General features: G+C 39.5%; 3 protein-coding genes across 14 annotated transcripts; 2 read left to right on the top strand and 1 right to left on the bottom strand.

The window, feature by feature from the left end:
- The first annotated feature begins 18,822 nt into the window (after nt 1-18,822).
- On the top strand, nt 18,823-20,359 carry PTH (parathyroid hormone). Its single transcript, XM_087720709.1, has 2 exons — nt 18,823-18,908; nt 20,107-20,359. Exons 1-2 carry the CDS (start codon nt 18,823-18,825, stop codon nt 20,357-20,359), a joined length of 339 nt encoding a protein of 112 aa, XP_087576835.1.
- Nucleotides 20,360-28,042: 7,683 nt separating this feature from the next.
- BTBD10 (BTB domain containing 10) lies at nt 28,043-52,349 on the top strand. 7 transcript variants are annotated; one of them, XM_087718276.1, is made up of 8 exons: nt 28,043-28,196; nt 41,635-41,825; nt 43,292-43,574; nt 44,978-45,080; nt 46,561-46,681; nt 48,674-48,871; nt 49,316-49,426; nt 50,117-52,349. In XM_087718276.1, exons 2-8 carry the CDS (start codon nt 41,672-41,674, stop codon nt 50,425-50,427), a joined length of 1,281 nt encoding a protein of 426 aa, XP_087574402.1. In that variant the 5' UTR covers nt 28,043-28,196; nt 41,635-41,671; the 3' UTR covers nt 50,428-52,349. The 7 variants fall into 7 exon arrangements, with proteins under 7 accessions (XP_087574402.1, XP_087574391.1, XP_087574394.1 ...); XM_087718265.1 differs by lacking the exon at nt 28,043-28,196 and adding an exon at nt 29,200-29,346; XM_087718268.1 differs by lacking the exon at nt 28,043-28,196 and adding an exon at nt 29,371-29,389.
- A 7,728-nt stretch (nt 52,350-60,077) lies between these two features.
- BMAL1 (basic helix-loop-helix ARNT like 1) lies at nt 60,078-135,466 on the bottom strand. 6 transcript variants are annotated; one of them, XM_087718234.1, is made up of 20 exons: nt 135,311-135,466; nt 105,708-105,853; nt 100,291-100,385; nt 99,178-99,325; nt 98,504-98,524; nt 95,692-95,730; nt 95,220-95,261; nt 94,301-94,458; nt 93,735-93,814; nt 91,043-91,135; nt 90,316-90,433; nt 89,681-89,830; nt 88,347-88,593; nt 79,828-79,934; nt 79,514-79,664; nt 79,203-79,291; nt 74,432-74,540; nt 73,250-73,343; nt 61,780-61,882; nt 60,078-60,733 (listed from the first exon to the last, which is right to left on the bottom strand). In XM_087718234.1, the coding sequence occupies exons 4-20, from the start codon at nt 99,315-99,317 to the stop codon at nt 60,573-60,575; spliced, it is 1,902 nt and encodes a 633-aa protein (XP_087574360.1). In that variant the 5' UTR covers nt 99,318-99,325; nt 100,291-100,385; nt 105,708-105,853; nt 135,311-135,466; the 3' UTR covers nt 60,078-60,572. The 6 variants fall into 6 exon arrangements, with proteins under 6 accessions (XP_087574360.1, XP_013924113.2, XP_087574353.1 ...); XM_014068638.2 differs by lacking the exon at nt 100,291-100,385 and having other exon boundaries at nt 135,311-135,465; XM_087718227.1 differs by lacking the exon at nt 100,291-100,385 and having other exon boundaries at nt 105,708-105,848; nt 135,311-135,465.
- Nucleotides 135,467-144,179: the final 8,713 nt, after the last annotated feature.

Below are 144,179 nucleotides of genomic sequence, written 5' to 3'. Positions count from 1 at the left end.
AGTTGGCAAATTTGTGGTTCATATTGTCTTTGATTTTCTTTTACAAATTGATTGTTTATTCAGCTTGGCCCCTTGGAAGGGCCAAGCTCTATTTTTGCTGGCAGAGGGTTATAGGATCCTGGCCATTCAAGCCGAAAACAGAGATTGGGAGCCCATTTTCACAGACAGAGGCACCACGGGCTGATCCTTCGTTATTTCCAGAGTGGCCCTGCAGGCCAGATCTCCCCCGCTCCGAGCCTTGAATTTGACACCCCTCATCTAGTGGGTTAGAAGTTGAAGCTTTAGTTTGACAAGACTGTCCTTTAAAGTTAAAAGTAAAGGTTCCCGTCACACATAAGTGCTAGTTGTTCTGGGGGGCAGTGCTCATCTCTGTTTCAAAGCCAAAGAGCCAGCGCTGTCTGAAGACATCTCTGTGGTCATGTGGCTGGCATGACTAAACACCAAAGGCGCACGGAACGCTATTACCTTCCCACCAAAGGTGGTCCCTATTTTTCTACTTGCATTTTTTACATGCTTTTGAACTGCTAGGTTGGGAGAAGCTGGGACAAGTAATGGGAGCTCACTCCATTAAGCTGCGCTAGGGATTCGAACCGCTGAACTGCCGACCTTTCTGATTGACAAGGTCAGTGTCTTAGCCACTGAGCCACCATGTCCCGCACCTCTGTCCTTTACATATAAGCAAATAAACGATTGAACTCAATTGGATCTTGCTGTCCTATCTCTGGACTTCAGCTTGACACTGGGTTAAGCTAGAGAACTTTGCTTAACAGCACTAATTGCATTAGTTACCTAGTTGGGTAATGAAATATCTGCAAGGTTGGAGAACTCCAAGGACCTTACAGTTCAACCCTGAAATACAAATATTCTCTTCTATCATTACATTAATATGTTGGGCTATCATTTTTCTTGGGGGAAAAAACCAAAAGAATTAAGGATTTATTCTGGTAGCCATCATTGGCAGTCACAGAAATGCAACACATTTTAGGGACTTTGCTAATATTCATCATAAATTTATGCGTAGTTTTTCTACACCGATTGCATCATTAATTGGTCTTATGAAGCAAGGAGTTCCCTTCAAGTAGGATCACCAATCTCAACAAGCTTTCTTCTATTCAAACATGCATCCACTTTTTTCACTTCTTCCACCCCTTTGGGCTACAGGCTGATTACTGGGGTTTCACTTTGGGATCTGTTCTTCGACAAACCATCCAGAAATTATGAATAACCTCTTTTGTAAATTCCAAAAAAACATTTTACCTGCCATCCCTGTCCTTAAGTAAAATATTTTAATGAGGCATCTTTGATCCAATAAGACATCTTTTTAGTATTGGTTCAATCTTCTCAAAGGTAAGAAATGTCCTATAGATATCTGACTATATCACAACAATCAGGAATATCTACACCAGTGGTGGGATTCAGCCAGTTCGCACCTATTCAGGAGAACCGGTTGTTAACTTTCTAAGCAGTTTGGGAGAACCGATTGTTGGAATAAATATCCTTTTGTTTCCCCACCCCGCACACACTTTACAGGCCTAATCTTGTAAGGAAGGCAGGAAGGAAACATTCTGGTATTGTTTCTAGCCTTATCTTTATTGCCCTGCTTACAGAAACTGCCTCTCCGGTTAACCCTTATTTCATTGTAACAGCTAAGGCCAAGCGCCCGATGTGAGTCATGTTGAGTTGACCATGCCCACCCAGTCACATGACCACTGAGCCACGCCTACCCAGCTGGTCATTAGGGCAGATAACCAGTTGTTAAATAATTTGAATCCCACCACGGATCTACACATAAGTTCACACGTTGCAAGGCAAGGGGAACACATTATTTTTCGCAAGTTAACTATCTAATCACTTACATTTCTGGCTTGCAGAACAGGCATGTTCTAGTAAGTTGAATGCAGTGCAGATAGAACACTTCTGTATTAATGCAAGAAACAATATAGTCAAGAATGAATAGGTCCTGAATGGGAAGATATTTCTTAGAGGGCATCTGCCCACATAACAGGGCATGTGTGTGACTTTTATAAGACCCAAGATAGGCTTCAGCCTCCCTGACACTGTTTCAGCAGTGGCCTGGGTAACAGGATGATGGCTTCATTGTGATGACATGACCTCAGCAAACAATGAGGTACCTTTGCATTGGGGCAAACAGAATAAATAAATGAGGCCCCTGAAAAGTTACATCAAATCTCTCCAGGTTGAGGTTTGCATTTGGTGGTTTCATGAATACATTTGCTTACCACAGTACCAAAGTAGTTTCCTATTTCCAGGATCTTTTTCAGTTTCATAATTTAGCCTATAGTCTTGGTATTCTCTGATAAGTCTCCATTCAAATCTGCTTATTTTGCTCACCCAGGGAAGGTCAGTCAGGTGCTGCCACCTGCTGAAATTATAAAGATATTATCCAATGAAATGGCATATAAAAGAATATGTAATTTTTTAAGCAAAAAAAATGAGGATGATGCTCACCTTCTTCTGTGGAAAAGGCAATAGGAATAGCAATTGAATTTTAGGTACAATAAGACAAACGTCTCTCTTGCATCTGCAGGCAACGTACTCATACATGCTGACAAAACAATGAATGGGCTGCAGGGCTTTGAAAAATGTGTGGTTTTGGCTGGTTATTCCTCTATGTTATATTCAAAAAATCAATATTCTTCCCACCAGGGTCTGGGCCTGAAAAGACAATTTGAGTGTAGAAGAATTCAGCTGCTGCCTACATGAACATGATTCCTTCATTTTACTTAATGGTACAATACCATTCGTGTTTGTTGAAATGTGGCATTATATTTGATCAATGCTTTCTATAAGCCTTGGACCTTTTTTCTTTTCTTTTTAAAAAAAACCTTTTTATTATAACCATTTAAACACATTGACAAAAACATGCACATAACTTACAAACAACACTGGTACGGAACGTTCCTCCTTACAGCAGGTATCTATCGGTGCATCATTACAAATATTGTTTCCTCCACTATATATTCTAATTTTACACTTATGGTCCTTTTATTTCTTACTCCTTTACTTAGTTGTCTGTGTTTAGTCATTTGTATCAGATGGTCCTATTACCCTTATTTTGTTGTACATCTTTTCCTACTTTTGTAAATCCTATTTTTCCTACCTTCTTATCACTGTTTCCTAATTCTTCTACAATACATTTTACATTTCCCAAATTCTTATTTCTATCATCTAACCCTTTGTACCATTTTTCCCAAACTAGATAGTACTTTGATTCCTCCTTTCCTTGAATTTCCTTGGTCAATTTATCCATCTCCGCGCATTCTAAGATCTTCTGCATTATCTCGCCTTCATTCAATACTGCATTGTTCTTCCTTTTCTGTGCATATGCTATTCTGGCTACAGCAATACTATGTAGAATTAGGTATAGAGTCTCTTTACTGTATTTTGTTGTGGTTAAACCTAATAGAAATGTGTTCTGACCCCCCCCTTCTCCATCCAGGAATGAAAGCCACAAGCAAACGTAAATCAGAATACTTTTAATCAGTTCAGACTCTTGTTGGCTGCAAGCCCAAAATAAACAGAGATAAGCATTCTGGCAGCAAGTTAGGCAGCAAATGCAAAAACAAACTCTCACAGCAAACCACTTCTCCAAGTTGGTTTCTCTGAATCATGAACGTGAACGAGAACGTTGACTCCTGCAACCAGGGCGTGGCACAAACAGTCCCTTTTATAATCAGGAGGGGATCTTAATCAGCATCAGCTGCTCGTAATCACCTCCTGTAGTTACTCCGTTGTTCTTTCCGTCGAGTAGCTCTTCGCCTGCATGCATCCTGAAACAACTCCCAAATGTTTTCCTGAACATTCCCTTTGATCCAATGCTCTGCCACCACCTGGTGGCCAACTAGTCTCTCCTCGCCCTGCTCAGAGTCGACACCCTTCCAGGGTCCTCCACCTCCTCCAAGGCCGACTCATAAGACCCCTTGCTGTCGGAGTCTGGCGGCAGCTCCAACGGCTCCTGCCGGGCCACAACAGAAATGTCTATGTGGTTTCCTATTATATCTTCCAACCAGTTTCTAATGTTAAACCATAAATTTTTGGCTGCCCTGCAGGTCCACCATGTGTGATAATAAGTCCCATAAGATTTCTCACACTTCCAGCACATCGGAGATAGATTTGAAGATATTTTTGCGAGTCTCACAGGCAGCAAGTGCCATCTATAAAACATTTTGTACTGGTTTTCTTTGTATGCCGCAGACATAGGCCTTGGACCTGTTTTCATTCAATGTTGTTTTTTTTTAATTGCTAGAATTCTGCTAATACTGATAATAAAACATTCCTAAGAATGTGCTGTACAAGTAAATGTATGCAAGTAAAGAATTAGATCAACGATAAAGATAGATAGGTAGGTAGGTAGGTAGGTAGGTAGGTAGGTAGGTAGGTAGGTAGGTAGGTAGATAGATAGATAGATAGATAGATAGATAGATAGATAGATAGATAGATAGATAGATAGATAGATAGATAGATAGATAGATAGATAGATATACTTTAAAACCTCAGTACCAGAAAATGATAAAAATAAAATACTGCAAAGTAAATTGAAATAAACATCAATATAGGAAGGAGAAAGTAGGGTATCTGGAGGAAAGATTGATTTAAAATAACCGAGACAGTAAAGGGTACATTTGGAGATGTAAAATACTGAGACAATATTCAAAAAGGCTGAAGTCCAGCCCTGGTTTACATACTGTGCTAAATCATGAGTCTGTCTAACCATGTACCATAAGTAATTTTGAAGAACATATTAAATCTAAATGGCTTGGGTTGTCACAGCATATTAGTCTAACCAAGAAAGCATATTGTTGCTTAGTGCCAGGTATGAATTCAGCCATACGGTTCCTGTGAAGTTATACATCATTCGCACATACAGCCATATTACATGCTAGTCTCTCCAGTCAAAACGGGGGCAGTGAAACAAACCATAAATAATTCCCAAATATTTTATTAAAAAGCAAGTTGCAAAAACAATGGAGTAATGTACTTCCACCCTAAAGTGCTAGAATATAAACAAATACAATAACACACTAGATTATACAAAGTCCTGGTTGCAGTCCTTGAACCACCTGTGTTTTACTGTCACTGAATGGCCTACAAGGTTAAGGAATGCTGGTGACAAAGTAATAATCATACTGATTTAGTGAGCTAATATAGAACAGGGTTTTAGGACATGACAAAATGAAGGCAGGATCCACATCAGCAATAACAGCTGTGAATGTATCCTGCTTAAGCAATGCTAAGCATGAAAGTTATGCTGGGAAGTGTTTATGTTGAAAAGCTGAGTTTAAAGAGACTCTTCAAACCTTGGGATTGGGAAGGTCTACACATAAACTAAAACAAGGTAATAAATTACTGTAATTAGCACAATTAGTTAGCACACCGTGACATATATTTCTTTCTGACCTACTGCTGAAAATCTGCCTTTGGACAAATATGCTACATTAAAGGACGGTCCGTTTCATAACAGGAACAATAAAATTGTGATGAGTGAATGTGATTAAGGATTTCCTGATGGAAAAGTTCTGATTAATTGTATCTTACGGCTGGATATGTAGAATAGTTGTGAACAGAGTTCCCTTAAGTGCAGAACATCAAACATTAACATCTTCTACTGGGATCCGATACTATTGATACTACTTGCAATACCTGCAAACCGATTACTATATCATTTTCTGGGGCTATTGTGGACTACATAATCTCAGCCAGTCTTTCCCAGTCTGATTCCAAAATAGAAGATGGTATCAGTAATATGGGGTCAAACAACTGTCAAAAGTAAAAAAAAAAAAAAAAAAGAAGAAGGTAAAGGTTTTTAAAAGGGAATATATGAAAAACAGCCCAGTGAGGTATAAAAACAGAAATACAGGTGAATGAAATAATATATTTTAAAAAGAGATCTATCTATCTATCTATCTATCTATCTATCTATCTATCTATCTATCTATCTATCTAATCATCTATCTATCTATCTTTCATAGATATTATTTGTCCGTTTTTTCATATATATTCTGGAGGATGTGGGGTATTTTCATATGTATTGAGCTTTTCAATAATGATTTTGTCCTATTCAAATTCATTTAATCCAAACCTGTTCCAGGTTCTGAGCTTATTTCTGGAGAACAGAGAGCAACCCACACCCCAAAATGCACAAGTTGTTTTGATATAATCAAGGTTATCTATTAGTCATCTTCAAATGATAGCTTCATGGTTTGTCCTAGATCGTTGATAAGCAGATTGTCACATGAATGCTAGCAAGGTGTTATCCAAGAACTGTTGTTTGAAAGACATTTCAAGGTCCCATGCTTTCTGCAAAGCCTGCAGATGAACTGATAATTTCTGCCTCGATGTTCTGTAGATTGCTGTGACAACAGTGTATGATAATAAGCACAGAGGCATTCTCCAAGGGAATCATACCAATTCACACTTTTTGTTCAACACATAGTGTTCCTGAAATGGCAAACGCAGCCATTTTTAGCTGTTACAAAACAATTATCTAGTAATCCTGTATTGTTCAAACTGAAATACTATTTATAGGAAAACTGTGAAAGTCAGGCAGTTGAAAAATATAGCATTTTATCTCAATAAAACAAACAAATCACTCAACAGTCATGATTACATCCTTAACAATACTCAGTAACTTTTTCAGTTCCTTATTTTAATGAAGATGTCAGTTTGATGGTGCTGTGACATATCATCCCTTTCTTTTGAACTCCAACAATAAAGTAAAAGCAGAAGAATAGCTTCATGGGAATGGGCAGACTAACACCACCAGTTGACACATATGCATTTCAACTCCACAATTATCCATTAAATCAGAGGTCTCAAACCTCCGGGCCACAGATGACCCTGGTCTGTGGTCCACCAGGAACCGGGCCATGCAAGCGAGCAAAACCCTATCCATGCTATATGAGATCCAGGCAACACAAAACCACTCCCTTTCCCCAATCCATGGAAAAACTGCTCTCCACAAAACTGGTACCTGGTGCACAAAAGCTTGGGGATCACTGCATTAGATAGTCTCCCATGTTCACTACCAAAAAAAGCATCAAGAAATGCAAGTTGGTGATCAAAACTCATAATACATTCTGTGGAGTCTCTCCCCCCCCCCCCCCCATCCCTGGTACTGTGCACAGGCACACAACTTCATTTGTTAGATGTCTGACTAACCCAAGTTTAAATTTTTAAGTGGGGAAAAAAAAGACTTGGGAGTCCTTTGCAAAAGGCTTAAACAGAGTTAGAATAGGATGTGCATGAGAATTTGAGAGAGATGGGGCCGGGGGAGGGGAAGATGAGAGAGAAAAAGGAATCACTCTTGGAGAGAATTTGCCCCCGGTGTTTTTGCAAGAAAAATAACAGAAACCTTAATGGGGAATTAGAAACAGACCATCACCCTTATATGAATGCAAATTCTCTATCCTGAAAAATCTATTGTGATACAAGATCTATAGCCCTGTTAATTGCATCTTCTGCTATGAAAACGGCTCAAGTGCGTAAGACAGGGATATCAGGTCCCACAGCCTTTTGTAGCCTGGTGTCTTCAGAATTATTAATACTCCTAATTCTGAATCAACAGGGCTTGGCAATTGGGAATTTAGGGAGCTGAAGGTCAATAAATCTGGAGAGTCATCTAGCTAGCATTTGTAAAAGAAAATAAAGTAATAGAGTGACAGAACCACTGAAGAATAGCTTGCTGTTTTTGTTTTTCTATGATGCCTGGGTATCTTTGAATAACAACAACATAGAATAAAAGGTTGTATCTTTCCCACCCATTGCGCTTTTCTAGTCTATTATATTTTGGCATATCACGAACTCCAGAAAGGCAGGGGGTGGGGAAGCTCTCTAAGAACAGAGCATAACAAATCCAAGTTGAATGGCTGGGTTTCCAAGTATTCCTATTAATGCTTTAGATAAAATTCATATGTTTAGGAAACATCTCCTTTTCTTGTTATGGTTAATTATTATGTTTCTAACCACTATCATCTCATGACCATTTACATTACTATTATAAAGCTAGAAGAATTAATTAAAAATTAAAAGGAAGTTAACGAATAAAACCATCAATAATTAAACCATGTTAAAATGTCATTTTAAGGCCTTTATAAATATTTGAAATAAGGTCAGTTCGCTCTCTAATAGGGAATGTATCTCTGAGAAAAAGACTGTTATTTTCCCTCAAAGGCACTAAGTGGTTTTTTCATTAATTACAGAGAGAAGAAAAATGGAAATGAAGAAATTGCCCTGATCTCCTATACGAATGATAAATCCAGCAAGCATGCAAACACACTGCTTATTAAAGTGCAATTGTTGAAGTATAAGTAAGAAAGAGAGTCGGCACCTAGGTAATATTTTTATGGTTTTTCAAACTCATGGAAAAGGCAATGGTGTCAGATCTAGGCTAAAAAGGTTGAATGAAAGTAGACCAGTCATTTCTGGGCAGGTGAGATAGATAGGTAGGTAAAGCAGATCTAGGGACCAAAATCAAAGCATTTGAGCATAATGTAATATTTATGTTGGATGTGGCCTAGATTTCAAAAGAACCTAAGCTGAAGCTGGTTATCTGAGTGGGTTATGCAGATTCATCCAATGGACATATCAGTGCATTATACCCACCCAGAAGATTGGATTAAAAATTGAATAAATTGTGGTTAACTGGGAATTGATGTCATACAAACTACTGAATTTGTGGTTGAAGATTTTTGGACAGAAGTCATTGAGAAACAGTATCTTAGGTGGATCCAAGTGAGTTTTGAGAGCTGAATTTATTCGTGCTGAAACAATTTCTTTCTGATAACTCACTGAAGCCAAGTGAAACATGGTTAAGGAATACAATCTGTAATGTGGTCACTTTCACTTCTTGTGCTGTCTCAATAAGCCTTTTTCAATGTTGCAGTATGGAGTTTCTGGTAGAACCTTGAATCAAAGGATGATGTTATCTTCTCCAGAAAGGAAGTTCCTAAAAAATGGAAGCATCATCCTCTTCCATTATTTTTTTGTTGCACGCCAATTAGCCCAAAGATCTACAATGTGTGGATTGAGAAGTTATTTGCAACATTCCTCAGGATGTAGAGTAAATTGAATGGCAGATATAACTATCTTCTAACTTCACATAGCCACTTGATATTCCACAGCATCTGCTACTAGAGGCAGTAATCTCACTGTGCCTTAGGACAGAGGCAGGCTGAACGATAATCAGACAGGTAAATTCTGCCCTTACATATTTTTTTTAATTCAGTAGTATAGGATAAAATATAACTTATGAGCTCTTCACTTGCTCTTGTGAACCAATAACTTGTATGGCATAACTATTTATTAGCATAAGTTGAGCTAATGAACAGTTATCTTTGTACCTGACAGCATGTCTTCTTGGAGTCTTGAAGATAAATGAGAAATACTCCATCATGCAAATAAATACAATTGGAAATAAGACTATATATATATGTCTTTGGATTGTGTCACATTTACAGCATCTCAGCAATGGTTTTCTGACTGCACAATGCTTTCCTGCTACTGATCACTAAGGTATGTCTCTGGGACAAATAAGATGACGTTTATCTTCATAACTTTAACTGCATTCTTCTAGGCAACTCCATCCTGCCTGGGATTCCTCTCATTGTTATGATGACATAACCAGGGCTTCAGAACCACTACGTAATGCTGTATGTAGCTCTTGAAGAGAAGGCATGAAATAGCATACAAAAGGCGGAATGATTCATATACCAACTAGTCTTCAAAATATGGCCTCTCCATGGCATGTGTACATAACCAGCACAAATAATTTGGAGTATGCAGGATCTGGAATGAGGCACTTATGAGTTGGATTCAAATACAATTCATTGCACTTTGTTCCTATTGAAATAAGTGAGACAAACCATGATAAATCACATCCTACTGATTTACCAGAGATTCACAGCTAGAATTAATAAGGCATCACATAAAAAGTATAATTTTTGGATTTTGTTGTTGGTATATTAGATTTTTTATGTTTCGAATGTAAATGGGATTCCTAGCACTTCTTGCACAGTTTATACCTTCCTTAACTACAAGCCTCCACTGAGGACAAATGATAATAAATAAAAAGATTCAAGATTGCAATATAAAGGAGAAAATCAAATATTCAGAAATAGCTATACAACAGTTTTTAAAGATGCTCATGTACTTGGTATGTGTGCTGTTGGCAATCACTTGCTGCATTCCTCATGCTGCAAGAATATCGCAGTATGTTTGAGATATATACCTGAGTAATTGCCATCTGGCAGATGGGCTGAAGTTACAAAGTCCATGGATAGGAAACTACATTCTGTCACATTTGTGCTGAGATATTAATTTATATTTTGATCTTATTCTCTGCTTGTAGGGAACTGAAATTGTCACTGATTTTTTTTTGATGAAATTATGTAAAAAGTCTTGTTTTCATACTGTAGGAAGTTATCACCCAGCCCTCTCCCAGAAAAATGAAATATCCTAGGAAATACTGAAAAGGCAGAATATTTCTCTGGATGTGAAAAAGGAAGAAACATGTTTTAAAAGACAGAATAGCTGCCTGCCGCTTCCTGACGGTTCCACCACAAAACCGCGGTAGACTAAAGCGCGTGTGACTAAAGCGCAGTGACAAAACCGCACCATCAAAACCGCGCAACAACAGCGCGACAACAGCGCGCCAACAGAAGCGCACTGTAACATAACCCTAAAAATAACCCTAAACCTAACCCTAAACCTACCCTAAACCTACCCTAAACCTAACCCTAAACCTAACCCTAAACCTAACCCTAAACCTTACCTTAAGTTAAATCGTGCTTCTGTCGGCGCGCTGTTGTCAGCGCGCTGTTGTGGGCGCGCTTTTGACATCGCGGTTTTAGCACCGCGGTGTTGTCGGCGCGCTTTTGACATTCGCGGTTATGTCGTGCCACGCTTCCTGACCATCCCCCTTTGTCAATGAGCCATTAAAGCCTGAGTTAGTCCACTTTACATAATAAAGGGTTTTCTCCTTCAGCTCCAGAGTGATGGGATTAAGGCATGCTAATATTGGCCCTTTTACCCAACTCGCCACATGGCATCTGAGAACTCAACCAAACCAGGATTCAAAACGCAGCCTAGAGAGTTGCCCCTGCACGGGCCCATGGGAGTCTGACAACCAATCAGAATACAAGATCAAGATCAAAGGCCAGAGAGGGCATAAAACCAGGGGCTCCGCATCTCAGGCTTCCCTTCTCTTCTCCACCAACATTGAAGCATGTGATCACCTTTTCTGTTCAGGACTCAAGCCACATGGTCCTGTCCACCATTAAAACCATCTTTCCAAGCAGCCTCCATGTCTCCAGTGTCTTTTTCCCCACTTGGAGCCGAACCCAGAAGGACATTTCTTCCAACAATACTATAATTAGGTTTTCAGCAATGTGAAGTTCCCTCGCTTTCCATATTTTCATTGTATGCTAAATGGATACCTCTCACTAGTTTTCTTCAGGTCACCAAGCAAAGATGGTCACGGAGATGGGAGATTAACAACTAACAAAAATATAACAATATTAACAACTATCATGGTAAAAAAGCAAGACCAATAACTCCATTGAAAGAACCTCTAAAATAATCTAAGAGTGAAACAGAATAACAGAGGTTCCTTTAACCGGGGAAAGATCCTTCAGGAAATGGCTGGCCTAATTTTGGCAGAACAATTGAAAGAGGAAACAATAGAATGTTTCTTTAGAAAGTATTTGTTCTGTTAGCCTTCTTCCTTGTTTAGTGCACAAACATTGTGCCAATGTTTGGGAGCACTCTTAACACAGGTCTTATTTTAGAGTTTAAAAGTATTGTCATCTTTAGTGAACACTTGAATTGTCTAGCTCTGGTACTTACTGAGATGCTTATAAGGAGTCTTTTAGTACAAAGGTACTTGTGCAGTGTTTATGCTTCATCAAGAGGCTTCTTTTAGCTGCTAGCATAGTGAAAAAGACACCTGAGGCTGTATCATGATGATTATGCCATTGACTAGGCATGCTGCTATGGTATTTAAGAAACCACAGATCTTGTCAATCAAATGAAGATCTAAAGGTTTACTGGCTGTCTTCAGATTTCATTGTGTCAGGAGAGAAACATTCCTTAGACACTTTTAGCATTATTGTCTCAATACAACCATCCACTGTGTCACCATTTACTAGTTGCTATTTTAAGTATAATAGTGAATCTGCTAAGTATATTAGTAAATACACTTAAGCATTTGAAGAAAGCAAAGGAGCTCATCCATGAGCTGTAATCACCCTACTAATGTAGAGCTTATAGGATATCTATGAACAAATGAAAGTGTTCATAGCAAGGGAAAGCAATGGGAATTTCTGCCTTTGGAGAGATTGGTAATCCTTGTTAGCAATTTCCTTGGATAATTATCATTTGCAAATTCAACAGCGGTAATAAACAGTAATTAAAAAAAACATTTTCTGGTCTATGAATGCCTTAAATTTCTGAGCCTGAGAACAATGTGTGCCAAAGTCAGAGTAATGTTAGCATAGCTGCACAAGAACTTTTTTTTAAAAAAAAGTGAGACAAGAGCAACCAGCAATCTTTGCAGGATTTCTCTTCTTTGTCATGTGATTCACTTAGCGACCATGTTTCTAACCCACCATTTCGCAGAACAAATTGAGGTTGCTAAATGAGAACTACCTGTATTGATGAACTACCATCATACCCCGCTATAATACTCTGTGGTAAGTGATGAAGGGACTCGTCATTTATCAATACTTGGAAAGCCATGATTTCTTGATCTTTCAATGGCATCATCATTTTCTAAGTGTCCCAAATTAATAAGCAAAGCTTTGGGAAACTGAAAAAAGAAATAGATGCACAGCTAGCTGTATTTGATATAGTAGGAAGACAATCTAGATAAAGGTAAAGGTTCCATTCACATATACATGCTAATCGTTCCCAACTCTAGGGGGGCAGTGCTCATCTCCGTTTCAAAGCCAAAGAACCAGCATTTCCAAAGATGTCTCCATGGTCATATGGCCGGCATGACTAAACACCAAAGGCGCACAGAACACCTTCACACCAAAGGTGGTCCCTATTTTTCTACTTGCATTTTTACATGCTTTCAAACTGCTAGGTTGGCAGAAGCTGGGACAAGTAACGGGAGCTCACTCCATTATACAGGTCTAGGGATTCGAACCGCTGAACTGCTGACCTTCTGATATACAAGCTCGGTGTCTTAGCCACTGAGCCACCAAGTCCCTTTAGGAAGGCAAGCTACATCAGCACAATTGGTTCTTTCTTTTGTCACTTGGTATTGAATAGCTGCATGTCTGTGCATCTTTCTTACAGTGCAATGGCAGCAACATTTTGTCATGCTTTGCTCTGCTGCATGTGTGAAGGTTAGTCAAGGATGCTCATTTCTTCAGTGGAAAAAGTCTTGTCAGCTCTTTCTCCTCTAGTGGGTAGCCAGCATCTTCATGCCCTATCACTATTTTTTACAAATTCCTGATGCCCGGAGCCGGTACATTCAAGAATCAAACCAATGTCATCATTACGTCTATTGTACATTTTCACATATTATTGTAGATTATAGATAAACAAACAGTGGGCTCAAAGAGATGCAATGATAAGATATACTATGCATTATCAGCTGTTTTTAATACCAAAGTGGTTTTTCTAGCCACTCACAGAAATTTAAGACAAGAGATAATGATGCTGGAGGTCTCCTGATCAGGCAGCAGTTAATTAATGATTGTCACATTCAATACAAACCTTTTCTAATCATATATTCTCCATGTCCCCCCCCCACATTTTTCTCATCTACTAAGCATGCATTTTTGCTCCAATGGAAGAGACTGCATTTAGGCCTAAAATGTTTTCTCAAACAAGAGTCCTTTTAGGAAATAAAACATTCACGCTGAATCAATGTGTAAGAGGGAATGTCTGGAGGCTGCATTACCAAGGATGCTACTCTGTCTAACACATGTGAGTTCATTGTAGGTATCTGCAAGCAGGAAATGTTGGCCTGCAGCATCAACATAATCTGCAGCTGCAGGAGGTTCTGAATGATGGAGATTCTTTTGTATACTGAATAAAATGTATAAGTCTTCCTTACTGCAGGTGCATGAAATAAACACATAACTATCATAGGTGGGAGCATGTGGGCGCACATGATGTTGGGGTTACCAGTAGGAGTAATTGTTGAGAGACAGTTTGGTTTAGAGGTTAAGGCACCAGGCTAGAAACCAAAAGCCATGAGTTCTAGTCCAGCATTACTCATGAAAGCCAACTGAATGAGCTTGAACCAGTCCTCTCAGTTCAGCTCACCTCACTGGGTTGTTGTTATGGGGAAAATGGAAAGAGAAAGGTATGTTGGATATGTTCACCATCTTGAATTATTTGTAAAAACAATAAAGATGGGATATAAATAAATGTGTGGCTCTCATCTCATTCATACAGAAATGCAAGAAATAGTTGTTGCTTCTGAACGAAGTGAACATTCTGTTCATCTATCTGCATTTTTATCTTTAATATTAATGTACCTGATATGTGACTTGCATTCTATAAAATAAGGGCAAAATTTGAAAAAGCTATTCTGTTGAATGAAGAGAAAACATTGTTTTTTATATTCCCTCTAGCATAATAGGACAATTATTAGCACCATTCACAGGTAATCTATATCTTCTTTATTTATCCGGTGAATTTTACAAATAAATCATGGGTGATAGTCTTGTCCTGCTGCATTCGCTAATTTATAAGCAAATGACACAGCACCATATGAGCAAAATGCCCCCCCCCCATTTTTTCCCCACGAAGCTGTAGGTATAGCTCTACAATAATCTATGCCATCTAAAACTTGAAGGAGTCTGACTGGATGAATAAAGCTTTTGAACATAAGAATTTGCTTGCAGAATTGAGACACTGACTCAAAAAAGTAAATCAAGCCACCTGTTGCAGGAGAAAACAAACAAGCACAAACCTATTTTATTTTTATTTGTGGGGGAGGGCTCAGCAATTAGTCTTTGAGGAATGCATTTTAAAAGTCCCTACAATCTTTATTAAAATTAAAACGGCAAGTACTTTTTAATGTTTTAAACATTCTACCTATTCCAAGGAAAAATTCTGTTAAAATCCCACATATCCTTATGGAGAACATTTTGTTGGGAAAAGAACAGTCCCTGGGTATATATTTGTCTGAGACAAAGTATATATCTATTAATAATTTATTTCTTTGACTACAGAAACTGAAGTTTGATATCTTCGGTCACAGCAATATCCATGTACTTAAAGTGATGCCCAATTGTGAATAATGAGCTAGATTTACAAGACTTCAAGGTTTATCTCTGATTTGTAAATTCCTGGCAATGTTAATTTTTCAAATTTTAATAACCTAAATTTAATGACACTGAATAAAGATTCCTGCAGTGGGCCACTCATGTTCTTGAACATTGGTACACCCCCCCCCCCAATACACACACATACAAAGGTTGGTTTTTAGTCATTCCTGGATTCATTAACATTTAAAGCTGATCATTATTGCTTAATTGACATAATTTCTTTATATGCATTTTTTTTCCAACCTTAAACTCAGATTCTTTAAAAGTCAAACTCTTGTGAAGTTTCCCAGGTTACTGTATTTTGCCCTAAACTTTCTTCTCTGTTCATTCAATGCCCCATTAACAAAAGCACATGATGGGTGGTACATCAAGGTCAGGGGTGTGTTCGAAAGTGACATCAACAAAAGGAGACAATAAAAGGACTCCTTAGCTACTGAGAAGTTCTATTTAAAGTTGCATTTAAGGACTCTTCTAGACCAATTAAGCAGTCTTCAAAGCAACTTCTGCTTGCTGAGATTTATCTAAAGGAAGAACCAATTTAAAAAGCTATCTGGTAAGAATGCTCTATATTTAATTTTTAAAGTTAATTTTTATATATGTGTATAACATTGGATAAAAGAAATGTAGATAGGAATATGAAATATCTGAATTATATTTATGTTTAGGTTGTAGTAAAAATAATGTACATACAGAAATTGTAAAGCACTTAATATTTTATTCAGCATTGCTATAGCCCCTTCATAAAACCTGTAAGTGAGTCTATATATTTCACCGACAATCAAAATTACAACTGGAATTTAAAACTGAATTCAGAATTAAGTTTAAGTTACATTTTACTTCTTGAATCCTTATCAGTTTTTCTGCGCTCCCCCGAGAAACTCAAATGGCTTTGTCAATAAAATTTCGAGTGATAATAATAGGTTTAGGATGGTATAAATGCTTTCAAGAACAGATTTTTGATGCCTACACATTTTCCGGAGGGAAAAAAATAAAACGAAATGCCTCCTACAGCTAAAATAGGAAGATTATGAAAAGGGAAAAAAAGGCGTTGCGGTATCATTTACAGCACAATGAACTTCTAAATGATGGGAGGTTTATGTTAGGGACAAAATTGGTTTGATTGCTCCCATCAAATTAATGATGCCCAGTCATTGATTCAGTGACAATGTTTATCCAGGAAGGCAAGTTACACCCCATGGGCCAAATTTGATCATCCTACTTGATTTATGCGGTCCTTCTACTGCCAATAGCCATTTAATAGTTAAGTGAATGCCTATTTTTTTTCATTTGAAATCAAAGTTACCTCATTCACAATACCCAAAGGTGCTTTTTTGAGAAGCAACTGGACTTTCTGGTTTTTCTTTGAAGAAGTTTCTCTTCTCATCTAAGAAGCATCTTCAGCTTCTTCAGAGCTGAAGATGCTTCTTGGATGAGAAGTGAAACGTCTTCAAAGAAAAACCAGAAACTCCACTTGTCTCTTGAAAAAGCACCTCCGGGACAACTATGAGCTGAATGACTGAGAATCTTCATAGACATTTAGTGATGTACTCAGTAACAACAGTTACTGTTCTTTTATGCCTGTGATTTTAGTTTTGACTTTGATTAAGTTATTTCACAGATAAGAGGTTACATCTGTCAAATTGTTCATTCATTGGATTGAGTTAATTTTTAAGATTAAAATTAACAGGTCTAAATGTTAGATGGGAAATGTTTCTATATATCCAAGAGCATGCATGCAATATTCAGCATATGATTTTGAACATCCTGTTCTGGATGTGTTTCCCTCACTCCCACTTTCATCCATACTGGATTAAAACATCTCAAAGCCATCTCTTAAATCTTACTCTTAATTATCTACCTGGAAGCACATCAAGAGGCACATAATCAGTTCTGTCCAAGTAACATGAGATGAATTAACACAGCTGTTAAAGCAACCATATTGACTGTATCACCACATTTTAAAACCACATGATCGATTTAAGTCATGCAATCAAGAGATTCACTTTGGGTCTATGAATACTAATTTTACCAAAACCCAAGATAATCTCTATTTATAAAAATATTTTTCAAAAATAAATAAATAAATAAATAAATAAATAAGTCTTCAATCAATGCATAACTTACGTAAAAAATTCAATAGAACAAAATGTGATATCTGCAAATTTTCAATAAGACTGAAATAATTATCTATGAAAACAACATAGAGATGTAGCAAATAAATAATGGGGAGCCTTATTAATTCTGCACTTTGTATGTTTCCTGAGAACAACTGGATGGCTGTTGTTGGAAAGAGAATGGGAGGTAAGATATATTTACGGTTTGTTACAGCAGAGTAGGGTTTATTAAAAGCATTCTGCCAATGTGACCTTCACTATATAAATAATTTCATCAACATTAGTGGGTTAGTCATCTCTTAATTAATGAATAGATGCAGAATGACTTCTCTTTTGTATGCATGATGCAGATCTGCACCAATGTAGAGCAAACTGGGATATACATAAGAGGGATTTGGGGGAGAGAAAGTCTCATCTCTCGAGTGAAAAATTGTTTGAATTGACATTTGCTATTGCTTAAATATGTGTGCATTTGCCTGGCTGATCAGGACAAGGCTTATTCTAGTTCAGCATTTTGCTCCTCACAGTAGTCAACCAAATGTCTTTGGGGCGCATGATCCGAGGAGATGGAGATGAACCCTTCTCCCACCATGGTTCCCCTGCAATTGGCATATAAAGGCACATTTCTCCCCCTCCCCCCAAAACCCTTGGAAGAAATATTGCATTATCAAGATTTGTCAAGATGTAATAGTCATGTTATCCATTGATTTATCCAACTCCCTTTTAGAATGAACCAAATGGCCACCAGGTCTTGTGAGTTAATTATACACTGCGCGAAGTACTTTCTTTTGTCAATTTTAAATTTATTTCTGATTAGAGACAACTTCTAATCCTAATGATTTCAGAAAACAAAGGAAAAAATATCATAAAAGAGGACGAGGGGTCACAGTCTCTTGGTTTCTAGTCTTCTAATCTTAACCATATGCTGCCAGATATGGAATTAATGAGTTAATGAAATAGTGATATTTTCTAGACTGTGGTCCTTGTCATACTTGCTGACTTCCAAATCTATTTGGATGGAGTGTTGTGAGGTGTGGAAATTATTAAACGAGTTAAAACCACTTCATATCTATTTAATGTGGATATAACAGGAGATAAAGAAAGGTAAGGAATATGATGGAAGACCATTTATATTGGCTGGATCAATCTAAATTTTTGGCACCATATATTGTTATCTTTTAAAAAGACAGAGGCACTAAGGCAGGGGAATCTAAAGCATAAAAAATATTAGACAAATATTTGTGATTAATTTAACCCCCAATTCTCTCCTTTCTTCATATTACACGAAGAAACACAATTTTCTTTTGTAATTAATTTTCCCATCGTTTCTATGATTATTTTGATTACACGATTCGGAATAATTTTATCTATGAAAATGTATTTTGACTTTTCTTTCAGTTAATATGACTTCAACCAGGGATATGACTCAATCTGCATTCATTTTATGTGCCATCTGTTTCTTCATAAATTCTGATGGAAAAGCTGTGATGTAAGTATATAACTAAGCTATACCTTTCCTGGGAGATTGACAAGTGTCAAAAAGCAACTAAAGGAAAGTTTAATCTTTGTTGTTTAGTTGCAGTAATTAGTTTAGCTAGTGCTATTTTTCATCTTTCAAGCTTTTTAAGGTGTAGTATTGGACACTGCGTTACTGGAATCAAATCTGCTTGGTCAGGCATAACAATCATTATTTTTGCTAAAATGCCTTTCTTATGAAAAGGGGGAAGGGTAGGGTGAGCAGAACACTATCTCCATCAGAACTGCCAAGCTCTTAAGTAGGTTCCTTTAGAGCAGGAGTGTCAAACTCGATTTCACTGAGAGCGGCATCAGGGTTGTGTTTGACCTCGGAGGGCTGGAGTGGGCATGGCCAGGGAGGGTGTGGCCAGCTTGATGTCACTTGTGTCAGGGGTGTCTGTGGTGGCCCGTGTGCGGCTGCCCCAAGTTCTGTTTTGCAGAGGGCAGCAGAAGGCCGTCATGGCTGAAAATAGAGCCTGGGAGGGCTGCACGCAGCCCTCCCGAGCTCAGTTTTTGCTGGCAGGGGCACCGCAGGCCAGTCCTTTACTGTTTTTAGGGTGGTCCCGTGGACCAGATCTAAGCATCCCGTGGGCCGGATGCAGCCCCCTGTCCTTGAGTTTGACACCCCTGCTTTAGAGGTACACTGGACTCTCTCTTTATATTCCATAAGCCACTTTAAATTACTCATTAAACTTATGTTCATGTCAAAGCATTTATGGGTGCTCCACTTGTATATATGAAAATATATTGTTCTTTTTATTTGCTGTTGTTTCTGCATTGCTTTGTATTCATTGGTCAAAGTGTTAAATGTGAAATTATATAAACATTATAAATAAATCACATGCATAATCCCACAGTGACCCATTGGATACACTGTGAAAGTTCATGTAGAAATAAAATTTCTGTTTTCCATTATTTCTCCCTGGTAGCTAGTATTTCAAGTATGCAGCTTGCAGAATTGCCAATTTTGAAGGGACTTTCTCAGAAATCTTTTCCATTCTGTTAAGGTCTGACTAGAGCACCTTTGCCACCAAACCTATCCATTTTCCGAATAACCGCTCCCCCACCCCCAATTACACAGGATCACAATTACTGTAACTGTGCAGAACTAAAAGCCTAGTCTAGTCTCTTTGCTATTCCAATAGATCTTTTCTGCTCTTGCTTCATTACAGGAAGAGGTCTGTAAGTGAAGTCCAGATTATGCATGATTTGGGGGAACACCTACATTCAGCAGACCGGCAAAACTGGCTCCTTGAGAAACTGCAAACTGTGCATCATGCACCCGAGGCTATTGAAGAAATTAAGCCCCGGGAAACGAGGAGTTGGAGACTGCGCCCTGATCATGGGAAGCCAAAGATTCAGAAGAAACCAAATGATTGGAACAAAGGTCATAAAGATATCACCTTCAAAACCAAACCACAGTGAAAGTATCATAACCTTTCTTTCCAGTTCAGTAGTAATGAGCAATTAGGGCATTTTATTATTTATTATTTATAAAACAACAATGTCTAAGAGGATATCTGCATAATGTCACTTGTTGAAAATTGGATGTACTTATTTTGTGCATTTTATTTCTATTGCCTATACTCAGTCTTACACTGTTTCTTCCGTTGTCTATGTAGCTTACAAGACGGATTGTGAAATCACATTGAGTAATCTACATTACTAGTTACTGGGGTGTCCGAAGCTAGATGACAAAGACCTTTGCCCGGTGATTTTTTTTTATTGCTTTGGAAACTTCATTTCCAGATTTAGCACATTAACATATCATAGTAACAAAGGAATGCATAAATCCTGGCAATTCTATTTAGGTTGCTCTCCAGAAGATGACAATACAAGAAAAATATGCAGTAGGAACAACTGGGACCTTGTCCTTGAAGAATCATGCCTTAATTACTTTTTAAAATCCTAACAGAATGAAAATAATTTAAGGGTTAGGGTCAAACACCTATTTTATCTCATGGGATCATATTATTTCATAATATTGAAATCTGAAACACCACTTGGATATGGAGGAACATGCAATAGTACATGCCTATCCCTTCATACTATTATAATATATAGCTATTTCAACAATGACATGATTGGGTAGTAGTTCCTCATCATTCAAACAAACCAATTGAACAACCCTATTAAAAAAAAACAAGTTACATGAATCTGAAGTGAATCTGAAATTTTGAATATATTTCTCTAGAAAGCAATTTTTGTCAAGAAAAAAAAAAGATCTATGTAGAAATCTAATTTGAAACCTGTGACCAAGAACCTATTTCTTGGTCACAGATCTTAGTGGAGCTAACTTTGGAATAAAGACAGTGTAGATGGGCTCAAGCACACAAAGAGCCATAAAACGTGTTGGTCACTGCATTTATTCCAGGTAAACGGGGCTAGCTTTTTAAACGTCAGAATCATACTCTATATTGATTTATCAAATATGGTCTCTAGAGTCCTTTCTCTTAGATATTGCATCTCAGACATTCTGCAAAAGTTGGTTAATAAATAATAAATAATAAAAAAATATAATCATCATTTTTAATCTAGAAGTGAATAATCTGATAATCATTGTGCTGTATCTGCAACTGATGTTCTGGCTTCTTAAAAGCCTCTGGCAAAGTTTTTAACTGAGTCAGAATATTCTTTTGACTCTTAACTGACTTGATCTGACAACAAGGAATTACTCTAATACAGATCCTTGAATCTGCAGGAATCTACATTGCATTCAGTAGTATTTCATGGGAACAGGGTTCATATATGAAATACTGTGTGTTTATGGAAACAAAAATGCACCTTTTATTTATTCTTTTCTTGTATGTTCACATCTATCTTACACAAATTCAATTTAATTCCTTTATAATTGTATCTTGCTAATGCCTTATCAAATAAATGGACCAAAAGCTGTTGGACAGTAGTAGTTAAAAAGCAAAACTATTCAGCATTTCTGTCATTATTTATATGATTCTTCTTCTAATACAAAATAATGAAATAATTTAGCATTAACAAAGATCCTATTGCTAATTGCCTGACACACTGAAGCGCAAACAATCCAGGATTTTGGCCTAAGGTGCTCTTTAAATATGGCTTGTTATTTAATAATTTGGTGTATGCAAGAGTTTCCCAACCTTTCCGCTTTGTGGAATGGCGGGGTGGTGGTGGTGGAGTGGGTGAGAGAGGGGATGGTTCCACATGAGCGGCCGACAAGTGCATGCAGCTCCATTTGTGTGAGTGGTGGGCAAATGCCCCCGCCGCTTGCATAAATGGAGCGCAGATGCACTTACCCACTGTTCTTGCAAGTGGGGATGCGTGCATATGTGTGCTTGCTCACTGCTTCTGCGGCCTGATTCCAAACAGCTCACGTACTACAGGGGTTGGGGACCCCTAGTCTGTACAATCCTGAAATTTAGACTCAGTGAAACAATATTAATCATGCGTACGCATGGCATATGAAGGTAGACACCACGCCATTCAAACTAGAAATAGCTGCCATTTTGGTCCCCGTTTACCCAAATTCTGTGATCTGTAACAAGCTCTGTAGCATTCAACAAAAAGATCTAATGTGGGAGTGTTTAACATTGGAATGTTTAACATTGGAACTAAAAAACCCGTACAATGTGTCAAGGTAGGGTGTATTATGCAAACACAACTTTAGAAAGATCTATTATAGGTACTCTTTGACTTATATATAACCACAAATGGACTGGAATTTCCATTGCTAAGGGAGGTGGTCATAAAACACATCATGTGGCAATGTCTCTTAGCAACCACAATCTTAGCACAGCCTTTTGTCATCATAACTCCAGCATGGTTGTTAAGCAGAAACTGTGGGTGTCCCAGGTAAGGAGTGGAGGTACTGCGGGAGGTGGGGAGGCTGCGAACAGGCAATGCACTAGTTGGGGGGGGACCCCTGAGCCACACCCCAGCCACACAGCATAAATCTGCTGTGTCTCCAGAAAGGACCAAAGGAGTAGCACAATGCTGCCACACCCAGGAAATGCCAAATAAATGTGGCACAAAGACTCCATGTTCTAGGAAGTGCCAAGAGCATGGTGAAAAACTTTGGCCAAAAAATGCAACCCAACCCATCCACTCTCACTATCCTACAGTCCCAGTTTATCTCTGCCATCTGCTTCCTCCCACTGCTAACGAGGCTAGCTGAGCCCCAAATTTTTGTTCCTAAGTGAGACATTTGTTAGGTAAAATTTGCCCCATTATACCACCTTTCTTGCCACAATTCTTAAGTGAATAACTGCAGCTGATAAGTTAGTAACATAAGTGAATCTTTGACTTTGTCAAAAGGTCATAAAAGGCGATTACATGACCCCAGGACACTGAAACCATCATAAATACGAATCTGTTGCCAAATATCAAAATTTTGATCACGTGACCATGAGGATGCTGCAACAGTCGCTAAGTGTGAAAAATGGTCATCAGTCACTTTTTTCAATGCGATTGTAACTTTGGTCACTAAATGAACTGTTTGAAAGCTAAGGCTAGCTTGCATTATAATGCCTTATGCTAGCTTACATTTTCAAGAGAGAGAAGCTAAACTCCTTATTAGAATTGAAATAGAAATGAGTAGAGTAGAGTAGAGTAGAGTAGAGTAGAGTAGAGTAGAGTAGAGTAGAGTAGAGTAGAGTAGAGTAGAGTAGAGTAGAGTAGAGTAGAGCAGAATAGAATAGAATAGTTTATTAGCCAAATGTGATTGGACACACAAGGAATTTGTCTTTGGTGAATATGCTCTCAGTGTACATAAAGAAAAATAAAATAGAATACATTCATCAAGAATCATAAGCTACAACACTTAGTGATAGTCATAGGTTACTAATAAGCAATCAAATTATACTAGGAAACAAATTATTGGATTTTTAAATTATTGGATTTTCTTTTAAAGGAACCAGTATGTGCTTCCTGATTATTAAAAGTGCAAATTCAGTGTCAATGACTCCTGACTATTTAAAAAAAGATTCTATCCAAAATAAATTGAAATAAACCATTTTTAAAAATTCTATGCACAATACTTTGAAATGTATTGTGCATAGAATTTTAAAAAATGGTTTATTTCAATTTATTTTGGATAGAATCTTTTTTAAATAGTCTAAAACAATTTAAAAAAAGAATCCACACAGAATAAAACTATTTTAAAAAATCCTATGCACAATAAATAAAATATTATTTTAAAATATATTAAAAAAATAAAAGAAAAAACCCAGCTCACTTACCAGCAGGCAGAATCAGCAGAACTCCGATGCGATGGATCCTCACAGTGATGGATGGAAGCAACAGGGAGCAGGCAGGCAGAGAGGCAGCAGGAACAGGTAAGACACTGGACTGGACTGTGGTGGGACAACAAGGCTAGGGTCACTAAGCAGGTGTGGAGAGGGGGGGCGGGGGGGGAAGCTAGGCCACGGCGGCTACTACCAGCCCGCGGCCTCGCTAGGGAAGGCCTTCGCAAGGGAAGGCCTTCCCTTGCAAAAGCTTGGCTGCGGCGGCTACTGCCAGCCCGCGGCCTCGCTAGGGAAAGCCTTTGCAAGGGAAGGCCTTCCCTTGCGAAAGCTAGGCTGCCGTCACCCACCCGAAGCCTCCCGAGTCCCACCGCCGGAGTTGCTTACCTGAAGCAGCAAGAAGGCGAAGGCGAAATGGAAGACTCAAGCAGCGCGAAGCTTTTACTTAAACTTTTCTGCCCCCAGCCCGCTCACTGATTGGCTGGACTCCAGCCAATCAGTGAGCGGCAGGCTGGGCTGGCTTAGTGCAGATGGGCAGGGGAGCAAGCAAGCGAGCTGCAACGCGCCAAAAATGGGGGAGCGAGCGAGCGAGATGCAACGCGCCAAAATTAAAAATGAAAATCGGGACTTTTTAATAATGACGCGGGATGCAGGACAAATTGTAGAAAATCATGACTGTCCCGCCAAAAGCAGGACGTCTGGTCACCTTAAGTTAGCACTGTCTTGCAGTGAGAGGAAGATGCTGGAAGTTGGCTGGGTGTAGCTGAGGGGGCATTTCTTAATGACAGCAGCTGAAATAGAGATCTGGGGACAGTTAGCACTGGCTGAGATTGCCAAGGGTCCCAAGTCTCTATTTCAATCCCTCTGCTGCCAAGTGCTGCTATGTAGGATAGCCCAAAATGGAGAAAAATGAGTGAGGGGAGCTGGAGATTCCATGTGGTTGCAAGTATGGGTGGGCAGTCAAGCACACTAATTTTGATCACATGACTGTAAGGGTATTGCAATGCTTCTAATTTGCGGATCAGTCATAACTCACTTTTTCCCATCATCATCATAACTTTGAATGGTTGCTGAATGAATGTTTGTAAATTAAAGATTACCAATATAAAACACAATGGCCAGAAATAGTTATATCTTACAATTCATGCCACCAGGGGGAGCTATAAAAACTTTTTAAAAAATAAAAGAATTTCTCTCAGATATTTTATTTCCACTTCAGCAAGTAGCAATAGCACTTAGACTTATATACCACTTCACAGTGCTTTGCCTCTAAGCAGTTTACAGTGTCAGAATATTGCTGTCAACAATCTGAGTCCTCATCAAATGACTGGACTTAAAGGAAAGTAGCTAGCTTAATCAGAAGGAAACTGGTCCAACCTGAGAAGGGGCCCTTGGCTTTGTATCATTTTGCAGAGTTTGAAAAACAACATGAAACAAAAAAAAGGATAGCCTGACAAGCTTCAAAAAATAAGATAGCTGCTCCCAAAATACGCATTGTATCCCTTGGATATTTCAGGGACTAACTCATCCTATATGCTTTAACCATTTCATTAAAGGTTCAGAATGTTATCTGAATCTAGATATTTCTGGATCAGGCTGCAAACAGCCTCAAATAATCCCAGACTGTTAGTTATCTAAGGGAGTGAGGCCTTGCTCTATTAATTTAGTACTCAGGTTTTAACTCTCCTGCTTGGGGGGACCTTAGCCATCCAGCGTCTGCGGGGAGGGGCCCCTCCTCTTGGAATGTTTCTAGCCGCTGTGATTCGGGTCGGCGCTGGGTCATCTTGTTCAGCTCCCCCTTCAGCCCCTCCAGTTTCTCCCGGATCAAACAACGTTTCTGTCTGCTTTCCTTCTGGTTCCTGGATATCGGCTTCTCTCTCCAGACCACTCTCACGGGCTCGGCGCATCTCCCACGCCCCTTCAAAGAGTTTCATCGCTTGGGACATCATAAGGTTCTCCTCCTCAGGGTCCCGCCAGTCAGTCACTGGTCATCTGGGTCTCCTCACAGTAATTCCAGTCAAAGGTTCTTTGGGGTCCTCTTCCGTCCCACTCCCCAAGTCCATCTGGGTCGAACAGATCATTCTTCCAAGTGCAGGCCAGCCATTCGCTCCGTCTCCAAAGGGAATGCAGCTGCTGCCATATCTTCTTCTTGATCACTTCCTTGGTGGGACATCCTTCAGGTGTTGGGTGCACCCCCCTCAGAAGGTGTCAGCTCCGGGATGGCTGCGAGATGAGATCCAGCTTAATGTTAAGGCTGCTTCACTTAATAACCAAGAAAGAAACCACTCAACTCCATTTTGCAGAATTAAGAGTATTTTTACTGATTATAATAGAAGCTAAGCAAAGCTGGATCTGAACGAAAGCACGCGAAGCAGTTGATATTAATACATGACCCAACCCTCCCCTTGGTAACCCCAGTCCATAGTCCAATCCAATATCTCCACAGTTACCAGGTGGGAGACATCTTCAAAAATCATCATCAGGTTGGCATGCTGGACAGTTGGCCTCGGCAGGAAACTCCCCTCCTTGCCACATGCGCAATAGATGGCGAGAACAACTCCCAATTAACAGTCCTCCGGTACAGATTATTTCCCCCTCCCAAATACCATGCCCTCCCTCCCCGTTTCAATGACAGCTGAAAAGCAAGCAACAAAACAGAGGCTGGCACCTAGGTTGAGGATTGGAGGATTGGAACAGGGTTGCCTGAGGCACTCTTACTGAGGTTTTGGTTTAAATTTTAACAGCATTAAGGTAAAATTGAGGACAGAGGCAAAAGGTTTCTTCTTGAGATGCCTGCGTCTGACCAGACTTCATGGATTTCTAAAGTCTTTTAAAACAATTTTTTAATGATTTACGAATTTAGGAACTATTGTAGCTGCAAAGGCATGTGAAATACTACACAACTTACCTACATGTTTATTTATTTTGTCAAATATGTATGAGATAACAGGTATAAGTATAAACATGGACATTAACACAGGAAATGGGTATGAATAAATGGAGACAATAGGACAGGGACGGTAGGTATGCAGGTGTGCTTATGCATGCCTCCTTACGAACCTTGTAGGAAAGGAGTGAGGTCCACACTAGACAGTTTAAGGTTAAAGTTATGGGGGTTTGAGGATGTACCAACAGCATTCCAGGCATTGACCACTCTGTGGCTGAAGCGATATTTTCTGCAATCCGGTTTGGAGCAGTTTACCTTGAGATTGAATCTATTGTTTGCCCGTGCATTATTGCGGTTGAAGCTGAAGTAGTTATTGACAGGTAATAACATATGAAGGCATTATTTAAAAAATACAATATAAAACTCTTGGTTGCTTACTTGCAGACATTACATTATCCAATGAAGCAACATCAACAGGACTAGAGCCAAGGTGGCACAGTGGTTAAATGCAGCACTGCAGGCTACTGCTAGATCAGCAGTTCAGTGGTTCAAATCTCACCGGCTCAGGGTTGACTCAGCCTTCCATCCTTCCGAGGTGGGTAAAATGAGGACCCAGATTGTTGGGGGCAATATGCTGACTCTCTGTAAACCGCTTAGAGAGGGCTGAAAGCCCTATGAAGCGGTATATAAGTCTACTGCTATAGTGAGTGTGGGGTTTTCTCCCTGTTTATATACAGCAGCTTGTCCTAAGAGAGTAGGGTCTGTGTGTTTGTGTGCGTGCGCACGCGTGTGTTTCTCTTTGGCAATTCCCAGATTAGGGTATAATTCCCAGCGCGAAGAAACAAGCCGTTGCCGCGCGACCATAAAACTGCTCCGCCGGCTTTGATCCGAGTCGCGCGCTATTGAGCCGGCTGATTCCCCGGGGAAATTTCGATTCGGTTTCCCCTGACTTCCCCTTTCTGGTCGAAGTATCGCGAGCGTTCGGGACGTCAGAATAGAGCAGAGTCTGCTTCTCGCGGTAACTGAGCGGACGGTTGGCCGGGCCTAGGCGTCGTACTCAACAGTGGCGGCGGTAGTCCCTCCGGTTTCTGCCGGGGGTTGAGGGTGAGGGAGACACCGCGAGTCGTTTTTGAGCCCCTGCTGACGTCGGCCGCGGCAGGTAAGGTGAAAAAGGAGGAAGGGTTTGGAGAGGGGGGGGGGCTTCGCAATTGCTTCGCGATAAAGGAATATTGGAGGTTGTCAGGTTGTCGGGAAGCCTCCCTTGAGGGTTGGGAGACGGAGGTGGTGGCCATCGCCTCGGGTTCCCTTTGCCCGTGAAAAGGGAGACTTGAGTGGCGAGTGAGACTCGGAGCCACCGGAAAGATGGACGCCGGAGTCAGGGTAGTGGACTCGAGATAATAAGGGATCAGGATTTTTTTTTAAAAAAAACAACAAGCCAGCTTTAGGGATGACATGTGGGGTGGGGAGCCGGAGGATGTTCGGCGGTGGGTCTGTTTCTTTCGCCGCAATCCAGGCGTTGTATGTCCATGGAGCCATCCAGGTCATGACTGTCCCAAAGGTGCTTTTTCCCAAGAGGCAAACTGGACTTTCTGATTTTTCTTCGAAGACGTTTCGCTTCTCCTCCAAGAATCCGAAGAAGCGAAACATCTTCGAAGAAGAACCAGAAAGTCCAGTTGCCTCTTGGGGGGGGGAGGGGAAGAAGCACCTTTGGGACATCCAGACGTTGTGTATAAGCGCGTATGTGTGTGTGAGCGTGCACGCACGCTTTCAATAGATCGGAAGCTCGCTGGAGCGCAGGAGAAAAAGCCCAACGGTGGGAGAAACGACAGTTTCGGAAACTGACAGTTTTGGGACTTCTTCGTAGTTTAAGGGCAGTATCGACACCAACAGGTTGTTGGCGGGGGGGCATAGCCGGTGAAGATAGATTTCTTGAAGCGGAAACCTCGGGAGGGTGGAGTAATGAAATGTTTTTGAATATTAGTAGCTCGGGTTGGTAGTTACGTTGTTGGTTTGGGCGATTTGGTTGCAAACGTTTGGTTCCCATTGGAGGAAACATCTTCAGCGCGCTTTGGATTGTGTTTGTCTGTGTGTGTGTGTCTGGCGGGCGGAGGGGGGGGGAGCACTGGCCTTTAAATAAATACCTTGCTGAGTCCTGGTCTGATTTCGGGTTGTGTGATACCTGGGAGGAGGAGTAATACCAGGGAAGGTTTTTGTAGGTCGCTAAGCTGGGCTGTGAGGAGGATGCTGGTTGGATGGCGTCGTGGGCGAAGGTATCGTCCTGGTGTGCCACAACTAGAACGGCTTGCCAGGTACCCGGTGTGCGACGTAGACAAGCGTGGGAAGGATGACAGGGTATGTGGGATGGTCGCATTGGCAAGGGAAACATTGCTGGTGGCAATGCGAGACCGGGCACTCCTTTTTTAGATGCGACGGGGGTGGCAAAGAGAGACGAGGGGAGTGATTTCCGTTGCGGCAAACGCGGAAGCCGTTCCCGAGGGAGAAAAAAATAGGTAATTTGACGCCCAGGATGAAGGTTTCCTGTTAAACTTCCACGCATCTGGTCACCGACGTTAGCTTTTGGAGGGCTTGTGTGCGTGGCAGTTCCTGCGAAAATTGCCCTGTCATGGCCTCACTCCTTCTGTTTTGCGCAATTCTGGACTGTGGGGCCACCGTTTGTACTTTTCCTCTTTTTTTTTTAGAGTTAATGAAGTGGTGATCCTGTGTAAGAAACCGTATTAGGGAGACCGGCGTGTCACGTTTCGCCAAAAGCTTTTTGCTGTGCTGTATTGTTTCCACACTTTTTATGGAAAATTCATTGGAAATGTTGCATTTGTATTTAGATAGTTGCCCTGTGAATCGAAGGGTGACAGTTTGCCTTGTGAACATCTTGTTTGTGGTGAACGTGGTGTGAACGTTTTGTTTTTGGAGTTTGGATGGCTGCTCTGAGTTAATTCCAACAGTTGGTATCCAGGGACAAGGTTTTCAATATGTTTAATATTTACCTTCATAAATTGTATATTAATAGGGTGAACCTCAGTTTATCTTAACTGTGGGACTTGCTCTATAACAAGTCACAAATTATATAATCCATATTAGTATTAAAAAAATTCTGTGCATTATAATGAGTCTGTCATACTTTTTTGCATGTATTTTGGGACCCTTGAGTAACAATTTCAATTCTCTATTTCCTTAAATGTTAGTATTTTAAATATATTTAAAGCATTGGTTAGCACTCTAGTGATTCTACATTAATAGACATTTGATTGGAAGTTTCCAGTCACAAATTTTTAGTATTCCATAACCACTTTTCCCAAGGCTGCTGATCGTAAGAATGAGACAGTGTGAGAAATTTCCTTTTCATTAGACAATACCTTCCAGTGGAGAGTCATATTGGATATCTGTACTTTTGACATATGTACCTTTATAAAGATTTTAACTAATGTAATTCTTGTAGATTAAAAAATAGTCCTTTAGCTGGTATTGCCTACAAAAGTTGCCTATTAATCATTTATTTTCATAATACAACTGCCTTACAGGCATACAAGATTTTCCTTTTAAGTTTTTATTACTAATTCATCACTGAGTTTGCTTGATTTTTTTTAATCAGTATTTTCTTTTACTATTCCAGAGAGTCAGATTAATCATTAAAATTGTACAGTGTAAAACATAGGATTACTTTTCATGGATTAATATACAAAAATATATTTTTTTAAATACTTAGGTACTGATGTTTCAATTCATTAAACTCGAGCAATTCTTTGTCTTCTAAATTATAAATTACTTGTAAAATGTACAATATCATTGTAATAATGTAGAAACATTCCTTTAAATTCTGTCAGTGATTTGTGTCTCTTGTACTACTGTAATATGATCCTATTCTATTTCATACCTCTATCTTATTTTGGGTCATATTTAATGTAATTTTGTACAAATTAAAATAATGCACAATTGCTTAATAGCAAGAGGGTAGCATATAAATTTAATAAATAAAAATTATAATTATTTTCTGATAACATCTTAGATATAATATTACAATAGACATTTGCTACCTAAAGTTAGATCATTTATTTCCTGATGTGGCTTTATACTTATTTGCCTTTAATTTGTATTATTATTATTTATTTGGTAATGTGCAAAGGTTTCTAATAAGATAATTCCTAATTGCTAAGTAGCTACAACTACTGCTCTGAATGAATGCTTTATCAATTGCAATTGTAATTGTAGTATTATATGGAATATATGAATACCTAATCAGCTAAAACAGTCTTTATGCATCAGCAGAACCTATTAAAATGCAGTTTGAAGATTAAAACAGCCTCCTTTCTAAGAGCCGTGGTATTGGCCTTATGTTTGTATACATTTCACTTAATCAGAACCTAAAGTAGACCTGTTGGTATTGCCTTTATTTGATCTAAAATACATACTTATTTTACATTTGAAGTTATGTTAGGCTTGTTTGTTAATAGGCCTATATGCCTGAGTTTTGATTGGCTTACTCTGGCATTTTATCTAAGCAGGCAGACATATCTGGGCAGTTAGACAAATTTAGAGATATAGTTCCAATTCACTATTACTGTCTTGTAAGATTGCCCTTTGGACCTATGAAATTCATTCTACGAAATAAAGATAAAATCCGCAGCTTTGCTTAACAGCATAACAACCCTTTTAATTAATTGTATTTAAAATGTTTTTTTTTTTTAAAAAAAACAACGGAATTATGTCTGAACTGCCAGGTATCAAATGCAGTCTTTATAACTTCCAGTTAGAAATAACCTTATTATGACTCATGTTTTCAAGGATATTGTTTTCTACAGTAAAGACCAACAATATGGCCAATTTGCTGTTATGGAACAAGGCATATTTCTCATGCAGACCTTGTTTCTGTCAAATAGTTGTGATGATTGAGTATAATTTTATGTATAGATAAATTTATGCTTAGATTTTTTCAAAATCCTAGTTAGATTCTGTAATAAAATAGAATGGACTATGTTTGATTTAGAACTATCTATAGCAGTGGTCTCCAACCTTGGCAACTTTAAGACCTGTGGACTTCAACGCCCAGAGTTCCTCAGCCAAAGCTGGCTGAGGAACTCTGGGAGTTGAAGTCCACTAGTCTTAAAGTTGCCAAGGTTGGAGACCACTGATCTATAGCTTATTTTAAAAACATGGTTTTCGCACCATGACTTAGTGCAGTGATGGCAAACCTTTTTCTTACGACATGCCAAAATTGTGCATCTGCTATTGCCCGTCCATTTGTACCCACTCAATTCCCTGCCCAAATGCACACGCAGCCCCCCGTGCATGCATGTACAACCCCTCTCCAGGCTCTGAGGCTTTCCTGAAGCCTGGAGAGGGCAAAAACGGCCTCCCCCGTTCCCTGGAGGCCCTTGGAAAGTCGGAAATGGATCAATTATGAACTTCCGGTTGGCCATTGGGACCGTTTTCCACCTTCCCCAGCTTCCGGAGGCTTTCCTAGACCCTGGGGAGGGTGAAAACGGCTTCCCCTGGCCCTCCAGAAGGGCGAAAAGTCAGCTAGCCTTCATGCGCATGCGCGCCAGAGCTGATGGCTGGCAGGCAACCATATATGGTGTGCCATAGGTTCGGCATCATGGGCTTAGTGCCTTTGATATGGAACTATAGTTCATGCAAATAAAGCCCTGTTTAGTGTTAGGTGAATTCTGGTAGAAATAATTTTTAAAACAATATATTCCATTTGTAACTTCTGCTTGTAATGATCAGGTTATTAATTTTGTATTGATACTTATTGAAAACATGTTTTGTATAAATCTCTAAACTATTTAAAACATAATCAAGGTTTTTAACAATATTGAATTGACTTTCATTTTAATTACTGGTATATATTTGGATATTCAAAAACAATAGATCAATTTATTAGAAACGAATGGTATATTTAGTATAGAGTTACATTTTTGAAACTTGTCTTTGGTCTTTTTCCCTGTGATGGTTCTTCTGAAAACCTTGTGTTTGTGCATGAATTGCTCGAACCAGAAGACAGAATATTGTTATAATTTTTGGCTAAAATAATATGCTTAAAACTTTGATAATCTGATTAATCAAATACTTATAGCAATTTTTTAAAAATACTTGCATCATTGTAAAATATCCATAAAAGCAGCTTCCACTGGACACAAGGTCACTATCACTTTTTATTGAATGATTCACCGGTTAAATGGTTGTAATAATTGTTCACACAGCAATACCACTTCTCATAAGGTGCCAATTTGTATTTAATTAATAAAAACTGACTAAAAATGTTGGGTTACAATATGATCCGTAATCCTAGCTTGTTTATAAACATAGTCCAGCTGTATCAAATTAGGAACATTATCTTCCCACATATAGAAAATTAGATTATTAAATGAAGGATATGTTTGATGCTTCATGTTGCTTCATCTTTCCTTTAGCTTATGTGAGTTCCAGCCCTTTTTTTATTTTTAGCAAGGAATGAATAAGACTGACCACAGGTATGTGCTCATGTTCTACTTAATATGTTGTTATACGTTGTTGCTTAAGAATGGTGAAACTTGAGTGCTCTCTCTAGTGTGAAAGTCGGTACATATGATCAGGGACAATGCCCTTCCTAGTTCCTTCTAGCATTGAGTAGGTATGTCAGTAGCTGGATCCAAAAGATGGCTAAATTGCTTCTTTCTGAAAAAACATGACCCTGTCTGTGGCGGTTTGAAGAATCTCCTATATTAAAGTCTGGTTTAGCCTTGTTGGAGAATTATTGCCTTATTGCCAACTTCCCTTTCTTGGTGTTGTTATTTCTTCTTCGGGAAGTATTGGTGATTCAGGTATAAAGGACCTTTATGAAGTGGTTTATCTAAATTCTTTTCAATTTAGATTCTCCTAGGAGCCTTTGTTACTATCATGGTATCCTACTAGAATACCTTTGGGGCAAAGGGATGAAGATACCTTTCTGCAAAAGTTCCTCTCTTTTTGGATGGTTTCAGCTGGTACTGGTGAGTAAAGAGTGGTCAGAGTGGCAGTAGCTCTAGCGCATATATATAAAGCTACGGAGAGAAGTCATGTATTTCTTTGGTCCAAGGTATTTTGAGTCCACTGATGATAGTCCGCTTTTCATTGATGCCCCAAGGCTGATTGGGAATATTGTGGAACATTTCCAGCCAGTCTAACCCAGTTTATGGAGTTGTGATGGATATAAACAATCTTAGATTTAATCTCAACATAATGGATTTCTATTTTTCTAGAAACAACGTGGCTTCATGGCTGCAGTATTAGGTCTGGATAGGGTTACCAACTTTATGCAGTGTTATACCTGTAAGTTGCTTGTGTAACAATGGTTTCCATTGTTCTTCCCATGTACAATTCTGTTTATGTCCCACTCCAGAGATTCTAATAACTTTTATGCAAATGGAGGTGTGCAGAAGAGAAATATAGGTAGTCCTCATGTCCTCTTTTCTTTGGGAGAGGACATGATCACATTTATCTTGAAAAGGTAGAGGTTGAAGAAACTCCTATTGAAGAAAATCTGAGCTGACTGTCTTGTTTAGAGACCATTTGCAGTTATGTTGGTAATGAAAAACTAACCTTGTAACTTCTCTTTATGTTTATGAGTTTTGTTGGTCTGAAAAGCAAAAGAAAGCTGAAATAGAATCATAAATTCATGATGCTTCACTTTGCAATCACTAAATTTAACAACCAAATTGCTGGCTCTAATTGTGGTTGTTAAATGAGGACTGCTTGTATGGCAGGTATTCTAGAAGGCACAGTGGAATACAACTCCATATATTCAAAATATTCTGAGCAATTGTGAGTGCTAAATACTCAATATTTAAATACTGTTAGGGGCTTGGGACTCCCACCTCTAGTCTTCAGCTGACATTGTTTTAACATCTTCCAGCTCTCTGCCTTCCAATGACATTAAGTAGATTAGTTCCTGTGGCCTGCTGGCCGGGGAGAAAACTGGTTTGCAGCCCCTAACCTAGTAGAACCTGTCCACCCCTATCCATGTGAGCAGATGTGGCTTTTGAATTTGCCAGCCATATTTGCCTTATTCCTTTTGCATGTTGAACTATGTCCCCTCATTTGTTTAGCATTCCTTGAAGAACTGTTTGCATCCTGAATAAAGCAGACAAATCGTAGGTATAAAAAAAGATTAGTATGGAACAGATATAAGACAGTAGTTGTGGGGCTGATCTGAAGGCTTTGATAGTTGCTGTTTAATTGGGAAATAGTCATGGTTGTTTCAATAAGTCATAGACATGTATCCCTATGTGTTGCATGGTATCTCTTCCAAATTCAGAGCTTTGCAGGTTATAATATGGATACAAACATATAGACAGCTATCATTGTGCAAATATATATTGCACATATTCTGAAAATCACACTTTCACAAACTGAATTTTGCTTGCTAGGATTAGACCAGAAACTTTTTTATTTGTTCTTTTGACTTGTTCTTTGAAATTAAAATCTTAATTTTTTTTGCATTAATGTAACTGAAATATTGGGAACTGAAATATTATGTTTAGAATAATTAATAATATATCTTCCTTATTTTGTACATGCAATTTCTTGACATAAATTTCTCACGGCAATTGTCTTTCTCTCCTGTGTTTTAAACAAACGGCACAGGACTTTTATTAAGAACCTTTTGCTGTGAATTCCTGTCCAGACAAATTACTATATGCTGAATGAATTCTGGTGTTTCTGCTGCAATGAAAACCTAAAGAATGAGGCATGAAAGATAGGTGACAGAAGAAACATTTCAGATGCTTTATTAGTTTATTAAAATCTGACAAGCGGGTAGGGCTAGAAATAGCTTCACAGATGGCACTTGGCAGGATACCAAGCAGCTCTTTCCTTATGCGTTCTGTACACTATCCATCAAATATGCCAGCCAATGGCAGCTTAGAAAAAAGGAAATGGTAAGCATCAATTCAGCTTACTGGAGGCTGTGAGGTTAGACGTCAGTGCTGCACTGTGCACGGCTGAGTCAGTGGCTGTGAGAAAATGAATTGAAATAATATCTTGGGGGCTTACTTCTCTGAGCACTTAATGGACTGAAAAGCTGTAATAAGAGTGTTACCCTTGAGATGGAGAAGAAAAGAGGATGCTAGAAAGCGAGGCTAATAATGCTGTAGAATATTGAGAGGAGAATGGAAAGAACAAATATGCTGAACTTAGCAAGTAATGCCAGAGAATGCTGAACTGGCTTCTAAACCTGCAGGCTGGAGAGGAGCAGATTTCTTTTGTACTTTGTTTTCAATATTTTCTCCATGTTTTTGTGTTCCTGCCCTTTTCTACTCCAAAAGCAGGTGCGTATCTCTTAACAATCCAATACAGTTTTCAGTACTTAACTGAGGGGAATATGTAAAAGGGAGGAATAGTTCTTTGTGTAATTGATCTCTTGAAATATTTATATGATAAAAAGAAGTTTGTGACCATGAATCTAAAGTAACAGCTACAACATAAATAGAAATATTATTGAGCAAAAGCTGAATTTAGAAGAAATAGAAAATACATGAAATGATGTGTTTAAAGTTTGATTATTGTTTAGCTTTCATTAAACTATTATTTTTTCTCTATTTGTGGTCTTCTAAGGCAACCATTTATAAAGGTAATGTTTAAAGTTTCAAATCCATTTTGGTTGTATTAATAAGGAAGTAAAAAGATGATTCATAATAGTATGATGCAAGTTAGGTCATATCATCCTTACCCTTACACAAAAGTATGAAAATGAACCACATCTTTTTACAGTTTACTTTTCAATTTCTGTTAATGATGTTACACATTTTTTCAGCTGTTATTTGTGATGCTTAATTTATTGATTTGAATAGTTAGAATAAATGACAGTGTCACAATATGGGAACTGTGTACTCTCACAGAGCGCTCTAAAGTTGGCTGTGTGTTTTATCAAGATGTTTCTGCTGTATGCGATTGGCTGACTATTAAGTTCTTATCAGCAAATCGTGCTAGATTGGATCAGCTGTCACCCTGAAACAATGTGAAGAGACTGCTATATAGTAGCAACATTGTATTATAACAACAATATATAGAAGTTGAACAAGGACACCACCTATGTAGGTTGGACTTAGAAGTCAGTGCTCCATATGCCTATATATTAGCGTGTTATGTAGAGGTTTATAAAGTGTTCTGCCTGGATTTATAGTTAACATGGGTTTTTTACAGGGAGGAAGTGAGAAACTGAAATCTAATCTAGCAAAATAGTTTGTTTAATAAACAAAAGCAAATGTGGCATATAATTTAACATGTTTTATAAATATCTCAAAAGTTTACTTGTCTCATTAAACAAAATGTAATTGAATTAAAATATTTGTGGAGAATGGGAAATCATAACTCAATTACTAGAATATAAATGTTCAAATAAACCAAAATATTATTTGGCAGTATTTTTTCTTGGAATGAAATGTCCTTAAACACAAATCACTTTCAGACCATACATGCTTTTTTTAAAAAGTGAAGAAAAAAATAAACACAGTAGTAGCAGTTGACTCATAGGAATTTGGCAAAAGAAAGGAATTATGCAAGATAAGATCAAAACCTAATGGGAAAGTTGAGTAATGCAGCTGGTTGAACTTTACATTATAAAGCTGCTGTTTTAGTGTTATTTTGTAAAATTTTCCAGTGCATTTTTCATTTACCTACACCCTATAACTTTTAAAAGGTCAGGGTTATTTAATTTCCAATATAAAAGTGAAATAGATTCACTTTGAAGGTGTAGTTTACTTCTCACTAAAACAGTGAGAACGTATATTTTCATTATTATTTAAACCTTTTGGTTTTTGGAATTTTAAAAGTTAAACTGGTAACATTGAACACATTTCCCTTTCCCCTGTAAATTTCCCCAAATCTTTTCTGGATATGTTGCCCAGAATCTTGAGTAAATTTGGAAGGAAGATTCTGCAAATGAGAAAATTTATTTCCTTAATACTTGCCATTCAGTTGGTTGATGAGAACATTGGATATAAACCTTTATACTATTGTTTTTGAGGAAATTTTTGTAGCATGATTACTATCTCGCTAGAGTTTTTATCACTTGAGTAGGAAGCATTTTATTTGAGTCATCCAGCATGCTTCCTGTAGCATGTGTTTACTGTAGATATAGTCAAGTATTAATATGCATGAACCTGCCTTGTGTTTGGACATTTCTGAAGAGGATTGTTTTTCATTATGCGGGTTTTATAAGATTGATGTGGAGCGAAATTGATCTTTCTGGAATGAGCAAAAACGGTGTGTTTCATCTAATGCTGCGGTAAGCAGATTTTTGCTCCTATAATTGTTTCCTTTTCTTTTTTCTGTATCACATTTCCCTGTGCTAGAGTATCTAGAACTAATTAAGTGGATAGAGGAATAAAAATAAAAACGGAAAATGCTCACCAGCTCTTACATCAGTGGACAGCTACAAATAAATTTCATTTATGTCCAGAAATAGGTGCAAAATGTCTACTTACTTGGTGAAAATATTCTACTTCCCATGGTTAAAATGCAGGGTTTTAAAGTTATTTTTTTATTGTATGTTTTAAAGTTTGAGATTTATTTATTTCTTTTTTACCAGCTAACATTTTCCTTAAGCAGCTTATAGGTTTGGAAAATGACTTCAGAAAAGCATTTAGGAAACGGATGAGAAATAATAAAATATAATACCGGCTTGAGTTTTTTCAGTATGCTTTCCCATTTTCTATTTCTTTTGGGTGGAATATGGAGTGTATTTTCATAACACAAAATTTCTATGATATGATTTATTTGTGATTTCCTCATTAAAAACAAATTCTACTTTCCCAAGATTTTGTCATGCTTATTTTAGGCGTATTACATCTATCCATACAGAATATGTAAAGCCATTGGGAGGAAAATAACTTTAAAATACAGAAGCAGGAATATATACTAACTGGATAAAATTATTGCTATTTTAAAAGAAAAAAAACTTATTTTACATATGTGACAAATAAGAACTTCCTAATATATGTGTGTTCTTTGTATCTATAAAAATTATATTTATTCTTTCTAAATGGACATGATAACTTTTCCATCTTCTTTCAGCTGAATTTCCATGTTGAAACTATAACACATAGAAATATACATTATAGGTATATTCTGGTTATTGTTATATTTTAGCTTAGTTCTGTTGAAAGAAACACTTCAACTAAAATTGTAAAAATTTAAAATCATTTTAATACATTAGAAAATATATGCTTAGATGTGTTTTATTGTATGTTGAAGGAATATGTATACATGGGGGGAGGAATGCAGTCTTTATTTGAAGGAAATGGGGATACAAAAAGAGAAACTAATGTGAAATTATGTGGTTATCTACAAATTTAAAGTAACCAGTTATGGAAGTACGTAACTATATTAAACTATAACATTCCTAGTATTAAAATAACTATCTGGGAAAGAAAGAAGACAATATTACATAAATTAGGAATAGTAATTTATATAATTTTGTAATAGTCAAAAATAGCATTTAAAAAATACCATTGGTAAGTAATAATTTTCCTTGCTGTTCAATATTATATGTATGTTTTCAAGTCCAAATCGTGTTTAATGGCCCCTTACTTGTGGGCTTTAGAACTGTAATGTTGGTAATATCAAGCAAAACATTGGATAATATTCATTAAAAAAATCAAATATCCCCATTTCCTTCATCTACTTAAAGTAATGCAGGGTGAAGAGCGAGAGCGATTTGGAATTCACCTTGTTACCAGTGACTTTCCTCTTCCTTTCCCCTTTTAGTTGCAGAAAAATCTGTAGTTCTGGGAAGTTTGTTGCTTCCTTCAGTTGAGTCATGTTGGATTCTCACAGTGCTGGGATGAGTCCCTGCAGTTTCATTCGCAAGGTTTTTCAGAAATGGTTTGCCATTTCCTCCTTTTTAGGACAGTGTCCTAGGTTCTATTGTATGTATAGACAATTGAGACTGTAGTGATATTGATCCCAAAGTCTAATGCACTCAGTATAATTGATGTGCTCAATAGGATAAAAATTGTGCTGCTCGTGCACTTCTATTTTTTTTTCTAAGTGGATCTACTCTTTGAATATATTCACTTTTTCAGAAGTGACTTTTTTTTGTCCTGAATTGTATTGACTTTTGTATATATTGTAACCAATTTCAGTATTTTTGTAACATAGTGTTTGGATTACATTGGTTTTGCTAATCCTCAGGTCTTCCAGTTGTGGGCTTTCTGCATATCTGTGGATCTTCAGTTGTAGAAGGCCATTAAAAAAAATCCTGTTGCTACTATACTGTATACAGGGGGGGGGGGGAGGAATGCAGTCTTTATATAAGAAGTTATATAAATTCTGAAAAATTTATAGCACCTTAATGTAAAGTTTTTTGAAATAGTCAAAAGCCTCAAATATGGAAAACAATTGATTGAATTTGCTGCTGATTTGTTGCTGATGTTGCTTCAAGTGAGATTGCAGTTAGAGGTTATAGGAAAATAATGTGAACTGGAAGCCAAGTACATTTCCTTCAGTGATTGTGTATAGAAGAGGCTATTAAATTTCAAAGGCAAAGTAGTAGTGTATTTTCTGGTACCCTTTGTATTGTGTTTAGTTGGTTTAATAGAAAGCCAAATATGATTTTATTGTTCTAGTTGATTAGCATTTTACTTTGATATTAAGCAACTAGTAAAAATTTCAGTTTGATGTAGCCTGAAATATTCATCTGGTTTTGATTTTTTTTCCAAATAGAGGAGTTTGAGATTTCTGTGGAAAAGGGAAGAATATGAATTCCAAACTTTGAATTAAACTTGACATGCTTCATAATGTCAAATGTATTTACATTTCACGATTTAGCCAAAAAACTAACTGTGGCTTACCTATTCATTTATAACATTATTTAAAAATCACAAAATAGTTAAAAGTTAATAAACATAGTTGATAATATATGATAACAATATATGACCACAATTAATATTTGAAAGACTGGAGAAAGAGGGAGAGCTGTTCATATAAGGATGGTATCAGGTTTCATAGGAAAGACAAATTTTTTGATCCCTCACCCCTTAACTTAATAAGGGTTGAAAAGACAAAACATGCAATCACAATTCAAATGTTAGGACAGATTCTACTTGGAACATACCATCTTATAGGTAATAATCAGCATTTGACTTATTCTCAGAAACCTATTAGCAGCCAGTATACTGGTTAAATTTGGGTTACTATTTTGTGAAAGAGTTTTCATCTGTTTGTACATGGTCTAACACTTTGTACAAACTTAAGAATCTTATCAGGCAACTCCATGACCCAGGATGTTGCAATCATTGAGATGTGATGCAGCATGAGTTTCTGATAGCCTTCAGGCATTCGATCCAGACATACATTGCATTTCTGGCTTGGCTCATTTTGTTTCCAAGGCATTTCCCAACTCCTTATGTACATGTTGTCAGGATGTCATGAAAAGGTGAAAATCTTGTCATATAAATATGACTTTCCCACAAACAATGTGCCCCTTTCTAAACTCTTCAGGAAAGAGGTTAATATTAGATTACTATTGAAATTGAAAAAAATAAAAACTCACAATATAAGATCTATTTTATATTGACTGCTATTTAAAAATTCTAAATACTATCTCATGTTCATTTATCTTCTAGTACTTCATCTCGTCTTGTTAAGGGTGATTGCCGCAAAATGAGTCTTCATGGGGCTAGTGGTGGGCATGAAAGATCAAGAGACAGAAGAAGGTCAAGTGATAGATCACGTGATTCATCCCATGAACGTCTTGAATCCCAGCTCACTCCATGCATCAGAAATGTTACTTCACCAACAAGACAACATCAAGGAGGTATATCATGAGAAATCCGTATCTGTTTTACATATTTACTCTCTAGCTTTTATTAGAAAGTACATATCTTTATCAAACATAACATCTTTTCACTTGGTTTCTTGTGTCACAAACCTAAAATATGAAAGCTCCAAAATTAACATGATGAAGAATCTCATTGGAAATTTTTATTAAATTTATTCACTGCCCATGTCACAAAGCACTGGGTGGCTTACGATTTGGTAAAATAATAGAAAAGATTAAAATGGTAAAAGAATAAATACATTACAAATAAGGAAATATCTAAGATAGTGGAGAGTATACAAGAGAGTGAAGAAGGAATCGTTTAATGCAGTAACTGCCTCCAGGATGGAAGAAATATATCGTATTTTTCAGAGTATAAGACACACCTTTTTCCCTCAAAAAAGAGGCTGAAAATCTGGGTGTGTCTTATACACAATACAGTATTTTTTGCCTCCCCAAACCACGCTCCCTTCACCAAAATGGCTATGCAGAACCTGAAGAAGGCTTTCAGGGAGCTCCTGGGGGTTGGTGAAGGCAGAAATGAGTGAAACATGGGCCGTTTTTTGCTCAATTTTGCCCCTCCCCCAGCCCCCAGGAGTACTCTATAAGCCTCCACCAGGCTATGCATGCAATTTTTTGACAAAAAAGTTCTCGTTTTCATGAAAAATGGGTCATTTTTTGCTCGTTTTGGGGGGGGGGGGCACCACCCAGGAGCACTGTGCAAGCTCCCTAAAGGCTATTCATGCCTTTTTTGGGAAAAAAAACGGGCCCATTTTTGCGAAAAATGGGCTGTTTTTGGGAGGTCTGCAGAGAACAAAAACTTTTTAATTTGCCTCTTCAAAACATTGGAGCGTCTTATACTCTGAAAAATGCGGTAAATACTGATCACCATTTAATATTTATAGTTTGTGTCAAACTAAAAATTACCAAGAAAATTATTTAAGCCTCAATTACATAAATGTTTAGGTACAATGTTACATCTGTATGTTCAGTTTGATATGCTGAATTGAGGCCGAAGCATGTAAACTGGTTGTGTGGCATTTTTCTTCAATCTATCCCCTTCCACTTGTTTTGGATGCTGGCAACCTTTTGTGATGGAATATGTAATCCAAACTATCTGGAGAGCACCACATTAGGGAAAACTGGTCTATGAAACCTCAGATTTTAAAATAATTTAAAGTCTTATAATCCTGTTGTTGGATTATTTTTTAATTAGTTTTTTTCCCCCTACAATTATTACTTTTTAAGTAGCAAACATATTTAATGCTAGTGCCAGGAGACTCCTCTTTTCTCTGACACATCATGAGATAGTACCCTGAGTTACTACTGGCACCAAACCAAAATCCAAAAATAAGTTTGGCTTAATGTGGAAAAACTGTTGCCTTTGTAAATATGTTTTTGAGATATAATATGTTCTGATACCGCAACTCAGTTTTAAATACTTGTATTACTTTTCATTGCAGAACGTGAGAAGGATCATAGCTCATCTCGACCAAGCAGCCCTCGTCCTCAGAAAGCTTCTCCGAATGGTTCCAGTAGCAGTCTAGTAAACAGTAGAAACAACAGCCTGTCAAGTTCGGATGGGAGTTGCAAGAATGCTGGAGAAATGGTTTTTGTGTATGAGAATGCAAAAGAAGGAGCACGGAACATAAGAATGTCAGAGAGAGTAACACTTATAGTGGACAATACTCGATTTGTTGTAGATCCTTCAGTTTTTACTGCACAGCCAAATACAATGCTGGGCAGGTTGGTGTGGCTTTTTATTGCATATATACCATCAGATATCCCTGTAAATCATGGCAAAACACAAATGTCTTCTTATTGCGAAATATTTTTGATCTCATTATTTGCTGCTTCTGTCAAAGAGCCCTAGTAGCACAGTAGTTAGAATGCAGCATTGCAGACTAATTCTGCCGACTGCCAGAAGTTCAGTTCTCATTGGCTCAAGGTTGACTTAGTGTTCCGTCCTTCCGAGGTCAGTAAAATGAGGATCCAGATTGTTGGGGGGCAAAATGCTGAGTCTGTAAACCACTTAGAGAAGGCTATAAAGCACTGGGAAATGATACGTAAATCTAGGTGCTATTGCTATTTCTGTCAAATACTTGAGTGTAACATTTCAGGTGTAGTTTAGTCGTCTTTAATTTGTATTACTGTATTTTTCATGAAGTATAATTTAGCTGTTGTGTGGTTTCTTTTTAAACCACTCTATCCTTCCTGGAAATAAGACATTTCATGACTGAATAATTACTTTTAAAATAACACTCTTGTTATTTTGAACTTACCTAATGTAAAGTGTCAAATTCATTCTGGAGTAGAGTATGTGATAATGAGGATGCATACAATGCCATTTATCTATAGTAAGAACCTTTTTTTAAATACCAAGAGCCATAGTTGGCCTTTTAATGATATGTGATGGGCCTGATTGAAAAAGTAATAGGGGCAGACAAGGGGAAAGCAAAAAGTAATTAAACAAAACAGCTGATTTAATTTATATTTAAACTTAAGTAAAATGTAATACTGCTATTATTGTTACCTATTTAATTATATTCTCTCAGGTTAAACATAACAGTTGGGCAACTTCAGAGAGGCTCTTGTGGCTAAGGCCAAAGTTTGGGGAAAGACTGGTGCTGAACAAGATATGAAGCTTAACGTAATACATGTTCAGTATATGCTAACTTACTATTTTGAAATATGTCAATTCAACATTAATTGCAAATTTGCCAAAAAGCAGATTGGTTGGCTGTCTAAATGTGGGGAACTTTTTTTTAATTTACTGTTTCAGCTTCAGTTTACTTAAATACTACTAGATACTACTCATGTGGAGATCAGTGTTTTTCTTACTCATCCATTTCCACACATATATTATTAAAAATTGCAAAACACTTCTATTTTAAACTTTGAAGTTCAGAATGTTTTTGAATTAATTCATATTTTGCATGGATTAAAATTAACATTTCCAAAAAATGTTTTCCTTTGGATATATGAACATAATGTAATCTCTTGTAAAGTCTGCAAGTCCCTTAACAGTGCATATTCTGAATTTCCTATAATTGCTTCTAAAGTTTTACCAAATTGAATTCAAATACTAGTGAACTATGTGCGCTGTGTGGATTTTGAATAACATGTTTTTTCCCCTCTTCTATATATAGGATGTTCGGTTCCGGACGGGAACATAACTTCACACGGCCCAATGAAAAAGGAGAATATGAAGTGGCTGAAGGAATTGGTTCCACTGTGTTTCGTGCTATCTTGGTGAGATTTCATAAGATACTATGTTTCCCACCCTTTCACATTTATAAAATTTTTAAAAATGGAACATCATTCCTATAAAAGCTTATCATGAACTTCTATAATTTATTTAAACAATATTCTCAGTACTATTAGTTCATATTGCTATTTTACAAAAACTTGGAAAATTCAGGAATAAAGAATTTAGATATAGGTCTGTGACTTACTGTCTTTTTTGGAGTATAAAATGCTCCAAAGTATAAGACACCCCTAGCTTTTAAGGAGGAAAACAAGGGAAAAATATCTGCCTCTGCCTCCCAGCAATTTGCCTCCTTGCAACAAACAGCAAACAGTGCAGACACTATACACTGTAGTGTTACATTTCAGACTATACTTGTACAGATGCTGTTAAAATTGATGTGCTTTCTGGAAGTATAGTTATTTTCTGCTATTTAAAAGAAGATACAATAGCACTGGGTCTTTTCAGATCGAGCATTTATTTTAAAAAAACTTCATTTTGTTAAGCTGTCTAGAACAATAAAAAAGCAGTCTTTAAAAAATAAGTCTAATAATTTGAACATTCTATAGGCATTTATAGTTATTGAATTACCTCCTTGCAGCAAACAGCCTGATTAGCACAAGAAAAAATATCTACCTCTGCCTCCCAGCAATTTGCCTCCTGCAGCAAACAGCAAGTTTCACTTTCAGTTTCTCCCGATCATCAGCTGTTTCAGGCTGCAGAGATTGCTAGAGGCTCCACAAGCCCCCATTTGCTGCAAGGAGGTAAATTGCTGGGAGGCAGAGGCCAAAAGGTTGGGCTGGTGGGTGGGACTACATTCAGTGTATAAGACACACCCAAATTTTCACCCTCTTTTAGGGGGAAAAAAGGTGTGTCTTATACTCCGACAAATATGGTACTCTGTTTAGACATCTCATTAATATATCTGAATGTTAAAGGATTCTCAGCTTAGTTAAGATACTGGCCATTCCTTTTGGATTTACCATCTATGTACCATCTTCTGGAATATGGCAGTGTATTGTTGGGAAAAGGCAGCAATAGTGAGCAAGCTATTTTTCATAAAATGTGCTTATGATTACTAATATATTAATTAAAAAGACTTTGCCCATGAAAACACCAGAGTTCCTCAACTCCTCAACTATGCTATTTGTAAGCAAGGAAGTAGACGACTGAAGTTGAGAAACAGAATGAAGACATTAACATCTTTGTATGATAACATTTCTGAGGGGAGATATTTCCTAAGATTCATTAAACAAAATGTTGTTAGCCAAGCAATTTGAATTGCTCTCAGAATTTAATTGTTGTTCTAGTTCTTTGGGGTCTCTTCCCAGTCTCCATATGACAGGAAGGAGATTGCTTCATTCCGTTACCACTGGACACCCAATTTGTTTGCAGTAGCAGCAAAACATATTAGAAAAATGAAAAGTTATTCTGTACAAATTAAATGTTTTCTCACAAGTCTGCTTTTTTCTTTTTTAATTTAAGGATTATTACAAGACTGGGATGATACGTTGTCCAGATGGAATATCTATTCCTGAACTACGAGAAGCGTGTGACTATCTATGTATTTCTTTTGATTATAGTACTATCAAATGTAGAGACCTCAGTAAGTATAATATTGCTGTTAACCTCATATACCCATATGTACATTTTTAAGATGCTGTTTTCTACCCATAAACTACTTCAAGTAATATTTCAGCATCTATCAATTTTAACATCCTAAAATAGATTATAGATTGGGTTGATGATTGGGTTTAGTAATATATACTGTAGTACCCATTAAGTGCATAGAGGTTTTATATATAAAATTTTATTTCGCTCATAAGCAGCAGCATATAGCACATAACAATGCAACTTATAACCAACAACTCCATATATATATATATGGACTGTAGAATGGAAGAAATATTTAAAGTATTAGCATTACTATTACAAATGTCTAACATTAAATAGTTTTACAATTATATAGAAAGAAGATGCAATATAAATATATTTTAAAATATGAATAGATTACAGAACCACAAGATGTGTTACTGAACGTAATCTATCTAAGCTGTGGAACATAGAGATAAAACTTTGCATTAATAGCCAAAAACTATGAACATCGTAACTCTAAAAACTACATGCAGGAATCATAAATAATATTAAAATGACTAACCTGTTATAAATGGATTCTAGCCTAATAAGCAGGCATAGCTTGAACTGTTACCTGTAAACTTTTCAATTATGAAGAGGTTGGAGTATTTCTAATGTATATGTATATATTGAAGGAGAATCTGCTCAGTAGATTCAGCTTCCCTAAGCTTTCAGAGACCTAAATGTTCCAAGTATAGTATTTTTCTTTCCAAACAGTCAAAGTAGTGTCCCTTCTACATTTTGGATGCTTTTAATAAGCTATGCTGCAGGTGCTACTGTATGTCTGTGCTGTCAATATTAGGGAGAATTGGAGCACTACTTAGATCAGACTTTATAACTATTAATATTATTATATGAGTAATGTGTAATTGGATTGAGAGTTATTATTATGTGTGTGTGTATTATCAGATCAAGATGGCTATCATACTAATTACTTCCTTGTTTTTCCCACAACAACAACAACTTCATGAGATGTGTTGCGGTATGAGAGAGAGACTGATCCAAAGTCTCCCAGCTAATTTTCATACCTAAGTGTGGGTTGGTCTCCTGATTTCTAGCAGCACTTTAACTAATACATTACATTAGCTTTCAATATTTGCTGGTTCAGCACCGACCTGGTTTGATCAAATCTCAAGAATAGTAAATAAGGAATGAGAGAATTCTAGGCAACTTTATTTATGTAACAGGGAATTACTTCCAAACAGACTGGAATTCAACCTCCATAGTTAAAAGGGACTGAAACCAGAAGACAAAAATATATTTTAGCTAATAGTTTAATATTAATATTTTAGCCTCTATTCACAGCATCCTCTAAAGGTAGTGTACATTTAGTGAGACAGTAGAGGGCCTGGATTACTGAGTTTAAACCTTTAGATTAGCCTTTCTGTAAAAATCCAAATTGAAATATGGCCTGAAGGTTCCCCATAAAACGTTGATGCCAGTATTTTTGCTCAATGTAGCAGGTAAATTACTAGCCCCTTTTGTTTGCTATATTAAGGTTGGCAAATACAACCCATTTGAGTTCTTTGAGTAATATAGGAAACATGAGACTTCCTTCTACTAGAAGAATGAAAAATATTTAAAGGATGTTACATGCTCAAATAACTATCTTGAATATTTGAAAGGAATAATTTTTAGGGGCCTGCAAAACTTTAATGATTTTGATGTGTTGATTAATTCTCAAGTTACACTATTTTGATCCAGCTTATTTAGCTTTATATGCAAGTCAGAGATACCTTGTAAACATCAGCAATTACTATTCTAAGCCCAGAAACTAGGAAGTGCAAGGTAACATATTGAAAATCTTTGAGCATCATTTAGCAATTACGAGAACTATGAGAAGTTGCACCTCTGTTGTGCCAAAAGTAATATTTTTATTGAAGCAATTAATAATGGATCATCTAACATTCAGCTAAGTATTCTTATGTGCAGAGAGTAATGAATTTGATTGCTTTCATTTCAGGTGCTCTCATGCATGAATTATCAAATGATGGTGCTCGGAAACAGTTTGAATTTTACCTTGAAGAAATGATACTGCCACTGATGGTAGCCAGTGCTCAGAGTGGGGAAAGAGAGTGTCATATTGTAGTGCTCACTGATGATGATGTTGTTGATTGGGATGAAGAATATCCACCTCAAATGGGAGAAGAGTATTCTCAAAGTAAGTCAATTGGCATTCCGGTTGAATTTGGCTCATTCCCTTTTCTATATAATTGTATATAAATTGTTTAAATATATGCACTACAATACGTCTGATCACTCTGCATTGTGCAGACCTGCATCATTTAGTAGACATAATTTTTATGGTAATTCAGCACATTGATTGTGTAATGTGTCCTGTCAAATCTGTCATTTGGAGAACTATAGCTATATCTGGCTTACGATCACCTTGTTCCATGTGTGTGTACAAGGTCATAATGTAGTCTGTGCAGGGGCATATTACCATGTCGGATCACTCTTCAATCTAGTAATACATGGATTCTTAGATGATATAAATAATACTATGCATATTTTTAAGTTGTTTCCAAATGCATTAGTTTGGTTTTTTTTATACTGACAATGTATATACAGTTTATTGATTTCATGAAATGTATTTTTCCCCCAGTTATTTATAGCACAAAGTTATATAGGTTCTTCAAGTATATTGAGAACAGAGATGTGGCCAAATCAGTACTGAAGGAAAGGGGTCTTAAGAAGATTCGATTAGGTATAGAAGGTAAGATAATTTAATCTTACTGTCTAATCTAACATGCAGTGAAAAACTAGGATGTAGACACTTATGATCTAAAACCACAGTGAAATAAGTGGGAGTACAGGTAGTTGTTGTTAACTACAACAGTTGCGGCCACCTTCTGGCTTCCCTGTTTTGCTTATCAGAAGCTTGCCATGAAGGTTGCAAATAGCAGTCACACAAATGTAGGGATGCTGCAACAGCCAGAACCTTGGGGAGAAGGTGTAAGTACCCTAATTCAATGCTGTCATAAGATCTAACAGTCACTGAACAAGTGATTCTTAAACGAGGACCACATAATACTGCAATTTGGTGACTTCAAAAAAAGAGATAAGCAGTCACTGTGTTGTCCTTTCTTCAGTACCATGTCTTAATTCAGGTAAACAGTTGTTCTGCTTAAGTTTAAGCTTTATTCTTATACGGAAACATAGCTTGAAATTTTAATTTAGAATGAATAATTTATCTTGTGAAGTGAATCTTAATTACAAAAAGTGTTAAAAGTAGAGTGCCAATTAAACTGCAGTGAAAAGCTAGATGATGGATTTACAAAATGATATGCCTTAAATATGCCGAATAAATAGCATATTTTGTTGAATAAAATGCTGTATTCTACCTCAGAGTCCTCAAATGTTGAGTGAAATAAAATTTATAAATGTTATTGGTAATTTTTTTTAGGTTATCCCACATACAAAGAAAAAGTTAAGAAGCGACCTGGTGGGAGACCAGAAGTAATCTATAATTACGTCCAAAGACCTTTCATAAGGATGTCATGGGAGAAGGAAGAAGGGAAAAGTCGCCATGTTGACTTCCAGTGTGTGAAAAGTAAATCGATTACCAACCTAGCAGCAGCTGCAGCAGACATTCCCCAGGACCAGCTAGTGGTGATGCACCCCACTCCCCAGGTGGATGAGCTAGATATTCTACCAATTCATCCTCAACCCAGCAACAGTGACACAGATCCTGAAGGACAGAACTTGCCACTCTGATCCAAACTGGGGGTTAAACAAAAGCATGCTATTATTAAAAAAAAATTGAAGATGCTGTAATGAGCTCATACTGCACTGCAATTCCAGCTTCTCTCCATTGTGTAATGAACATAAAATGTTTCAGGATATTGCAGTATGGACTTCACAAAGACCAAAGTGGGATCTGATTATGGTTTGTAGGAGTACATATGTAACATCATGAGGTTCAGTTGCATACCTGCATTTGTTTCCCAGTAAGTAGCTTTTGTGGTATTGGTTGTATGGTGGACTGTTACTAGCCTCAAACTCTTGTCAAAAACAGCAGGATTTGGAAGCTATGGTTTCTTCAGTATTTTGGTACAGTGAGCAAAATGAAGACTTAAAATTGATAGTGGCACTTTACAAATGGTGGACAAAAATATTCTCAAAGCCATTTTTATAGTCTGGGTGCACGTTGTTGATTCTAACAGTGCTGCTTTCAGAGATTCTCTATTCAGCGAAATGTAAATAGTTTGTTCTGAATAGGGGTAATAGGTTAATTAACTTGTTCTCTAATGAATGAGCACAACATTCTTGCCACTGGGACATTTGGGTTGTGATCCAACAGCCTACTTTTTTCAGAATTATCCAGTGAAATTTTTTTTTCACGTTTTGATGTGAGCCATGTTGAAGGGTCAGGAACAACTGATATGGGCTTTATCTTTAAAAAAATGCCTTATCTTAAATATGTTCACAGAAATATTTATTTACTGAGAGGTTTTTCATATGTGTCATAGAATAGAAAAATGCAAATTGTTCACTCTTCACTTAATAACGGATTGTAAACTCAAGTTTTTCATTCAAATAAAATTTCCATTATTTTAATATTAGCAGTAATATAATTTATTCATTCTTCTGAAATTGATGAATAACAGTCTACATTTTACAGAAAAAAATAATCAGGTCATCTTTCCTATTATTTAATATGGAGTGGCTTGCTTTTTCTATGATTCCCCATTTTTTGGATTTTTCCTCTAAAAACAAGGCAAAATGGGACAATTCATGAGAATTTGGAAATTCTCATGATATAGTTGACTAACTGCTTTTGACTAGAATTGACTTCAATCTTTTGTAGAATTAGATTAATACCTTTGGATTTGTTGGCAGGGTCAATTGACCTTTCTTGATATTTGTGTAGCATATTCATGTCATCTTCATTGAATTTGTTGGGAACGGGTATTGTTTTTAATGAGGAATAAATTGAGCTGGCAGAATTTGTCTAATTTTGGCACAATGTAAAACCACTATATTCTTTTGAATAATAAGTTCAGGCTTAGAGGTATATTTAAAGTATGAATGGGAAACTTAAGTGCCTTTCCATAATGTCTGTAAGGTATTTCTGAAATAAGTTGGAAATGATGCTTCAGAGCATGCGTAATCATGAATATAGCTTATGCCTGCAACACCTTAAAGCAACCATAGAACCCTGGGAATAGAAGTGATTGTTTTGAGTCATTGATAGATGCCATGGTGAAGTGTTGCATAGCTCTGTCATACACACTTCCTGTAATTTATAATCATTAGGTAATTAGTATTCAGAATGACAGAAAATAGCATTCATGTGCACATAATTAAAAGTTCCATTTAAGCAACACAAAAGGAAAAACATGCATTCTGTTTTGTCTAACTGATGTCTGATACTTTGTACTTCCTGAATTTTTCTATTCAGAATGGATGTTATTCTGGCAATTTGACTATATATTATCAACATGATTCATTGTTCCCAAATTTGATAATTGACATTTGAAACCATGATGATCAGTGGTTTTCTACATGGATATGTAAAAGCATAGCACTGGAAGGGATCTTGAAGGAAATCAACTTTATTTATTTAATTTATATTTATATCCTGCCTTTATTTTGTATAAATAACTCAAGGCAATAAACACACACAGTACTCCTTCTTCCTCATGTTTTCTTCACAACAATAACCCTATGAAGTGAGTTGGGCTGAGTGTGAGTTACTTACCAAAAGCCATGCAGCTGGCTTTCATGCCTAAGGGAGAACTAGAATTTACTGTCTTTTAGCTTCTAGTCTAGTGCCTTAATCACTAGACCTCACTGCTCAGTGAAATTTTTTTTGGAACATCTCTGAGAACCATATAACCATATCTGAATATGCCTAAAGGAGAACTTAACATTTTATGTGGCAGCTCATTCCACTGATCAACATTTCATACAGTCAAGACGTTCCTCCTGAAGTTTAAATGTCTCTTTTTAGCTTTAATCCATTGGTTCTGGCTGTGTCTTCTGTGACAATATAGATTAAGTCCCCTCTTGTACAACAATTCTTTACATATTGAAAGATTACCATATCTACCCCTAGTTTTTTCTTATAGATCCTTTAATCAGAATCAGGGGTGACATTCAATTTTTTCCCTAACGGTTCTGTGGGCGTGGTTTGGTGAGGAGGGGTCCCATGACTGAGTGGGTGTGGCCAACTCAATGTCACTCATGGCAACACCCCACTCAGTCACATGACCCACCACCACCAAGCCACGTCCATAGAACCTGGTTGGAAAAAAATGTGTGTATGAGCATGAGAAGGGCTCATAGTCAATGCTGCGGCAGAGAGAATCCAAACGATTCTCCCTCCATTCCCAGCAGAGCTGCTGCAGCCTGTCCCTTTAAGATAGCCCCCAGGAGGAAGGGGGCTGGGGGGATCTCTGCTGTGAATAGAGGGAGAAACATTCAGATTCTCTCTGCTACATTTAATGTTGAATTATGTTGCAGAGAATCCAAATGTTTCTCCCTCTGTGGAGTTGCTGCTCTCTTTATGGTCTCCCCCAGGCCCCCTCCCTCCCGGAGACTATCTTAAAGGGATAGGCTGCAGCAGCTCTGCTGCGAATGGAGGGAGAAATGTTTGGATTGGTTGGGCGGGTTGAGCGGCTGGAAGAGGTGAGCGGTGACATGGCAACCAGGTGAGGAGGCAGGCGTGGGTTGGGCCACCAGGGATTTTTGCCACCAGTTCAGCCGAACCGGGAGGATTTCACCCCTGAACAGGATCCTTAATCCTTTAATCATTTCTCTTAGAGCCTGGTTAGTAAAGAGCTTAGTTCCCAGGTTCTTCACCATCTTAGTAGCTTCTTCTGAATTTTTCACTGTCCTTTCAACTTTGTTCTCTAGAATTCGCCACAAAGGGTCTTACTAGGACAGAGGAAAATGGAATAAATACTTCCCATCACCTGGATTCTGGATTCCTATTAATGTACAAGATAGCATGTGCTATTCTAGCAGTTATATCACATCGCGAACTTTTGTTTAATTGTAGTTGATAAAAATGCCTAGATTCTTTACATATGTACTACTAGTTAAAACTACATTTGTGTTTTACATTTTTTTCTTCCAAATGCAGGGTTTTAATTTATTCATTAAAAATCTATTCAACTCTTACCAGTTCATTGCCGAATCCTATTTTTTTTTACTCTAAAATAGATGCATCTCAGCGCTATATCCTCTGCAGATTTGTTAAAAAGTCTCAAATCAACTTCCTCATCCAAGTCATTGATAAAAATATTGAAGAGCTCTGAAGAGGTCCACTTTATATTGTCCTCAAACTAAAGTAGAATAACTAATGAGCACTGTTTGGGTGTGGTCATTCAGTCAATTATAAGTCCATGTAACATTTATCCATGGTTACAATTTTAAGAATGTTTATGTAATTCTAAGCTAGTTTATCAAAGAAAAAAAACATTTGTCATTATTTGTGAGAAACCCATCCTTTTAAATGTAGCATGCCTGTCCGAATGCTCACTGATATGCTGCTTGATGATCTATTTTAGATCCTTGCCCAGTTAGACATCAAGGTCTGTAGTTATCATATTCCTTAGAAATGAAGGTTACAATTGCTCTAGTATTCCTTAAAGAGACTGAGTTTGATTCTATAATAATTTCTGCTTGTTCCTTGAGTATTCTGGGACATAATTCAATTGACTCAGGAGAGTCACATTCATGTAAATTAGCTAAAGGTTCTTATCTTTTTCTCCCCAGTGGCATAATGATGACCAGCTAAGTTTTATCTTTTTTTAACCTTATAAGAGGGCAGAAGCCCAATAGAAATTACTAAGTTCTGCTTTCTGTTTCCCATTACCAACATCATCTCTTGTAAGCTTCAGTACTTTTTGAACTTTAGCTTTTCTGAAAGGTTCCTGCAGCTTTTGGGTACTACCTTGTATTCAAGTTGTTTTCTTCCTCCTGCTACCTGTAAATATCCTTTTCAGTATTTGTGAGATCATGCTGGTCTCTTAAAGTTCTTTTCCTTGTGGAGATTGTGGTTGTGTTTAATACAGAATCTTGTTTCACATTCCATTCAAAATTGGAGTTCATCAAAATCTGCTTTTCTGCAATGCAGGATACAAGCTTGACTCTTCCCCAAAACAACTCTGGATAGCACAAATTCAAGGGACAATGTGTTCACTTTCTCCAAGGTACCAGTTTTCTTCAGTTCAATAAATTGCTATTACTGGGGTTGGGGCTACAAGATACTAGACTCCCTTGTTCTTTTTAATACTTTCTTGCAAATGATCAGGCTGCAAACTGGGCGGTACCTATAAATTTGACATAACTTCTTTCTTAAGGAACCTCTGAGGTTTCTTCAGCCCATGGAGCTCCCAAGTTTTTTTTTTTTAAATAATGGTCATGTTTTTTAAAAAAATATGTTGGGAGCACTTTCAAATTGTAGACATATAACATTTAATATTGAGCAAATAAAATCAATGATTTGGATTAGCGGACAAATGGGGAACTCATCAAATTTGCAGATGACAACAAGCTGGCATGAATAGCCAACACTCCAGAAGACAGGCTTAAGATACAGAAGGATCTTGACAAACGTGAACATTGGGCACTACCTAAAAAATGAAATTCAATGGTGAAAAAAGGTTCTACATTTAGCAAGAAAAACAAAATGCATAGGTACAGTATAGGTGGTACCTTGCTCAATAGTAATAACTGTGAGAGGGATCTTGGAATCCTAGTAGACAACCATTTAAATACGAGCCAGCAGTGTGCAGCAGCTGCCAAAAAAGTCAACACAGTTCTAGGCTGCATAAACAGAGGGATAGAATAAAGATCACGTGAAGTGTTAATACCACTTTATAATGCCTTGATAAGGCCACACATGGAATACTGCATCCAGTTTTGGTCACCACGATGTAGAAAAGATGTGGAAACTCTAGAAAGAGTGCAGAGAAGAGCAACAAAGATAATTAGGTGGACTGGAGACTAAAACATATGAAGAACAGCTGCAGGAACTGAGTATGTCTAGTTTTATGAAAAGGATTAGGGGAGACATGATAGGAGTGTTCCAATATCTCAGGGGTTGCCACAAAGAAGAGGGAGTCAAACTATTCTCCAAAGCACCTGAGGGTAGAAATGGGTGGAAGCTAATCAAGGAGAGAAGCAGCTTAGAACTGAGGAGAATTTCTTCTGTGCGCTGCTTGGAGAGTCCAAGCATGGGTTAATTCTGTCTGACTGCCCTGGACTGAATTGAAAGATCTTTAGCCATGCCTCCGCTGCTGCCACCTAAGATTTTTTCAATTCAGTCTAGCCCAGTGGACATATCCTAACGTGGTTCCTAGGAAAACCAGTTACTTGGATTCTCCAAATCAATAATTTTGTGTGTTTCTTTCCTTCCTACCTCAATTCCCTTCACAGAGAGCAGATTGGTGAGCTTTTAAAAGTTTTTCTCTTCTTTCCATCTCACTGAGCCGTTGCTAACGTATCCTATGCTCTGCCCGGGCAAGCACAGCTGTCGGGCGGCCAGGAGGCGCTGCAAGAGGGTTGGAGTGCTGATGCCCTCGTGATTAGCGGTAATCCGAGTGCAGTGGTCAGCGGTGTGAGGACCCAGGCGCTTACAATACAATACAATAGCAGAGTTGGAAGGACCTTGGAGGTTTTCTAGTCCAACTCCCTGCCTAGGCAGGAAACCCTATACCATTTCAGACAAATGGCTATCCAACATCTTAAAGACTTCCAGTGTTGGGGTATTCACAACTTCTGGAGGCAAGTTGTTCCACTGATTAATTGTTCTAACTGTCAGGAAATTTCTCCTCAGTTCTAAGTTGCTTCTCTCCTTGATTAGTTTCCACCCATTGCTTCTAGTTCTACCCTCAGGTGCCTTGGAGAATAGTTTGACTCCCGCTTCTTTGTGGCAACCCCTGAGATATTGGAACACTGCTATCATGTCTCCTCTAGTCCTTCTTTCTATTAAACTAGACATATCCAGTTCCTCTAATCGTTCTTTATGTTTTAGCCTCCAGTCCCCTAATCATCTTTGTTGCTCTTCTCTGCACTCTTTCTAGAGTTTCCACATCTTTTCTACATCGTGGCGATCAAAATTGAATGCAGTATTCCAAGTGTGGCCTTACCAAGGCATTATAAAGTGGTATTAACACTTCACATGATCTTGATTCTATCCCTCTTGTTTACGCAGCCTAGAACTGTGTTGGCTTTTTTGGGAGTTGCTGCACACTGCTGGTTCATATTTAAATGGTTGTCCACTAGGATTCCAAGATCCATCTCACAGTTACTATATTGATCAAGGTACCACCTATACTGTACCTATGCATTTTGTTTTTCTTGCCTAAATGTAGAACCTTACATTTTTCACCATTGAATTTCATTTTTTAGATAGTGCCCAATGTTCAAGTTTGTCAAGATCCTTCTATATCCTAAGCCTATCTTCTGGAGTGTTGGCTATTTCTGCCAGCTTGGTGTCATCTGCAAATTTAATGAGTTCCCCATTTATCTGCTCATCCAAATCATTGATTTTACTTGCTCAATGTTAAATGTTATAGGTCTACAATTTAAAAGTGAAAAATGGGTCATTTTTTGCTTGTTTTGTGGGGGACCCACCCCCCAGGAACACTCTGGAAGCTCCCTAAAGGTTATTCATGCTTTTTTTTGGAGAGAAAAAAAAGGGGCCCATTTTCACGAAAAATGGGTCGTTTTTGGGAGGTTTGCAGAGTACAAAAACTTTTTTTTTAATTTGCCTCTTCAAAACCTTGGAGCATCTTATACTTTGGTGAATCTTATACTCTGAAAAATGCGGTAAATACTGATCACCATTTAATATTTATAGTTTGTGTCAAACTAAAAATTACCAAGGAAACTATTTAAGCCTCAATTACATAAATGTTTAGGTACAATGTTACATGTGTATGTTCTGTTTGATATGCTGAATTGAGGCTGAAGCATGTAAACTGGTTGTGTGGCATTTTTCTTCAATCTTCCTCTTCCACTTATTTTGGATGCTGGCAAGCCTTTTGTGATGGAATATGTAATCCAAACTATCTGGAGAGCAGCACATTAGGGAAAACTGGTCTATGAAACCTCAGATTTTAAAATAATTTAAAGTCTTATAATCCTGTTGCTGGATTATTTTTTAATTAGTTTTTTCCCCTACAATTATTACTTTTTAAGTAGCAGCAAACATATTTAATTCCACAAGGAGTGCCGCATCCACAGCAACCTGGGCAACCCAAGCGCCCATAGAAGAAATCTGCAGACTGGCAATGTGGGCATCGCCGTCTCAGTTTGTGCGAAATTATAAATTAGACAAGTTTGCATCAGCGGAAGCAGCATTCGGGAGACGAGTCCTTCAGGGTATTCATTCCACTGGAGATACCATTAACTAGCTTACTCCCTGCCCTAGTGACATTTAACTTGGGTATGTCTCATGCTTGGACTCTCCAAGCAGCGCACAGGAACAGCGTTGGCTTACCTGAATGGTCTTCTCTGTGTGCTGCGGGAGAGTCCAACCCCACCCTAGGGTCTCTTGCTGCTGCCAGCTTTATAGATGTGAACTATTTTTGAAGTACGACTTGTATGATCTAAATTTGACTTTACGCCAGACAATGGAACCACGGCTGAATAGACTTACAGGTCCACGCCTTCATCGAAAAAATCTGAAGTGCCAGCAGCGGAGGCATGGCTAAATATGTTTCAGTTCAGTCCAGGTCAATCAGACAGAATTAACCCATGCTTAGACTCTCCCACAGCGCACAAAGACCATTCAGGTAAGTCAACGCTCCTTTCCTGACTGAACAATTCATCAGTGGAACAATTTGCCTCCAGAAGTTCTGAATGCTCCAACACTGGAAGTCTTTAAGAAGATTTGTCTGAAGTGGTGTAGGGTTTCCTGCCTAGGCAGGGGGGTAGGCTAGAAGACTTCAAAGGTCCCTTCCAATTCTGCTATTCTATTCTATTCTATTCTATGTATAAAACAGGTCATAGAATGTAGCATGTGTAAAAAGTATGTTACATAAGATTAATAGTAAATGATATTTACCCAATATCGGGCCACATCGACAGCACTTTCTCTTTCTAGTATGAGGTCGTCCTCTGTATGGGTTCAGTGATATGATTTGCCCAGGTGACTATTAATACTCCTTTAGGAGAGCTTGGCACCAGTGATTCTTTTATTTTACATCACATTCTTCCATGTACTTGCTTGTACCAGAGAGGTTCTCTCCCTCACCAATTGGTATTTATTCCAATACATTCCTTTTGGAGAGTTTCAAGAATAGTCGGAGAGTAGTCAAGAAACTTATATTATTTCTGATCCATTGCAGATTTACAACTTTTTTCTTTAGCAACCCCGCCCTTTTTTTTTTCTAATAAAGGGAACACGTTAGCAGGAATACACTCTGGATGTTTGTAGACAGGAACAGAAACACTACATATTATTTATGAATTACAATGATGCTTCCCTCACTTATTGCTTGGAGCCTTCTCTGTCACCTTCCTTAGCTGAACACAAGATTACCTACTGTACTACTGATGGAAAAAAATAGAAGAGAAAAAGCAGATATCTCCCTGTACCTTCCTCTTATCTTGATGTGCTCAAATTCCTTTTTTTCCTTGCTTGTTGATCTTGTTTTTTGGAAACTGGGTTGTTTATATATTCCACTGGAGCTGCCCTAGGTAAGTTAGCAAGAACAAGACTCTAATAAGGCATAGTCATTATCTCCAGAAATGATTGGCAATCATTCAGTCAATACTCTGGAAACTATCTGCATCAGCAAACAGTCCACAGTCTCCCGCTCCTATCTGATTCAACTTCCTTTACTCTCCTTCCATTTCAAAAAGGAAACTATTGAACTATGAATATTAACTAATACTATAATAACTGAGTATTAACTAGGCTGTGTTTCGGTATGACCCCACTCCAAAAAATCATGTTTGATGTATGCCTCTGGTATTCTGTTGGTTTCTAGTAGGATAGTTTATCTTCTAGGATGAGAAGGTTCAAGGAACAATCTTCATTTTCCAAATACCACCACACTTAAGCATCATTGTTCTGTGACTTACTCTCATACTCTTATTTTGCCAGATGTAGAAAGAAAAGAGCAAAGCAACCGAGACAAGGTTCAAGGTCTTGCATATATTGGGTTGAAGGAAGGAAGAAAATTTTCCTGTTTTAAAGTTTACCCAATTTAAGTATTTCAAGTATTCCTATGGTGTTACAAAATCTGTGGATCGAATACAATATACCCACCCAAATTGCAGTTGATAGGTTACATCGCAAATAGTAAAGCTATATTCATCCTGGATTTGGCTTATTAGGTAAGTCAACCAAGTTGCATAAAACAGCTGAAGCCTGAGTACCCTACTTTACAAAGTAACTCCAATTTAGAACAAAGAAAACATTTTATTTTAAAAATATTTAACTGTCTAATACATTACACTTCAACAATATTTATAGTAAAGGATCTTACAAGAAACAGCTTTGATATATTAGTATAAGAAATATTCCTTATCCACATAGGGACTTTCTCTGTAGTGTAAAAACACCAAATAGCTGAAATGACATTTGCATATAAAAGCTACCAGTGATGCTAGTGCTTAATTTGCACAGTGATTTTTTTTTTAAAAAAAGTCAACACAAAAACAATACCCAAAATATACAATTAATGCAAGCTATACACAGCTAACAAAAATGATAGGAACACCATTGCAAATTCATCTCCACTTGGTCAAAAAGTACACACGGGAGAAGTATGACTGTTCTCTGATATGGCTTATCAAATTAAAACACCAAAGCAATTCAGCAAGCTTCACAGATTGGAGAACTCCACCAATAATGCACTTCGATATATTCTGTTGTCAAAGCTTATGGGCAGCATCTATAAGGGCCATGGTAAGTCACTAAAATCAACTGGGCCACCAAGCCCTGCATCTGCTTCCAAAAGGCTCATGATGACTGCCATCGCTGCCTCATCATTGCTGGGGCTGCTGGATCCTTGGTCATTCTCTATCATATCAATGCCTATATGGGAGTTTTCCCCTGGAAAGAGAATAGGAAAAATTAAATGTTACAATAATTCTATTCCTAAATTAATTATTATACTTAGAAAAGTATACAGTATAAAGGTAAAGGTTCCCCTCAAACATATGTGCTAGTCATTCCCGACTTAAGGGGGCAGTGCTCATCTCTGTTTCAAAGCCGAAGAGTCAGCACTGTTCGAAGATGTCTCCGTGGTCATGTGGCTGGACGCCAAAAGAGCACATGGAACGCTGTTACCTTCCCACCAAAAGTGGTCCCTATTTTTCTACTTGCATTTTACATGCTTTCAAACTCCTAGGTTGGTAGCTGGACAAGTAACAGGAGCTCACTCCGTTATGCAGCGCTAGGGATTCAAACTGCTGAACTGCCAACCTTTCTGATCGACAAGCTCATGTCTTAGCCACTGAGCCACTGCATCCCTCTATTTAGTATAATTGAGAGCAATGTTAAGAGCAACTGCATATAGTATGAACTCTCTTATTTCATAGCTGATTTTATGTCTGTCAACTGTACAAAGAAATGAAACATCCATATAGTATTGTGTAACTGATGACATTATAGTATAAATAATTAAAATTTGGATAAAATACTACTAGTTAGTGTTTAGACTATCTTAAGAATTTTTCCGGGGGATGAGGTAGATTAAAATTGAAAAAAGAACCTAATTTTAGTAAGATTTATTAAAAATCAATATAAAATATTCTAAATAGTAATATTTAAGATATTAATCTTACATTTTATCATAGTAACTTGTAAAATTACTAATATGGTACCAAAGTTGTAGAATTTCTTTTAAGAAATAATGTTGGAGCTAAACTAAAAACATCTTCCAACAAAATGATCCTCCAAAACTCTAGAGCTTTATTAATACAATATTACGTTCTACAATATGCTCATCTTTTAATTTTCTATATATTTTCTTAGAAATTCTATTCATTCTATGTAGGGCAGGATTCATCCTTAAGGATTTCACCTAGCTCCACAATGAAAGGGCTCTACTCTCCTATTCCTCATTTTAATCTTCTAACTTTCATGAATTGGCTTACCAAGAATGGAGTTGTTGTCAGAATATGGATAGACTGGATTGTCTTGTATCTGGCCAGGCAATATACTGGCAGGAGGAATGTCTTGTGTTCCACCATTCAAAACCTGAAAGAAAATGAAAACAAAATGTCAGTTGGTCTTACCTGAACTGCATGTCTCGAAGGATGGCGTGGGAGCAGTTACAGCTGGGTATTGTCACGGCCCATCTGCCCGGAGACTGAGGTAAATCTTGAGGGCACTCTCTCTACTCCTCTGACTCTCCAGATTAATCGATGGTCCAGTCAAGGTGAATCTAGAAGGAAGGGAACAGAGCAAACCCCCCATTCCCCCTGATCCCTGACTGACCGGTAACTATCTGAACTCAGGCCTACCCTCCGCGGGGCGCACTATGGGTGGGAAGTGACTGCTCCCACGCCATCCTTCAAGACATGCAGTTCAGGTAAGACCAACTGACAGTCTCCAAAGTGGGGCATGGGAGGAGTCACAGCTGGGACATACCAAAGCTAGGTGTCCCTGGGAGGGGCCATGGGACCTGAGTCTCCCCGAGTGTCTAGCACTCTCTGGAGAACTCTCCTCCCAAAGGATGCTTCCGCGAAAGCATCCAACCGATAGTGTCTGATGAATGGAGAGGGCGAAGCCCATGCTGCCGCCCTACATATGTTCTCGATGGGGGCCTGGGTGGCCCAGGCCGCCAAGGTGGCTGCATTTTTGGTGGAGTATGCGGTGATGCCCTCAAGCACCTCACGCCTTGTAGGCCTTGGAGATGGCTATTCTGATCCATCTACTTATGGTGGCTGGGGAGATCTTCGCTCCTCTGGTTGCAGGGTGAAAGGAAACGAAGAGAGCCTATGACCGCCTAATGGCTGACATGCACTTCAGATAGATGCGCAGCACCCTCCTCAAGGTGATGCCAGGATCTCTTCCTTCCTCTGGAGGGAGATGGACAAAAGTCTGGGAGAACAATCTCCTGAGCCCTATGAAAGGGGGAATTAATCTTGGGCATGAAGGCTGGGTCGAGCCTGAGTACAACCCTGTTGCTGTGGAATATGCAGAGATCCGCCCTAGCCAACAGCGCGTTGATCTCTGACACCCTCCTGGCAGAAGTGATGGCTACGAGGAACACCACCTTGAGGGTAAGAAGCTGAAGACTCAAGTCCCTCAGAGGCTCGAATGGTGCTTCTAGGAGTGCCTGAAGCACTGTGGGTAGGTCCCAAGAGGGAAAACTGGATTACTGGGGGCCGGAGGTTAGTTGCTCCTCTGAGGAATCGCTTAATGATGGGAAGTTGGGAAAAGATTGTGTACCCACTCTCCCCAGGATGGTGGCCAGGGCTGAGACCTGCCTTCTGAGGGTGCTAGGGGCCAGACCTTCTTCCAGTCCATTCTGGAGGAAATCCAGTATCTGCGGGACTGTGGCCGATGCCAGTTCTACCTGAGCAGACTGGCACCAGGACGCAAAGGAGACCCAGGTCGCATTGTAGATACAAGTGGTGGATCTCCTCCTGGAAGCCTCGATGGTCCCAATGACCTTGGTGAAAATCTGAGCCTCCCTTAATTGTTCCTGCTCAATCGCCAGAAGGTCAGTTGGAGCCAGTCTGGGTCTGGGTGGACCATGCTCCCCTGGAGAAAGGACACCTCCCCCCGAGGCATCTTCCAATAGAGAGAGGTTGACATTTCTATCAGATCTGTGAACCAGGGACGTCAGGGCCAATAGGGAGCCACCAGGATGACCTCTGCCTTCTCTAGTACTAGCTTCCAGGAAGGAGAGGGAGGGGAGGAAAGGAGTAGAGAAGTCTTGATGGCCAACTGAAGCACAGGGAGTCGTTGTCCATTGCTCCCTGTATCGGGAACCATGGCATGAACCTCGGAAGCTTGGTGTTCGATGGGGAGGCAAAGAGATCCACTGCTGGCCAGCCGAATCTCTGGCAGATCCGGTCAAAGATGCTGGGGTGAAGTTGCCACTCTCTGTGGTCTACTGTCTCCCTGCTTAGCCAGTCCACCTGATGATTCTCCTCCCCAGAGATATGTTCTGCTCGGATTGATAGAAGATTCCATTCTGCCCAGTTCCCCAATCTCATCGCCTTGTCATGAAGTGCCATGGAGTGGGTGCCCCCTTGCTTGTTCACATGCACCTTGGCCGCCACATTGTCCGTCAGCACCAGAACGTGCTTTCCTGATACCGTCGCCTTGAAGCGCCAGAGAGCCAGGTGGATCACTCTGAGCTCCAGCCAGTTCTTGGAGGAGGAAAAGACCTGGAGTCTATTTGTGGGTTGGGAGCAAAACTCCAAGCGTAACCAAGCCTGACTGTCCGTAGCACCCATGCATCCGTGGTGATGCAATCCCAATGATCCGCGAACAAAGTAAGGCAGCCACCGATGGGGTGATTCGATCCTGAATCACTTGTTTCTGCGGAAGGGGCGGCTGCCCCCCCCCTCGAAAGGGACGCTTGCTAGGCTGTTGAAACCTGTATCTGTCCCTAAAGAACTGTCTATCCCCCTGCCTGGAGAATCTGGGAGCAGATTACCTTGGCTGTTGGAAGTCCTGTTCAGGTGCTCGATAATTGGATCTTCTGGGGTAGGGTGCCGAGTGGTGATCAGATCGCTTGGATGTAGATGGGGAGACCTTTCACTTTTTCTTGTCCTCAACGAGGATGGGGTCCAGAGATGGACTGAACAGCTTTCCCCCCATGTATTCTGTGCCTGCCAAATGCCATTTTCCCGGAACTCTGCCTGCCAGTTGCGCAGCCACAGCAAGTGTCTCGAATGCCACTGAAGAGAATAGGGTCCTGGAAGAGTACCTTACCGCATCCAGGGTGGCATCCGCCGAGAACTGGGTGGCCACCATCACCTTCGTAATGTCCTGCAGGAGTCTAACGTCCAACGCTGGAGTTCTGTCTTGGAGTTGTCCCAGCCATAACAGGGTGGTCCTGTTGAAAAAAGAGGCTGCTATGGCAGCCCTAATCACCCATGATACCGCCTGGAACATCCTGCGCATAACCAACTCCACCTTTCTGTCCTCCGCCTTCAGGCAGTTGGAAATGTCTCCCGTCACCACACAGTCCAAACACGTGAGCCAAGTCCGACTGAGTCGCTCTCCTCATTCCTGGGTCCTGCGATCTCTGCGGTGAGCCCGGGATCGCTTGCAGCCGCAGTTGTGTGCGGGGCCTGGGGCTCCCCCCCGTGCCACCGGACCATGGCTCGGGAGCCTCTCAGTAGCACTGACCGCTTCTGTGCACAGGCTGATTACAGAGCGCACGAGAGGAGGTAAACTTAGACGAAGCAAGCTAAGCTGAGAAATTCAAAGGTAAAATCTCGTACCAAGGAGAGCCAGCTAATTTAGCTCCTTCTGGGCCGAAGACTGAGGTTAATCTGGAGAGTCAGAGGAGGAGTAGAGGGAGTGGCCTCAAGATTTACCTGTCTCTGGGCAGATGGGCCATGACAATACCCAGCTGTGACTCCTCCCACGCCCCACCTCGGAGACTAAAAAGGCTTTATATTCAGCCTATTTTACACATTTGATCTTCCTGGAAGTTATAAAAGTCTAGCATAAAATTAACTCTTCAATGAAATTTATAAATAGTAATATTTCTATACATAAAATTTCATCTACATTATATAGCCATGTAGCCTCCTCAGTAATTTGCTTTGTACAATCACCTGTCAACTTAGTGACAAAGAAGTCCTACTCAGGCAGAATACATGCTTTCCTATGTAGTTCATTACTGCTATAATTACAATCATTCTAGAGCAGGGGTGTCAAACGCACATCACGGCAGCATCACGTGAAGTATCAGGACTTTCCCCCCACTCGCTAAATGGGGCGTGGGCATAACACATCCATTCCACAGCCATGGCCCAGGAGTTTGACAGCCCTGTCCTAGAGATTTCTAACTTGGGAACCAAATTTTGGTGAACTTTAGCTACACCCTATGTTTCACAGTTAGTTAAAAATCCTATGTGGTTATTTTCCTTATCAAACCTTGTGTTGAGAAATAAAATTGATTCATTATGTTACAAAGCTTCATATGCACATGCGTTCTGTAATATCATACTTCAAAAACAATGCTGTCACCAATATTACCCTTACACATGTCCCAAGTGATGACACTACATTCCAGATGATGCTCTATGTAGACAAAGTGAAACTAGGTGTAATTATACCACTTATAAAAATCAAATGTGACTGCATAAGATAGTGTGCCCTATCTCTTTAATTTCTGGGAAGTTGGAATCTTATCAGGACTACATTGTTTTAAATGGAAGAATGGATTAATTCTTCATATATAATGGCTACACCACACTCTTTTATACTACTAGATAACCCATGACATGTTTGATCATTTCAGAGATATTGCCTTACATAATCAAGGAAGGATGATCAAGGGTAAAAAAATCCATGTAAGTGGGAGCAACTTCTGACTTCTTGCGAGCTTGACTTGGCTCACTGCCCTTTGGCAGCTGATGGTGGGAATGGTCTACCTGGTCTCTTGAGGACTAGGATGGGACTGGCCTACATGATTTCTAGTGGGCAAAGGAGGGGCCAGTCTATCTGGCCTTCAGATGGCCAGAAGGCTAGGGCAGGACCAGTTTACTAAACCTCCAACTAACAGCCCAGCAACACTGAGACCACAAATTTTTCAAATTTCAATTCACTTTGGACGAGAGGGGAGAGATCACATTCAACCAGACAAAGAAAGAGAATGACAATCTGAGAAAGAATGTCAGTTACCTTAGTGGTAAAGTAATTATAAAATATGAGGTAGAGATAGCATATAAGATTATCACTAGCCATATTTAGCAAACATATAGGACTGCACACATAGCAATGTAGATTTCACCAGAGGGAGAAAGCTTTATTTTGCTAGTACTGCAGAGAATGGCAGTTGGTCTTACCTGAACTGCTATTTTCGGGGCTTGGACAGGAGGTTCCAGTGGATGGTATTGACACACCCATTTGGCCACGAGACTGGGATGAAGCTGAAGACACGCCTCTGTGCTCCACCCTTTCTTCTCCAGTTCATCGAAGTGAGCTCCCCTCAGACCTGAAAACAAGGCACAAAGGAGAACTCCCACCACCGCAGCTATCCTACTACCTAGGACGGGAACTGGAGCCTCCTGTCCGAGCCCCGCAAATAGCAGTTCAGGTAAGACCAACTGCCATTTTCCAGAGGGACAGGAGGCTCCAGTGGATGGGACCTACCAAAGGTAAGTCCCATAGGCAGGGAACTCCTGCTCTGCTAACCTGCTGTAGCACCCTGCGCCCAAACGCTGCATCAGCCAATACGAACGTGTCCAACACATAATGTCGGATAAACAGCGATGGGGATGCCCATGTAGCCGCTCTGCAAATGTCTTCTATGGGGGCCTGGGAGGCCCAAGCTGCCGAGATGGCAGGGAAACCTCTGGGATTCGTATGCTAGGAAGATGGCTAAGCGGATCCACCGGCTAATGGTGGAAGGCGTTACCCTCCTACCCAGAGACGACAGTTGGAAAGATAGGAAGAGTGCCTCTGACCTCCAGACGCTGTCTGCTTCAGGTAAATATGCAGGGCCCATCTGATGTCCAAACAGTGCCACTGCTGTTCCCGTTCCCTAGCTGGATTAGGGCAGAAATCGGGGAGAACACGTTCCTGGGAACGGTTGAATATGGAATTCACCTTAGGAAGGAAGGCTGGGTCCAATCTCAACACGACCCTGTTGTTGTGGAACATGCACAAGTCCTCCCTAGAAGAGAGTGCTCCTAGCTCTGACACCCTTCTAGCCGAAGTGATGGTGACTAGGAATACCATCTTAAGGGTTAGGTGTTTCAGGCTAACTGTTCTCAATGGCTCAAAGGGCTCCTCCATGAGAGCCCATAGCACAGTGGGAAGATTCCACGGGGGGGATCTATGCACCACTGGGGGTTACAGGTTGGAGACCCCCCCCCCCCGAAGGAACTTCTTCACAACAGGAAGTTTGGTGCTCAAAGGCTCAAAGGCCCTTGCCCAAGAGGGCAAGGGCAGCTAGTTGCCTGTTCACAGTCCCCTGAGCAAGACCCTTGTCTAGACCAGCCTGGATGAATTCTAGGACCTGCGGTACCGAGGCCCTGGTGGGCTCAATCCATTTTGCCTGGCACCAGGAAATGAAAGCCACCCATGTGGCATCGAGGTGGCATTTCTGCGAGAGGCCTCTATGGTTCTAATCACCCGCAGAGAAAATTGAGCTCCATTTAGGCGCTCTCGCTCAATCTCTACATGGCTAGTTGTAGCTAATGTGGTTCCGGGTGCATCAGCTTTCCTTGGTGCTGCTCTATTTCCCCCTCCGGTATCTGCCATGGAGGCTGGACTGACAGGATCTTGAGGTCCGCGAACTAAGGTCTCCTCGGCCAGTGAGGAGCCACCAGGATCAGCTCTGCCTGCTCCCTGACGAGCTTCTGAACTACCCCGGGAAGGAGGGGGAGGGGAGGAAAAGCGTACAGAAATCCCCTTGGCCACCTTGCACGAAGGGCGTCAACTCCTTCCGTTCCCCGAGCTGGGAATCCAGAGAAGAACCGCGGACGCTGGATGTTGTCCGGAGTGGCAAAGAGGTCCACTTCTGGCTGTCCGAACCTCCGGCAGATGCTCTGGAATAGCTCCTGGGACAGGCTCCACTCTCCGTTGTCCACCCTCTCAACTGAGCCATTTGGCCTGATGGTTGTTGATCCCCGTGATGTGTTCCGCCTGGATCGACTGCAGATGTCCCTCTGCCCAGGTGCCCAGAGACATCGCTTCAGTGTGCAGTGCCTTGTAACGTGTGCCGACCTGCCGACTGATGTGGGCTTTGGCCACCATGTTGTCGGTGAGAACCAGGATGTGATGACCCTCAATAGCGGTCCAGAAATATCGAAGCTCCAGATAGATCACCCGGAGTTCCAGCCAATTGATGTTATGTCGTAGGACCATTGGCCCTGCACCAACTGGTCACCCCCCAGTCAAACACGCTGGCGTCCATGGTGAGAACGAGGGGTTCCTGGTCTCTGAACTTGCATCCCTTGAGCAAGGCTGGGGACAGCCACCACTTGAGGGAAATCCGTATCTGAGGGGTGGCCTCGACCTTGGCCAGTGAGCTGCTGGTGTTGGCTCTCTGGAAGGGTAGGAGTCGCCACTGCAGATCATCTACATCCAGGCAAGCCCAGTCGGAATTCTCTGGTTCCTGAGCTACCCCAGATTGGGGAGCTAGAATGGACCTGGGCAGGGCCTGATCCTCCCTAGGATACTTGTGGGCGCAGGAATCTTCCAGGTCCAAATCCTGGTCCTCCAGGGAAAGGGGAGAAGGAGACCTTTCCCCAAAAAATCTCCCTGGGGAATCTGGAGAGAGTCCAGGCTGGAACTCACCCCCCAATGGGGATCTGGAATGGGGGGGGGGGGAAGGCACTAAGCCTACCTTGCAAGGCCCTCAGTTTTTCAGCCCTGGAAAAGGTCTTTGAAAGAGCCTTGTGCCTCCTCAGTTCATCCCTCTCGGTGGCACGAGAGGGGTGGGGGTTTGCAGCCTTAAGGGCCCTGGGATAAGCAGTGGGTCGCTGCCTGTTTGAAGGTCCTTCCCCAGGAGAGCATGGGGGAGAAGGAGACCAGCCCGCCTCCTCCGCCATCTTGACCATGTGGGGGAATAAGGAAAATAAAGAAAAAACTACTCACCCTCCTTGTGAAGCCTCCTGGCTCTCCCTCTCTTCTGCTGCAACAGTTAAGGAGAAAACAAACTGCTTTCTCCCCTTCTGGGCAGTCCCTGCCTCAGCACCGAGAATGGTGTGTTTGGGGACTGCTGCCGAGGCTTGCCTCGGCCCGGGTCGCTTTGCGTGCTCCCCTCCGCTCCGCAGTGTCCTCACAGTTCAAAAAAACTTGTTCACGCTCTTCCCAGTGCTCCATGCTCTCCGCGGCTCGATTCCAGCCACCGAAGCCGTTTCCAGTAGATTGGTGCGATGGGGGGCCCTCTGGGCTGGGAATCCCTAGCCTCTAGCCTCCCGATTGCATAAAAAACCCCAGGATCAGCACCATGTGCTTGGCAAAACCGGAAATGGCTGCTGCGACCTCAGCGCTCTCTCCGATCCCAAGGATACAAAGTAACACTCCCTGGTGGTTAGAAAAGAAAACCACATAGAGCTACTTACAGGCTAGAGCAGAGAGCTAGCTACGGTGGCTGCAGAGGGAAGGAGGTTCCAGTAGAGATAGAAATCGCAGGAGACATTAAAAATATGACTCGTCTTTAGCCAGACTGAGATGAAGTGGAGAAGAAAGGGTGGAGCACAGAGGCGTGTCTTCAGCTTCATCCCAGTTTCGTGGCCAAATAGGCATGTCAATACCATCCACTGGAACCTCCTGTCCCTTGCTCCGAAAGAAAAAATATTCAAAAAATTCTGTTTTGTCATTTCTAACTTACAGGATTTATTATTTTGTTGTTGCCAAATACAGGGAGGTGGGAGGCGAGAAATGAGTACTGTAAAGGAATGCAACTTAAAAATGAAATTGTTTTCTGCTTTTTATGGTAGCAGAAAAGAGGGAGGAAAGTCACAAAAAGTGTTAGGTGATGTTTGTATCTTGAAAACCCCAGGAGCCCATAATTCAATGTACTTCTGGTCCCAATTTTTTAATTATCAGAGCATTCCAACATCACACATCACATTTTTGTAAAACCCCTCTAATGTTTAGTGAGAAGACTACTTTCCTAGCCAGAATTCCCCAACTCTAGCAATAACAATAGACCACAAACCCACAGTCACATTTCACCAGGAATTATCCAGAACCAAAGACATAATGCAGAAGGATGAAAGAAACTGTAATTTACAAAATCAATTTTAACAATCACAATCAATTCTTCTGGGACAAGCATCACTTCAACTTAAAACTAGAATCCATACACGTCAGCTGGCAGTCAATTGCTGCGATCCCAAATCCCTGGCATTCCACAAGCAATTCTATCAACAGACATATCTACCTACAATCAACTTACAAGAACCCCCCAGAATTAAAGTCAACTACACAACCAACCAGTGATAGCTCTAACCCTTAACCAACCCCCGCAACTCCCCCAACTAGCACTACACCTCCCAAGGACTCTCACCTGATGTAACCTCCCCATGACAAGACCCTCATCTGATGGAACCCTCCATTACAAGATCTAATGACTACACAAAGCCTTTATAAACTGAAGAACATCAACACTGACTTTCCCTAAATTCCACTGAAAATGTTAATTAGCCTGGTAACAAAATGTTCAGAAACCAACCCTCAAGCTCGGAGAATGAACTTCTAGCCTCATCTTACCCTTGAGCTACAGATATTCACCATTATCACTATTTCCCTCTTCTAAAATGACATATTAATCATCTGCATGACTAATACACACAGTTCAGCAGTTTGAATCTCACCAGTTCAAGATGGACTCAGCCTTCCATGCTTCTGAGGTCAGTAAAATGAGTATCCAGATTGTTGAAGGCAATATGTTGACACTGTAAACCACTTAGAGAGGACTGTAAAGCACTGTGAAGCTGTGTATAAGTCTAAGTGCTATTGCTACTTAAAATCTAATATCCCTCCCCATTTTGAAATAATCCGAGAAATTCACGTTAAAAAATTCTATATAATCTATTGAGTGACATCAATGTCATAAGACATCCAAGTTGTTGTTCTCAAGGCACAAAATAAAAAATAACAAAATATCAGTATGTTGAAAAAGCTTGGTGTCTTTGTTTTAGAAGAATTGTATGGATATGTATTAAGATATTATTTTAATCATATTATTAAAAAACTACCATTTAATAATATGATTTTAATTAATAACTGTTTTTATAGTACTGCAGGTAGTCCTTGACTTACAACCATTCGTGTAGTGACTGAAGTTACAATGGTGATGAAAAAAGTGACATGATCATTTTTCACACTTAACAACCGTTGCAGCATCTCCATAGTCACTTAATCAAAACTCAGACACTTGGCAATTTAATCATTTATGATGGTTGCAGCATCCCAGGGTCTTGTGATCACCTTTTGTGACCTGCCAAGCAAAAGCAATCGGGAAGCCAGATTAACTTAACAACTGTGTTACTCGGGTGAGTTCCGGCAGCCATTACTGCCGGTTCGCTTTGTGGTTGCACAGCACGTGCACATGATGTACGCTGCATACACATATACAGTACTATAAAAATGTACATGTGCAAAAGCCAAAAACAAGATGGCGGCACCTATGGCACTATCGGGAGAACCGGTTCAAAGGCATGGCAGGTCTGTTTTGCTGCTGGTTCCAGCGACCCAGGCTGCCAAACCACTACCAGTTTGGCTGAACCAGCCCAAACCAGTAGGAACCCACCACTGGTGTTACTAATTTAACAACTGCAGTGATTTACTTTACAACTATGGTAAGAAAAGTCGTAAAATGGAGCAAAACTCACTTAACAACTGTCATGCTTAGCAACAGAAATGTTGGGCTCAATTGTGGTCATAAGTAAAGGACTACCTATATTTTATAGGTTTTTTTATTGTACACTGCCCAGAGTCATATTTGGTGAAATGGATGACCATAGAAACAAGAAAATTAAATGCAGTTAGGTGATAGAAAGTGATAAACTTGGTTATATTTTGTGCTTCCTTTTTTTACTTTAGATCCCATTTAATGCAGGGATACACTGAGATATATTGGTAAATTTTTGATGATAAGATACAAGTAGCTTTATATTCATAATTCATACATAATCAAACAGCAATGAGCAATAACTGAAAAACCTATTTTACAATGTTAGGCACCCTGGTTCATAGGTATCCTGTATACTATAAATATATCTGGCTCCATTGAAGATTTAATAAGACTCTGAAAGATATACAGCTCCAGTTTTCTGGATCTCTGCCACACAAACTTGAGGCTTTTTTAATGATACCCACAAAGAAAATACTGTAACATGATCAATAGTTACATATTGTTCCTACTTAGAGCCAGGATACCATTAACCACAATATACTTAGGATCCTACCTCAAGTGTATTTAATAAGCTCTTCAAATTAGTGCATGGATACTTGTCATCATAAATCAGTTTAATGGTTCTCAAATTTGTTACCTATTGACTAATGGAAACACTGGTCAATAAGGGAAACATTATTTATATGATAAGCATTTATTAATATTAATTTATATTAATATTAAAAATATTAACATATTTTTATATGAAAGTAGTTTTGATTCTTTTGAACAATGAAGATCAAATTTTTGCTATAGCTTGAATTCTGAAGCTTTCATTCGTAGGGCAAATTATGTTCGTATTTTGTGTTTGTACTTAAAAATCCTTTAAACAACTTTTTAAAAACTCCACTTGGAATTATTATATTATTATGCCAGTCTATCATCTATTTCAACAGACTGCAAATGCTGCGATACATTCATTTTACAGATTTGTTACAACAGTTAAAATTAATTTATATGGTGAAGTCTGACAATATAGCTTTTTTTAAAAACTCTTTACAATTCTCCCATCTCACCTTTTTCCCTCCTGGTGATGAAGTATCAGGGGGAGGCGTGCTGGTCATGTTCAATGGGCTAGAGCCACAACTTGAAGGGGAAGATCCTCGTATCCTGTTACACCAACGACAGCCAAATTACAAAAGGCATAAAAAAAAATAAAGTCATTTTTTTTTTAGGATGACATATTATCAACAACCCAAAATTATAATCTGAAACCCTATATGTGTGCTTATTTTTGGAATTTAAACACAATTAAGGAATTATTTTTAGTAAATTATATTGATAAAATATTCCAGTAAATCATAATCTCTGTTCTTAAGACTGCATGGTTGTTCCTCACATTGTTTATGGAGATTCTCAGTCATCCAGGTCATGGTTGTCCCAAAGGTGCTTTTTCAGGAGGCAACTGGACTTTCTGGTTTTTCTTCTCTTTGAAGACGTTTCACTTCTCATCCAAGAAGTTTCTTCAGCTCTGACTGGATGGTGGGGAATAGAAGGATTTATACTCCTTACTGACAGCTGGTCATTTGCATTCTTTTAGTGACAGCTGTCTGCAAAGAGTATAAATCATTTTATTCTCCACCATCCAATCAGAGCTGAAGAAGCTTCTAAGATGAGAACCGAAAAGTCTTCAAAGAAAAAGAAAAAGCAGAAAATCCAGTTGCCTCTTTAAAAAGCACCTTGGGGTTCCTCACATGGTGTTCATTGTGGGACAGTCACAGCATTCTTGTCATGTTTTATGATTTAAGTTTTTGATTTTTATCTCCTAAGGAATATGCTCCAATTTGCTATTGTACTATATATGCCTGGATATGGCAAAAGGAAAATAAAATTGGCAAACAAACTACATTTCTACAAGTTTAATCTATTTTGCCTCTCTGCCATTACTATATGTTGAATATTGCTCATCATAATCTTGGAAATTACATTGGGTTATTTTATTAAACTTCTTTCACAGTTACTGCTTACTTATTGTAGATAAACCATGCTAAAATACTTCACTGTACTAAGAAACATACAAGCAGTTATGCTTGTTTTGTCTTGAAAGGAAACAACTGACCAGCCTATTTAGAAATCAATTTATTGGATTTATATCCCATGTTTCTGTGAAAGATTTAAAAATAGGAATGAAATAGAACTTTTCCTAACAAATTGAGAAACATATACTTAATAATTTTAAAATATGAGCTTTTCCTTACCTATGGATCTCCATTATTTCTTCAGCAATCATCCTGCCAATTTTACCAGCACCGGCTCTCGTTCCACCTGGAATACCAGGAACTGTGGGAAGGGCCCTTTTTGGACCACCTTAAAAAGATTTTCAAAAAAAGAAGAAGAAAGGAAATGAAATTAAATGAAAGGGAAAGAAAAAGGGCACACAAGCTTATATATACCTGCAATCTACACATTTATTCTGAATATAGGTACTGGTAGTTCTCGATTTATGACCACAATTAAGTTCAAAATTTCCACTGTTAAAATTTCAAGGGAGCTTTGTCCCATTTTACGAACTTTCTTGCCACAGTTGTTAAGTGAATCTGACTTTGTTTGCCAGGTTGCAAAAGATGATCACATGACTCCAGGACACTGCAGCCATCATAAACGGATGCCAGTTGCCAAGCAGTTGAATTTTGATCACATGCCCACTGGGATGCAGCAATGGTCGTAAATGTGAAAAACAACCATAAATCACTCTTTTCAATGCTATTTTAACTTTGAACGGTCACTAAACAAATAGTTGTAAGCTGAGGATTACCTGCACTTGCACCTCTGCACTTAACATACCCTTTGCAATTGTTATAATTCTATTATAATTTCTTTTTTGTTTCCTTTCAATCTCATCTTATTTCACTAAACATTCATTTCAATGCAGTAAAGTTGCTCTAACATTACACGAAGAGCAAGGCACTGTATGTTTTACTGCCTACAATGTGATTTTAATATATTTCATGGTCACTGGCATGCATTACTGCCTGACCCTATTAATTCTGATTTTTGAGAGCTGCTGAATGCATTTTTATGTATGACCTTTTTCATCATAGGAGAAATCTTTCAAAACTCAGATTATGTTTTTTCCAGGGATAAAAGTTCTTCTGCCTGTTGAAAAGAAGTAATTTCTATTTCCTGCTACAACTCTTATGTTAACAGTATTCAATTTTCATTAAATGGCAAAGAAATGAATTTTTTAAAGCTACCACTTTTTGTAGGTAGCCCCTGGTGTACTTATGAGAGGTTAAGTGCCCGTTAAAAAAAATAGCCTTGCTACATGGGATTTAAAAGACTGCCCTGGGATATAAAGTCATTTAATGGGCTTTTCTAGTCAAGTTTATTGCATTTCACAATGAGTTTAAAGGGCATTGCAAGCCTCTCACAGTAGGAAATCACTGAAGACAGAGAACTTTCAGCATCTCTATTGTTAAGATAGATACAATATGCCTTGTATGAGAAATGCAAGCTTACAATTACAATTATAAAGTTAAAATCTCCTTCAAAACACAATTTTCTTCTCTATGTTTCACATATCTAACATACTAGGTACACATGCTCCTTAGGTTCTTTAGCAACTCCAAATGGCTGGGTTACATTTGGGAAAAATGTCTGCTCCTCTTTCAATATGATGTTGTAGAGGCTACTTCACTTGATTCCAAATCATCATACAGCTGAATATATATATATATATATACACAAACCCCCAAACAATCAGAACACACCTCCACCCAATCAGGACACACCTCCACCCAATCAGGACACAGCCAAGCTCCCACCCAATCAGTTCAAACCCCCACTGACAGTTAAAAGGAAGAAACAGCCGCAATCTCACATTGCTCCTGGAAGCACCAAGCCTGAAGTAGCCTGAAGATGACGAATGAGACTTCGTCGAAACGTCGCCAAGACATCTCCAATTTTACGTGGGAGAAAACCCGAATAACTAGAGACATATATATATCTCCGGAGTATAAGATGCACCAAGGTTTTGAAGAGGCAATTTTTTTAAAAAAAAAGTTTTGCACTCTGCAAACCTCCCAAAAATGGCCCTTTTTTTGTGAAATACCCCCCTTTTTTTCAAAAAAGGGGCATGAATAGCCCTTAGGAGGCTTGTAGAGTGCTCCTGTGGGAAGGGGGGGCAAAAATGAGCAAAAAGCACCCCTTTTATTGCAAAAACAGGCCCGCTTTTTGTAAAAAAAAAAAAAAAAAAAAAAAAAGGCCCTGGATAGCCTTTAGGAAGCTTATAGTGCTCCTGGAGGCTGGGAGAGCAAAATTGAGCAAAAAACGACCATTTTTCGCTCATTTCTGCCCTCCCCAGCCCTCAGGAGCTCTCTGAAAGCCTCCTAAAAGCTATGCACGGCCATTTTGGTGAAGGGGGCGGGGTTTCAGGAGGCAGAAAATGCTGTATTCAGTGTATAAGACGCACACAGATTTTCAGCCTCTTTTTTGAGGGAAAAAGGTGCATCTTATACTCCGAAAAATACAATATATCTAAACATGCCCTGCAATTTTATATAAGCAAGTACAAAATGGACAAGGTTAGGCTTTAGAATACTATAATTCAGTTGCCTGAAACAGCAGATAATCCATAATTACTATTAAAAATATGCTTTGAATCTCAAGTGTTTTTTGTTGCTGTATCAACAAACTGCTAACTTAAGACAGTACTTCCTAGGAGACTACAGAACTGAATGCTTGGGTCAGATTGAGAAACAGATTGAGAAACAGAAATCATCTGAATTACTATGTATTAGACTTAACACAGAAACATAAATTTATGAGCTATTAACAATATTAGTACCGTTTGACAACACAAAGGCAGCCTCTTGGACAGATGCTTAAAACATCTCTGGGTTCCTAGCTAGCTTCTTACACTGAAGCTTCCTTGATTATTAAAGGAACAATAACTATCGGTCCATTTAAGGATCTTATCATGGAAAGGGAAGAAGAGAGAACTATTTCCATTATCTGTTGTTAGTATACTGTTGAAGGTTACAGGTAGAGAGACAAAAATATCCTACAATAGGTTTTTCAATATTCACAAATGATTCTGGGCCAGGGAGACATTTCAACACAGAATCTAGAATATTGCTGAATCCAGAGAGAGAGAAATCTTGCTAATCTGTATCTCTCTTTATCCGTAAGGAAGGACAGCATGTATGTTTTTCCTTCTGCCAAAGGTTTGTAGTGAAGTTTGGTATTAGTTACCAAAGACACCACCCAGGGGTGGATTGCTACCTGCATTACTGCTGGTTCAGCACGCAAAATTTTTTGTGCATGCATGCACACCAAACACACGTTCCACGCACATGCGCATTTGCAGCTAAAAAGGTCTGTGCATGTACAGAACATTAGAAAATATAAAAAAATACATTTTTGCAATAAAAATTGTTCTGCGCATGCCCAGAACCCAAAAACAAGATGGCACTGCTGACAATAGAACCAGTTCAGGGGCATGGCAGGCTGATTTACTACCTACTCGGCCAAACCAGTCTGAACCAGTAGGAACCCACCTCTGGCACCACCCTAAAAACTGGGAGACTGTAAGTTCTCGTCCTGCCTTAGACACTTTGGGCCAGTCATTCTCTCTCAGACCAGCCAACCTCACAACACTGTTGGTGTGGGGGAAATAGGAGGAGGAAGGAGTGTTATACATGGCTTAGGACCAGCGTATCTGCGAGACCGCCTACTGCCACACATCTCCCAACGGCCAATAAGATCCCACAGGGTGGGCCTCCTTTGGATGCCGTCAGCCGGACAGTGTCGGCTGGCGGGCCCCCGGAGGAGAGCCTTCTCTGTGGCTGCTCCAACCCTGTGGAATCAGCTACCCCCAGAGGTCCAGACCTTACCCACTCTCATGGCCTTCAGGAAAGCTGTTAAAACCTGGCTGTTCCAGCAGACCTGGGGCTGTTGACCTTATTGTCAAGGTCCAGCCCCGATTAGAATGTATGCGTGTTGTGCATTTTAAACTATTCTTTTATTTTGCTTTTCTTTCTTTTTTCTTTCTTTGTAAGCCGCCTGGAATCCTCTGGGATTGGGCGGCCTATAAATTTTATATATATATATATATATATTATATTTAGTGTCACAACCCCTGGTAAGCCCCAATTATGGGAGGAAGCTAACAGCTTCCATTATTTGTCAATCGGCTCGTCACAAGAGTCCATCATGACAGAAACCCAAATTTTTACTGTTGCCTTTGTTACACATTTTGTGTTATATTTGTGCTGATAAATAAATAAAGGGAGACTAGTACAGATCTATTTCAAGCTATTTAGCTCTCATCAGCTAGCCATTCCGAATCCCAGTAAGGGTATGGCTAGCTGATGAGAGCTAAATAGCTTGAAATAGATCTATACTAGTCTCCTTTTATTTATTTATCAGCACAAATATAACACTATATATATGTATGTATGTATGTATGTATGTATGTATGATGTGTGTGTGTGTGTGTATGTATGTATGTATGTGTGTGTGTGTGTATATATATATATATATATATATATATATATATATATATATATATATATATATATATATATATATATATAATGTTTATCACCTTGAATTATTTACAAAAAATTATAAAACTAGAATATAAATAAAAATTAATATAGATCTAAAATAATGGTTCTATCCACCATGCATTTAATTTCATCATGTGCTAAATAAAATGGATATTATACAAATATAGCATGTGGATTTTGGTGAGAAACACCCAGCATCCTGACATTTCGCTTTATACTCCAAATAATTTGTTATGTTTATTTTTGGATTAGGGATTAATTTGGGCTGTCATCCTCACTGATCAATGTTCTTGACATTTCTTAGCTCTTTAAATTTTCGCCTCCTTGACATTTTTTCAGCTTCTTGAGTGTGATATAGAAGGAATATGCAGTTGCGGGCTTTAAATATTAAGCATTTTAACTTGCACTATGTTCAATAAAACAAATTCAAAGAAGTTTGTTATAGTCTTCTAATTACCTTCTCCTGCTTGAAGTACACTATCCATGCTGTGAGGTGAAGCTGCTAGTTGTGGAAAAGATGTATCTCCACCATCAAGCGTATTAGCACTGGGGATTCAGAAGAAACATAAATGTATCATTTTATGTAACTAATTATTTAGCATAGCAAAATACTTAATTTTTTTACCGTCAACTTCATTACTGTGCAACATATGAATTGTTGTGGATTCTTACCAAATTTAACAAACTAATATTTGATGTATCCCTTCTTTGATACATGGAAGGCAGTCAACTGTATTTTTTTCCCCACAAGAAAAGAAAAAAACTTACGAAACCACTGTGTTTGTTGAGACAATATATTCTACTTCTTTGGTCCAAGGGTTCATGAAACTGAACCAACAACTCCTCAGCGTAAGAAAAGATCCATCTTTGACTTTAAACTTGTAACAATTAGTACTGATTTTCTCTCTTGACTGCAAAACTGAAAAGAGACAGAAAGGATTAGGCTTGTACAATTTTCGTGTGTGTAGTACGTACATGTACAATGGTAATGGTAATTTTTTTTCAAGGTTCCTAGATCATTTTTCTATCCGGGGGGGGGGGGGAATCTGAATCATTTGGCTACTCCACAGATAACATTTTACCTTGTCGATGACATTCTGCTAGATGTCCTATATCATCTTGATGAAAATATTCATAACATGATGTGCCTAGAAGCTCCTGTGGTAAATATGCCAAAATTGCAGTTGCCCTAAAACAGACAAATGCTTCAGTGTTTCTAATTAATTACTTAGAAATTAGTGTAAAAGTAGAAAGAAAATCACTTAAAAAAAAATATCCTGTATTTTTAAGAGACACATAATTACAGAAATCAGGATGCGACTTCTTCAAAAATATCCATTGGACAATGTTTACAAATTAGACTGATATTGTTATGCTATAGTCCATAAGGAAATCAAAAATTCTTTAATATACTCAATTTGTTATGACCCATCATGGTCATAAGTTATTATGACAGTCATGGCTGAAGAAAATCAAACTGCAACTAGAAGATAAAAATCAAAATACAACTAACATCTCACTATTTTTGAAACAAAAACTCAAATTGGGAGTTCAATTATAAAGAACTCAAATTCTTCTCTATAAACAAAAGAATTGATGGTGCTTACAGCTCAAATTGAGAACCATTTCAGATAACACAAAAAAGTAGTTAAAAACTAAGCTACATAAATAGACCCACAAACATAAAATGTGCCCTAATACAGATGTGATGGAATATGTACAAAACTTAAAATATATTCAAATATTAACTGCAGATTGGGGTTTAGTTATTGACAAAGTTAAAATTATCAAGATAATCCATGTAACATAATGTGAATGTCTGTCAGTGTGTGCATAAAATACATCTGTGTGTGTGTGTATGTGTTTGTGTGTGTGTGTGTGTGTGTGTGTTGCATTTGTGCAGATAAATAAATAATCTGGGCATACCAGGGGTTGTGACATAACACATGACATCACACACACACACACACACACACGTATGTATGTATGTACGTACATACAGTTAATAGTGCTATCCTCAGCATTGTACATATGCATGAAATGTGTTTCCCCATTTTTAATTTGCATGCTGTATTTTGCTATTAGTAATAATGTCTTCTTTGTTGCCATTATATTGGACATTTTTATAAGCAAATATTATTTTGGCAGGAATATTCTATGACTAAAACTTTAGATATCAATTTTTAGCAACTATATTTCAGAGCATTCAAATAAATGTTACCAAGTATTTTTACCCTAGCTGTCATCCTTAAAAAAAAGAGATTACTTATATAATTATATAAATTTTAAATAAACATTTGTTTTCTATTAAACTTGCACAATATTAGCTTCTTATTTAGTGGTATAAGAGACCACATCCCGGTAGATACATATAAACAATATGATAAATAGATATATTCCTTTAAAAAAATACCTTATCACATATAAGATTTATATAGTTGAAAATATTAATAGCCTAAAGTTCGCCCACCAATTCTGCAGTGTACATAAAATTGAAAATGCAATGTAATACAAGGAATTCTTACACAAGAAAACATGAGTTATGAGAGGAAGAGCTCCAAAATGAACTACATTCAATGCTTACATCATTTCAGGATGAAAGAGCTATGTACGAGTTTTAAATAGAATTTTATGACAACATTTAAAAGAATTTTAAACTTAAATTAGTAGTTTATACACAGAAATTTATCTAAGGTGTATTTTTATTATGTTATGACAATACACCAAGTCATTCATAGCAAATACATAAACAGTTATATCCCACTACACAACTGTAGCTGTGGAAATGACAATATGATAAAAGCATACGCATAAAGTAAGTCATAATTGGATTCCATCTTGAAAAACCCAACTATGCAAAATTGGTTTTTTTCGTTCCTCCACACATAACCATTTCATTATAATCTGGTAGAACTAATCTGCAACTTTATCATTCAATAAGGGGTCATCAGGAAGATTTTCTAATTTGCTGATTTGATCTAGGAGTATTTTGCTTGACTGGAGAAAGCTAATAGTGGCTTCGGCTTACCCTCCATATTCTAAAAGCTGAGAAAAGTTCAACAGGTATTAGGACAGAAAGGTCTGTCTAGCAACAGCTAAGCAGAAAATACCAATAATCTGTAAGCATTCTCTGAGCAATGAATAGTGCACATCAGCCTAAATCCAAGTAACTGGTTTAGCTAGGGTGACTACATTGATTTTAACTGGAATTCCTTGGATATGAGAACGCACGTTGGTCCTTACCTGAACGTCTCTTCTCTGTAGTGTAGGTGGGAGGGGCTACAGCAGGGTTTGATACAGCCTGATTGGTCCAGAGACTGAGGGATTTTTCTTTAACATTTCCTCCTTTCCCTCCTGGCTCCCAGTTTCATGAGGTCAAATGGAACAGCTGATAGCATTATGTAAGGAAAACAACATTCCAAACGAAGGACAACAAGAACAGAAACACAACCAAACAATTTTCTGACCACTCCAACCCCTTCTAACTACCTAGGGTGGGAACATAGCCCCTCCCACCTACACTACAGAGAAGAGACATTCAGGTAAGGACCAACGTTCTTTCTCCTGTAGTTCCGGTGGGAGGGGCTACAACAGGGACATACCCAAGCTAAGTCCCAGGGCGGGAAGATGACCCCGGAGGAGGGGGGGGTCATCACTTGTTGGAGCACCCTACGACCAAAGGGCGCATCCGCCGAAGCGAAGCAGTCAAGGTGGTAGTGTCAAATAAAGGGAGAAAGGGAGGCCTAGGTGGCTGCCTGACAAATATCCTCCAGTGGGGCCCTAGTAGTGCAGGCAGCCATGGTGGTCGCACTCCTGGTGGAGTGGGCGGTGATGCTCTGTGGAGGTACCTAGTAGACGGCTTGGTAAGCCTCCATGATGGCTTGCCTCACCCACCTGCCAATGGTGGCGGAGGACACCTGGCCCCCAATGACCTATCTTGAAAGGACAGGAACAAAGCCTCTTACCGCCTAAATGTGGATGTACGTTTGAGGTAGATGCGTAGGGCACGGCATACATCCAAACGGTGCCAGAGAACCTCCCTCTCATGATAAGGAGAGGGACAGAAATTGGGAAGGATAACCTCCTGCGACCTATGGAAAAGGGAATTCACCTTCAGGAGAAAGGTGGGGTCAAGCCTCAGGACCACCCTATCCTGATGGAACTGACACAAATACTCCTTAGATGACAGGGCACCCAATTGAGAAATGCGTCTGGCTGAAGTGACAGCCACTATAAAAATGACCTTCAGGGTTAGGAACCTGAGGTGGACCATCCTCAGCGGCTCGAATGGAGCCCCTGTAAGAGCCCTAAGCACCAGGGGAAGGTCCCATGAGGGGAACCTGCGCACCAGAGGGGGACATAGGTTCGCCGCCCCTTTCAGGAAGCATTTAACCAAGGGCGACTGTGCTAACGATCCAGTACTCTCTCCTGCTAAGACCGAGGAAAGGGCAGCCGCCTGCCTCCGCAAGGTATTATGGAAGAGCCCACGGTCCAGACTGTGCTGTAAAAACTCGAAGACCTGGGCAACCGAGGTGGAGGCCGGCGGGATTTGGAACCTTTCACACCAGGACGCGAACGCCGACCACATCGAATTGTAAATTCAAGTGGTAGAGGGACGCCTGGCAGCCTCCATCATGGAAATGACCTTGGCCAAGAGACTGGCGTCTGCTTAAGTGCCAGACGGTCAGTTGGAGCTGCTGGGGCTCCAGATGGACCAGGACCCCCTGACACAAGGCGACATCCTCCTGGGGAATTCTCCAGGGGGGGAGAAGCCCTTAAAACCTGGCTGTGCCGACAGGTCTGGGGCTGACAAGTTCCCATCCCTGCTCGAGCTGTGTGGCTGTTGATTGTTTTTAAATTCTTTCTGTAGTTGTTTGTTGTGCTGTCTTTTTTTCCCTTGTCTGTATTTCCCTCCCTTTGAATTGTGAGCCGCCCTGAGTCCCTCCAGGAATAGGGTGGCATATAAATGCAATAAATTCAATTCAATTCAATATGGACAGCTGGACCACGTCCGCAAATCAAGGCCGCCTCGGCCAAAAGGGGGCTATTAGGATGATGTGGGCCCCCTCCAACACTATTTTCCTCAGGGTTCCCTGGATGAGAGGAATGGGGGGGGGGGAAAGCATAGAGAAGACTGGGAGGCCACGGGCTCCGGAGAGTGTCTGTGCTTTCCGCGTTGCGTGCAGGAAAGCGGGAATAGAAGTGGGGAAGCTGGGCGCTGCTTAGGCTGGCAAACAAGTCCACTCGAGGATCACCGAATCGGAGGCAGATCCTGTGGAAGATCTCTGGGTCCAGCTGCCACTCGCCATGATCCACTGTCATCCGGCTCAACCAGTCGGTCTGGTGATTGGCTACACCTGAGATATGTTCCGAGAAGATGGATGACAACTTCCTCTCCACCCATAGCCCGAGTCTGCGAGCCTCCTGCCACAGGCTCCTGGAATGGGTCCCCCCCTGGTGATTTATGTGGACCTTGGCCGCCACGTCTGTCAAGAGGAGGACATGTCGGTTGAGGATGGAGTCCCGAAAGTGTAGTAAGGCTAGGCAGGCTGCCTTCAACTCCAGCCAATTGATATTGTGGTGCAAGTCAAACTTTGACCATCGACCCTGCACCAGGCTGGTCCCCATCACCGCCCCCCAACCGAAAAGGCTGGCGTCCGTCGTGATGGGGATGTGGTACAGCTCCTAGAACTCGGCCCCGTGGTTCAAGGACAGGGACAACACCACTTCAGGGACCAGCGGAGTTTTGGCGAGAGATGGATGAAGTGCGGAGATGGATGAAGTGCGGGGAGTTGCTCATACGCCCCCGCTGGAACGGGGTGAGAGTCCACTGTAGCATCCTGGAGTGCAGATGGACCCATGGGACAATCCCTATGCTTGACAACATCTTGCCAGGCAGCTGTGCCAACATCAGGATGGAAGCTGACCAACTTGTGCGGACATGTCGTGCCAATGCCTGTAGGCTTGAGAGAAGTTCTGGTGAGAGATGAACCAGTCCCATTATCGAATCTATGACTGTGCCCAAGTGCAGGATCTTCATTGAAGGGGAGAGGTGACTCTTGGGAAAGTTGATGGAAAACCCCAGGGACTGCAATGACCGGATGGTGATCTGTAGGTCCAAGGTTGCCTGCGTGCAGGACTGGGCCAGGACGAGCACGTCGTCTAGGTTACAATGGAGTCTCACCGGCCGGGAGCGCAGGTGAGCCCACATGACCTTCGTGAACGTTCAGGGGGCTGAAGCTAGACCAAATGGGACAGCCCTGTACTGGAAGTGATGACTCCCGTGTGAGAAATGGAGAAATTTGTGGTGTGACTGCCGGATTGGGATGTGTAGGTATGCGTCTGTCAAGTCTATGGACACCATGAAGTCCCCCCGTTTGATCCCCAACAGGATGGACTTGAGGGATGACATCTTGAATCGCCTGTAAACCAAGTAGGAATTCAGGTGTTTCAAGTCCAAGACAGCCCTCCATCCCCTGGAGCTCTTGGGAACGACAAATAGGTTCGAGTAGACACCTTGTCCCTGCTCCTCCATAGGAACCGGTTTGACTGCCTGAATGTCCAGCAGGTGTTGGATTGCTAGGAGCATAAGGCACCACTTTTCCGGATTCCTGGAGGATGGGAATGTCCAAAAGAGCGTTGGGGGAAGGGAGAGGAACTCCAGCCGGAGATCGTCTCTGACCGTCGACCTGACCCACACATCTGTTATCTGATCCCACTGGTTCCTAAAGGATGCCAGGTGGCCACCTATGGTGAGACACGGTTCGAGTCATTTCCTCCTGTGGAAGGAGTGGCCGCCGCCCCTGCGAAAGGGCCTCTTGAGCTGACCCTGGTATCTATTCCTATCCTGGTAGAATGGCCGTTGGTTCTGCCTATCGTACCTAAAGGCAGGGGGAGGAAAGAAAGGCAGGGATTCAGAAGGGGCTGCATCCTCGTCCTCTGAGAACCCCAGGTCTGGGTGTGTGGCCTCCCCCAAGATGGATCCCTCGCTGACCACTGAGGGGGAGGGCGGCCTAGCAATCTCGTGTCCGCTGGTGGAAGAGAAGGACCTCCACCTGGCCTCTGCTGTAGGTCTAGACGCCCCATGGATGTTATCTCTCTGAGCCAGGCCCGAGGAAATGCCCCTCGATATTGCAACAGAAATGAGCCTCCTGATACTATCTGGTAACTGATCCAGGTCCTCTAGCTCCTCATCTGATGGGCAACATGAGGGAGGTCCCCGGGGAGCCAGTTGTGAAGCTGGTAAGAAGTCTCGGGATCCCCCCTCCCCCGGATCCTCCAGCCTCCGCCTATAAGCTCTGTGCGAGATGGAGGGAGAAGGGGAAGTCACCTCCCTTCGGTTCCTGGCAGGGGAGATGGAGGGAGAGGAGGGGCTGAACCCCTGGTGGGGGAACCAGAAGCTTGGGACCTGGCTTCGATGGGAGATCTGGATCTGCTGGGGGATTCAGGCCTAGAGACCTGAGCCAATCTCTCTGCCCTGGCCAGCTGCTTCTCCAGGGCCTTCTTCTTCTAGATTCATCCCTGGTTGTAGCCCTCGAAGGACATTGGTTGGCTGTGGGCCTGGAGACCGCTGCTCTGGACCTAAGCCCGCCCTGGGCCTCCTCTACCAGATTCCCTTGGACTCTTTCAGGATTTGTTGAGGCCATGTCTCACTCACGTGTCTTCAGGCCTCTGTGCCTCTTTGTTGCGTGGAGACTTCACTTGATGTGGCTCTGCAGGAAGCGCAGGTAATTTTCAGGCCCACAAGGTTGTTCCAAAATGGCCACTGCGCCTCATGGGGATGATTAGGCCTGCGGATTAATGGCTCTGAGGGGTTAGCCTTGCGACGAGCCTTCGTCCTCTGACCCTCAGAACTCATGGGCGTTCTGAGGCCACACCTCACAGAGACACTTCTCTCGGCTTCTCCCCGGCTCCATAGGCCCCGACGCTGAAAATAAAAGGCGGTGCGCGTTCCTCGCGCCGCCCACACTTTTCCAAACTGCTGGGCTGGCTGGCAGCTGCTGCTGCACTGCAGATTGCTGCTGGGCACTGCGCTTGAGCCGCAGATGATCCAAGAATGCTGGGAAACGGCCTCCGCTTAGCATGGAGGGAAACAACCCCCTCCGGAGGTTGCGGAGCCGCGAGGCACACCTCAGTCTCCCGGGAGACCCACTTCCCCCTCTAGCTGAGCGCCAAGTCAATAAACCAAAATTTCAGAATTTTACCGTGTCCAATTTAATCTAATCAATTCAATTTAATTTCAATGTATTCTAATTCCACTCTAGACAACTAAATCTTGCTTGGAGCCAAGTGATTGGACCAAAAGACTGAGGGAAACTGGAAGCCAGGTGGGAAAAGAAGAGATGTTAAAGAAAAATCCCTCAGTCTGTGGACCAATCAGGCTGTATCAAACCCTGCTGTAGCCCCTCCCACCGGAAATACAGGAGAATGTTACTTTCTTTCATTCTCCTCGGCTCCCCTTACCTCAAGAAAACTTTTATTTATTGTGGATTGGTTTAACACTGGAATTTCATTGGTTTTAATAAAAATAATGCTAATTAAAAGCTTCCTCATGAGAATGCAGCATAGTTATTCATAGTTATCCCTTGTGTTTTGTATTTTGTGAATTTTGGGTAGGGCAATCCAAAACATCTTCCCCTCTGCTTTTCCCCCTCATGGCTGCATTGGAAAGAGAAGTTCTCAGAGAAAGAGCTCAGAATTTCAGCCTGAATGATTACAACCTATTGTAATTAATTATTGGAGACTTTTGAAATAAGGGTTCTTGTCAGTGAGGTTTTAAATTATCTTCCCTCCAAATACACACACACACACACAAACACCTTTCTTCAAAATAACCTCAACTTCTGCCAATCTAGAGTTAGGTTGCATATACTGACATATATTTTTATTTTGCATTTTTATATACATAAAATACCAGTTCCAATGCTCTCAGCAATACATCTGGCATTGGCTTAATACAGCTATTGGTTGGCTTAATATAACTATTGAAAATTAATTATAGCTGATACTGATTCAGCAGCCCCCTGCATTTTGTTTATATTTCCTCTGCTTGCCCCTTTAGAAAAGTAAAATAAGCTCATTCATAGAACCTTTTACTCCCTCCTACATAATTATAGAGCAACAGATATCAGAGGAACCATTTTTTTAAAAAATCTATCAAGTGTATTTTTACAATCCAATTGAGGACTGTGTACTTGTATCTCTAGGCAGAGACCTCTTGTGACTCCTGTGATCAGGCCTATGTCAGTTGATGCTGCTCTGTGAAATTATATCCTCACATTGGCTTCTTGTGCTATGTTGGGAGTTGGGCAAGGGTAGGTAGTTCAAAGTTCACTTCAGCACAGCAAGGAAAAAAATGTGGATTGTGTCAGTATTTCCATTCAGCCAATTGTCAATATCCTTAAGCATTTTTTTCAGGTTTGCATTTTATGTTACAAAGAGTAAAACAATTAGGATACTCAGTTCATTTATATTTGTAAGAGCTGAAGTGTTTTGCCATTTGTTCATCATTATACAAACATTCTTCAAACAAGCCACCTCCAACCATCTCAAAAGAATAAGAACTATTATCCTCAAAGCAAGAATTAAATGCTGTTCTTACCTCTGATCTACAAATACAAATTTGCCATCAATTGCATGCCGAGAAACATATTCTGTTGGCTTAACCCTGATTTCTCCATTTAATGGTTGAGGAACTACGTGAGGATGCAAACGTCCAATTGCAACAAGGCAACTTAAGTTACAGCCTTCATTATCAGGCTCGTTGTCTTCATCTAGTCCCATTTTTGTTGGTGGCCAGCTTTTTAAATATCCTGTGCTGTGGATGGTGCAAAAGCTTTTGCGATCTGCTACAAAACAAAACAAAGTTAAATAAATAAGCAAACAACTACATTCACAGATTAGAATCAAGAGAAACTGCAATGTTGTAAGCCAGCAACTGGAGACAAAGATGGAGTCTATAGGAAGAGAATCTTGCTACGAAAATTGCAGGAACTAGTTCAGGCAGTCACCAAAAGTCAACACTAACTCGAAGGCACCAGAAAGATAGATACAAATAAAATAAAATGAAATCAGCACTGCCCTTGATTCGGTGGCCACAGACATGCTATATTGTTCTGAAGCCAGGAATAAACCATGATAGTTGACTGATTGCCCTAGGAAATCAATTGCTAAAATTGAATGGGGAGGACTTCTTGACTGTGTCCAGAACCACATAATGTCATATTCTCATTATTTGTTATCAGGCATTCTCAGCATACTGCCTTCACTTTGGAAAGCATTCCCTACATGATTGTGAGTTACCAACAGCAATATTTTTAGATGCCTGTTGAAAACCTATCTCTTCATCATTCTCTATAATGAAGATGTAGTAACAGGCTTTGTATTCCATATACTTTAAATTGAATCCTATTTCTATATCATTTCCACTTGCTTTGCATTTTGTGTTTTAATTGACATCATTTTACTTAAAAAACAAACTACAAGTTATATCTATTCTTAAATTCAGTGTGTGGATTTATTTAAACTGAGGTAATTTTAAGTTCTATTCATAAACCTAATGTTTTTTAAACCAGATCAGCAAGGAAAACTTATTATCCTGCCACTCAAATAAACATTACAGAGTTATAGTTATATTCTGTTTTTAAATTTTTAGTTAAGTTGGTATTTTATTCTAAATAAATATCATTTGAAAGATGTTTTCCTAGGACACTAAGGAAAACTTTTTTCCCCAACAGCTTTTCTTCATTCAATATGCAGGCTTGCATAAATCACAACAAGAAGTTAATTCCCATTTTCTATATAACACCAAACAATTTTGATTTTGCTGAATTCAGTGGTCCGAAAAGTTGTTGTCTGAGTCTGTAAAAAATAGCTTTTTATCCTACTTTGTATACAACTTTGCATCACCTAATGCTAGTTAAATCTTCATAATACCTTTCTTTTTAGAACAGGTGGAAGGAAAGTCTTTGTCTTCTACTTTCACTGAGGGTCTGTTGCATTTCATCCTACAAAAGAATGACCGTCTTGCTCCAGAACACAGTCGTGATGGCCCAGGTGTAATATCTGTTTTGACTGGAAGTCCAGCTGCATGGAGAGAAAAAGCATTAATTCCAAACTGTTGAGTTTGTCTCATCCAAGCTTTAAGCTTGTCTGACGGTTCTAGCTGGGCAGCACAGCTCTCAAACAGGCTTGACTAAAAAAATTGAACCCTCCTCTTATTCGAGATTGCTTGGATCTCTCATCAAGAGCACAGTGGGAGGGACACACATGGAGCAGTGAGAGAGGAAGGGGAGATCCTCCTAACCAGCCAGAATAGCCAAGTAAATCCTGGTGATCAAGGGGGTGATAGAAGTTTCAGTTAGATCAACCACACATCCGATAACAAATATCAACTCAAAAACTATAGGTAGTATAATATAATATTGATATATTAAATGACCATATACAGTCTTTTGTAATTCTCAGGTGTTTTTTTTTAAAATAGATATTTACTGTTATAAAGCATTTTATTCTTAGCTATTCCAAAAGAAAATAAAAATAAAAGTTGGATAAACTCCTCAAGTACTCACTTTTTGCATCTATGAGCCTTTCCCTTGGGGCAGTATCTGAAGAAGAGAGTTGTTCCTTAACTTTGGCAATATCTTTAGGATGCAGGTAATCAAACAGGCTTTGGCCAATCAGATCATTCTATCAATAGAAAATACATACAACTAGTAAAGTCATTATAATCGGCTATGAAGCTTTCAGCAAAGAAAAGCATTGATTTCACTGTTTATTGATATTCAAAGTAGTGGGAAAATAAAATACGATTGCTTAATATATTTCGTATCAACAATAGGCTGATTTATTTACCTGATTTTTATTCTTTCAAATTTGAGGGCCATAGTGATGAAAAGAAAACAGAATATATCAAGAAGAAAAGACAGCTGACAAAAAAATGACATCAACAAAAAATCAAAAGCCAAGCAACTAATAATCAACCAAAGGGAAGCATCTGAAGAACAACCTAGTCTTAAGTTTGCTAAAAGTCCTTTCAACCATAAAATAGAGATAATCATGATTCTTTAAGCACATATTTGATTATATGCACCGTTAAATTTAGAGTCATATTCCAAATGTTGCTAAACTATAACTTTCAACATTTCTCCAGACCGATAGATCGACCTTCCATCCCACCATAGTGACTAGTTCAACAATATTTTCCATTTCTGATTTTTTCAAATATATTATTTCTGCTTCATCTTCTATGTTTTTCTTCCAAATCATAAAATAAGCAAAAAATTAAATAAAAAATACCTGACTATAATTGAGGATTTTGAAGACTGATTCTGAAACAAAGAGTATCTTCCCTCTGTCACAACCCACAACGAAGAGAAAGCCATCTGCTGCCTAATGGTATGCAAAAAATAATGGTCATGCCTCATTTACATATTTTTGAAATTAATTACAACTTTGTGCAACTGAATTACATTGTGTTTTCTCTGAAGATAACAAGATTAACACATAATAAAATGCTAAAGTAGATCCACCCACTTTTTTACTGTCTCAGCAGCGCTAAAAACAAAAAAGCAGTATCACATGTCATAGCTAAATATCTAATTAAAAATATATATAATTCAGTGACAATAAACTATATTGTTTTAAATTGTTTTTCTGTCTTTTTTAAGGTTCCCATGGGGAAATGTTTTTGTTATTGTCTTTATGAGGATGATTAGGCATTCTGCATGTTTTGGAAGACATTATATACCATAATCACAGAACAAAAGCACAACAATGCAACTGTGGCTTCAAGTAAACCTAAAGTCTGTACACTTTGGGCCTGCTGAGGGATTTACTGAACTTTTTCCAACCTAGCCCTTTCCATATTTGTTGTATTTTAATACAATAACAGTCAGCAAAGTCATTGAGCTGACTGGCTAAGGAATATGATAGTTCAACAGATCATCTCAAGGATATCCTTTTAGGAAGATCTGACCAAGCTTTCATTACAGAGTGAAAGGTGCTTACCCCTTTAGAAAGAAAAGACAAACAAAATACAGGTAATTCTCAATTTAGGGCTGTAAATTAAGCCTGGAATTAGGGTTGCAAGTTATGCTTGCCATTAAGTGAATCACCATGATGATAACCTGATTTTATGGCCTTTTTTGCTGCAGTTGTTGAATGAATCACCACGGTCATTATGCAAATCTATTGTCCACAATGGCTGTTTTTTTTGCTAGAAATTGGAGGTAAATGCCAGTTTCCAGTAAAAATCATTGTAACTCATGGTCACATGACTACAAGATGCTGCAAACATCGATAAATGCAGGCTAACTGCCAAGTGACCAAAATATGATCATATGACTGTCGGGTGGGAACATGGCCATCAGAATTTTGAATCTGTTATTAAATATAACCAATTTTTATTTAGAACATGCTATAAAGACGTAATGTTACTGGATTGGGAAGAGCTAATGGAATGCCATTATATGGTTTTGCTTTAAATCTGGAATATTTTATATAAAAGGACGTAAAAGCAATTATAGTCAAATGAAGATTGAGGTATGATGATAGTAATATATATATAAATATATTTGATTTAAAATATATGATTTGATATGAATTACAGGTGATGACTGTGGAAAGGATGCACGGAAGTTTTTGTAACCAATCGACACACTTTCTACAATTTGTTATGGAAGATGGTTTTGTGTTTTTTGTTTTTTTGTGTGCGTTTTGTCTGTGTTTATTCAAAAATAAAAAACATTCTTTATAAAAAAAGAACTTTGAATCCAGTTTGTTAGTAGCCCTGGAGAAATCTATCGTAACTTTGAACAGTCGCTAAATGACCAGTCATAAGTAAAGGACTATCTATAAAATGTAATCAATGTATTATTTAGTGTTAGGTCAATTCAAGGATCCAATATGACCTCTGTGTGTTTGGCTGCCTTTATCTTTGAGGATGGCTGCTGTGCATCTTTGTTTATGATGTTAAAAAAAAACTATATTTACACTGACATGCTATAACAAGAGCACTGAAGATTTTACAGTAATGTGGGACTTTAAATTAGTAGCCAATAAAATAACTTGGAAATAGAACATTGATGCACACTTTGAAAAAGGGTTCAAAGCGGTGTTTTGGAACTAGGGCAAGTGCAGCATCTATTCTACTACTCATCAAAGTATTAAGATTCCTTGTTAACGAGTAGAGAAGAGGTGCTGTATTATCATCTGTTCTAAAGCACTCGTTTCAAATCATTTGAAGATGTGTACAGCACAGCAGAGATTAAAAAGTATCAAATAATTCAGAATCTGTTAAATTTAACTGACACAGCACTTCAAATAGGATTGCTTTGCTCGCCCCAGCGAGCAATTCGAAAACCAATTCTAAATAATTTGCCCTGACAAGACAACCAATAAAAAGGGGACCAAGGTTTGGAAATATCAAAGGACCGGCCTGCGGGGATTCTGGCGGCTAAAACAGTCCATATGCAGCCCCTGCACAGTCCAGTTTTAGCCTCCTGCAGCACTCTGCCAGCCAAAAAACAGGCTATGTGGAGGCCTCCCAAGGCCCCGGCACAGCCCGTCTTTGTCCAGCAGAGTGCTGCTGGAGGCCGGGCAGACCAAAAAACAGCCTGTTTCCAGCCGGCAGAGTGCTTCAGGAGGCTATGGAGAGCGAAAACAAAGCACGAGGGAGGCACCTCTTTTTGGCCAGCAAAGTGCTGCAGGAGGCTGTTCTGGCCAAAAACAGGGCTGAGAGGGCCGCCTGCGCCCCGTTTTGGCCAGCAGGGTGCTGCAGGAAGTGTCCGTCCCATCTCTCCCCCCACCCAACAGGCCAACGGAGAACGACAATGCTGATCTGGCCCTCGAGTAAATCCAGTTTGATACCCCTGGCTTAGAGCATCCACCTGTTACTTTAAAAGAAACTGCAGTCAGTGTGTCTGGTAAAAGAAAACCTTCTCTTTCATCACCCCTTATACAAATTCATGTAGCTGAAGCTTATACATACCCTAAGAATCAGATGCTTTAATTCATCATCTGAGAGAAAAGTGGGTTTGTAGTTTGCCTCAGTGTATGGATTTGTAGCACCTTAAGGCAAAGGAAAAATATTTTAAGTAAACAATCTACTGTATTATGTGGAACATGAATTAAACTCCTGTGCACACAGCTATTTTCAGTATCCTCTGCTTGAAATTCTAAAATAAATTTGATGTTTTTTTCAGAAAACACCAAGTTATATTTTAATATGTTTAGTTTGAAACCACGTATACAATACCATAATCAACTGTCATATTTATTTTGTACCTTTCAGCAATAGAAAACTATTACTAGCTAATCTGGAACAGGGGGAAAAATAGCAGCTAAGAATATTTTCTCAGTCACACACTTTTTTGCTATCTTTAGGCATACCACCATTCTCCCAGAAGATTTTTACAAGAGGGAAGACTAATGCTGACCCTCCTTGCTGTAAATACTATCCAAAGTGCTTTGATTACACAAAAGCACTCACAAATTTCTCAGTACCTAAAATCCATATATGGAATCATTCTATTTAAACATTTATTTCAAATTTACCTCGTAAAGTCTTCATGTGCTGAACCGCCATTCTCAGAACAGTAAGTTTATCTAGCTTTCTGGACATAGCGTTGCATGTTGGCACTAAAGAAGCCAATTCATCAATAAAGCTGTTCATCTTGTCACGCCGCCGTTTTTCAATCTGACTGTGAGCCTCTCTAAGCAATTATGAAATAAAAATCATGACACTTTCAGTACCCCCACTGTTATAATTCAACTCTTATCTATAGCATTTGCAGGACATGATTATGAATAGCTGCAGTCTTTTATACATAAATATTTAATTTATTAGCTGCCCATTGGAGTTGAGAAGCTAATACACATAAATAAATAAATAAATAAATACATAAATAAATAAATAAATAAATAAATAAATAAATAACATTGGGCTCAAAAGTTTCATCAAGTCTGAAACAAATTACATAGTGAAAAATAAGCCTTGGATAACTCTGGTTTCCCACAGCATTCTCAACTAATCAAGAGCAGATAGTATATACTGCAAGAGGAACATTAATGGCAAATTGTGGCCACCATTATTTGTATAAATCAAATTTTTAAATTGTGACTTGTTTTTCATGGTTAATTTAATTTTTATTTCAGATTAAAAAAATATATTTTAAAACTACCATCTAATGATTAGACACAATTCAGGGGGCTAGTTGCAAAATAGATTGCCAATGCAAGCTAATTTAAGATCTGATGACTGAAGACTGCTGTGCCCAATAAACAAATGCAAATAGAGCGGGGGGGGTTCCCCCCTAAATAGAGTAATATAGTCTCATATTGTCTAAAAATATAAATTAGTACTGATGAATGTAAAAATGTTGCAATAAAAAAAGCATGCAACTCCATTTAGGAATACATCTAAAAGATCTGCATTTATCGCAACCGATAACTATAAAGATTGTTATTACCTTACCTTGCATTTTTTATTCTGCCCTGTTGGTCTGTATATTCCAACCTAGTGGAAGCAAAGGGACAGAAGTTAGATTTGATAGTAGCCCTCTATTTATAATGCAGCAGGAGAAAGAAGGCATCAAAGAAAGTGATACCCAAAGCCTCACTGAGTACGTGGCAGTATGCAATGTCACTGACGTTCTTTCAGTTTCAGAAGGATCACTATGTGTATTCTCTCATCAACATTACCATTTCTTTCTCATTGGGTATTCTATTAGGATCTGACACTCCAGTAATATTAATCCATTTGTGGTCCCTTGAACATTCCTAGATTCCCAGAGATCCTAACTATAGTCCACGTGGAGCAGAACCATGCTTTTATCTCTTGCTTCAGAATAATCAAAACGTTATACTTTTGGAAAAGTTCTTTTTAAAGAAAAAAAAAAGGTTTTCCAAAAATCCAATCAATTTGTCAACGGTGAACAAATAAATACCTTCCATGTTGATCATCCTTATCTGTATCCATGCTTTCGCTATAAAATCAAAAGAAAAGAAAAATGAAGTAAAAATTGTAACTTTTTATATACCATGTTGGTAAAACACAAACATTCATATCATTGGAATCAAATGTTATGATACAATGAATATATAAATTGTACTGGGAAATAAACAGTTGAGATGCCACATATAGCCTTTTATTCCCAAAATAGCTTAACCTTCCCATACCGTTTAATACTCTGATGCATTTTTTTTATTAATTAAAAGAAGGGAAAACCATGTTTAGCAGAAGAGATCAATGAAGATCAAATAAATGTTAACATTGATGGTTGCCACAAAAGGCAGCAGGTTTAGTTTTAGCTCTATCTGGGTGGTATCTTTTCATTTTGCAGCAAGGTAATACTTCTTGCTTCTGCTGATATCGACAATCATCAGTGTTGGTTGGGTACACCAATGAGAGGAGGAGTGGGAAACAGAAGGGAGAAGAAAGATGGGAAGAGAAGGATAGGAGAGAGGGTAAGGGGGGAAGATGAGAAGGATAAGGAGGAGTGGATTGTAGAGAGAGGAGCAGTAGAAAGGAAGGGGAAGTAGAGTAGGAAAGGATGATGGAGGGAAGATAGAAAGTTGGAGGGTGGTAGAAGAAAGAGGTGTATGGAGAGCAGAAGAGCTATAATGGGTTTTTATTTTTCTGGGCATTGTTGATAAGAGGAACTGATGTAATTATTATTTAATACTATATGATACGGGCTATGTATAGTATACATGTGAGTGTATGTTATGAAAATGAAAATGGAAATAAAAAAATATTTTAAAAAAACAATCAGTGTTGGATTGGTATACATGAATCAAAGTAAGGGGGTTTATATTTCCCCTCAAAAATATAACAATCAGGTATACACTCCATTACTATTTGAAGCAGCAGATGCATTCAGCAAAACAGAATTGATGCATACACCAATATATAGTACTCATTCAGTTAAGAATAAGTACTGTACGTACTATATGTGTAGTGTAGTACTTTCTGATCTCTAATTTGTAAAACTGTATTTCAACATTTAAGTTTTCCATTGGTAGTTCATTTAAAAAAAAAAAATCCAAGGTAACCATGTTGATCCAAATGATAAAACAGGGACAGTCCAAAACTGAGTAAGACTTTATATAAAAGGTATGGCTAAACATGAGAAAACACAGAAATAAAATGAGAAAAATTTAGGTAGGTTTTCCTCTCCTTACTTTTTCAGTAAGAAGAAGTGAAAACTAAGAAGTGGAAATTTCCCCTCATATCGGTAGTTTTGGCATGCCTAGTGTGATTTTATATTATTACTAGAGTATGAAATTCATGTGGAGTGCACATTGTATATTGCTAGAAGAAAACAATTTTCATAATCCCTATAGGTTTAGCTATTAAATTTTCTGGTCCCAGGGGAAATATATAATATGATTTTTTGTTTGTTTTAATAACAGGTTTTATAGACGTTTATCTTTCTCTCTTGTCAATATACTGGGATGTTAAGAAGCACAATAACAACTGTGTGTAAAGTCTTAGTCATATTATAACCCTATGAATTAAACTGCCACTAATCATTTCTAGTTTTTCAGGATCCAATATGGGTTGGTCACCAGCACTAGAGATTTAGTCTTCCAAGCTTTTGGACTCGTGCTGGAGCCCATCCTCAGGGAACTTCTCTCACACCAGAAATGTATGCTATGGCTATTCTATGTGTAGGATTTATGTAGTGCCTGGCTATATGGCTTTCTATTAATCGATTGGGGTGTTGATGGGTGTTGATTTATATTTTATCATTTATTATAATAGTCATTTTAATATATTACTGAAATATAAAAATTGCTTTGAAATGCTGAATTGTTTATTCTTTTCAATTCAATACTGCTCACCAACCCCCAAGATTACAACAATATAAAAATGGTATAAACCTGTTTTTTTGAAATACCTTATTTATTAAATTATATTCCCTCTACAACATGTGTCAAACTCGCAGAGTCACGTTGCCATCATGTGACATTTCGTGACGCATTCCCCATTTGCGGAGCTAGGTTGGGCGTGGCCTACAGAGACTGCCAGTTTGACACCCCTGCTCTACCACACTTCAAAGTATGATTTGAATCAAAGTATGAATTTGAATTAAAAACTAAATATGGTTCTCAGTCTGGAAAAGTCTGCATACCTCCGGTATGCCCAAGTATTAGAAAACTGGGATGGTAGTAGCAGGTGGCAAAATAAAGCAACAATTCTAGTTTTTTAAAAACAATTTGGCTTTGGCATGACTGTGGAAAACAGAATGGGGGTTAAATAGATGAAAGGAAGTCTAGAACAGAAATTAAATACATGGATAAATGTTCTGCTCTCAACATTGGATTATCTATCCACAATAATTTATTAACCTCTTTTGTTTAACCCTAAATCTTTTAGAAAACTATTCAGAACATAAGAAAAAGAGAAAAACTCATTTCCTAGATATTGATAGAAGAAATGTGAATGAAACACTGGAGGTTACATTAAAACTTATAGGGATGTGTGTGATTCCCCAAGTTGCAGGTGCAGCATTTTCTAAACTAGGATTTAGAAACTATTAGGAGCACAAAGCTAACAATTTAACGGCCATCTACATTTGCTTAAACGGAAACTTTTCCTATTTGTTGCGTATGCTCCCAAGTATTTGCTTTTTAAATCAGGATTGTATAATTTAGTGCTACTGAATCTATTTCACATTGTTCTTATTTGAGATACTTTGAAATAGTCAATTCTATAACAAGATTCCCTCATCATTACCCAAGGTTTATACTTACTCAAAAGAAAACCCATCGAGCCTGAAAAGAGACAAATTGTACATTGTACTATTAGTAAAAAAAATGTCTACCTGTATACTGTCCATTTATTTTAATTTCCACTGTTAGCTGAGAAACTGCACTCTGAAGACATTTATTAAGAAATCCTAGCTAGATTCATATGCATTAGTAGTCATTGCAATGTGAAAATACTTTATTTTTGCTACATTTGTTCCAACTGTGAAAATAGTACAACTGCAATAGTGAAGACACTTTGAATCTACTTTTAACAATCTTCAACATATACGTTTGATACACTAGTTGAGGTATCAAGCTAGAAACCCAAAGAGTTCTAATCCCACTTTAGGCACAAAGCCAGCTTGATGACCTTGGGTTAGTCACTTTCTGACTAACTATATTCTCAGAATATATATATTCTGATGAGTAATATTTTTCATAAGTTTTGTTCTTTAGTACAGACATTTGAGATTGGGGCTTCTTATACGAGGTCTGCAAAGCAAACTGCTTATACATGACCGCATATTTACTTTGCATATTTTGGATTATGCTAGCACTTTATACAGCTTGAAGAAGATCTAAATGTTTTTGCTGAAAGTAAGGTGCAAATCCCAAAACCGAAGTGCAGTAGCAAGCCAAGGCACAGTTGAAGTGGGATATGGGTTGGAAACACTTACTGGTAATCGGTAGAACTTCCTTTCCTTTTCCTGTTACAATCCATTCCTGAAGAGCTAAGAGAACTAGAAATCAAATCAGTGGGACCAGGTGACATAAAATCACTGATGGTAGAGGAAATGTCCATCCTTTGGTCAGCCATTGGATTGCCTGGAATTATTAAGAGGGAAAAAAGAAACTGAAGGATTATATTAAAAAGTCAATTGTTTCTATAGTTACATAGTCTTTTGTACCCCAATGCTCAGTTGATTTATTATTTCATTCCTTAGCATTCCTCTGCATCAAACAGAAAAGTAACCTGCTACAACAAAACTTCCCAAGCCTGGGTAAATTACCCAAAATGGGGTAAAAGTGTTTTTTCTTTAGGTAATGACACACAAAAACATTACTCAATCACAACAGGGATATTTAAATTGATTTAAAGTGTTTGACCTACATGGGTAGAAAGGACTTTCTGATAAGCAGTTTGGGGTAACAAAGGAGCAAATGGAGAAGCTCTGTGCTAGAAGGAACAGTTAAGAAAAAGTCCCATGCTATATCATGCTCTCCTATATGCTTTTGGGGAGCTCACAAACAAGAGACTATTTATGTCCCAAAGGCTCTAACTATTGACATTGATTATATCTGCTAATGATAGATCTCTTTTTTTAAGAGTGTAATGACAATAGATAGTTGGTTGAGTCAGGGGCCATTCATGTTTCAAAACTGACCTTGGAAAGCACATATATCATTTAAGTCAAAATCAAATTCTCATGCCCTTGGGACAAATGCTGAACACTGATGTACTTTGTAAAATAAAAACAAAAATTAGGTGAACTTGATAAGACTTGTGCTATTCTTTCTATGCAATATTTTAGCTGTCACAAGATTCTTTGTTAATGTTATTCCTATCATAACACAGTATTATGTGATCTAGGATGGTGTCAAGGCTAAAGGTGCCAGACTAGAAACCAGATGATTGTGTGTTCTAATTCTGATTTAGTCATGGAAGCCAGCTGGATGACCTTGAATCAGTCCCTTTCTCTAACCCTAGGAAGAATCCTAGAAAAGAAAGATTTATGAAAAATATTGGCAACAAAAAGGGTGTGGGATGCACCATTTGGTATTATATTTACATTTGACAGGCAAAGATATCGTCTCAACTCCGTATGGAAAGCTCGAGATTTTTATCACAATATTCTGAAGGCGGGACACTCTGCACCATCTGGATCTGGAGAAAGACCACAAGAAGGACAAGACAGACAGCAAACCACACAACTACCAGACAAGATGTAGCATCTCCCCTCCCCGGAAGGGCAAGGTGTTATGGAACAAAGACCTAGCCATATGACTACCAGACGAATGGAAAAATAAGCTAAAAGGCAACAACCTCAACAAGTATTGGCTATCGATCAAGGAGTTACAGCAACAAGCTCAGAAGCCGAGGGAGGAGCTAGGCCAAAGGTTAATCAGGCCATGCAGGAGGCTCTAAAAAAGCTTCAGGTAACCAAAGATGACAACTAAGATTCTAACATGGAATGTCAATGGACTGAATTCCCCACAGAAGAGAAAGATCTTCACTATCTTAAACAGTTTAAGAATGATATAATTTGTTTGCAAGAAACTCATATCAAATCAACTGATCAAAAATATTTGCTTAACCCAAAACTTGGTCAATATTTTGTAACTTCTGCTATGGAAAAGAAAAATGGTATAGTCGTATACTTAAGAAAAGACATCAAAGCTGAGCTAATTGAAGCAGATCCCTTTGGAAGATATATCGCGTTAGATCTAATCTTAGAATAGCAATAGCAATAGCAGTAGACTTATATACCGCTTCATAGGGCTTTCAGCCCTCTCTAAGCGGTTTACAGAGAGTCAGCATATTGCCCCCAACAATCTGGGTCCTCATTTTACCCACCTCGGAAGGATGGAAGGCTGAGTCAACCCTGAGCCGGTGAGATTAGAACCGCTGAACTGCTGATCTAGCAGTAGCCTGCAGTGCTGCATTTAACCACTGCGCCACCTTGGCTCAAGGGAAGGGAAAAAGACATTACTTTTGGGAATTTATGCTCCTAATCAACAGCAAGACAGATTCTATAGAAATCTTCATGCTAAATTAGTACAATGGGACTATAGGTCTTGTATACTATTGGGTGACTGGAACGGTGTGATAGACACTAAAAGAGATAAGAAGACCTCTCGCCCAAATACTAAAATGCGAGCTAAGCTACCCAAACCTTTTTTTGACATGATGGATGACTTTGAATTGAGAGATATTTGGCGAGAAAGAAACGCAGAGGAATATGATTTCACTTTCTTTTCTGATAGACATCAATCCCTTTCAAGGATTGATTTTATACTAATCACTAATGATTTGCTTTCTAGGGTGAAGAAGACAAAGATTGCAGCTAGGGTCCTTTCGGACCATAACCCAGTTTGGATGGAATTGGGAAGGGCAGTGCAGGCAAGAAGGTCTTGGAGACTGAATGAAAACTTATTCAGATATGAAAAGTACATTAATGATTGCAAAAAAATTGTTATCTGAATACTTTGTTTTGAATATGAATAAGGGTACACCTATGGAATTCGTATGGGATGCAAGCAAAACGTATATGAGAGGAGTGCTGATGAATATAAATAAAACACATAGACATAAACAAGGGCTAAAACGAACAAAATTGGAAGAGGAAATTAAGAGGAAAGAGTTGGAGTTAACAATGAATCCAGGTGATTCAAAGGTTAAGGAAGCAATTACCATATTAAAATCTCAATATGACATGTTGATCTCTGACCAGGTAGCCACTAGTTTATTATATGCAAAACACAATACTTTTTGTAACGCAAACAAACCTGGCAGATGGTTAGCTTATCAGATTAGGAAAAAAAGGAAAACTCGAAATATATCTAAACTGATTTATAGAGGGAAGGAGGTGTTTCAACAGGAGGAGATTCAAAAGGCATTTTGGGAATTTTTTACAGAATTGTATAAAGGGGATAAAATTAATGGTTTAGATATAGACAAATACTTAGATAAAGAGAAAATACCCTCAGTTAGAGAAGAGCACAGGCAAAAATTGAACCAACCAATAACCTTGGGGGAAATTTTGCAGGTAATTAAGCAATTAAAGTTAGGGAAAGCACCAGGTACAGATGGTTTGACAGCGGTTTACTATAAAAACTTACAGTTAGAAATGGTAGAACCTCTTAGAGAATTATTTAATAAGATTCAAACGGAAGGTCAGGTGCCTCCATCTTGGAAGACAGCGTTTATATCTTTGATACCCAAAGAAGATCAAGATAAAATTTTACTAAAATACTAGCAAATAGGTTAATGCTGGTTATTCAACAATTGATACACACCGACCAAACAGGTTTTATACAGGGGAAACAGATGAAAAGTAATGTTTGATTAATTATTAATGCATTAGAATATTTGGGAAAGAACAACCAAATTCCTGCTGCGTTCATATTTTGGGATGCTGAGAAGGCCTTTGATCGAGTTAACTGGCAATTTCTGTTGAAGATATTGCAAAAAATGCAGATAGGAGATAGCTTTTTACAGTCAATTAAAGCAATATACCAACAGCAAACAGCACAAATCCTAGTCAATGGAAGTTTAACAGACTCTTTTCAAATTGGAAAAGGTACAAGACAGGGCTGTCCTTTGTCCCCACTATTGTTTATTATAACTTTGGAAGTATTGTTGAATAAAATATGGGGCTTGGATGGTCTAAAAGGGATCAAGATTAGGCAGCAAGAATACAGAGTCCGCGCTTTTGCGGATGATTTGGTCATAATATTGGAACAACCGCAGGAATCCAGTACGGTTTTAATGAATACGATTAATCAATATGGTCAAGTGTCTGGTTTTAAAATAAATTTAGGAAAAACAAAAATATTAGCTATAAATATGAACACTAAACAAAAGGAAGAACTAGGAGGGATGCTAGGATGTGAGGTAGTCAAAAAAGTCAAATATCTTGGAGTTAATATTTTAACCTCAAACGGGAAATTATATAAGCATAATTATGAACCACTTTGGCATAGTATACAGATAGAGATGAAAAAATGGGAGAAATTGCACTTATCTTTGTTGGGTAGGATAGCGGCAGTGAAAATGAACATCTTACCAAAAATTTTATTTCTCTTCCAAATGTTACCTATACTTTAAAAAGATGCGAATCCTTTAGAATGGCAGAAGGGTATCAACAAATTTGTATGGGCAGGAAAGAAGCCGAGGGTAAAGATGAAAATAATGCAAGATGTACGCGAGAGAGGAGGCTTGAAATTACCTAACCTAAAACTATATTATGATGCAGTGGCGCTATCTGTAATTAGTGATTGGACTCATTTAACTAATGACAGAATACTGAATATCGAGGGACACGATCTGGTATATGGTTGGCATGCTTACCTGTTATTCAACAAAAAATTGGATAAGAATTTTAAAAGTCATATCTTAAGAAATGCTTTACTTCGGGTCTGGAAAAAATACCAATATAAAACAACAAGATACCCATGTGGGCAATTCGTAGACATGCAATTGAAATTATGAATATAGCACAACTACCTACAGACAGCTTCTCATTTTGGAAAGGGGGGTACTACAACTAAAATCTTTAGAGGTATTAAAAGAGGAGAAGGTAGTTCAAACATGGTTCCAGTATGGGCAATTACAGGCCAGGTGGAAAATAGATAAAAAAATTGGTTTTATCCAAGTTGAGGATAACTTGTTTAAACAAATAAGAGATCAAAGTTTAATGCATATAAAGAGGATATATAATGTATTAATACAGATGGATTCGGAAACAGAATTAGTTAAAGATTGTATGATAAAGTGGGCTCAAAATATTGAAGAACCAATAATGTTGGATACATGGGAAAGAATATGGGTAAGAAATGTGAAATTTACACAAGCTCAAAACCTGAGAGAAAATTTTTATAAGATGTTCTATAGATGGCATTTAGATCCTAAAAAGCTGGCTTCTATGTATACGAATGTGCAGCCTAAATGTTGGAGGTGTGGTTTTCTCGATGCTACATATTTTCATATATGGTGGACCTGCCAAAAGGTTAAGGCATTTTGGATAAAAATATAGTGGATTATGCAAAATATTTTTAAAAGAAGGATAAAGTTTACTCCTCAGTTATTTTTATTAGGTATATGTACTGACTTTACAGTGGTAGAGACTAACTTGATTCTGCACCTAATAACGGCGGCAAGACTGATGGTGGCGCAATACTGGAAGAAGAAAGACTTGCCTACAACTCAAGAATGGACATTGAAAGTTACAAACTTAGCCGAGATGGCTAAAATATCGGCATATCTTAAAGATCATTCAAATGAGAGATATAAACGAGACTGGAAAAAATGGATTGACTATATACAAAACAAATACGGGACTAAGAAATTTCAGATAGCCTATGCTTAAGATCAGGAATAATTTAAACTGTTCAAAGTTAGTGTAGCAGGAAGAAGCTAAGATCAATGTAGAGATGTTTGCAACCTCTTTTTTTATTTCTTTTTTTCTCAATATATTTTAGACTGTGTTTGTTAAAAATCTATACCGTGTACGGGCTCTGGGAAGTCGGGGGGGAGGTGGGGTGTTGGGGGGAGGGTGGGGGGAGGGGGGATATATACTATGTGTTAGATTTCAATGTAATGCGACTTCACATGTATACTGTTTCTCTTTAATTTCTCTGTAAAAATAGGACAAGTTGAGTACATTGACATATAGTAGAAATACACCAAGGGGAGGAGGAGTGGGATAGAAGAAAGATGGGTAGAGAGGGTGGGAGAGAGGATGGGAGGGAGGGTGAGAAGGAAGAGAGGGAGTGGACTGGGAGAGAGGAGTGGTAGAGGGGGAGGGGAAGTAGGGTAGAGGGGAATGATGGAGGGAAGATAGAAAGTTGGAGGGGGGGGGCGGAAGAAAGAGGTGTATGGAGAGTGGAAGAGGTATATTGGGTTTCTATTTTGGGGGGTATTGTTGACAAGAGGAATTGCTGTGATTATTGTTTAATGTGGTATGGCCCCGGCTATGCACAGTATATATGTGAGTGTATGAAAATGAAAAATGAAAAATAAAAACATTTTAATGAAAAAAAATGGTGTGGATTTTATCTATAGAGTTGCCAAGAGTCAAATCTGACTGAAATATAAATTAAATAATTAGGTTAAAAAGTTCAGTTGATACACTGAAGCTAGGGTAACAGGATTATGATATGAAACACTTTAGGATTTCAGCTCCTTATGAATTTATCACACTTGAAATAGCATAACATGCTCATATTCCTAAGAAGTCTGCCTAAAGCTCTTGGAATGCACTGAGTAATTATTTGATGTCTCTAATTAAGAAATAAAAAAGACAAAACAACAACACATGATTTGTAAGAGAAAGCCAAAGAGGGGGAAAAAACTTTTAAAATTCTAAATAAATTTAAACAGAGAAAAAGTGGGGCAATACAATAAATTGGGACATTTAGGATTCTCTTTTTTGTGAAAGAAAATATGATTACATAGCAGCGGTTAAGTTTGTGGCTTTGCTTTTACCTGTAAGCTTGATCTCTTTAATCCTTGAATCACTTTGCAAAGATGTGCCGGTTCTACCGTTGCCAACGGCAAAGCAACCCAGTTACCTTAACTGTCCTTTCATTTCCTCCAGTCTTGCTCGTCAACACTTTCAAGGTGCCTCTGTGCTAAGAAAACAAATATCATGCTGTCAATTTACTACCGCCAAATCACTGGCTACAATCTTTGACCTTTAAACAAATAAACAAACAAACTAGAATTTCTCTCCATAAATTAAAGCAATCCATATGGTCAAAAGTACAAGACCACCTTTGCTCCAGTTAAAATGAGCCTCAGTTAAGAATCTAATTTTATATGAGTTTCACAGATCCGTGTTAAATTACAGTTGCTTACATATTGATTGCTTTTGCTGACTTGAAACTATGCCAATAAAATCTATTAACTCACTACTAATCTCTAGCTGGGCACTTTCCACATCCAGAAAAAGAAAGAAAAGATATAGAACTATCATGTTTACAAAACCTGTTCATGAAGGAGATTTTGTTTTGCATTACAGAGGAGAGCCTGGGCATAGGAGAACCTTTATCAAATTTAGGTTGGTATTTTCAGGATCTTTCTGCTCGTATTGGAGTTACATGACATAACTCACTGCATGGAGTTAAAGGTGCAATAGGCAGAGCTGAGGTCTTCCATTCATGCAAACAGCTTTTCTTCTCTATTGCTTCCTACACTTAATCTGCACCAAGGAAAAGACTGTTCTGGGAAAATTGCAAAAGGAATCTCCTTCTTCCTGACCATCGACAGAAGAAAATAATCCAAGACAACCAAGTGTTTCACAAAGTAGATGCATATATTCAAACAATCAGATATATGTTTAGGCCAGGGGTGTCAAACTCAAGGCCTGTGGGCCGAATCCTGGCTTAGATCTGACCTGGGGGCCACCCTGGAAACAGTGAAGGACCAGCCTGCAGTGCCACTGCCGGCAAAAACAGAGATCCCGAGCTCCATTTTCAGCTGCGACGGCCTCCTGCAATCCTCTGCCAATGAAAATGGAGCTCCATTTTCACAAGCAGAACACTTGGGCCATCACAGGCGCCGACATGAGTGACGTTGAGCTGGCCACGCCCCCACCTTCCTGAGGTCAAACACAACCGTGATGCAGCCCTCAATGAAATCAAGTTACTTCTCTTACTGAGAAGCAACAGATCCGTGCCTTTTTTTTCCTAAAGGATGCTTTCAAGCACTTCTTTTTTTTCTCATATTCTAGTGTGTTTAGCGTATTTGATATGCATAGTGTATCTTGATGCCACATAATCAATCAATATATTTGATATATATACAAGCTATATGAAAAGTAGCCTGCAATTCATTTTAAGGCAAAACAAAATTGCAATGTCAGATTAACTTATTTTTGTGATCTTAGATCTGTACAAACATGGGATATTTATAAACTTGTATATTTAATGGATTTATAAGGCCACCCAAATGAAACAATGTGACTCCAGGTGGCCCACAACAAAAATAAACAATAAACAGAAGATATAGTAAAATCTTTGCTAGGAAATCCCTGTTTCTCCTCCTCCAGTTTTGTTGAGAATTGTTTTTAAAAGATAAAGGCAGGATTACTAAAATTTCCAAATTAAATGTTTCCCATTACTACCTGGGAGGTCTTCTGAATGCCATAAACACTTACATGAATTATTTTTAGAAGTAACCTTGGGCACTAGTTTTAAAGAGATTAGCATTCCGTGCCTTGCATAATGCATATTTTAGAGACATACACCCTGGCAGCTCAATAACTTCATATGAATTTTGCAAGCAAACATGCAATGCTAACTAACTGCATTCCATAATTACATACTGATACAAAATCTAAAGAACATTCCATTAAAATATGATCTAGCCTTGCTGCCAACACTATTTTCCACTACTCATACTACATTTAAACACAGTTAATTCTAACCCTTCATTAGATTTTATCATATTGGATTTTAAAATAAGTATGATTACTGCCAACAAATACAAATTGAGCCTCCAAGCCTGACATTCTTACTTAAGCTTTACCACTTGTTTATTTGACACACCAATAAAGTAATTTATAGATATTGAATTGAATCCAATCTTTTTGTTCCGGGGAAGAAAAAAAGGGCTCTAATCTGCTTAACTAAGCCTAACGCCGAAGTTCCTTTAATCAATTATTTTCAAATACTGAACAGAAAGAACAATTTATTTCTATTTCCTTTTCCCCTGTAGGACCCTAAAACATAATGTCCTGTTAAGTTGCTCAGTATGAACCCTCATTCAGTACTGGTTCAAAATTATGACAGCACTGAATGAATGGTAATTATGTGCGGTCTCCAAAGTTACAGCAATTGCAGCATCCCCATGGTTGTGATCAAAAGTCATGTTCTTGGCAATCTGCCCACACATAAGACCAGAGGTACTTCAATTCTCCCCAGCTGCTTAACTCTCCTTCCCATCTCTGCCCTTTTGCCCCACTTCCCCCCTGCACTCTGCCATCTTTGCTGGTCCAGCTACACCGCACGCCACTGGCCCTGCTGCTTCAAGCCTAGCAAGAAGGCTCCATGCCTTCTCCAATCAGGACAAGGCCTCATGGGAAGAAGGTTAGTAATGGGAGGAAGAAGCAAAGGATAGCTAGGGGCAGCAGGATTGGCAGACTCACCGGAGTGTAGGGGGGCAGGGAGTGGAGCAGGGGTGGGTTCCGGTTGGCACTACTGCCATTTCACTCATGTGCACGCTTTGTGTGTGCATGCTTGATGCACATGCTTGATGCGCATGCATGCACAGTGCAATTAAAATTGTTCTGTGCATGCACAGAACTGAAAGGCGCCGACAGATCGGGGGCGTGGCAGGCCTGAGTCACTCACTGCCAGTTCCAGCAACCCAAGCCACCAAACCACTACCGGTTCAGCTGAACCAGTCTCAACTAGTAGGAACCCACCACTGGAGTGGAGCACACGGGCAGCTATGTGGCAGAGCAAACAGAATGCAGGGCAGTCAAAGGGAAAGAGATGGGGAGGGGGTAGGCAGGTTGAAGAGTTAAAGGAGGCAATTCCTACTGAGGAGGAAAGCATTGAAGAGGAGGCAGTTCCTACTGAAGCTTGAGGCTGGGAAGGAATCAACCAAGAAATGGTTTGGATTGTGATGGGTCATTGCCTAATGTTAGAGTGGGATTCAGTTAATGAGACCAACCAGGACTGTTGGGATTGCAGTCACTAAGCAATGTGATCACTTGATATCATATTTTACGACCACATTACTTAGCGAAATAAATTCCGGTCTCAATTACGGACGTTAAAGAAGGAATTCTATGACTGAAGAAACAAGGAATGATATAATCTGTTTAGAGCTAGCCTAGCAAGGAGGAGTTAAAGCTCAAATGAAAGATGATATTAACTTTTTTTAAAGTTTATTTTAGAATGTTTTTGTTAAAGATTTATACCCTGTATTGGTTCTGGAAAGTCGGGGGGGGGGAGAAGGTTGGGGGGGTTGGATGGGGAGGGGGGGAGGGAAGTAAATATTTGTAAAAGTTTTTTTTTCAAAATTCTCAATTAAAAAAAAAAAGAAGGAATTCTATTTGAGAGTATAGGTAATCCTTCTTTAATGTCCGTAATTGGGACCATAATTTCTTTCGTTAAGTAATGTGGTCGTAAAATATGACATGTTGCTTAGTGACTGCAAACCCAGCAGTGTCATTATTAAGGAATGAAGTTAAAGAAGATTGCATCAATGAAAATTACTCTCCTTCATCCCCACTGTGTAAGAAATGTCTAGCCTCCAGAGCTTATTCAACTATGGTTCTCACTTATTATTATTCACAGATTTAACTCAAACATCCCATTATCCCATTTTCTCTTTAAAAATTCCCTACAAACCTCAAGTATAGATCATGGATTTTAGCTATAATTCCAAGATTTCATGTAAATTCTCCCACAGCACATTTTTACAGTTCCAAGGTTTCTTCTTTCTGCCATTGTACTGAAGCAATCTATGACATGCATTGAGTACATTGAGCTTTGGCCAAGGCCACACTATAGATCAGGGGTCTCCAACCTTGGCAACTTTAAGCCTGGTGGACTTCAACTCCCAGAATTCCCCAGCCACTTGAAGTCCGCAAGGCTTAAAGTTGCCAAGGTTGGAGACCCCTGCTATAGATGATCAGAGATTTGAATTTTTTTCCCTACAACTCCCAGAATTCCTAGTCATCATTACAGGAAAAATCTATACCAACATGTAACTATTTTATTGTCACTTAAAGTGAAAAATTATATATTTTCCTGTTCTGTCCCCCCCCTTCACGGCTCGTTAACAAACGCAGGCAGGCAACTTAAAAGGAAGTCTTTCTTTATCAGTTTTCAGTTCAAACTGGCTTCGAGCCCAGAAATAACATAAATACAAGTCTCCGACAAGAATGCAAAACAAAAGACTCTTACAAGCACTTCACTTCTTCCACAGTCTTCACGGATCAGGTTTACATGAAACACCAAAGCACTTATCCAAGTGTAACAGGCATAAATCACGATTAATAAGCAAGCAATGTTGTACAAACCAAGGCACGCACGAAGGAACGACGTTGACTCCAGCAACTGGGGCGTGGCAGCATCCGTCCTTTTATCTCCAAACCTGCCTCCCACAAGCCCCAGCTGCATTCTGAATTTTGTATCCCAAAAAGACTCTCAGCAGAGTCACAACATTTTCCCAAATCCAGTTTCAGGTAACCTTAAAAAGTATTATTTCCATGATTTGTAACTTGATAAATTGTTTATAATCTCTGCTGTTTTATTTTAAATGAGGAGGCAACAGTTGTCCATTTTATTGTACTGTAATTAGATGAGATGCTGTGAATAGATTTTTATTCCTCTTGTTTATTGAAGCACTATAAAAAGGGCGTTGGTACTTACCTGATACGCCTCTTCTCATAGTGGGGGGAGGAGTATCCAGGATGGGTTTGACCTTATCCTCTCGTGATTGGTTTGAGTCAGATAAGCTCTTTGGGCTCCGCCCCCTGGAGGTGAGCCTGCCCAGTTTTATGACGAAAAGCTCTCTCCGACTCGTTGCATCATTCACTCCAGACTCTTGATTCAGGTGTTTTTTTTTTTTTTTTTTTTTTTTTTTTTTTTTTTTTTTTTTTGTCTTCAACATCAATAATTAAATAACAATATAACAATGAACATAACACTTAGTTGTACAAACCTAGTCAGGGAGGGACTGGATACTCCTCCCCCCACTATGAGAAGAGGCGTATCAGGTAAGTACCAACGCCCTTTCTCCATAGTGAGGGGGGAGGAGTATCCAGGATGGGACGTACCAAAGCCTGCACGTCCCTAGGGAGGGAGATCCCTGAGACCATATGTCCCCCACTCAGGCCTGTTGAGGCATGGGTCCAGCCCTGTGAACCGCCTGCAACACCCTGCGGCCGAACGAGGCCTCTGCCGAGGCAAAGGAGTCCAACTTATAGTTCCTAACAAAGGGAGAGGGGGAAGCCCACGTGGCTGCCCTGCAGATTTCGGCCAGGGATGCTTGTGTGGCCCAGGCCGTGGATGTGGCTGCACTCCGTGTGGAGTGGGCTGTGATATGATTTGGTGTCCGTAACCCCTGCGATTGGTAAGCAGTGGCAATGCAGGTTCGCAGCCACCTGCCGATAGTGGTGGAAGTTACCTTATTACCCAGGGATCCTGGTTGGAAGGAGACAAACAGGGCTTCGGATTTCCTGTTTGGCCTGGTTCTCCTGAGGTAAATCCTCAGAGCCCTCCTAACGTCCAGAGTGTGCCACTTCCTCTCCAATGGGTGAGAAGGGTCTGGACCGAAGTTGGGCAAAATCAGTTCCCGGGCTCGATGGAAGCAGGAGCACACCTTGGGAATGAAGGATGGATCCAGCCGTAACACCGCCCTATCTTGGTGGAAGACACAGAGATCCTCCCTGGTGGACAGCGCCTGCAGTTCGGATATCCGCCTAGCGGAAGTGATGGCCACCAGGAAAGCCACCTTCAGGGTCAGGAACTTAAGGGAAACTGCTTGTAATGGCTCAAATGGGGCACCCGTTAGAGCGTCCAATACCCTGTGTAAATCCCAGGAAGGGTACCTGTGTACCGTAGGTGGTCTGAGGTTGGAGGCCCCCTTAAGGAATTGCCTGACCATGGGATGGTGTGTCAGGCACTGATTTCTGCCACACGGGAGAACTGATGAGATGGCTGAGACCTGTCTCCTAATTGTGTTAGGAGCTACCCCTCTATCCAGGCCCGCCTGGAGGAAGTCCAGAGCCTGAGGCACCGTAGCCTGGATGGGGTTGGACCCCCGGGAGTTGCACCAAGAGTCAAGGGCCCGTCACGTGGAGCCATAGATGCGCTCTGTGGAGGGCCTGCGGGCGGCCTGGATAGTCCTTATCACCCTGGGGGGGAAGAGGTCTTTCCTCAGGATGCTCCGCTCCACCGCCAAGCGGTCAACTGGCTGCAGCTTCCGCTCCAAGTTGTCCCCTTGGTCCGGATGAGCCAGCCGGCTCTGATGAACCCACCCCTGCTGTATGTTCTGCCCTCAGCGAATGTTGTCTAAATTCATAGGCTATCTGAGGTGCTTCTGCGATCTCTCATAGTCGGGCATCCCATTCTGAGTTTGTGGTGGGTTCTGGCATGGGGACCAGCCTGTCTGACCCTTTTTCTCCCCCCCCCCCCCAGCCATAAGGGTGCTATGATTCTATGGCTAGGATTAGCGCAGAGATATTCAGAATGTAAACACAGACGGAGTTTAATGGGTGGCCACTAGAGTGTAAAGATGGAGTGAGGGGAGCTAAGGCTCACAATAAAGGCCTGCCACAAAGGTAAATTAATAATAATAACAACAAGAACCACAACCACAATAATAATAATGAAATAGAATAAAATACAAAAGGGGGCATCTTCCCGCCTGATAAAACCAAAAAAGATTAAGGAAACGATTGGTCCCTTGCTGGGAGAAGGGGCCCGAAGGTGACAAGCAGCAGGGGTAAGCCGAACTATTTAACTCGTGCTTGGCATCTGTCTTTACCCGAAGGGATAAACAATCCAACCTATCAAAAACAGCATCCCAAATTCAGATTAGGAACCCAAGATGAGACAGGGAAGAATGGCAGCCTGTCTATCTTAGGCAAGGTCCAATTCCCAGGACCGGGTGGGTTACACCCAGGGGTCTGAAGGAGCTGGCGGACAAATTCTCCAAACAACTGAAACTATATCTATCAGAGATCCTGGAGTGCTGGAGAACCACTATAGAACTGCTGATGTGATTTCCCCCCCCCCCCTTCAGAAAGGAAGAAAAAACCGTCTCGAGAGCCCAAGGCCCACATGGGTTTGTCAAAAACACATCATACCAGACTGGCCATATTAGATTACGGTGGCAACCCTAGTGGACCATAGGAATGCCATTGATATAGTTAACTTGGACTTCAGCAAGTCCTGATAAGGTAGACCATAACCTACTATTAGGTAAGTAGAAGAATGTGGGTTAGACCTAGTCACCCCAGGTGCCTTGGTAACTGGTGTACCCACCTGTACTCCTCAGTGGAACTGCCTCTTCATGGAGGGAAGAGTGCAGGGAGTCTCCCAAGGTCCAGTGTTGAGCCCAGTACTCTTCAACATCTTCATCAGTGATTTGAATGAGGGTGTTAGGTGTGTAAGCTAACATTTGGGATAGCAAAATATATGCCATGATAGTAGTACTGTTCCTTTAAGAACTGCTGTTATCTCAAGCGGTCATAAGAAGGAGCCGGAATGACTGTTAGCTCTTTGTTTGTTAACAGCTGATGAGGGGGGGGGGGTCATCAGGTTAGCAGATGAACCCCCGGCTGGCCGGAATAGCCAACACTTCAGAATACAGGCTAAAGCTACAGAAGGATCTTGGTACCCTTGAACATTGGGCACTACCTAGGAAAATGGGATTCAAGGAAGTAATGTTCTACCTTTAGGCAATGAAGGTGAAGTGCACAGGTACAGGATACCTTGCTCCACAGTAGTAACTGTGAAAGGGATCTTGGGAGTCCTAGTGGACAACCCCTTTAATGTGGGTCAGCAGTGTGCAACCGCTGCCAGGAGAGCAACACAGTTTTTGGCTTCATAAACAGAGGACTAGAATCAATCTCCCGTGAAGTGTTAATCCCACTTTTTAAGGTCTTGGGAGGCCACACTTGGAATTCTGCACTCAGTTTGGTCCCCATGATGTAGAAGAGATGTGGAGACTCTTAAGGAGAGTGCAGAGAAGGCAACAGGGGATCAGGGTACTGGAGACTAAAGCCTATGAAGAACGGTTGCAGGAACTGGGTAGGTCTAGTCTACTGGAAGGAAGGACTAGGGGAGACGTGATAGCAGTGTTCCAATATCTCTGGGGTTGCCACAGAGAGGAGGCTGCCTGACTATCCTCTAAGGCACTTGAGTGCAGAACAAGAAGCAATGGGTGGAAACTAAACAAGGAGAGAAGCAACCTAGAGCTGAGGAGAAATTTCATGACAGTTAGAACAATTAATCAGTGGAACAGCCTGCCTCCAGACATTGTGAGAGCCCCAACAGTTTTTAAGAGGCTGTTGGGTGGCAATGACAATAGCAATAGCAGTTAGATTTATATACCGCTTCATAGGGCTTTCAGCCCTCTCTAGGTGGTTTACAGAGTCAGCCTAATCAACCATAGGAAGCCATTTGTCTGAGATGGTATAGGATATCCTGCCTGGGCAGGGGATTGGGCTAGAAAGCCTGCAGGTTCCTTCCCATTCTGCTATTGTATTGCATAGTATTGTATTGTATTGCATTAGCCGTTTGCCTAGTCACCCCCACCCTTGGAAGGTCTTCAGTAACCTGATTGGGGGCTCCGTTGGGAGCTGCACTTTAGCAGCTGGGCTGAATATTCTCCCCCCCCCCTGCGTTTTTCCAGGCTGCAGCGGGCTGCCGGCTTGGGATTAACAAAACAAAACACAGTTTTTGCTACTGGGGCCAGTAAGCCTCTCGCCTCTCCCGTTCTGTCTCCTAATTAAGGGAGAGTTTTCTTAAGGGGGAATCAAGAAATAGCCATGACAAACAGAGCTTGCTGGATGCCGGTCAGCCTCTCGCCCCCCCCTCTGTCTCCTAATTAAGGGAGAGTTTCCTTAAGGGGGAATCAAGAAATAGCCATGACAAACAGAGCTTGCTGGATGCCGGTCAGCCTCTCGCCCCCCCCTCTGTCTCCTAATTAAGGGAGAGTTTCCTTAAGGGGGAATCAAGAAATAGCCATGACAAACAGAGCTTGCTGGATGCCGGTCAGCCTCTCGCCCCCCCCCCCTCTGTCTCCTAATTAAAGGAGAGTTTTCTTAAGGGGGAATCAAGAAATAGCCATGACAAACAGAGCTTGCTGGATGCCGGTCAGCCTCTCGCCCCCCCCCCTCTGTCTCCTAATTAAAGGAGAGTTATCTTAAGGGGGAATCAAGAAATAGCCGTGACAAACCCAGCTTGCTAGGGATGTCGATCAGCCTCCTAATTAAAGGAGAATGTTCTTATGGAGGAAGCCTTCTCCTGTTACTTGGCAGCCAGAAAGGTAGGGGGGGGGTGGTTCTTCCGGCTTGGGGGGGGGGTTGATCCACCACCTGCCTCTTTAACTCCTTTTTGCCCTTTGCTGCCTCCCTCGCTCTTGGCTAATGCCTCTGCGATCGGCTCTCACCTTGTAGGTCTCCTCAAGTGGTGGTTGTTGTCCTGCCGGCCTCCTGAGCTGCTGGGGGCCGCCATCTTGGCCACGTGGCTTCAAGATGGCCCCCGGCTCCAAATTCAAAAGGCTCCTCTTTGCTGGAGCACATGGGAATGGCTTTTGCCTTTTCAAGCTTGCCATGCGGTTGCCGCTCATCTCCCGCAGCTGTTTTAGAGCCTTTCCGGCTCTCACCTTGTCCACTGGTGATAGCTGCCAGCACAGGTTTTCCTTTTTTAAAAAAAAAAAACCTCGTGGCTGAGGGGAGCGGAGGAGCGCTTCTGCTCCTGAGAAGCCTCTCATCAAGGGCTGCCTCTAGGAGGCATGTGTGCCCGGTTCTCCTGCTTGCCCGGCAACGGTCCTCACAGAGTGACTCCACCTCACTCAATGGCCAGGGCAGCGTGCCGCCCCAGAGGGCTTGTGGCAATCCGGTCGTTGCAGGAGGAGGCTGCGATGAAGGGAGGCAGGGTTCGCCGGGTCCAAGTTTATTTTCTTTAATCCTTTGAAAATTACTGGAGGTCTGGAGAGGTGCAACCTTTCCCTTGATTGGGGTGAGTCAAATCTCCAGCTCTTACAAGCCTCAGCTGTTGGGGCTGCCTGCTAGAGGCTTTTGCCCGTCCTCCTGGTTAGGGCTACCTGCTAGAGGCTTTTGCCCTTCCTTCTGCTGCCTGGCCAAGCTCCTCACTGAGAGTCTTCGGATGTCCTCAGTGTCCAGGGCAGCCTGCCGCCCCAGGGGGCTAGTGGCAGACCCAATCCTGCAGGAGGAGTGAAGCAGGGAGGCAAAACTCGACGGGTCCAAATGATTTTTCCTTTAGATCCTAGTAAATTCCTGGAGCTCTCGAATGAGCAACATCTCACGATCGTTTTGAGTCAGAAAACTGGGCAGGCTCACCTCCAGGGGGCGGAGCCCAAAGAGCTTATCTGACTCAAACCAATCACGAGAGGATAAGGTCAAACCCATCCTGGATACTCCTCCCCCCTCACTATGGAGAAATACTCTGAAATGAGGCAACATTTGCCTGCTGTAATAAGACTGCAAAAACACCCTTAATGTTCTTCATGTTGTGACCAAAGCTTGTTGCCAAGATACTTCCAAGGACATGAGAACACTGCTATTCTCTCCTCAATCTTAAATGTTACACCTTTTTTGAGAGAGAAATAGATAAAGGGCCAAGACATATATATGTTGTCTTCCTTCCCCACATAGAAGGCAGCCAGTGGTTTGATTTGGAGCCTCTCTTTATAGATGGCTTCTTAATCATGCAGCAAATCAGATCATAAACACTACAAGCATCAAAACTGGAGCTGCCCAAGATTCAAATCAAGATGGGCAGCTATATAAGTGTTTTAAATAAATAAAATAAACATCCCACTGAGCAAATCAAGGTCAGAACCATAACCATAAAAAGCCTGGCAAGAGCCCCTTCTAAGTAGGAGAATTTCAACAGCTGATGTATAAACTTCCCCTTATGGCTACGAGAACATTCATTGTCCGCATCCAATAAGACCAAATTCTCAAGCCCCACTAACCATGAAAACAGTTATTTGTTAAATACTGTACCAGCAATGTCTGCAGGGCAACCTTTCAGACAAGGAATTCAGCAGCAATGAAATACATGCAGGGTTTCACTGTATGCACTGACATGAAGATGAAAAGTTGCATATATATATAATGCGGATTTTTGTTTTCAACATGTTTGAAAGTGTTGCCTAAGTTGAAAATTGCTACGAGAAAATTTTCTGGGTCAGAGACCAGAGACATGATGGGCTACCATATATCATATTGTAAAGGTAGTTCTTACATAACCACAGTAATTGGGACTAAAATTTCTGTCTCTAAATGATATGGTCAAGCAAGAAATCACATTACCGTTTTGCTTAGTGACAGCAACCCTGGCAGTCCTCATTACCATCAACTTTAAGTGAAAATTGTGGCTCACTAACCGAAGACCTCACTGACTGTGACTTGCAACTTCCTGCTGTCTTTCCATAAGCAAAGGCAAAGGGGAAACAGCTGGAATATTTAAATACTGGGCAGCGCCTGGGTGTGTTGTAGTGCAATATAAGTGTATAAAGGCTAGGGAAAGGGGTGCTACTGTTGAAATTCTACTTTGTAGAGCATGCACTACAAAGATCACTACTAGATCCCTGCAATATCAAGGCGAGCGCCTTGGGGGACAAAAAGCAGGAGTAGTAACTTGCAACTTTCCTTCTGGATTCCTCATAGACTCTGCCAGGGAATGATGGCAATCACATGATTGCAGGATGTTGCAACCATCATGTAGGAGCCAGTTGCCGAGTGCCCAGATGCAATCACATGACTGCGAGGGAGATATGATGGATGGAACTTCAAGAGCCCATCATATGTACCACTCATTCAGCAATTTCGAATGATCACTAAATTAATGGTTAATAATTGACGGCTACCTGTATAGGAAACAGCAAATAGGACTGAAAGATAATAGTCTCTCCTACTAATTTCCAATTTACTATTCAAATGTGTAGCCAGAAATCTCCACAGAATCAAAGGCTTTTGTCAAAATGAGGAAAGCAGCAGCAATTCCCTGCAATGCAAGCTTCATCCCTCCTGGATACGTGTGCAATATTATGAATCACATACAAAAAAGGCAGAACATTTGCATTGTGATGACATGATGCTGTTTTTGTCACTTATGCCCCCTCCTAGCTTCTGTATATAGCATATGGCCACCATGAATAACAGCTATTCCACTACTATTGTTTAGGGAGGTACTATACAAACAGACTGCTATTATTTTCATTTCAAGCCTGTTTTTGAAACGATATTTCCCCCCCTCCAGTATGGCTGTTTTAAAACAATTCAACTCCAAGGAAAGATACTAAGCAGGATGGAAATACCTTCTTCCACAGTGAGAGTAAAACCCTGATAGAAATCATTGGAGCAAGCCTGTATATGGTGAGAAACCATCGTGTAACTTCCACATTTTATGAAAAAATCCCCATAACATAGAGAAACTTTGAAGAAAAATCATAGTATGATTTAACATATGCAAACTTCCAGCCATTAATGATAGATTGATGGGCGGACAGATGCAAGCAAAACATTTGGAAGAAAATTAGTAAATGTCAGCTTTACTGGCTGTCAGTCATTTTTTAACATTTTTCCTACATTAAATCCAACACATATATATTTAATTTTTTTCAAGAAGGTAAAATTATTAAGTATCCAAATAAAATAAGAAAAAGAAAGAGAAAGAAAAGAGAAAGAAAAACATAGTTATGTGTTCTGACCCCCCTCTATGCTCGTTCACAAATGACAGTCAGACAGAACTTCAAAGTAAATATCTTTATCAGTCCTGGCTCAAGCTGGCTGCGAGCCCAAAAATAAACGTAGATAAAGTCTCTGGCAAAAGTTACACAGCAAAAGCAAAAACAAAAAGCTCTTACAGCAAACCAGGTTTACAGAAAGCAAATCACTTATCCAAGTGCCTCTTTGAATCAGGTTTACAGAAAGCAAATCACTTATCCAAGTGCCTCTTTGAATCGCGAAATGATGAACTACACACGACGAACGACGAACGTTGACTTCTGCAACTAAGGCGTGGCACCATCCGTCTTTTATCTGCAGAAGATGACCCTAACGAGCAACAGCTGCTCATTATTCCTGCATCCCGACGCAACTCACAGCAAGCTGCTGCTGAGTCACAACAGTTATGCTTGCCACACTTTTATTGGATAATTATTCTTTTCCTCTTTGGCCCTTTTTAATCCCAAAATCCAGAAACCATCAATTCAGTCTTTTCTTCTTTGAACAAAAACTCTAGATAGGGTTTCCAGATTTTCAAAAAAGCCTTGATCTCCCCCCCCCGCATCTTGACCAGACCGATCAGTTTCTCCATTTCTGCAGGTTTAGTTAATTTTACAATCGTCCACTTTAGTGATTTCCTTACTTTTCTATCTTTTGGCACACAATGCTCTTGCCCACATTATTTGGAATATTTTATATTTTGTTAATTATATTTCAACATGTAAGAATTGTCATTATTATTTTTTTACTTAAAATATTTTATTCATATTTCTGACTTGTTCTTGTACTTCATTCTGCTTAACTTTATATCTTTGTGCAGCAGTATAGATTTATGAAGGCTATCTAAAACTCAGTCGAGAAAGAGGGAACACAAACTGATACATTCAGTCCAAATTTGGAAGAATAGAAATATTTGAAGCAGACAATACTGCTTATTTAGTGGCCAAGGATGATTACATGCTCTATTAATCCCAAAAGAAGACAGTTCTGAATTTAAGACAATCTTCTCTCCAGAGGAAGATTAAAGGTTAAAAATACATACAAAACCGCTGTGTACTGTCTACTTTTACTTCTTTGTCATCTAAAACTACCAATCTACACTAAAACCAATTCTGAAGTCCCCCCAACCCCCAAATAATAAATAGATGGATAGATGACTGATTGATAGACAGACATATCCTGTAACAAGTCCATAGGCTGGACCACAGTATATATTCTGATAAATATATAATGGTGTTGGGAATAGTTATTTAGCCCAGTTTTCTCCAGATAAGAACTGAGGGGAAAAGTTTGTAACACTGAGTAGTTTCTGTTTTACACAAGGAAACAAGTTGCTGGAGGTTAGACTGCAACACAAGAAACTTTTGTATGTGTAATCTGTAGTAAGTCTGATTTAGTAGGTCTGATTCTAATTTTAGGGACTCTTACTCTTACTATGTTCAACATTTCTAATTCAGTTCAGACAATGTGCTAAGTTTATTTGCTTCTCCTTTTCCTTTTCAGAGAAACAATCACATTATCTTTTCTCTCTTCTTCTACCTCGACTTCAACTGTTTATTTGCATTTCCCATCCATTCTCCAACTTTCAACAGTATTTTCCAGCAAAAGTAGGAAAATAGCCCTTCTCTCAATTTACAAAACTGGGGGAAACTCCATCTTTCTTGTGGGGAAATAGAATGGTAACCCTGATTCAGAATTTCCCAATTTTAGGTTTCCAAATATTGTTGAATTATAGTACTTGTGTTCCAGGGGTGGGTTCCTGCCAGTTCTAACCTCTTCTATAGAAGAAGTTCCACAAATTTACAGTGCCGTTTAGAACCAGTTCCAACCCCCTTCCCCCGTCCATCCGCACATCATCAAGATGAAGAGCGAGAAGAGGAATTCTGGGAGTTGAAGTCCACAAGTCTTAAAACTGTCAAGTTTGAACACCCCTGGGTTTTTTTTTCTAAAGGGTTAGGGGTGCAAGGGTCTTGTAACTTGACAGCTTTAAGACTTGTGTGCTTCAAATGCCAGAATTCCTGAGCCAACATGACTGGAGGAGGAATTCTGAGAGTTGAAGTCCACAAGTCTTAAAACTGTCAAGTTTGAACACCCCTGGGGGTTGTTTTCATAAAGGGTTAGGGCTGCAAAGGTCTTGTAACTTGACAGCTTTAAGACTTGCATGCTTCAAATGCCAGAATTTCTGAGCCAACATTTTGGTTGTTAAGCAAGAGCGTTGTTAAGTGAGTTTCACCACATTTTACAAGTTGGCCATGCCCACCCAGTCACATGATTACCAAGCCACTCCCACTCGGTCACATGGCTGGCAAGCCACTCCCACAAAGCAGGCCACACCTACAGAAGAGGTTCTAAAAATTTTTGAAACCCACCACTGTAATGTGTTCACTAGGAAAGAATTGTTATCTGAATAAACTGGGAATGACAGATTAAGTCCTTTATATTCTAAGATGTTTTCGTCAAGGGCATTCCTCTAATGGCCAATACTCTTCAACTAATAGACTTAATTCTAACCGAAAGCCTTCAAACTATTCTGAATTCTTGTCACATTTAATTGAGAACAAAATACTGGCACATTAAACACTGGTATATTAAAATGATATGCAACACTTTGGGAAAGATATGAACAAGACTAAATGCATGTTGGTATGGTTAAAGGACACAATCGTGAAATATATGCAAGTCAAGCCGTCTATACTCATCTTTGTTTCAGAATAACCAAATTATGACCCCAGAACATGCTTATAGCAAAATGTCAAGCCATTATTATTTAATGATCAATTCCAGATGTACTTTCATAGTTCTAGTACAGTATAGCAGAATGTTTTCATTCTACCTTACCTATGCAAACCCAACACTAAAGTTGGTAGGAGAATTGCTGTTGCCTCTTTCTTAGGCTAGTACATTTAGCAATAGCACTTGAACTTATGTATCACTTACTAGTGCTTTACAGCCTTCTCTAAGCTGTAGCTAACAGAATTAGCATATTGCCGCCAACTATCTGGGTCCTCATTTTATTGACCTCAGAAGGATGGAAGGCTGAGTCAACCTTGAGCTGGTCAGAATTAAACTACTGGCAGTGGGCAGAGTCAGCCTATAATATTGGATTCTAATCACTGTACCACCACGGCTCATTTAAGAACTCAGAAAATATGTAGAAAAGATGGATTTGTGAAAGTAGAAACGTGCATAGCCAATTACCTTAAATAATAAATATATTTAACTATTTTTCTGCTTGACTGTAAGTATTGTTAAGTGAGCAAGGACTGAATGAATGCCGCTTTCTCCCCTTCTGGGCAGCCCCTACCTCAACACCGAGAATAGTGTGTTTGGGGGCTGCCGCCGAGGCTTGCCGAGGCCTGGGTCGTTCCGTGTGCTCTCCTCCGCTCCGCGGCGTGCTCACAGTTCAAAAAAACCTCTTCGCGCTCTTCTCAGCGCTCCGTACTCTCCACGGCTCGAATCCAGCCACCAAAGCTGTTTGAAAGTCGATTGTTGCGATGGGGGGGGGAGGGCTATGGGCTGGGAATCCCTAGCCTCTGGCTCCCGATCGCAGGAAAATCCCAGAAATCGGTGCCACGTGCTTGGCTAAGCTGAAAATGGCCACCGTGACCTCAGCGCTCTCGCCGATCCCTAGGATACAAAGTAACACCCCCTGGTGGTTAGAAAAAAACCCACATACAGCTACTTATAGGCTAGAGCAGAGAGCTGGTTTCAGAGGCTGCAGATGCAAGGAGGTTCCAGTAGAGATAGAAATTGCAGGAGAGGTTAAAAATATGACTCATTCTTTGGCCGGACTGAGATGAACTGGAGAAGAAAGGGTGGAGCACAGAGGCATGTCTTCAGCTTCATCCCAGTGTCGTGGTCCAATGGGCGTGTCAATTCCATCCACTGGAGCCTCCTGTCCCTCACTCCGGAAAGAACATTGGTCTTACCTGAACGTGTCTTTTCAGGGAAAGAGAGGGAGTGGTCACATATGGATATTCTCAAAGCCTAATTGGTCCAAAGACTGAGAGTAAACTTCTTAAATACTCCTTCCTTCCATTCTTGCCCAGTTTCCTCGAAGGCGAACAACGATACTGAAACAGATACAACCAAAACAAACAAAAAAAACCCGGGAAACCCCCGGCCCTCCCCTTGGCCCCAACCTAGGAAGGGTGGGTCATGACCACTCCCTCTCTTCCCCTGAAAAGACACGTTCAGGTAAGACCAACGTTCTTTTTCCAATGGAAGAGAGGGAGTGGTTACGTGTGGGACATACCCAAGCTTAGTCCCAGGGAGGGAAAAACAACAACTATGGCGCAAGGGAAGTATCAGCTGCCACCCTCTACAGGACCCTCCGACCAAAAGAAGCATTCGCCGAGGTGAATGCATCCAGATGATAATGTCGGATGAAAGGCATTGGTGATGCCCAAGTGGTTGCCCGACAAATGTCCTCAAAGGGAGCCCTAGTGGCCCATGCCGCTGTGGTCGCAGCATTCCTAGTGGAATGGGCTGTAATTCCCGATGGGACAGGATGCCCCGCCGCCCCATGGAGGGGATGACAAAGACGCCCCACAGGGGCCCCTCCCAACCACTGGAGGCAGAAGGGACTGTCCCCTGGGCCACAGCTGCAAATAGAAATTTAGTGAATTTAAAGTGTCCAATTAAGTTGAATATAAGAAACAGATTGAACAAAGAACAACACTTTCTACCTACTCACAACTCAAACAATGCTTGGACCAAGAGACTGAGAGGAAACTGGGCAAGAATGGAAGGAAGGAGTATTTAAGAAGTTTACTCTCAGTCTTTGGACCAATCAGGCTTTGAGAATACCCCCACGTGACCACTCCCTCTCTTCCACTGGAAAAAAATGTTTTTTACAGATCTACTTGTGCATGATAATGTCTCAATTGCCATATTAAAAAGCTCTTTTGGGACAATCTAGTAGATGACCAATTAAACAGGAAAGAGCAATACCATACTAATCCTCTAAAATAGTTTCAAAAGTTGGGACACTTTCCACAGCAATTGTTAGGAAAGCAAAAATAGGAGAAAGAAACTGTACATAAACTGGATTTAGTTCAAACTATGTCAGTTCCCTTTAAAGAGCTGGGTTTTAATAAGCAAACTTCAAAAGAAATCTAGAAGACTAATAACACTGCCCAATTGACCAATCACTTCCTAAAGGGCAGCTTTAACAAATTCTAGAATATTAACAACAAACCCAGACAAGATACAGTGAGTAAAGTCTAAATTGAGATTGTATGATATAAATTTTCAAAAATTACATAAGTAAAGAAACAAGATGGCCAATTGTCCAGATATAATGCAAAACCTCTAGAGTACCAGTTGTTTTGGCTTTTCCCATTTATCTACATTCCAACATTTATTGTCTTTAAAAATGCCGCATTATAGTTATGAATCATGACTCTTTGTAACTATCAAAACACTAGTCCATTTTCATTTGCTAGAAAGCTTCCTGAAATAAAGGGAGTGTAAAAAATAATTTCTTTCAAACACACACACACACACACACACACACACACACACACACGTTTGAAAAAGCCCTGTTTGAGCACAAAACCATTGAGTGGTTTCACCCATTTGGAAGTGGTTTGAGCCAGAAGTTTGACACTTCAAACAGTTTGAAAGTTTTGTGCACTCCTAATTTGAAACATGCCTATTTAAAAAGTAATGCAACATTTGACAGTGATAATAATATAATTGCAAATGTTCTATTTCTCAATATTTTGCTACTGTAGATGACTTTTAAAGTGCCAACTCTGTTTATTCAAAGATACAGTCCTTCATGCTGCTTTCAATTCTGGTCTGGAAGAGTTTCCACAGCATACTTTGAGGCATGATTGGAAGTTACAATTACCAAAGGAGCCAAAAGTGTGGCAGAAAAGAAGATTGCAAAATTATGCTCATTTATTTTGAAGAAAGAACCACATACTGATGTTTGCTTTTGAGCAGACAGCCATAGAATTGCAGTCTTATGAGACAATATTTTTATGTGGGCTTATATTAAAGTCAGCAACCTGTTAGCCAGTTTTAATTTTCCTTTCTTGAAAGTTTTTAACAAAAGCAGATACATGATAACATTCTTTTCTCTAAGCAGGAATTTTTTTGGAAATCCTTTGTCCAAATATTTATAAACCTATTACAAATTATTCTTGATAAATCACTACCTCTTATTCATTCCATTGCAATGTTAAATAAAAATAATCCTTAAGCATAAGCAGTAGTACCAATGAAAATGCATCTTCAGAATGGCCCATTTCTATACTGTAGATAATCAACCTTCTGAATTTATACTAGTGTGCATACTAGTCTAATAGTTCCTGTTCTGTACATTTAAGATAAGTTTGTCCATCTCCTATTATGACTGATTATAATGGAGAGTCTTTATTATCCAAGGAAGGATTTTAAAAATGTCGGATAATATGAGGCGTTGCTGAGAATTGTTTTAGTGACTAAGAAACTTGTAAATTTAAAGGGACCAAACACAGAAAAAGTTAGGGTGCCCCACATTGTAACTCTCTGTAAAACAGTGATTTGGGAAGTTTCTTCCTCTAAATCTAACTTCCGCTGTCATGGCTGCATCTCTCCTATCTAAGCTTCATGATTTGACAGCCTGACATTAGCCATGGAGGCGGGGCGTATAGGGAAAGACTGGAATGTAAGGAAGAAGCAGGGGATGGAAGCTCAGCTGCGCCCTGTGAGAAGCTTCAGCCAGCCAGGCAAGATTGATCTGCAGAGTTGGGAACCGAGAACCTGTTTCCTAAACAATATACAAGCACCTACTTTGACATTTACAGGTAGTTTGGAGGGGGGGAGGGAAAGAAAATTAACTTCGTACTGCTTGCATGGGAAAACCTCAGATTCAGCTTACACTACTTCTGTAACCACTTAAGCTTCAGTAAAGTACAGATAGTCCTCAACTTATTATCACAATTGAGCCGAACATTTCTATTGTTAAGTGAGACATTTGTTAAGTGAAGTTTGTCCCATTTTACAACATTTCTTGCCACAATTGTTAAATGACTCACTGAAGTTGATAAGACAGGATCCAGGGTTGTTGAGTGAATCCGGCTTCCTTGGTTGTAAAAAGGGATCACATGACCCTGGGACACAGCAACAGTCATAAATATGACCATTTGCCAAACATCGGAATTTTAATCACATGACCATGGAGATGCTGCAAAGGTCGTAATTCTGAAAAATGATCATGTCACTTTTTTCAGTGCCATTGTAACATTGAACAGTCACTAAATGAATTGTTGTAAGTTGAGGACTACCTACATAGGTTCCACCACAAATGCGCGAACGACAAAAGCACGCCTGACTAAACCGCGGTGACAAAACTGCGCCGACAAAACCGCGCTGACGAATGAGCGCTGAAGCGCGCCAACAGCGCACCGACAGAAGCGCGCTGTAACCCTAACCCTAAACCAAACCCTAAACCTAACCCTAACCCTAACCCTAACCCTTACCTTAACTTAAATCTCGCTGTTGTCGGCGCGCTTTTGACATCGCGGTTTTAGCGCCGCGGTTTTGTCGGCGCGCTTTTGACGTTCGCGCCTTTGTCGGGTCACGACCTACATACTCTTGGCAAAATCAAACGTCCAGGAGTCTGTTTGCTACATGACTGAGTGTGATTGTTCACATCTACGCAGATTGTTCACATCTACCACAACTGTGATATTTACCTATACCTCTAAACAGACTACCTATTAGCTGCCATATATTGTGGTATACAATCTAACGACATATAAACAAACAAGAGATAAGGAATGGGCTGTTAATCATTATTACTACTTACTATCTTCAAAAGCGATATAAGGCAGTGGTCTGCTGTACACACATTATCAAGTTAGCAAGCTATGCATAATAATTATGGCATAAAATCACAAAATAGCTTAGAGTAGTGATAATTTAAACAAACAGTAGAAAGGAATGATTTGTACAGCAGATTTCCAGATCCAGCACTCTACACAAAATTATATGCATATAAATATATAAAATATTAGTGGCTTAACAGCAAGCACAATTTTTTATCATTCTTTTTTTCTCCACCGTTCAGAAACTTTGCAAACACTAGTTACTACTACTGCCAAGTTTGTTGCAATTTCTTCCTCAGCCTTTTTCTGTTTGTTTTTAACTGCCCTATTTACATGCTTCTTTATAAAAACAGCAACGTCTCCACTTGGCTCTTACCCAGATTGGTTTTTAAAATAGATCTACTATTTTGCCTCAAATATTCCAAAGCCTATGAATTCAGCTCAGCTTAAACTGTTCTTTTATTTGCCTTATTTGTTGCTTCTTTCTAAAAATCCTCAATCAACTTTGTTTGACCTGACCCCTAATCAGCATGCTTCCTCAATATCTAACACTTTCCACAGCTATTTCTTTCTTATGCTCGTATCTTCCCTGTGCAAATCCACAAGGAGAAAGAGTTTGGTGCATTTTCTACTTCAGCAAGTTGTCATAAACATTCCATATTTCACACTTAATCCATGTTCCATGTTGAATTACTTAGAAAAACAGATTACGAGGACAAGAAAAAGAGAGATAAAACCAAAGCTGTAGTGTACTACAAGAAACTGTAGTACACTTCCAACAGCTAGGCTGTTATGTACTAAGATCAAACATTACAACTGATAAATGGCCTTGACATCTTTATTTTTATTGGCTTAAGCAAAACAAGAATGACATTTTTTTTTAACTTTTGTAATATGTGGTTTTTTTTTAATGTTGTACGCCGCCCTGAGTCCTTTGGGAGAAGAGTGGCATATAAATCCAATAAGCAAACAAACAAACAAACAAACAAGAGGCAAAGCAACATTTATTGCATACAGATTATGCTTATCAAGTAGTCAATAAAATACCAAGTAATCTGTAACAAATTGGAATAATAATTCATACGTGCCTCATAGCAACTGCTTCCAAAGGAAAATAAAAATCAAGGAATTATTTCTACTTTTTCAACCCTATTTTAGCATTCCAGTACGCACAAAGTACACTTCAATACGTTTTTAAAAAATGCTGTCACTTTTAAAAGTTTTGATAAATAAAGAATTTGATTTATAATATATTAGGCCCATTTAATGAAGCTTCCTAAATCATCTTTCTAAACCCAGTAGAATTCATACACACGGGCAAATCTATTTTATCCATTACATTGTGGCACATTCCTAATTTTACTTTGGAGAATAAATAAAACCTTGGGGCAGTTTCTGTCTTTCAGTCCTTACTGGGACTGAAAATATAACATGGCAAACTCCACACATCTACTTTCCTCTAAGGCGGGATATAAATCAAGTGGATATCACTGAATGTTTGTCTTTAAAGAAGTTTTAAACTTGAATATATATTGAGATTTAAAAAAAGTAATTCCTGGAGGATTTTTGAAAAATATAGTCTCTGAACCAAAAGCACATGGAAAAGAAAGCTAGGCAAATGCTTTATTTTTCTGCCACATTAGATATGGTGCTTTGTTTGATATTTCCTTCAAACAGCTCAAAGCTGCATTTTAAACTAAATAATGATCATTTTCTATTGCCAGAATTTTACAAGCCTTCCACTGCAGCCTTGTCACATGATGCATTTTAAGTAATTGGAACTAAATTTCTTATTACTGTATTGCAAGCCAGGATAAACATTGTTCAGTGGGAATAATGAGACTTGTAGTAATCTTCAAAAAAAGTCATAAGATCTACTTGAGGTCAGTTCCAGTTCCAGCTGACCTGAAGATTTTCTTCTGAGTAGATAATCTGACTTGTATAATTTATTTAAGTTTTGTCTCTGAGTAAGCTTCACTGAATTGTGACTGAAGTTACAAGAATTTTATAACTGTTAATGCCACTCATTGATAATATTGTTTGCTTCAGGATAAGCGTAATGGCATAGTTCCTACTAGAAATCAATTAGAACACTACAGCATGGCATCAAACCAATATCACAAGTTGTTCCAGCTTGTACAGCTGACTTGGAAACATCTTAGGGCTGTTGAAATTCTTAATACCAAGCTTCTCAAATAGCATGAGGTTGAAAAGGTTATAACGTTCATGTACAGCACCTAAAAATTATTGAGGTTGTTATGTGAAAAAAAGATGAACTGGAAGTGACTTGTTTCATTGTAAAAAACAAAACAAAAAAACCCCACCCCTTGGTTACGGTCAAGTCACAAAAACAATAACACACAACTGCTCATTCAGCAAATCTTTTTCTCTAGGTGTATAGTCCAAATAAACTAGAAGTTATTCTTTGAATATTATCTCACCTTTTTGAAATGCCATGGATATTAAGCTGGGCAAAAAAAATCAGGAAAAAATAATGGCAAAAGCTTTGTCAACACATTTATGTAAATCAAGTTAATGAATTATCAAGATGAATGCTCCTGCAGTTAATAGTTCTCCATGACAAATCAAGATATAAGCACTATACTGTCACTATCCAATGATATTTTAAGAGGCAACTCCTGAAGAAGGAAGCACAGCTGGAATTCCTGACAATGAGAAACAATTAGTTTTTGGAATTCTGTACATAAAAAAGAGATGTGCAGTCAGTGACAGCTTAATCATACTAAGTATGTACCTACAGACATTTCGCTTCAGGGGGTGTGAGAAATTACTGATTTTTCCCCCCATTTACCTCAGTAAGCGATTAACTTTTCCTCTCATTTGTGAATGTGGAGGAGGAATTTTTTTGATCTTTTCAAACATGCCCATTTATATATTGTATTCTCTTTAGTTCCAAGGAGAACTCTGAACTATGCCAGGGACTGTTCTCTATAGTGTGTTGTGTAAGAGAATAAGGTCACTAATGCAGTACTTTTTTCCTATTCTCTTCACATAATAGCCATAAAGTACTGGTTGTTAGCAGAATAGATGAAATTACTGTCAAAATATATAACTACATTCAAGTAAAGAGAATTCTTTTCATGCTCAGCAATCAGATATATTTGTATTCAAAAGTAGAATTTATTTTTATTTAAGTAGGTAAACATTGTAGCCTCAATCACTACTATATATAATCTACCACTTCTGTTATCTGACAGGACCTAACATATAGGCCCACCCCAGGCGACTGATGGACCATTTTGGGTCTCAGAAGGAGCTTGGGTTTTTTATCAAGACAGTTTGGCCGAGACCTTGGGTTTAGCCTGGCATAGGCATGTGACAGACACCTTAGATCAGACTGCTCCTATGCAACCTCTTTCTATCCACCAATCAGAGAGTCGCCCTTAGTTTTCTGAGGAGTTTCAGGAGGTGATACGCTAGTGATACCTAGAATAATGTGTGAGAAAGTCAAAGAGTGTATCCAACAAAACAGAAGTGGGAGTCTACATTGTAAGGATAGTGAGAAGTTGCTACTCCTCCATCCTGTTTTATCTCCTGACAGCTGTCCAATGGCCTTGTTTCGGGTAAGCTGTTCAGGGGGTGGGGAATGCATGGAATTATCTGCAAAGCCACACTGAGGAACATTCCTACAAAACCACTCAGACAAAATCGCTGTTAGATTCCAACGAGGCATGTCCAAAAGACGATCTTGTGATGCTATCTGGACTGAATTTGATTCTGCTGTATCCAAGGAAATGGATATGGTTTTTCTGTTTATTAGTTCAGCCACCTGTTTGTTAAATGCTGGCTCTCCTGGGTTATTAAAGAAATCTGGGAGATGACCACATGGTGGGTTCATGCACTGGTTTCAGCCTCTTTGAGAGAGGGGATGTTCTTATCAGACCTTGAAGGAAGCAATGGTACACCCCCCACTTCAAGAGGTCATCACTGAACTCTTCCCAGTTCAACAATTATTAGCCAATTTCCATTCTTCTCTTCTTGAGGAAGTTTGTAAAAAAGCTGGCCAGATGAGTTACAAAGGTTCTTGGAGGAAAGAGATTATCTCGACCATTTCAGTCTGATTTCAGGCCAGGATCCCGTACAGAGACAGCACAGTTCACACTTGTTGATGACTTTTGGCAGAACAGCATGAGGATGATGCATTAATTGATGCATCCTTCCTAGTGCTTCTTGATCTTGGAGTGGCTTTCAATACTGTTGACCATAGTATCCTTCTGTCCTGGCTGTAGGGTTTAGGAATGGGAGGCAGTGCGTTCCAGTGATTCACATTCTTCCTCAGTGGTTGGTGGTACAGGGAAAAGAGATCACGGCTATGAGGCATTCTTATGTGGAATGCTTCAAGTCTCAACACTTTCCCCTCTCCTGTTCAACACCATTGGATGAGATCTTTCACTAGTGTGAAGTTCTGTATTATCAGTATAGTGATGATACCTAGCTCTACGCCGCAACCCTGAGCCTCACAGGTGAATCTGTCAATATACAGATCCAGTATCTGGAGGCTATTTCGGTCTGGGTGGAGCAAAGCAGACCTCAGCTCTCTCCTAAAATGGTTGAGTTACTGTTGCTGTTGGACCCTTCAAGGTTTGGGATGTTACCACTGGTGGTCTTTGATGGGACTGTACTTCTCCTTTCATGACCAGTGGATAATTTTTTTTGGGGGGGGTCCTTCTTGTCTTGTAATTACTGCTCAAAAACAGTTTTGAGAATGTCTAGTAAAATATATTAGTTACATTCCAACTCTTGTTGTATTTTCATTAAAAGAATTCTTAGCCATCATAATTTGGGCTCAACAAATTTCCATCTTTCTCATACAGTTGACAAAAAGTTGACCAAAACTATCTTAAACCTAGATTACTTCAGTGCATATTTTCAACAATCATTCCTATTCCAACCATGAACATTTTATGAAGCAATGCAAATTTTTAGATAAACTAAAAGTTAGTTTAAGTAATTACATTGCACTTATTTGCTGTACTATATTCTAATTTATAAATCCAGAGTTTGAGCAGGTATTCATAGTAATTAAATCTGTTGTTTGGAAGTAATATGGCTACAACAGATAATGTTAGGCATAATGTCAAGGTTATCTTTTTTTATTTGGACATAGTCTTGGACATACTTCTTTGTAAGTAATTAACACTAATTTTAATACAGGTACCTCTCTAATTATGAGTTTATACCAGAAGCCTCTGCATCAAAAATTATCATATGAGATTCAGTTAAAGCAGTGTTTTAATTGCAGAAATATTGTATTTTCTTAGCATTGAAATCAAAATACTTTGTTGCTATGAAAATGTTTTTAATCTGAACAAGCATATTCAGGATCCTATTATGTGGGAAGTGGATGCACAGTTCATCTTCAGGTCCTTATTTGGTATTATTGTCAGTGAGAACAGTAATGAAACCAACACACGTGACCCCCAACTACAATAGTTTTGAAATACATGTGGTGTTTCTCTTTAAAAAAATACCCACCCACTAATTTGCTTGTCATATGGCTGGCATTTTAAAAACTATATTTTGTGGGTCATTATCTGCAACCGAGTTGTATAAAAAAATAAATTTTGTTAAATTCACTGGGGGATTAATTGTGTATAGAGCTACAATAATAGTATTCTTGTCTGATATCTATCATATAACACTATGGTATATATTAAAGCTCTGTGTTTAACCTTTAACTGAGCAAAATGGTACTTTATGAGACAAGTTTTGAACCAAGGTACCCCAAATAGGCTAACTTATAGAATGCATCCAAAATTAGGAACCTGTAACCCTTACTGAAATAAAATTGGCCAAATTTTATAAAACATTTCCTGTGGTCAACTCTGGATATTGACTGTGCTATACAGTTCAACATGGGCTATTTTTAAGATAGATGCTTCTCTGAATATTTCCCTTGTTTTTAAAGAACTTCTCTTGTGAAGACAATATATGAGAACCTCTGCCATTGTTGAATTAATTGAGGAATCTGGCAAGGAAATATTTCTGAACAATGGCCCCATTGGGTCAAAGGTTTTCTGATACGGTATAAAGCAAAAACTAAAGCAACCAACTTATTAATAATCACTGAATCATGGCATAATTACTTCCACTGAAAGGAAAACTCCCTGCATTATGTGGACCAAAGATATCATATATCTCATTAACTTGATTTTGTGCTTAGAAAGGACCTTGCTTACAAATGAATTCCTAACCTCATATTGAGGTGTATTTGCATTTGAGGCTCCTCCTAATATTCTTTGTCTGAGCAAGATAGCCAAGGGCATATTTTGTGATGTCTGTTTTCAAAACTCCCATTATTATACATTTTGCCCTAGAAATGAAGCTCTTAAGTATGGCATATTAACAATCAAAAGAACTTCTTGGACTGAATTATATTCTAGTCCCACAATGCTAGTGAGCATGGGGTTTGCTCCCTATTTATTTACAATGCCAGTGTTCATGGAAGTATGGCTTTCTCCTTGGCATTTCTTGATTAATGTACTGTTTGTCCAGTGTTAATTCCCACTTATCTGGAGGTTGGTTGCTAGAGAGGATGTGTTTTGATCTTTTTCTTTCCTTCTTAGCATATTGTTTCTTTTGAATGGTGTGTAAAAGTGATTTATCTTTATATATCTATTGATGACTGGTGGCAGGGGAGGAAAGCTACTGTATATAAACAGGAAACAAATCAACACTCACTAGCAGTGATGATGCTACCTAGTTGGCAAGCAAACAACCAAGCTTAGAGAGCACCTCTGAGACTCCACAATGAAGACTTTATTTACAGTTGCCCTGAGTATTCGTGTATGTGGAAGAAAATTAATCTAAAAGAACTCTAACAGAAAAGAGGAGGGAGGGAGGGAGAGAGACAAATGGATGCAAGAAAACTCTTAGAAAGAGAAAGAGTATTTCAAAACAAGGGAAACAAAGAGGATACTGGTCCTTCAGATCTTTTGGGGGGAGGGGGAGTCCAAACTATGATGTTACTCAGTTGGGTATGAAACATCTATACAAGCAACCATGCTCAGGAGAGCACCAATTACTTCAAAGTTCAAACTATTCAGACACCAAGATTAGATTTCAAATTATTATCTTAACCTTTAAAAGCTCATCTTGCCAATAAATTTCAGGAAGCAATGCTTAATAAGGTCTCCTTAAACACAGCAGGAATTCCTTCAAATACATAAAAGAATACATTGTTAGGCTTATGATGGAAATTTCATAAATAGTAACACAATAATTTTCTTTCCATTCTAGACATTTTAATGCCCTCATTTTTAAAAATAATTTAACCGCTTGTTTGGGGCTTTACTTTTTAAACCAAGCTCACTCAGGCTTTATTTTATCATGAGGCTGAAAAGAGGTAAACTTATGCTCAGTGATACCGTGAAACATATATAATTATGCATCAAGTTCTGCATTAAAGAAATGATGGAATATTGCCTGATGTATCAAGTTTTTTAAAAAGAAAATGTGGTTGCGATAGGCATGCACTAAAAGCAAGAATCACATACATGCGGTCTTCATTAAACTGTTAGTAGTTCAGAGAAATATTTTATCTATTATAACATCATGAGATTTACTTATAAATCTAAACCAGAGAAGACTCCATTAACACATAGCTGAAATCTCTTTTCATAGGAAAAAAAAATTAAAGCACCAGAATCCAGAAAAGTGACTCATGTTCAATTACCAGAAAGTTACGTCCAGATAAATATCACCAGGACTTCGCTCCCAATTTCATAAACAGGTTTCCTTCTTAGGGAAACCGAGCCCGTTCTCTCTTTCCTCTTTTTCTCTCTCCTCGACTCCCCGCGTATCTGTCTTTTCACACGCTTACGAATGAACGCCTAGCGTTTGCCGTAATTTCCACTCCGAAACATTAAAAGGTCAAATACAGCTTTCCTAGAAGCTGAGTTTTCAGCAAGTCCGGTTCCCAAAAATAAAGAAAAGAGGGAAGAGAGAGAAGGGAGTAAACCGGGGCGGGGGGGGGGGTTGACATGTTCCGACGTCAAATTCCACCCCAGGTATATCGGATCGGATTTTGGTTTGAAACAAAAAGAGAGAGAGAGAGAGAGAAACAACAACCCGGCATGGAGCTGCCACTGCAAGGCTACAGGTTTTTTAAGGACAACCCTATGTAAATAAACGCTGTTTCCTGCTCTCCAATCAAGAGGAAGAGCATCTAATTTCACTTCCACATCTCTCCAGAGCAAATGCCCCGCGATAGAAGCCAGAGGGAAAAGGGACCCTTCTTTTTCTACCTAAGCATGGATTCCTCCCCCTACCTACCCCCGTTCCCCTTTCCCCTCCCCACGCCTTTCCCGAGGGGGTCACCCCGATCATGCCTCCGGAGACACCCGCCCCCCAAGGAGGAAACGTCTTCCCCGTCGTGCCCAAGACCGGGGAAGCCACGGGAAACACCACCGCCACTCCTCCCTCCTCCCCCAAAAGGCTCACCGCACCTGAAACCTTATCCTGAAAACTTCCCCTGCCCTCGGTTCTCCCGTCCGTGGGCTCCCACCCAAAAAACAACGTGCTCATTACAAACCTGCGCTGGCTCGCTTCCTCCGCCCACCTGTCCAAGGGAGAGAAGACCGAAGCAGAATGCAGCCGGCACGGGAACCCCCTCGGCAGAAGTCCCCCTCCCGTCCCCAACCTGCCCGGGAACGTTCCAAACGAGGAATCTCCTTCGTCGCGCGCGGGCACCAAAGGGGAATCTCCTCCACCGCCTCGCCTCTCCTTCAACGCCGCCGCCCCGATCCCTTCTTGCCAGCCCGGCTGCAGGTAGCAGCAGCCCTCCGCCCCCTCCCGGTCTTCACCGTGCTTAGAAGGAGAAGGAGGGGGGGTCTCGCCCGTGGCCTCTTCTCGCAGCGGCTCGCCGGCGTAGCCCAGGCAAACGACCGCCGGCACCAGCAACCCCTCTACCTGACCTACTTTCCGCCTGGCTTGCCGCTGAACGTCGCACCACTAACCTACTTTCCAGCCAATGGCTTCTCCCCCCGCATCAAGCCCCTGCCCGCCTCTTGGCCAATCGCGGGACGAAGTTTGCGCCTGCCGCCCAATAGTCCGCCAAAAGAGGGTGCTTAGAGCCCGCCTTCGACCTGGTCGACCAATCCGAACCGTGCGGCTGAAGAGTAAACGAGTCAGAACGAGGATAACACTTCTGCTCGTGCCCGCCCGATTAAACGATTGTAACTTGCGAGAGAAGGGAGGGGGGAGCGAGAGAGGACTGTCGCGCGGGCGGGCGTGCGCGCACGCTCGCTCTCGCGCTCCCTCCCGCCCTGCGAGGAATTGCGTAAATAGCTGCTTGGAACGGGTGAGACCCGGATGTTAAGGTCCTGGGAGCGATGGGGATCCCCGTTTGCCTGGCGATTCTCCCTCCGGCTGTGCCGAGCAACCTATGTCTGCTTCTGCAGTGTATTTGCTCCTTGCGGAGTGCGGACCGATAACCCGCTGTTTCCCTCTCCATCCAGCCTTTGAGCATTACCTCGTAGGGACTTTCTGTCCCCAAATAACATTTAACCTGTGACAAATCCTAACACCTGTGTTGTTAAATGCGGGTAGCAGCGCCTAATAATTGCTCGGCTGATCTCGGAAAACAAGCAGTGTCAGATCTGGCTAGTAACTGGATGGGAAACCACGAGGAAATCCTAGGCTAGACTGGGTAGTGAAACATGTTCCAAAAGAACGCAGGAAAGTAAGGAAACAATTTGGCATTGCTACCAAAAATTGCACATTTTAGATCTCAAGAATAGACTAACTTGAAAGAGACTCGTTTTTTTCAAAGCTTTGGGGTAGATAATGGTAGGGAAAAATCAGTGGTATTTAGAGCTGCTGTGAATACTAGTAGACCAGCGAATGGTTTCTGACTCATCTGTTTTTTAACTATAAAACAATAGAAAGTTACCCTCCCAAATCATATTTCTGAAAAAAAAACATCTTGGGATATTAAGTGTTCTTTAATATATTTTGCATCAATCTCTGGTTAGTTGATATCAGTGCTCTAATTTAAAAAAGAGACAGATAGTCTTACAGACCAAAAGTCTTCCTATCTCTGAATTAAGGAATCTTTTACATGAAGCCTGCTCATTCATTTAGTTTTCTTTCCAAGTATGTGCTATGGAACAATATTTCCAGTATACTTAGTGGTGGGATTCAGCTAGTTCACACAACTTTGGAAGAATTGGTTGTTAACGTTCTGAGCAGTTTGGTGAACTGCTTATTGGAAGAAATAATTAGGGCAGAGAACCAGTTGTTAAATTATTTGAATCCCACCAATGATATGTCTCATTTCTGTGTTGATAAATCCTAGGCCAGTGATGGCGAACCTTTTAGAGACAGAGTGCCCAAACTTCAAGCCAAAACCCACTTATTTATCGCAAAGTGCCAACACGGCAATTTAACCTGAATACTGAGGTTTTACCTCATTATTAATGATAATATGATTAATGATAATAAAATGATAAACAAGGGAGAGTTCAGCTAATTGTTCTAAGAAAAACGTGATAAATGTACTTTTATGCCCCTTCATTTTCCCCCTATTTTTTAAATATTACGTTTAGCAATAATAAAAAAGAAAAACTTTTGTAATAAAATTTCTCTCCCCCCCCTCTTTCCCCCGTCTCACTTTCCCTCCCTCCCTCTCTCCCCCCCGATGGAGCTGGGCTGGGTGATAGTACACATACCATGGCATGTGCCCACAGAGAGGGCTCTGAGTGCCACCTCTGGCACAAGTGCTATAGATTTGTCACCACTGTCCTAGGCCTACTTGAAGAAACCTACAGGGGGAAAAATGTATCTAGAAAGAGTGACACTTAATAAAAATGACTTTCTTCATCGTTGATCTCCAATGCAAAGATATTTCCATTTGCTATCAGACTGACTGCCATTCGACTGTTCCTGGCAAAGAACACGCCCCACCAGTCTCCAAAAAAAGGGGGGGTAGAGCATGCCTAGCCCAGCTTTGTAATAACACAGACAAAAGAATGCTTTAATGTGAAAAAATGTGAACTGTGAAAAGTCTTGCTTATTTCATTCTTGATAAAATTATGCTCAGTTGCCTCATTGATTGTATGGAATTATCCTCATTTTGCTGTTTAACTACAATTTATCAAGTAAAACAGTCTCTTAAACTGAAGTCCTGCTGGTTGACTCTCATACTGTACTTTATAAATTATTTTTCCCAACAATATACTTCCCAATTCCTCTTCAATATTAAAATTTTCTCATGTGTTCAGATGACAACCCCATAAATTTACAAAGATATGCTGCCTAGTTACTTGCATGCCGAAATACTCAATAGACAACAGTGTATATTCAAATAAACTGGTTGCCATATGTCAATGAGGAGAGTCACCTGGAGGGGGAAAATGTATTTGATAATCTAATACATTATAGGGAACATTTAAAGTACATGACAAGTTATATGCATTTTCATGTGATTTGAATGTCCCAGTTAAGATTTAATATAAGAGAGAAGCTAAAGGAATTAATCTTTCAGATAATAATCAGAAACCATCAGATAAAAGCTGAACGTGAAATAATCTGTGACCTCCCAAGTTGTGTCCATGCCTAGAATTTTATTTTATTTTTTTACAATTTATTAAATTTCAACATCAAAGATTAAAATACGAACCAATATAAAAGGGAAAGGGAATAACAAAGCAAATGGAAAGTGACCAAAAATAAAAACCTATATCAAACTAATTTATAAGATGACCTCTGGCTTTCTTTTAGTACAAAGACAACAATAAGACTATCTCTTTTAATTTTAAACAACATAAAGTATCTTAAAATACTAATAATTAATCTTACTAAAATGAATATTCATGCAATATTCTCTTAATTTTATTTTACACACAATTTTAAAGTTTTGCACTCCCCTTTGATCATTACACTGAATTCCAAAAGGACGTTGGCCATGGGCTTTCTCATAATTTTGAGACCTGAAAACTGTAAAGGGGGGGGGGACTTTATTATTATTCCATGCAAAAGAGAGGAACAAATAGAAAAAGGCCAGTCTCACATATATGAAGTAATCTGCCCATTCCATACCCTTTGTAGAAATGTGAAGTAGAATCCCTTATTCAATGCTCCTTTGCTACTGTAGTTAATGAAATTTCTGCAAAATAATGTAATTTTGTCAAAGTAAAGAAATGTTTGGTGATCATTTAGCGTTTTAAGGAAACAAGGAATAAAACAAGAGAATGCTATTATGAAGAATGTAACTGTAAACTGGATAAGTTTCACTATTGTTACTTTATCACTTTGGAATTGATGAAAACGTGTTGTAATTTCTATTTTATTTTGTTTATTTTTGGCCTAAAGCTTCTCTATCTTAAAACACACTCTGCTACTCTACATTTCTATTCTTCTTTATTATTTTAAGTGAATTCAGCAATGATGACTGTACTGGATGTCAAAAGAACTTTTCTAAAGCATAGCAAAATAACAGGAAATTGGAGGTATTACATTTACACAATTGGGACTTGCAATAAAATGCATAATGCAGTGTTCCTGTTCAATGATGCAGTCAGCTGTGGCCTTTCTTTTTCCTCCCCACTGAGCATAAATCAGTCCTAATTCATATATTTTGGGTTTGTTTGGTTCTCTCTTTAAAAGTTAACAGAGTTAACTCTGTTCTTCCCTCCAATCCTTTAATTGTGACAATCTCCTCCTTCAACCAGTCCACGCACCTTTATTTTGGATTGTGCCATTATAACTATATAATCTTGTCCAGCAGCAAATTTGTACTTGGAGGATGATTGAGAACATTGTGGTATACACACATCTCCTTCAATGCTGTTCTTCTGCCATCTGATGATTTTTGACATCGCAAGTCTATGCGTCTAATAGTGTCCTATGTTTTTTTAGGGTGCTTTAAAGACAACAGTTTTCTTCTGCAATCATCTCTGATTTCATAGAATTATATGATGAGGTGAGCCTTTTCTTATTAAAGCAAAAAAGAGGCTAGGGAGACAGCATAGCTGTGGGATGCCTATAAATTGGTAATTCTAGGAGCTTTTTATCTTCAAGGGTTCCGTGGCAGCCTATCTCTGGTTCTTCATCATAGCAAAATGCTGTAAGATTTTTCCCAAAGTCAATGTCACTGATACAATAGTAACTGCATCCACCCCCTCACACTTCCAGAGTTGCAACTTGAGTTGCCACGGCAACATCAACCCCCACAAAATGCCTTAGAATAAGTACTGCAATGCCTAAAAATGACATCATGCTGTCCAACTGTACCATCAAGTAGGGAAGGCACCAAAAGGCATGGCTGACAAAACAACACATTGACTGTAAAACAGTTGTGAATGATATATCAGCAAGAGAATGCCTACATGATGTCTAATTCTTTTTCCTTTGAAATCATTATCTCTAATGGTTGCCCTATCTTTTCCTGACATTGACATTTCTACAACTTCATTGTTGCGCTCTCTACCAACATTATCCGACAGGACTGATAAGTCTATTTTGTTAAATATCCCTGTACGTTGCTGCAACATAATTAGTTAGCATTATTACTTGTATAAAACATTCTGATTCTGTATTTCCGTACATGATGATGTTGTGCATCATTAATTAAGGGCCTACCAGTGTTTGTAGGTGACATTGCCTGGATGATCTTGGCTGATCTCAAAAAGACTAAAGAGGATTTGGCTGTTTAGGGCTCGGAGGAAAGAGCTCTAGGGCAATAGGTTAAGTGTCAGGAAAAAACATTGGGAGAAGTCATATGATGCATGGACCTAGCCAAATAATGCTTAGTCAACAAACACTTTGCTATTTAAACCGCGGCTTAATGTAATGTGTGAATAAGGTCACCCAGTGATCTATATAATTTAATTTTAATTCAATTGTCCCAAGACCAATTTGACAGTTCTGTTCACATCTGTTCAGATATGCTTTGTAATGGGGAAAAATGGACATATAGGAACAGGAGTCCCCAACTCCCGGGTTGTGGCCCACTATCTGCCCAGGACCTATTTGCAACTGGGCCGCATGAGCGGTAGGCTGGCGTGCACACAGAGCTTTACTTGCACAAGCAGTAAGCTGGCACCTGTGCACATACATGCAGAGCTCAATTTGCACAAGTTGAGCTGTGGATACATGTATGTGTGCACCAGCCCACCACTCTCTCAAGTTGAATCTGTGTGCGTGTCCATGGCCTAGTTCCCCTCTCCCCCAGGCCACCAAGCCACAAAAATTGGGCACCATAGGGGTAGGTGATCAAGCCATCTATGACCCATATGCTATAGTGAGAAATATCTTGATATTCAATATATTGGTCTATTTGACACACAAGAAATTGCCCCATATAATTCATTGCCAGGGAAAACTGTATTCAGAACATTCTCTGCTTTGTGTTTTGGAGATATAAGTAAATCCAGTCCCTGCATTCTCGGTTGTCTAAATTACTACAAGGAAGTGGCATACATAAATATTCTGTCAACAGACTCCTCCAGAAAACCTATACTGCAATCATGAAATACCTTGAGGGGGAAATGTGAACACAGTTCAGAAACAAATGGAATATACATCATCCTGTGGCTAAAAAGAAAAAAAAATAGATAATGTAAGTCTGTCTTTCCATCCCAGAAGTTAGTTGTCTCTCAATTGTTAGGGTTAAAGTTTTAGAAAATAGAGATGATTGCTACAAAATTGTGGAAATTGAACCTATGAATCAGAAATGCCGCTGTGAACGTTGTCTTGACCTGTGTTATAAGAATACTATAAAATAAATAAATCCACCCATTAATTATAGAGAGAGGTTTTCTTTTTTAGACAAAATGTAAAGTATTTGGTTGGAATATTTACAGTCAGTTGTCATACAATTACCATAGTGCTTTCTTCACTATGAGTGCTGTTTCTTTACTATTCTTCTTTTTTCTCATTATTATTTTGGGAGACGAAAATTCAAAACAGAAATAAACCTTTAGGGATATGGATGCAGCATAAATTAAATTCAAAGAAAATAGTGTTTATGCTGTTATTAAGTCAATGGGATTCAAAATGTCTGGATTGTATCCCAATTGTTCTAAGTAACATACCAGGTTATGTAGTCCCACTCTACCATTCTATGTTTGCGTGTTTAATAACTGGCTAATGCAAAACAAAGAAGCACCATGTATTTATCCGCCTTACATGGAGACGGATAGGAAGTACTTGGAAAAGCATTCCAGGGGGGATTATTCATCCCTATTGGTGAATCAGACTGTAGTTAAGAAGGGAGTTTCCAAAAAGTGTTGAACAATCCTTTGCAGCTTGATCTCACCCATATGAGCAGCAGAGTCATTCATCCTGAAAAACTTGGTCAGCCTCCTTAGGTATCATGCAGACGCTCAGGAAATGAATTATTTCAAGCTTCTTTTACAACTTATTTTGCACTTTTAAAAATTTAATTTAATTTAAAGTTTGATTTTTAGAAAAGGGGCTGGAAGAAAATGTGTGAAATATTCTCTGTACAGAATTCTAGCGGCTCTTTTATGTTTTTAAAATATTTATTGAGCCATACATTTTGGCTGTTCATGTCCCCAGAAGCATTTGGCATATGCATTCTGTGTCTCACCTATTGGCCTCAAGGTTATTTTCCCTAATCGTGTGTGTGTATGTGTGTGTGTGTTTGTGCATGTACATGGTCTATATATTTCCTCTCAAATCAACTGCTATGATATTCTTGTTAGTAGGCAGTTCTATTTTAACTTTATAAGAGCCAAGACTGACAAGAGTTGAAATCACTATTCTACAGAGGAATTATTGAGTCTGTCATCTGCACCTCCATAACTACCTGGTTTGGCTTTGCAACCAAACAAGAAAACAAAGACTTCTATGGATAATTAGAATTGCAGGAAAAAACCCCACTGTAAATAATTTACTAAGAAAGTATTACTATTATTCTTCTCATCCTTCCTAGTATCTATCTCTCCCCAGTTAAGACTATAACTATGTTGCTTATATCTCTCAATTTATATTGTTTTATTGCTTTCTAGTAGAATTTGATAGCTTATTTGTAACCTTGACTATCACTAAGTGTTGTATCTTTTTATTCTTCATGAATGCATTTTTTATTTTCCTTATGTACACTGAGAGCATATGCACCAAAGACAAATTCCTTGTGTGTCCAATTACACTTGGCCAATAAAGAATTCTATTCTATTCTATTCTATTCTATTGACATGGATGAGAAAATATTATTTCGTTATTATTTCATAACATGTCAATGACAAGAACTACAGCTTTATGATGACTTTTCCCCATCTTTTATTGCTATACTACAAATGGCAACAGTTTATGGTTGAAGAATGGAGAACACAACCAGCCCAAAATACCCAACTTTCTAAATATCATTACAAAACTTAGCATTCACAACCTAGCATTTACAATTTCATACTTGAAATAGAACAATAAATCAGCACCATAAGCAGAATATTATGAACTGACTGACATTTCAGATTCCTGTTAATTTCTTCTTGTGGGTGTAATTTCCTGAATAGGAGCATAAATACAGTAAAATAAATAATCATATTGTTTTAATGGCATAAAAGAGAGATTGTTAACTTAAAAACCTGCTCTTGACCTTTTTGTGAGTCAAGTTCTTTGATAAAATTTAAATAATAATTTCCAGTTCTACAATGTGATTTCATATAGAAATCATGCTTCATCTGAAGATTTGTGCATATTTCTTGACTTTAAAAAAAACATTCCCGTTAGATGCAAATTTCATATTTAGTATTTATAAATCAATCAGTCAACTTATGTTATCTATTAGATTTTTCAGTTGCAATTGTTCTCAAAAATCCATTACAAATAATTATGTTATTTATAAAAATGGTCTATGTATATGTATATAAGGAAAAGAAAAGAAAAAAGAAAGGAAAGGAAAGAAAGAAAGAAGGAAAGAAAGAAGGAAGGAAAAAAAGAAAAAAGAGAAAGAAAGAAAGGAAGGAAGAAAGAAAGAAAGAGGCACATTTTAAATGTGGGGCCACCTGGTCTTATTGTTTATTTTGGGGTTGTGAGCTTCCCATGGTTTTGAGTCAAGATGGGCAGCAATATAAATGTTTTAAATATAAATAAATAAATATTATATATACCCCACAGAGATTTGTGCTGAAAGTGTTGCACGGCTAGCCCAATACATTTTCTTGCCTGTACAAAGGGAAAAAAATGGAATTTCTTCCCTTTCTCCACCATGTCTAACTCACACCATTCAGACAGGAAACTGAGGCTCCAATCAGCACCAGTGATAAACCAGTATCTCCCATCCCATCCAAAGAGAGTGGGTTTGCTGAGAGGAAACGTGGTAGGCCAGTCACATGTCTCTGATAACCAATCTTGTCCCTCTCTGCCAATAGCTCAGTTGGGTCTGCGTGTTTGCCTTTCTTTTTTCTTTCAACATGGATTATGTTTATACAAAGTAGCTGAAAATGGCAGGGTGGTTGTGATGCTAAGCATTCTGATCAACTATTGTATAAATAGGCAGATAGAAAGCTTATATATCAGATGCCAACAGCTCCACCTTCTCTAGACACAAGAAGATTATAGTGTTCATATGAAATAGTCGATTGGAATGGAGGTGAATGTTTAAATTATCAGATTTCTATGTCATAAACACAGAAGCAAGGGCCAAGTCCTTTTTGTCTCCAATTTTGATCAGCCTTTGTTATGGGAAAAACACAATCCGTTAAATGT

Source organism: Thamnophis sirtalis, unplaced genomic scaffold, assembly GCF_051295495.1.
Source record: "Thamnophis sirtalis isolate CommonGarterSnake01/CBP01778 unplaced genomic scaffold, rThaSir2_p1.2 scaffold_1, whole genome shotgun sequence".
Taxonomy (NCBI): Eukaryota; Metazoa; Chordata; class Lepidosauria; order Squamata; family Natricidae; genus Thamnophis; species Thamnophis sirtalis.
This window is presented reverse-complemented; position numbering and strand designations above follow the sequence as displayed.

What these genes read in the sequence shown, in the direction of transcription:
- BTBD10 (XM_014068645.2), top strand. Translation starts at nt 36,212, where the DNA reads ATGCCAGAGAATGCTGAACTGGCTTCTAAACCTGCAGGCTGGAGAGGA. An exon ending in TATCAAATGTAGAGACCTCA is followed by an intron (nt 46,682 to 48,673) that starts GTAAGTATAATA and finishes CTTTCATTTCAG; the next exon opens with GTGCTCTCATGCATGAATTA. An exon ending in GGGAGAAGAGTATTCTCAAA is followed by an intron (nt 48,872 to 49,315) that starts GTAAGTCAATTG and finishes TTTTTCCCCCAG; the next exon opens with TTATTTATAGCACAAAGTTA.
- BMAL1 (XM_087718234.1), bottom strand. Translation starts at nt 99,317, where the DNA reads ATGGCTGACCAAAGGATGGACATTTCCTCTACCATCAGTGATTTTATG. An exon ending in GCACATGAAGACTTTACGAG is followed by an intron (nt 93,815 to 94,300) that starts GTAAATTTGAAA and finishes CTTTGCCTTAAG; the next exon opens with GTGCTACAAATCCATACACT. An exon ending in TGTACTTCAAGCAGGAGAAG is followed by an intron (nt 74,541 to 79,202) that starts GTAATTAGAAGA and finishes AATCTTTTTAAG; the next exon opens with GTGGTCCAAAAAGGGCCCTT.
- PTH (XM_087720709.1), top strand. Translation starts at nt 18,823, where the DNA reads ATGACTTCAACCAGGGATATGACTCAATCTGCATTCATTTTATGTGCC. An exon ending in TCTGATGGAAAAGCTGTGAT is followed by an intron (nt 18,909 to 20,106) that starts GTAAGTATATAA and finishes GCTTCATTACAG; the next exon opens with GAAGAGGTCTGTAAGTGAAG.